This window comes from Polypterus senegalus, chromosome 2 (assembly GCF_016835505.1).
Source record: "Polypterus senegalus isolate Bchr_013 chromosome 2, ASM1683550v1, whole genome shotgun sequence".
Classification (NCBI taxonomy): domain Eukaryota; kingdom Metazoa; phylum Chordata; class Cladistia; order Polypteriformes; family Polypteridae; genus Polypterus; species Polypterus senegalus.
Window position 1 is genome coordinate 85,719,060 of NC_053155.1, and position 144,179 is coordinate 85,863,238.

General features: G+C 39.8%; 1 protein-coding gene across 1 annotated transcript; it reads left to right on the plus strand.

Annotated features, from left to right (window-relative positions):
- Positions 1 to 36,913: 36,913 nt before the first annotated feature.
- Positions 36,914 to 115,323, plus strand: drd3 (dopamine receptor D3). Its single transcript, XM_039744092.1, has 7 exons — positions 36,914 to 37,271; positions 59,206 to 59,512; positions 85,527 to 85,639; positions 97,156 to 97,292; positions 100,721 to 100,914; positions 111,644 to 111,974; positions 112,048 to 115,323. Exons 2-7 carry the CDS (start codon positions 59,213 to 59,215, stop codon positions 112,242 to 112,244), a joined length of 1,272 nt encoding a protein of 423 aa, XP_039600026.1. The 5' UTR covers positions 36,914 to 37,271; positions 59,206 to 59,212; the 3' UTR covers positions 112,245 to 115,323.
- Positions 115,324 to 144,179: the final 28,856 nt, after the last annotated feature.

Below are 144,179 nucleotides of genomic sequence, written 5' to 3' on the forward strand. Positions count from 1 at the left end.
GACCAGTCAGCTGAAGCTGGAACCTTATATTCGTTTTCAATCACTTGTATCAAAATCGGAGTCTGAAAAGTCATAGTCCAGTTCAGAGAGAAAAGGCGAAACTTTTTCCACAGAGTATTTTGCTTTACGCATTCACCTTGATCTCTTGTCATTATGTCAGTGCCATTTTTGCCAGTGTTTGCGCCTTACTACTCACACGAGTGTAGGAAATCTCGGTCAAACCAATGAAACTAACTTTCCTTCTGGCAACGAGAGTCCAACTAAAACATAACAGTTGATTACCATTGTCAACTCCTCCTTTTGATAAAAGTCAACATCAGCCCTGAAAGAGTTAATCCATAAATCTTGGATGATCTGGAAATTAAATGGCCTGACCTTTGTAAGTTTGTTGTGTTGCGTTTTGGTTACTGTAACAACCAATGAACATTGTGCAGCGCCCATACTACAAAATAAACTTGCATCAGAAATACACTAAAATAATATAAATCAAAAAAATGAACCGCAACTAACAAACAAGATAAAAGTAAATAAATCATGACAATATTTTTTTTTTGTTGATTGAAACCAACAATCTTGTGCGACCAGGAAGACTTCAAGTTGTTCCATAGTAAGAGCCTCTCTACCAACAGTACACAAACAGTGAAAAACATATTGCCGGCTATAAGAAAAACAAAATGATGGCGCACTAATGTTCTGCTAGATAGAGAAGCAAGGCAGATAATAGCTTAACAGACCAGTAGATTAAATTCCATTGAAAAAACTAGCCAAAGTTCATTTTCAAGAAGACAGAGTATTGGGTCATCTAAACCAAAACAGTAAACAAAGTTTGAAATTGAAGATCAAAAAGTCGTTAATCAAAAGTTATAAAAACAGCAAATACAAACTAAGTGTTTTATAGAGTCCACTGTCTCAGATATCCTCACGTCTGTGACATCACGAAAAGCACACCTCCAGCAATCCTTATGTAGTAACTGTTAATCAACAGCTTCACAAAACAGCATCGCTTTGGGACATTAAATAATTTCAACATCAAGAAAAATACTCTAACAAAGGGAATAAACATTAGAGTTAGGATTTCAAATTAACAAAACTCATACGTAAATGAATAACTCACCATAAAGGGAGAAAAAGACAACAGAAAAGTTATTAAAAGAACCAAATCATAACAACCTGGTGAAAATATTTAAAACTATTTTTTGATATCCTTATATCACAATACTAATTAAATAATGGATATCAGCTATTAAAAAAACAGCAGGAAAATATGTAAAATAGACAAATAGATTTAAAAAAAACTTTCCAAATAATAACAAAAAAAAACTTCCTGAAAATACACTACCTTTTCACAATTCTTCTTTCTCCTTTAGCTACCAGTTGGGCAGTTTTGTATTGACGAAACATCACTCAATCAAAACCGCAGGAGTGGTCAACCAATTTATTTGAACAGCCACCTTCTGGTTTTGTAACACACTTCTTTTTAATTATTTCTTTAATGTTTTGGTCAAATGGTCAACACTGTCTATAGGTAACATAACCTCAGACATTTTATACTAGGTTGTAGGGCAAGTAAAGGTTGTCCTTTATCACCTCTTCTTTTGTCATTACTATAGAACCACTTACTGCTTACTTCTGACACAATCACTTTGCTTTATCATGGATTATAGATAACTGATAAATTCCACAACATTTTTTAGTAAGGTAACTCTCAGAAAACACATATTTTTCAATGAGAATGCCCCTACTTAGTGTGGTTAATCAAAATCAGGATGACTGGAGCCACTGGATGCAACACCATTCACAAGACAGGGATCAGCATTGGATGGGACACCAGTCCAGTGTTGGGCACACTTAAGCTTATCTCCACACTCATACTGTGCTAATTTATAGTTGGCAATTGATACAACATACACCGTCTTCACTCAATGACATTACTTACGTATTTCCCCAATTTATTGACCTATCCTATCTTTAAGCCTTAGCCTATGCATTGCAAGGATGTGTTAGTCATTGTAAAAAGAATTCAGACTACAGCTCCTGAAAATCTGAAAAATGTAACACTGATTCTAGCTTTAGTATAGGTAAAGTCCCCAGCCTTAGCTTTTATAAGATACTTTACAATTCTATAATGATTAGGTGAAAACTATTAATTTATAGTATTATATGACATATGATCACCCTCACCTCTTACTGAATACAGTGAATAAGGAAGCTACTGAACAAAGCTGTGATCTAGAGGTGTGCATTAGGACTCAATGTACAGTAAAAGTTGTGGGTACAGAATTCATTTTGATGTTGTGTGGGCAGTAATGTGCAATAGAACTGTGTTTAAATTGTTACTGTTTTTCTTTTTTTTTTTGTTCTTTATTTCGCCTTATACAATTTCTTGTATTACTAATTTTGTTAGTTTTCGCATACCCCTTGGGGTCAGCCATTGTACAGCACCCCTGGAGCAATTGAAGGTTAAGGGCCTTGCTCAAGGGCAAAACAGAGTAGGATCTCTTTTTGGTAGTGACAGGGATTTGAACCAGCAACCTTCGGGATACCAGCGTGGATACTTAGCCTCAGAGTCACCACTCTATCCTGGTTTGAAAACACTGGACAAATATTGTTTTTTAAATATTTTGCTTCCTGGAATATATTTGGTGATTATAATAGGCATCTTCATTCTTTAAGAAAAACATAAATTCATATTGACTGTATCACCTAAGGAATTTGAAGAAGCATGAATGAACTTTTCTGGAATATATCTTGTTTCATCACCTAAAGATACTAACTCACTGCATTAGTTCAGTTGAACTAAAACTGTTTTGCTGATGATTTTAGTTTGTTCGTGTTATCTGATACTTCTTGTTTCAGTGTCCAACAATACTCAAGTGGATTCCACTTGCCCTGTCACTGCTTTTCTATATTTGTAGTGCACTGATGAAACTTTTCACCATGTTTGTCACTGACTGCACCAAGATTAGCAAGGAAAGAAGTCCAAGTGTGAATGTAAGGAATGAATCTTCAGCAACACGTCGCACATCTTGGATTTGTATATTTGAAGCATGCTGTCAACCAGCTGGACATAGCTCTGTGTTGTGCAGTTGCAGAGAAAATTCTCAACAACAAACTAGTACATTAAATGAATTTAAGATGAAGTTTATGATGTTCTACTTTAATCTATACTAATAGAAGGCAAAGCCCTCACTGACTGACTGACTGACTGACTCACTCACTCACTCACTCACTCACTCACTCACTCACTCACTCACTCGCTCACTCACTCATCACTAATTCTCCAACTTCCCGTGTAGGTAGAAGGCTGAAATTTGGTAGGCTTATTCCTTACAGCTTACTTACAAAAGTTAAGCAGGTTTCATTTCTAAATTCTACGCGTAACGGTCATAACGGTCAACTACATCCACCGCGTTAAACTTTCTTATTTATGGCCCCATCTTCACGAAATTTGGTAGGCGGCTTCCCTGCGCTAACCAAAACCATTGTACGCACTTATTTCAGTGGTATGATGCCACTGTCGGCCGCCATATTGAACTATCCAATGTCACTAATTCTCCAACTTCCCGTGTAGGTAGAAGGCTGAAATTTGGCAGGCTCATTCCCTATAGCTTACTTACAAAAGTTAAGCAGGTTTCATTTCGAAATTCTACGTGTAACGGTCATAACGGTCAACAACGTCCACCACGTTGAACTTTTTTATTTATGGCCCCATCTTCACGAAATTTGGTAGGCGGCTTCCCTGCGCTAACCGAAACCAATGTACGTACTTATTTCGGTGGTATGATGCCACTGTCGGCCACCATATTGAACTTTTCAACGGTCTTTGTTACTTATGGGCCCATCTTCAAGAAATTTGGTATGCGGGTTCCCAATGCTAACTGAATCCTACTTACGTACATATATACGTCCATAGCCTGCAGCTCGGTCACCGTGTGAGGCGGCGTTGGGTCCCCCATCTCAACGCCTCCCACGTTGTTGGCTGCCTGCCTATATAAGGCCGTCCGTCGCTCCAGTCTCTACATTACCTCTACTTGCTTTGCCACGGGATTCATGTCTCCCTGCTGATAACTACAGCCTTTTTATTTAATCCACTGCTTCTCCTCTGTTTTATTGTTCGTTTATTACAATTATAGTTATTGTGTAGGTATTTTAGACTTACTTTACATTGTTCAGGTACCCATTTCCTTTATCATTCCAACCGTACCCCCATTAACATGTCTATAGAGGTGATCACCATCGATCAAAAAACTGTCACTTACCGAGTGGTTTCCATGCCCGGAGATGGCACCTACCTTTTCCATTCTCTTTGTTACATATTGCACAGCCATATCAGGCTCACTCTTGATATCCAGAGGAACATTGTGTCTTATGTATTGAATTACTGGGACAGGTTCAAGGTGTGGACTGATGACGGTACAAGAGATAATTATACTACACAGGAGCACTAGAAGAGTGAAATGCTTAAGCCCTTCACCTATGCATCTGCATGTGAGTTGATGGCTGCCGCTGAATTGTTCGGTTGTCACTTTCAAGTGTACCGAAATGGCCAAATATTTTATACCTTTGGACAACCGCCAATGCCTCTTAACCAGCTTAGATTCACAGGTGACGATTTCAGTAGTGGACACTTTGATGTTCATGGATATATATAAACTCTCAAAAGCTGAAACCGGTTTTATACTTACAACGCTTGACAGATGCCGAATGTCACTTCAACACAAGTCCTGCAAATACTGTCATAATTGAAATAAACCATGAAACTCAAACTGATTATGACAGCAGCAATCCAAGCTGTGAGATTTGAAACAAGATTACTGTTCACATGGCCAACTGTACGTTGCATGCTCAAGAGTAAGCTCAGCGCACAGCTTGGTCATATTACAACCGGAGATCCTTAAATAATTATTGCCATATTTTCCCTCAGTTTAAAAAGGTTTAATTTTCTTCTTAATAAAAATTTTAAGGCAGTATTTAGCCGCTGCGAAGCGTGGATATTTTGCTAGTGACAAAATAAACGACGTGATTAAAGTGGATATTTCAAGATTGAAGTTAACATTTCGTGCTTTTATCCTACTCTGTGCCTTTTTTTCACACTGTACCCTAATAAGCTTCCATATGACACTCAGACGGTGGTCTACATCTCGCCTTTTCACAGCGACTTTGATATCTGACAACTTCTTTTTATGTCGGGCACTGTACAACATTGTGAACTTGAGTTTGTTTCTCCCGACACGCTATGTCACTCGATCAACTTCCTTTTCTTGTTTATCCCACTGTATAAACCAACAAATAGTAAGTTTTTCTTTGCCTCCACTTGGTATTCGCTGAAATTTTTCTATTTTCCCCTCTTGCTTTTCCCATTGCCTTTTCACAGAAAACGGAGCTTAAGGTCTATTTATATTGATTTGCATATTCAAAGAGGTGTAATTCTGGGAGGAAATGGGGCAGGACAGCACGTGCGTGCACGTGCATTAGTTTTCACACTGACCGGGATTTATGTAGCGGAAGAACGCGGAAGTTGGAGTACGTACAGATTCCTGCATCCGGATTATTCTTTGCATAAGCACATTTCAGCTTTTTTGCTTACGTCATGTTCGTTAGCACGGATTCTACGCACGCCATTATGCATGAGGCCCCAGGCCACAATTCTTAAGATACGTCTTAGTGTGCTAAAAGTGCTCAGGAAGCAAAATCATCATTGCCCAGTGAAAGAACAAAAGCCATTGCATTAAAAAAATTCTGTGATCTTTATATATTACAAATCCAGTCATTTATATTAGCTTTAGGTTAGGATGTAATTTTCAAACACCAGATATTCAAAATTCAATATATGACCAGCAGATTAACCAGGACCTGAACATCACAACAGTGATAATAGTGGATGTTAGTCAGGATTTAGTGGGAATGTGGAGAAGTGTGGTTTGTTGGGTGTCCAGTTAGAAGGTTCAGTTACTGGTTGAAGGTGAATTTTTGAATGATGCCTACGGCTCTTGTTTATACTACAATTTTATACATGTTTACATCGTTATTGTACATTTGAATGATATCTCTAGTTTTCTTTGCACTGCAGGTTTATAATACTGTCATACTTTGGTCATACTTTTCAATTAATACATAAGTTTTAGGTTGTGCTGGAAGATTATGAATGCAGTTTTAAATACTGACAGTTATGTCTTTGAACTGATAATTTCCTACACTGAAAATGATAGTTTCATGATTACCTTTTTGTAATTTGATATACATTTAAACTTCTGTACACACATGAAAAGAAACCTGATTTTTTAAACCAAATTGTTTCAAGATATTTTTTATTTCCATAGTTGTTTTAGTTTACAGTTTATTTTCATAGCTATTAGTTACAAATAGAAAGAAGAAGTTAAAGTTGCTCACAAAACAAAGTTGGTGTCTCCATAGATTAAACATCCTTTCTCAGAAAGTGAGTGGAAAAAGACTCCCCAGAGAATATTGTCCTCCCTAACTTACAGTATATACAGATTAATACTCAACATTGCACTCAGCTATGATTGTACCCAGGATTAGATCTAGCTTGTGGTAGATGCAACCATTTACCTTCTTCACATGTTCTGGTTTGGTGTTCACATGTTATTTTTCTGAACCTCTGTTTCTGCTGCTACTATTAAGATGCCATTAATTCACTTTTTAACAAACCTCATTACATTAATACCTTATTGAACCCACACTCCTCATTGTTCAGTCTTAAGCGCTGGTCTTTGTTTTATTTTTGGCTCATATTTTCCTTCATTTGAAAAATTAATTTCATCTTTCATTTTCCTCTAATTTACAGGATTGCTGTACTACCTAAAGTTAAAAAAGATCAAACTTACTCACAGGTGTCAGCCCAGTTATTTATTAAATTATTACAGCCTTATGTGCCAGCTTTAAGCCTCCAGCATAGACCGCGGTACTTCTTTTTATTCTTTAACTCTTTAAATCAGAGATATGGAAAACAAAAGACAACAACAACAACAACATGTATTTATATAGCACATTTTCATACAAAAAAATGTAGCTCAAAGTGCTTTACAAAATGAAGAATAGAAAAATAAAAGACACAGTAAAAAAATAAAATTAGGCAACATTAATTACCATAGAATAAGAGTAAGGTCCGATTGCCAGGGTGGACAGAAAAAACAAAAAAAAAACTCCAGACTGCTGGAGAAAAAAAATAAAATCTGCAGGGATTCCAGACCACGAGACCACCCAGTCCCCTCTGTGTGAATGCAATGGCTTTACCCACTTTCACCTGCTTACCGCTTCAACAAATTTTATGGCTACTATTTTTTCAGGATGTACAACAAGGGACGATTTTAGTAAACGCTGAGACTCCTAAAAAGTTGTAAACACATTTAAGGAGAGACAAACCTCACAAAGGTGTTACCAAAATCTTCCTTATCCTTAACAACTTATGATCTCCCACAATTGAAAACACAGAAGGACATCACAGAATTTGGTTGGACAATTCTTCCATCCAGGCTAAAGCCCAAAACATGCTCTCACAGGATTCCACCTCAGAGTTGTGCACCATGGGAAAAAGGTAAGTGACTTCTATATGTATTAGGTATTAGGTATGTGATTTATATATTAATCAATTATGTGATTAACTAGCAGTAATAAAAAGTGTGTTGCTAAGCTTTCTAAGAACTCTCCTACTTTTAGACTGTCTCACAGATGACAAACATATTGCACTTATCATTGCATGAGAGTGTGTTGCATGCTGGTCAGATGCGAAAGTAAGAATTTCACTGTGCTTTGTACATCTAACAATTCTACTACTAAACTACTTTTAGTACTAAGAACAGCACAGTATTCATCAAGGAAGAAAAAGTCAATTGTTAGATCTTTTATTTTAAAAATTTCCTTTGAGTTGAGTATTGAAGTTACGATATTACCAGCTGTCGCTATTTGGATGGTAGAGTTTGTGTTTGCATGTGGAAAGGGCATCTTATTTCAAACTGAGTTGCATGATCATCACTTATTTGCACTTTGTAAAAATATAGGAAGGGCTTTACAGGGAATAAAAATTAATTTCTTATGCAGTAAGTTATGTTTCCAGTTTTGCTGGTCTAGTGACTTTGAGTTTGTTTTGCCATTTTGCTTAATTACTGATCTTTTGGTGTGAAGATCATTACTTATTTTTAACCAGTAATAGCACACTGCTCTTGACTTGAACATTCCTAGTTTTCCTCCTCTTTCTCTGTACGTTTAGCATTCATTTGCTCAGAGGTTGATGTGCTTGCTGCTTCCTGAGCAGCTCTTTTTTTCTCCACCCTAGCGGCCCACTTCTTCTCTTCTTTCGTTGTGCATCTTTTCGCGTTAAAACTGATTAAGTTAGTCTTTGTGTTGCAATTACTTAGTACGTTTTCCATAATTTTTCACTTAAGCTGGCACTTAAGTCTTCAATCTGCCTCAAGAATGATTTAAGATGTGAAGAGGTAGGGGAAGTGATGGCGAATGTGGTAGGGAATGAGAATGGCGCCCGTATGCATCCTTAAGTACCAATGCAATACAAAAATTTCAAAAATGTAACAGTACTATTTTTTTTTTTTTTTTGCATTATGGGTAGTATCGGTACTATCCTCATGTATGACTGCAAGTAAATGAATTACTTTAGAAAGCATAATAATCCATGAACGTGAGTAAAAATGTGAGTAAGAACTACATATGAAAATGGCTCACAGTGTTAATGATACAGTGCCGTCGAAAAGAAACACGTCAAAAGTCATATCTGGAAATGCCATTCGTTTAAGGCTGGAAAGGTTCAGCGTGCAATTGCAAGAACTAAAATTACTATTTGAAAAAAATATATACACACGCACACACACACAGAGGCATTCATTGCTGCCACTTTTATCTCATTATAGTGAAAGTTCAGAAACAGATCTTGAGAGTGGAATGATGTGAGATGGATCTTTTTATTATAGTTTCCAACACAGTCCCAATAAAGGTACAGAGGCTTTGCATGCATTGCTGTAATGAGAATGTCTTAAGATGCCGTCCAAGAAATCATTTATTTTCTAACTGCTACATACAGTTCAGGGTTGCAGGGCAAGAGCGGCAACTGCCCCAGGTCCCACACCTAAGGTCCACGAGTCCCGTTCGAGCGGATTTGTCAAGTTATATTCTCCAATTATATTTTGATAAAGTCTGCATGTTATCTTGCAAAAATTTAGCTGAATACTGTAATGAGAAAATCTGATGTACAGTAGGTTAACATTATTTTTATTAAATTGACGTGCAACTTTATGCAGTCCACACATACCGGGAACAGCGTTTGACATAACCGGCCCCGCATGGGGTTGGTCAGCCCTACGCCCCATACACCCCTAAGGCCGCTTCTGTCACAGGGGAAACGTTTCATACAACCACAACTAATTTAGAATCATCAGATAATCTAACCTGGAGGTCTTTGGGATATGAGAGGAAACTGCACAGTGGGAGTGCTAACAATAATTGTCACAAGTAAAAGTCAGCAAACTTCTACCAAAATGGCTATTTGGTTTGACTACACCGGCGATTTGTGTAAAATGGTTCAAAGTGCAAAGCACTTCTCCCTGTTAATACAACATGCACTGTGCTATAGCAGGCAGTGTGTCACAGGGGTAACATTTTGGCCTGGAAACCTGTGGTTGTGGGTTCCAATCCCGCTACTGTCACTGAGTGACTATAAGCAAGTCACTTCACTTGTCTCTATTTTAATTGGAAAAAAAAAGTATTCAATTGTACCTAAAATGGCCTTAGATAAAGGCATCAGCCAAAAATAAATTATAATAACAGAAACGTGTAATCGCTGAAACAGGCAAAACTGCACACTTCATTGCTGAATATGATGATGCAAATGCTAAGTTTTTTATCAGTCTTTTGGTGTTTAAAGGAAAACTATAATGAGTATAACCCTCCAAAATGTAACAAATGTACTAAAACCACGTGATATGTTTGAATAGTTAGGATTAATTGACTAAAGGCAACGTCAGTCCAGTTAATATACTAATTCTGGGTGTGAATACAGACTAAGCAATAAAAAGGTCTGATCACTCATATACAGTACAGTAAGAAACTTGCAAAACAGAATAAATGCTGCTTTTATAGCTGATCCTGAAATAATCGAATAATGTAAAACTGACAGGATTGATTTTACACAAGAAGTCTTAAAAATTTGAGCTTCTTTTTCTTCATCTTTTTCCCATTTCTATGTGGGGTCGGTGGGCTTGATCAGCCTTCACCCTAGAACTCAGTCGTGCACCTCCTCCCCAGTCAAACCCTTTTCCTTAAGATCTTTTATTTGATCCATCCACCTCTATGTTTGCTTCCCTTGCTTTCTCCTCCCCTGTACTTGCATTCCCATCACTCTTTTGCCCACATATTCAATGTGTCTCCTCATCACGTCTTTACCACTTCAACCTACTTTCCTGTACTTTCATACGTATCTCTTCTATGTTTGTTGTACCTCTGATTGTCTTATTTCTTATTCTGCCCTTTCTTTGTAAATCCACACATCCATCTCAACATTCTTATTTCTGACACATCTAACTTCTTCCCCTATGCTCCCTTTACTGCCCGTGCCTCAGTTCCATACGTCATCGCTGGTCGTACTACTATCACCTTAAATTTTAACCATTGACCTTAATTCTTCGATACCTTCTTGTGATCCCTTCTTCCAATTGTTCCATCCACACTACACCCTGTGGGTTATCTCTGCATCTAATTTTCCATTTTGGACTAGCATTGATCCTAGAAATTTACATATATCCACTCTTTTCAATAGCTCCGCCTGCAAGCTTGAGTAAATGTAAAAGAAAAAAAAATGAAGGAACAGATTTCGACAATTAAAGTTTGTGAAATTTGAATTAATTTGATTCATCCATTAAATATTACTTATTTCTCAGATGGCGAGGGGGCGACCGCCCTGGTTGCACTGAGGGCCACGGGTACAGAGCTTGGAAGCTCAACCCTGTAGGGGCCTGTGGTCACCGCCAGGGGGCACCCCGGTGCCTGAAGAGCCCTCAACCTCAGCACTTCCACCACACCAGGAAGTGCTGGGGGGAAGAAGACTGGGGACACCCGGAGGGCTTCTGGGTGCGCAGCCGGCACTTCCGCCACACAGGGGAGTGTCCGCGGAGGAGTGTTGGGGAGCAGCTGGAGCCCATTCAGGCTGCTATAAAAGGGGCCACCACCCTTCATTCGGAGTCAAGAGTCGGGTAGAAGTAGACGGGAGTCCGGTGAGAGAGGAGTGGAGGCGGCCACAAGGCAGGCACTGGACTGTAAGGCCTGGACATTGAGGAATCGGTGCCGAAGGCACTGGGTTTGTGCACGGAATTAAGACTTGTAAATATTGTATACAATAAACGTGTGTGTGCTGGGTGGCAAATCATTGTCCGTCTGTCTGTGTCCGGGCCACATTCCACACTTATTAGTAAGTTATTTTAATAACCAAGCTAATAATTCAAACATAAATCTTACAATAGTGAATGTTATAAACCTAACAGCGTGAAAAAACAGCTTTAACAAGCATGTGGTTAGAAAAACAGCATTAAAGAGTTTGTTAAATGAAAATATCATGAATTATCTTAAAATTCATCAGATATAATAGTGGGTTTTTTTTAGTATTGATTTTAAGCAGTAATTTTCAGTTGCTGTAACAAAAACGTCAGAGAATAAAACTAGAACACCGGATAAGATAAATCAGTCGGCCCATAATGACGTCATTCTTTATCAAACCCACAAACTGACTGCGTAACAAGTTCTTACACTGAGAGGATCTCCATGTCTATCACACATTAAAATTCAAGCCCAGAATTGTGTTTTGTTATTTATGAATGACATTCCTAGTTGGCTTAAATGACAATTGGGTAAATATTTTGTGGATGTACCAGTATTTTAAAGCTGTCATTGCTGCCAGGATTAATATATTTTATACTCTTTTACAGCCAAGAGTTGTTCCTGCCTTATTTGTAATGCTGCCAGGACAGGCCATCATTCCTTGCTGACTCTGTAATGCAAAAACCAGCTTAAGGAAATGAACGAATCAATGGAGCTTGCTCCTAGCTGGTCTTTAGGGCACCAAGTTGCAATCACATTTTCCCTGTTACCAGCAACAATACAACATCATCAACTTTATAGAGTCACCATAAACTGTGATTGCTTTGTTCAAAACAATTTTAAGATGAACGTCTCTCAGGTGTTTTGTAAAACTGATGACTAATGAAACTTGAAAGCAGGTAGGAATTGAAAATTGGTGTTTTTGCATAAATCTTTTGGAACATTTAGTTGTTCTTATTGAATTTAATATCCTCAGTTGGAACATTCAGAGACTAAGATGGAGACAGAATAGCACACATTTGACTCCGTCAAGAGCCAAGGACTAAACACGCAACCCATTGCAGCAAAAACAGAAAACCATCAAGCAGGAGCCATAAGGGGCAGTAAGCCTTTTTCTCCAAATTGAATTTATTCACAACTATGAGAGCAAGGAAGGAAGAAAGAGAATGAAGGGTGCTGGGTGATCCTGTTTTAGAATAATGGGATCCTGCCATTGTCAAAAAAGGACAGAAACTGCCAAAGGCACCAATCTCATGGGCCCACCTGAGACCAATTGCATGGGTACACCTTGTGGTATATGGCCAGCCATTCATCCTGGCCAATACCCCCATGCCGCCAGATGGAGCCCTCCTGGCAACATGGAGGTGCCCCGAATTCCAGCAGGGCATCATGGACCTTGGAGTTTTTCTTCACAGCCCTGCTGGATACCGTGGGGGCCGTCAGGGGATGCTGCAGGGAGGCCCAGGAACCTGCACTTTCCATATAGCCCGGAAGTACTTTCGAGTCACGGAAATGGAATTAACAAAGTACTTCCGGGATGAAGAAAAGAAGAGTTTTGATCTGACCCGGAAGTGGTAGGAAGTCACATGGACTGAGGGACAGAGGCATTTCCGGGTCAGGGACTATAAAAGGACTATGGGAAACCCCAGCGAGTTGAGCCGAGTTGGGAGGAAGGGTGACTGAGCTGCTAGGAGGTGTGGAGGATTGATGTGATTGCGATTATTGTTTATGAGTATTGTGGAGTGGAGGGTGCTTTGTGCACTTAATTATTATAATAAATCCATTATTGGGACTTTTATCTGGTGTCTGATCTGAGGGTTCAAGGGGACGACAGCGTCCCTATCTGTCACAACCTCAAACCACAAGAGGGACCACCTTACCTTATGTGAGGGGCTCAGGTGAGGCCCGAAGAAAGTAAGTAAAAATTTATCAGAGACAAAAGTCACAAGCACTGAACAATAAAATTGAATAAAATGAAACATCACAACAACATAAAATACAAGGACAATATTAAAGTCACCCCAGACAGCAAAGCTGCCCAAATCCCAGTTTGAACAGATGCATCTTTAAGTTATAATATTGGAGCAAAGGGCTGGAATGTGAGACCCCCATGTGTATGAGAAATGGAAAGGCGATCTGACTGAGAAGTCACTGGAGTTTGCTGAGTCGCAAGATCTGTAGGCCACTGAGGTGTCAATGACAATACGTTTAGAGCCAGAAGGTGAATGCTAAGTGATGGGAAGGGTGAATGAGCAGTGAGGTCTCCCCACTGGACGGAGAGGTGACCACCATAATAGTTGGTTTGGTTTGGCTTACCTTTTTTGGGTTGTTATTTTTATGTTCTAAATTTGTTGTATACCTCCCTAATAGTTAGGATGTGTTTTTGCTCCTCATCTTTGACATTTTTATTTGTTGTTACATTTTCATTGCTCCTTTTTCCTACGGAGTGGTGGCTCTGAGGTAGGGATCTGCACTGGTTGCCAGTTCAATGGTTCAAAGTTGCTGTAAACGTCCAAAGGGACTCTACTCCGTTGGGCCCCTGAGCAAGGCCCTTAACCTGCAATTGCTCCATTCTGGGTTCCTCCAACCTGCAGGGGAAAACCTGGGGGTTGGTGGTGTAATTGGCACTCCAGCCACCATAAATAAACTCACGCTGGTCCATTCCATCTGAACTTGTGTGGTGCTGAGGTGCCACCCGTTGCATGGCTGCACTCGGGTCCTAATCTGGATCCTGAGTTGGTTTGTCTTGTGGTGGTTGAGGCAATGCGTTGTATCAGCGCATGCTCCTAACCTCTCTCTCTCTTTTCTTCTTGTCCTATTTAAATACTGTAACTATGCCAATGCATGACTTCGGGTGTTATTTTGTTGGTAACCAGATAAAAAGCACAAGCTGTTATCGGGTCCTTGATAAGTTCAGGGCAGAAATGCCAGTTTGTGAAAAAGACATTTTGAAGTAAAGTCTGGGAGATTCATGAAAACTAAATTGTTTTTTGTTTCATTTTTTGCAAGGCATGCTTAAATGATTAAAAAAAGCATTTCTTATATTTTGTGGAACTGTGTAAGGTTGACGTCACTCTAAGAGGGCATTGGTTTGCAGATTTTGGCTTTTGGTTTTTGCCTTAACATGTCCATCACCTTCAAGCTGGTTCCGTCTCAGTTAAGTCACCTCGATCTTAATAGAAACGTAAGACTTTCACCTTGGCTTGTACTTCCAGTTCACTAGTTTATTTAGTGTCTAGATTTTTAATCTTATCCACCAATCCATCCATTGTTTAGCCTTCCTTATCCACTTCTGTATCATAGGGAGAAGACATCAGTCCCAGCTGAGGTTGAGCAGAGGGCAGAAATGCACCCAGGACTGGTGAGCCTGTCTGTCACAGGACACACTTAGGCAGAGGCAGTAACTGGAACTGCCTGTCCTTAGGATGTAAGTGGAAAACCAGGGCACAAGGAGAAAAACCCAAACACACTGAGAGACCAAGCTGACTCCACACGAATGACCTGACTGGGACTCAAACCCACGATAAGCAGCGTGCTAATCACTGAGCCAGCATGGTCCATTCTGCATCTACTTAGTCTAGCAGTCATTAGTCTTTTTACATTATCTGAGTGTTTATAGAATAAAGAACACAATCCTACTACAGTTGCACACCATTATAGTTTATTCCCGGTGAGATGGCGCCCCCTTGTTACAGAATATGGAAATAATCCTCTTCAGTTTTATCCTATTTAGTGATGTCCACATTTTAAAAACCAAAACTCCAATGAGAGACAAATTACTGAAACAATAAATGTTTATTTATATACTGTGGCGGCTGGACCAGACACAGACAGGCAGACACGTTCATGCCACCCACAACACGTTTATTATACATTATTTACAGTTCAATAAAGTGCACCACAAACCCCACAAGTCCCTAAAGTCCTGGCCACAACACCAATGCCTTGCTTCAAACTGCCTCCTTCTCTCTTCTCCAGCTCTCGTCCTTTCCTCACCCGACTCCAGCCATTATACGAAGGGAGGCGGCCCCTTTTATAGCCACCCAGATGTGCTCCAGGTGCTTCCAGGCAATCTTCCACTGGCACTCCCCAGTGTGGCGGAAGTGCCGGCTGCATACCCGGAAGCACTCCGGATTTCCCCAGTCTTCTTCCCCCCAGCACTTCCGGGTATGGCGGAAGTGCTGAGGTTCAGGGCTCCAAAGGCATAGGGGTGCCCCCTGGCGGTGACCACGGGCCCCTACAGGGTGGAGCTTCAAAGCTCTGTACCCGTGGCCCCCAAAGGTACCAGGGTGGTCGCCCCCACATGGTCTGGGGAAGGAGCAAGCCCTCCTCCCGGCCGAGTCGCCACCCCAGCCATTTCTGACAATATGTATAAATAACACAGCAGTTGTTTCCAGCAATATGCCATAACTTTGTGTTCTTAACAGGAATTTAATGTCCAAACAACATTATCCTTTCTCAGTGTTGTATGGTAATGAAGAATAGCACTATAAATATATTTATATATATACAATCAATAAATAATAAAAACATAAATAATACAATAATAAAAAATAACTCATTTTTCTTCATTTTTATAGCCCTGTTTTAAAGGATTCATTCCTCCGAACTGATTTGTTTCTTCATTAAATGGCAGCCAAACAGAAATGAGATGTGAAACGAGTCAACAGATGACCAGCTAAACTTGAACATCAACCTCCAGCCAATTTCACTCCAACCACTTTCTTAATGAGAAGCCAGTTCTTGCTTTTAATTAAAGCCATTATTTAATATCATGACTTGTTGCTGCTCTCATTCTACCACAGTAGACAGTGGATTTTCCGTTCTTTCTAAGACCACCATCAAGATGTTTTGGTGACCTGAGCAGACCAACATGACCAAGACCTTCACCTTCCTTTATTTTCATGTAAGCTGGTATGTGATGGCTTGTTTTATGTCTCATTATTAAAAAGAAATAACTAAGGGGTCTGAGTCAAGTGAAAGGCAAAACAAGTTAATCATGAGCAAAAACGACCCACTAATAAAGAAGATGGTTAGAATGAAAACCCGCAGCCACTGTGGCCCACCAGGACCGGAGTTGGACACCCCTGGTGTAAAACAATCAACACTGTGTGACTGTAATACAACTCACAAAGAAGAAGAAGGTCATTTTAGGTTTATAAGAATATTTTTAACTATACAGAAAACAGGGAGAGATTCTACATTTATTTGTAATTTTGATATTTAAGTACATTTAATACCAGATAATTTACAACTTCTACTTAACTAGTGGAAAATTTTTACTTTTTTTTAAGTCACTTTCCATCTAATTTTACTAAAGTGTGACTAATGGGTACTTTCAAATACCGAAGTTATTATTGTAAACAAAAACTAGTAAAAAATCCTAAATAAAATAAATAACAAAATCAATATGAACAATTGTAGCTATACAAAACTATTAAAGCAGCCAAGAAGACAAACTGAAATGAAATACTACATCCCTGAAAATATTTTCAGATTTCTTCACAACTGGACTTACACACGGGCTAATTTAGGCATTTTTGGCTCCAAAATTAATCAAAATATATGAACATTGTTGTATCTAAAGAAATGCTCGTAAGACGCCAATTTGGCCCGAAACATTCTTCCATTATTTTTTCTCTTTTCTTGTTTCCCAGAAACCCCCAGTTAACTACACCCCCTCATTCCCATCCCGCCACCTTTCTTTTACGTAACCAATTAGGCGTACATAAACACAGGATCCACTTCTGGATGTAATGATATTCTGGCCTATAGTCTTGCTGATTGAGTATTCTTTAAGCTCATTACCGTTCTCCCTGAGGTAACTTGTTCGCTGCAATAGGGTGTAACTGCAGACCACAGCACCTATGAGGTCAGTCATATAATGTTCCCAATATCACAAAACACCCTCAACGTCAGTCATGTAACACCCATTACATTAGACTATGATTAACATTAGGGCCCCGTTACACTATGGTTAAGATTAGGGTTGTAGGAGGGTTATCTTTCTCGTTCACTGCATACACACACTGTCATCTTGTGAACAGGACAAACTGTTGGTGTACAAAACCTATGAGGTTATGAAGTTATGTTTTCATGTGTGTCGGTAAATCGATTGAGCTGTGCTGAATCCAAAACGTGCGACCGCAAATCAATAGAGTTGTGCTGAAGTAAAATCCATAGATGCGCAAGCAAAGCGAGGGAGTTAAGCTGGAACCGGTTCATGCGCCAGTATTTCAATGTATTTGCAGTACGGGATGGACAGAAACTCCCGAGTGAAATACGTTTCCATTTATTTCTCCAGTGTCTGTACTTTGTTGGCAGCAGTTTACAACAACAACAACAACATTTATTTATATAGCACATTTTCATACAAACAGTAGCTCAAAGTGCTTTACATATTAAAGAATAGAAAAATGAAAGACATAATTATAAAAAATAAATCAACATTAACATTGAATAAGAGTAAGGTTCAATGGCCAGGGGGGACAGAAAAAACAAAAAAACGAAAAAATAAAATCTGTAGGGATTCCAGACCATGATACCGCCCAGTCCCCTCTGGGCATTCTACCTAACATAAATGAAACAGTCCTCTTTGGATTTAGGGTTCTCACGGAAGGGCTTGATGATGATGATGGTCACGTAGACTTCTTCCTTTTAATCCGTCCATCATTGTTGGAGCATCATGAAGCTTTGAGTAGGTGGAGGTGGCGCAGGCCACCACCACAAAGAAACCGGAAAAAGAAACAGAAAAGAGAGTAGGGGTCAGTACCGATTTTAGAGCCACCATGAATAGTTGTTATGATGAATTGAACATACAGAGTATCAGGATTAAGTTAAATTACGATTAAAATGAAGTTATAAAAAGGCCATGTTAAAGTAATGTGTTTTCAGCAGTGTTTTAAAGTGCTCTACTGTATCAGCCTGGCGAATTCCTATTGGCAGGCTATTCCAGATTTTAGGTGCATAACAGCAGAAGGCCGCCTCACCACTTCTTTCAAGTTTTGTTCTTGGAATTCTAAGGAGACACTCATTTGAGGATCTGAGGTTACGATTTGGAATATAAGGTGTCAGACATTCCGATATATAAGATGGGGCGAGATTATTTAAGGCTTTATAAACCATAAGCAGAATTTTAAAGTCAATTCTGAATGACACAGGTAACCAGTGTAGTGACATCAAAACTGGAGAAATGTGTTCTGATTTTCTTTTCCTAGTTAGGATTCTAGCAGCTGCATTCTGCACTAGTTGCAAACGATTTATATCTTTTTTGGGTAGTCCTGAGAGGAGTGCGTTACAGTAATCTAGTCGACTGAAAACAAACGCGTGAACTAATTTCTCAGCATCTTTCAGTGATAAAGAGGTCTAACTTTACTTATGTTTCTTAAGTGAAAAATGCTGTCCTAATGATCTGATTAATATGTGATTTAAAATTCAGATTACAGTCAACAATCACCCCTAAGCTTTTTACCTCCGTCTTGACTTTTAATCCTAATGTATCCAGTTTATTTCTAATAGCCTCATTGTATCCATTATTGCTGATCACTAAAATTTCAGTTTTCTCTTTATTTAACTTGAGAAAATTACAATTCATCCATTCTGAGATACAAGTCAGACATTGTGTTAGTGAATCAAGGTCATCAGGTGCTATTGATAAGTACAGCTGTGTGTCATCAGCATAGCTGTGGTAGCTCACGTTGTGCCCTGAGATAATCTGACCTAACGGAAGCATGTAGATTGAGAATAACAGCGGACCCAGGATAGAGCCTTGTGGAACACCATATTGGATATCATGTGTCTTCGAGTTGTAATTCCCACAACTAACAAAATATTTTCTCCCTGTCAGGTAGGATTCAAACCAATTTAAGACACTGCCAGAGAGGCCCACCCATTGACTAAGGCGATTTCTAAGAATGTTGTGATCAATGGTGTCAAATGCAGCACTCAGATCTAAGTGGATGAGAACAGATAAATGGCCTCTGTCTGCATTTACCCGCAAGTCATTTACTACTTTAACGAGTGCAGTTTCTGTGCTGTGATTTGTTCTAAAACCTGACTGAAATTTATCAAGAATAGCATGTTTATTGAGGTGGTCATTTAACTGCATAATGACTGCCTTCTCTAGAACTTTACTTAAGAAGGGCAGGTTAGAGATGGGTCTAAAATTTTCAAGAGCCGAGGGGTCAAGATTATGTTTCTTAAGTAGGGGTTTAACTACAGCAGTCTTAAGACAGTCTGGGAAGACCCCAGTATCTAATGACGAATTTACTATGTCAAGAACATTATCAATTAGCACGCCTGATACTTCTTTGAAGTATAACTGCCACATCGCACAGGAGAAATACTTTTTGAAAATAAATCTTTATCTACTCATAGATTTAGAGATTCACGAGGTCTGCAGAACTGAATATTATTGTTGACTAATCATTTCCGCTTTAAAATGATCATTTGGCAATGAATACAAAACTAGAGCACTTACTGAATTGGCTGTATCTCCACTGAACTAAGAGGAAAGTTAATTGGAAGCTGAAAAATGGTGAATAAAATAAACTTCCTAATGTGTTTTTGTTTTTTTTTCTCATGTGTGTTTTTTTATCTTTATTTTTCTCAGAATTAGGAGCGCTGCTGAAGATGCCTTATATTCTAAAAATAATTCTTTGTCACAATATTTAAAAAAAAATCATACCCTCTTTATATTTTCTCTCTCTCAAAACAGATAGTTGAATGATCAGACTCTCTTTGTTCTTAACATTTGACAAAGCCCTGGGTAAAATCAAAGCAAAGGGGCAAGTGCAAGTGCATTGTCTTGGAATAGAGGATATCGTAAAGGTAAAGACCCCATAAACCTTACAATTCACCTACAGAGTTTTTACAGATGAGTCTGTGACTTATTTCTGGGCAAAGAAAAAGAAAAGTTCAAAGGAGAGGCAAGAATCAGGGAGCACATGCAAGTGAAAGTTTTTATTTTTATTAACATTAAACACACATATTTTTAAAGCTGTTAAGTCTACATTTCTGTGTGATTGTGACACAAGTCTTAACTCCATAATATATACACAGTTATAAAAGGTTGTAATCAATAATGTATCCACCCAAGTATGAAAGAAAGTAGCAAGGATGTTGAAACAATCACAGGCTGCCATCCGAGAATGTGGGTTCCAGCAGTTGAACCATCCACCCTACAGGCTCTGGGGCCTCATGTATAACGCCATGCGTAGAACTCGCACTACTGTATAACATGGCGTAAGCACAAAAGCCGAAATGTGCGTACTCCAACTTCCACGTTCTTCCACTACATAAATCCCGATCAGCGTGAAAAGTAATGCTCGTGCACGCGCATTATGTAACGCCCCAACTCCTCCCAGAATTATGCCTCTTTGAATATGCAAATGAATATAAATCGCCCTTAAACTCAGCCTTCTGTGAAAAGACAATGGGAAAAGCATGGGGGAAAATATAAGAATTTCAGCGAATACCAAATGGAGGCAAAGGAAAAACATACTATTTGTTCAATTAAACCGTGGTATAATCAACAAAAGGAAGTTGATCGAGTGACATAGCGTCTTGGAGAATCTTGAAAGCTCACATTCACAAAATTGCACAGTGCCGGAAATAAAAAAGAAGTCACATATCAAAGTCGCCGTGAAAAGGCGAGTTGTAGCCCACTGTCTGAGTGTCATATGAAAGCTTATTAGGGTACAGAGAAAAAAGGCACACAGTGGGGAAAAAGCACGAAATGTCAACTTCAATCTCGAAATTTCCACTTTAATCACTTATTTTGTCATTAAAGTAGAACATTATAAACTTCATCTTAAAATCGTTTAATTAACCAGTTTCTCAAATCACATCGTAATTAAAGTAGCACGTTAAATGCTTTGTTTTGTATTTGATCTTCTATGTGCTCTATGTGTGTGAATCACTACTTGCTTCTTAAACCGGCTCTCTTCCTCTAACTGGACACAGAATCAATTACATTCGTGATATTACAGCTCTCTGAATAACTAAAATACTGAGATGTATACATGATATAATTTTCATGATGATAGGAGTTAAAGCACGTTATTAAACATGGGATCACAGCTCAGTGATTGTGTGTGACCTTCGATGAAATAATTTATTGCAGCAGTACTCAGGGGCGGCTCTAGGCTTGTGGTGGCCCTGGGCAGAGGAAAAATCGGTGGTTCCTTCGCCGCCAATGTCAATATGGTATCTTATACACGGTGGATGGCTACGTCCGTTGCGGACACTGCATAGCCGCCTCGTGCTCATGACACAAGCATTTAACTTTTGCCGAAATTTTTTGCTGTGTTTTTAGCTGTGTTGTTATTTTCTCTTTCTGTGTTATATTCAATATATATTGGCATAGCCGTCACTGCAGTCAGTGCTTTTCTTTCTCCAAGTAACCGATCGCCACACAATCAGCTCTGTAATAGACGTTGAGCCATCTGTAAGCTAAGAGCGCCGATTCTTCAAAACGTTTAAGGAACATTGAAATATCTTCGTAGTACATGTTTAATTATTCTATCCTTCACGACACTCCCAGTGAAGAATATAGATTATTTAAATGAAGTTAAAGTTTTATCTGTATAATATAATAAAAATATTTTTCTGCATTTCATCTTAAAAATGATATCGTCATCATATGTAAATACGAGCTTTATAAAGTGGCTCAGGTTGTGTGATATTATAACTGTAGTGCAAGTTTACAGTGGGGTGATTGTACTTATAAGTACAAACAGTTCTGCAAGGTGTAATTGATTGAGTGCGTTTATAGTTCTTGGGATGAAACTGTTCCTGAACCGCGAGGTCCATACAGGAAAGGCTTTGAAACGTTTTGCCGTGGCTGAGACAGCGTGTGCTTGAAGCTGTATACCGATAATTCTCTTTCCGATCAGCTGCCTCTGTGATTCACACTTAGATACAGTGATATAAATACTCCGAGTGGTGCAATGAGAGTAATATGGAAAAAGATGATCCGCTGTGGCAACTCCTAACGGGAGGAGCTGAAAGAAGAAGAAGAAGAAGAAGAAGAAGAAGAAGAAGAAGAAGTGAGAGTAACAACGCTAAAGCAGTTATGGTATTTGGAATACTATGGCTATTCCCTGGACCATTATATTGTTACAGGTTAATTACAATCAGACGCATTACACAAATAAACAATATGCGGTTAGTTTCAGTGTATTTATTTATTTATTTATTTATTTTTTATTAATTTTATTACAATCCATACAAAACAATCAAGTTTTTACAAAAAGAAAAATTGAGTTAAGAACAGATTGATCCCCACCCCTGAGAGAGAGAGCAAGCCAAACGGCGTTAAATTTAAGGCTTGTAAACATACCTAAATGAATAAATTATCTGTGCTTTATGAACTTATTTTAAAATATTACTGATTAGATCCTGCCATGTTTTGAAAAAAGTCTGTACGGATCCTCTGAGTATTTGATTTTTTCCAACTTCAAATAGTATAACACATCGGTTTCCCACTGACTTAAAAGAGGAGAGTTTGGGTTCTTCCAGTTTATCAGAATGAGTCTGCGTGCCAACAGTGTAGTGAATGCAATCACAATTTGTTTGTCTTTCTCCACTTTAAGACCCTCTGGAAGAACCCCAAACACAGCTGTTAATGGGTTAGGAGGGATTGTGAGTCTAAGACTGTCTGAAAGGTAATTAAAAATGTTTGTACAGAATAATGTTAATTTGGTGCAGGCCCAGAACATGTGACCTAGTGAGGTTGGGACTTGGTTGCAACGTTCGCAGGTTGGATCATGCCCTGGAAACATTTTGGAGAGTTTTAGTTGAGACAGATGTGCTTGATATATAATTTTAAGTTGTATGATTGTATGCTTTGCGCATATGGAGCTCGAGTGAATTCTCTGCATTGCTACTTTCCACTCCTTTCCTGTTATATTAATTGAGAGATCTTTTTCCCAGTGTCCTCTTGGATCTTTGAAAGGGAAGGATTGTAAAATGATTTTATATAGTTTCAGTGTATTTATAAAGCCGCGTCAGGAAAATCAGGTGTAACCACACAAGAACAGAAGTACCGTGGAAAAGCGCGTGGCTTTATGGCAAGTGTAGGTTTTATACATCGCGATTTGAACATGGAAAAGTTCTTACGCAACATTTCTGTGCGTATGCACCATTTATACATGAGGCCCCTGGCTCCCTCAGATTATTTCCTGTTCTGAGTTTTGAAGAAATCTCTCCATGGACGGCGGTTTTCAAGTGATGAAGACGTCAAGGCAGCTGTGACATCCTGGCTTGAAGGTGTAAGAAAGGCGTTATATTGCGCCCGACCAGACACACACTTGACACGGGAGGCACATATAAAAGCCAAGAAACTTTTATTTTCTTCACCTGTGGGGCATTTCTTCCCCGTGAACCCCACAGGCAATACACAATCCCAAGTACAGCACTTAGCACTACCAAAACATTCTTTTCTCTTTCCCCATCACTCCTCCACAGCTTTGTCCTCCTTCCACCCAACTCTGGCCACTGAGTGATGGTTTGCCGGTTCCTTATATGGCCCACCCTGAAGTGCTCCAGGTGCTTAATCACCTGTTTCCATTTGCACTCCCGGGTGGGGTTGAAAATTAGTCCAGCTGGGCTCAGAGACCCATGCTGCGTCCCCTGGTGGCCACCCCAGACCCCAACAGGACTGTGGAGAACTCCATTTCCCATGAAGCCCTGCGAGAGACTGAGGAACCGCTCCAACCCAGGGAGACGGCCATCCAGCATCCAGGGGGAGGTACTGCACCGTCCAGGGTTGCTCCCCCTGAATACACATCGAAGGGGCATCCCAGTTGGGCATGGGACCCGGCTGTCTGTCACAAAGGATAAACAGAAGATTTTTTTTTAAAGAGGTTAAAGTCATTGCTGTAAAAATGGATAAAGTGTATGAATCTAACAGGAGACTATATTGAAAAATAAAACAAAATTGTTTTGAAAGCTCATTTCTTTTCTTCTGAGATATATAAATTATTGAACACCCCTCATATATAGGTCTGAATCACAATATGATTATTTAGATGATTATTTACCAGGTAACGCTTGTGGTTGTTCGGCTAGTTGGCAAACACCTGCCACATCCTCTCAGTTGCAAGAACAGAAATATCTGAATTGTAAAATAAAGGCTAAACTAAAAGTACATTATGAAAATTAACTATAACTAAACTGAAGTTTTAAATAAGATGAGAAATGATATAAAAATATAAACTACCATAAAAAAGCAAAATTATTATAGCTATGCTTTATAGCACGTGAAATCATCCTATGATTCATAAACCTGAATCGATCATCAGTAATGTTACCTTGCCACTGAGTGACTAACATGAGTTCTTTATATGATTACAATAAAAAAGTGACAAAAACTACAAATTCTGTTGGAATATACTTAGAAAAAATATATACTGAGTCAATGGGTGCTTTGAGTCTTTCAAACATCGTACCCCCTCTTCCAGATGACCAAGTCCAAGTGGTAAACCCCTTCCTCCATTCTTCTCCCCTTTTCAGCTAGAGCCACTTCTAGGTTCTTTCTGCTGTCTCTGTATTGGACCTGAAGGCTCTCTTCCTATTTGGCCCCATAATGCCCCAAGCTGAATACACCTTGCTGAACGACTGAGCTGTGAAGCCTCTGCATCCCACTTTGATGGCCATGCACTTTGACCCCCACCTCTGTCTGCGACAATCACCCACCAGCTCGGCATGCTTTGTGCCCTGTCTTTTCTGGGCAGCAGTGGGACGTGAACCCACACCCTTGTGCTTTGGACACCAACACTGTAATCAGTAGGCTCCGGTAGACCGGACAATGTAGTTAAACTGGTTTCACCAAGTGAACAAAGCAGTTTGGTTGTTTTTTATTTCAAAAGTTATTAATGAATTCTGTTTTGTTAAGGCAAAGCTTATAAGATATGAAATTTTAAAGTTTTCAGGTCTCTAATTAAAAATCTGTGCTCAGAAAATTTTAGATGCATGGATGACTAGCAATGCGGTTTCAGTTAAAGAAACTATAAGGCTGAATTGTTAATGCAGATATGGAATAATTCTGAACCTTAAACACACACACACAAACATGCACTGTCATGGAGGGAACATACAAACTCCACTGAATTATTCATTGAGGAAGAAATTGAACAAAAGTCTCCAAAGTTTAGTGGCAACTGCAGAATTCACTGTGCCACTGAATGATTAACATGAGTGCTCTATATGATTAAAATGAAAGAAGTACCAAAAACTACAAATTCTGTATGAATATGCTTAGAGAAAATATATAATGAGGGCCATGATGAACAGTGATGCCCATCCTCTCTCTGACACACTCACACTGAGGACTTTCAGCCAATGAATTATTCAGCAGAAGTGTGTCAAGAAATGCTGCTGGGGCTCCTTTATACCAACAACAATGCATCTGCAGAATGCCTCACTGGGACTGCGAAAAATATTTCTTGCATTATACTCATTCTGTTAAGTGTTCAGACCAAAGTTGGTGTGTATATTCATTTATTATTTACTCATGCAGCTATCTATTTACGTAGTTATTTATTTAAAGAGTTTCTGTAAAAAGCCACATCTCCCCTGGGGTCAAATAAAGTTCTATCTATCTATCTATCTATCTATCTATCTATCTATCTATCTATCTATCTATCTATCTATCTATCTATCTATCTATCTAATAATAATAATAATAATAAATTTTATTTATATTGCGCTTTATAATTAACAATCTCAAAGTGCTACAAAATAAGAATAAATTAACAAACAAGATAATCTGTAGAAATAATTTAACAAAATGCCTTTCTAAAAAGATACATTTTTAGGTTTCGTTTAAAAGCATCAGTTGACTGTAGGGCTCTCAGGCAATCAGGGAGAGAATTCCACAGCCACGGCGCCACCAAAGAAAAGGCCCTATCACCCATAATGCTAAGCTTAGTTCTGAGAATCTTGAAGAATGTTAGTATGCACAGAGCGGAGGGTGCTTGAGGAGGTATGAGGGATATGGAGTTCCTGTAGATACAGGGGAGCAGATCCATAGATGCACTGATGGGTAAGGAGGGAAACCTTGTACTCTATTCTAAGTGGCACAAGGAGCCAGTGAAGGGTTTGCAGTGTGGCTATGCTTTTGCACCCTCGTCAGGATCCTGGCAGCGCTGTTCTGAATGCACTGGAGTCTCTGGGTACTATTGACAGGAATCCCAATGAGGATTGCATTACAGTAATCCAGCCTGGACGAGACAAAGGCATGGACAAGCCTCTCTGTATCTGCCAGGTTAAGTGTTGGATGAATTTTAACAATGTTCCTGAGATGGTAAAAAGATGACTTACAGAGATGTTTAATGTGGGTGTCAAAAGTGAGTTGAGAGTCCATTTTAACACCCAAATTGGTAACAAATGTAGAAAGAGGAATGTTTCGACCAGAGAAAGTGATACTGGTGATGGTAGAGGAACGAAGATGGTGTGGTGTGCCAACTAAAATATCTTCTGTTGTAGATCTGTTCAGCTGAAGGAAGTTGAGCCTCATCCATGCCTCTGTTTCCTCCAAACAAATAGTCAGTGTAGATGTTGGGAGAGGAGAAGTAGAGGAGATGGGGGTAGTCCTAAGATAAAGCTGAGCGTCATCGGAATAGCAATGGAAAGATAGACCATGTCTGCTAATGACACTTCCAAGTGGGAGCATGTAGATGATGAAAAGGATGGGGCCTAGCACAGAGCTCTGTGGAACACCACAGGTAACATTATAGGTGTGAGATTTTGTGCTGCCAAGAGCGACATACTCAGTTCTACTGAGATTTAAACCAATTGTGAACATTTCCTGAAAGTCCAATGGTGTATTGCAGATGGTGAAGAAGAATATTATGATCAATTGTATCAAAAGCAGCTGTCAGGTCAAAAAGAATGAGTAAAGAAGGAGAACCAGTATCTGCTGACATCAGAAGGTCATTTGTGACCCTGACCAGGGCTGTTTCAGTGCTATGGCCAAGGAGAAAACCAGACTGAAACTTTTCAAACAGGTTATTCAATTTGAGATGATCATGAAGTTGTACTGTAACTATTTTTTTCCAGAACTTTAGAGAGAAATGGAAGATTAGAGATGGGTCTATAGTTAGAGAGAACTTTAGGATCCAGGGTGGGTTTTTTTAGTAGAGGTCTGATGACAGCAGTTTTTAGTGCTGAAGGAATATGGCCAGCCAAAGGGATTAGTTTATAATCCTGGTGATAAGTGGAGAAACAGCAGAAATGGGAAAATGGTTCAGAGAACTGGTAGATGTATCTATCTATCTATCTATCTATCTATCTATCTATCTATCTATCTATCTATCTATCTATCTATCTATCTATCTATTTTCTACATTTTTGCATTGTTACTAATAATGATGGAAACTCGACTGAGTGTGGCACAAAGGGCTTAGATTGAATCCTCGTCCTGTTACAGATTTGTGGAGTTTTCTCTTCCTTGTAGGGGAAAACCCACACAGTCAGGGAGAGAACTTGCAGACGTCACACAGTTAACAATCAAATATGTGATTCAAATCCGACGTTGGACCCAGGAAGTGGTAGCCCCACTCCACTGCATCCTGGATAGATAATAATAAATCATTAGCACTTTCCTTTAACTAAGGTGAAGGTGAGAATGTGCAGACTCCACACTGACACTAACTGGGCTAGGATTTGAACCCAAGTCACTGAAGCCGTAGTGCTATTCAGAATGCAGTGTGCATTTAATTTTAAAATGTTTTTTTCGACAGTGTCTTCCTCTAATCAAGTTAAACCTGCTAACTTTTGCCAAAATGCCTCATTTCCACTTCACTGAGCAGCTACAACAATGTGATTTGATTTGTGGTTTGAGAGCCTCTCCCAATCTCTCCTGTTCTCCTTGTGATTTACGAATGCATTCATACTTGCTTCTCTGGCAGTTTCTACCTTCTGTGGCATTCACATTTATTAAAAAATAACATACAAATAACATAAAAGTTCTCGGCTCCAGGTAACACCTCACCAGCTCCCCTTTTATTAAGCAGTGCATCTCATTAGGTAAGGCACCGGGCTACAAACTGCAAGGCTGCCATCTCAGACCCCCAAGTGTGTCATTCAACCTGTCCACACTCTGTCTGTGGAATTATGGAAATGAATGTCCTCTTAAACGCCTTGAGATGTTGTTCATTTCTGAAAGGCACAATACGCATTTCCTCTTTTAATATAAACAGCACTTGTGCAGGAACAGGAATGGAAAAAAGAGGGAAGAATATAAAAGGATGAATAAAATTGCAAAGAGAGCAGTGGCAAGAGCAAACCCACGACACTAGAGGTTTTATATACTGTATAGGAAACTGGAAACTCCAGAAGGAGTGAAAAAAGATGTTCAGAATAGCAAAGACTTCAGACAAAGCAACAAAAGATTCTCCCAAATCAAACAGATAAAGAGTAAATGTGCTGAGTAATGCGGATAAAACTGAGGAAGGGTGGAAGGCATACTTTGAGAAACTGTTAAATGCAGAAAATCCAAGGGTAATATTCAAAGATGGAATACCAAATGAGAGTATAACAACACAGACAATGAGTGAAGAAGTCAAACTGTCATTGGAAAGGATGAAGAACAGGAAGGCAAATAGATTAGATGGGATACTGGCTGAAGCATGGACTAGTCTGTGGGAGGAAGAAATAGATTTTTTATGGGAGATGACATCAGAGATCGATTGTGGTGATAAAATGCCAGGTCAGTGGAGAAACAGTGTGGGTGTGCCTATGAATAGGGAGAAAGGAGACATCAAGAATTTTTGAAATTATAGAATTTTAAAGGTGATGTCACATTCAATGAAAATATGGAAAAGGATCAGGAATAAAAGTCTGAGAAGAAAAATGACAATAGGGGAAGAATAGTTAAAATTTATTTGAGGAAAAGGCACAACACGTGCCATTTTTACCTTAAGAGAGATTATGGAAAAATATGGAGTGAAACAGAAAGGACTACATGTGGTACTTATAGATTTAGCGAATACATATGATAGAGATCCTCACAAAGACATATGGCGATCTAAGAGAGGGAAGGGAGAACCAGAGAATTATATAAGGATTATTAAGGATATGTATGACGGTGTCTATACATAAGTGAGAAGTGGTGTAGTGTAATTGCCCGAGTAACTTGACAATGACCCAGGGAATAGTTGGGGATCGAACAGCAACCCTGTTTAATTTGTGAACTCAAATAAATAAGTGCAGATTGGCACTGCACAAAACACGAACAGAAAATGTAATTTCTAGCTTTGTTTTAATGCCTCTTGAGGTAGTTTTTACAACACTCCTCCTTCAAAGAGCAGGTCAGTAATTGGGACCTCGATCCTCGTATATTCTGGTCCGGGGAATGATGCCTCCTTCCATGGTTGATCAAATTTTTTAAAGCTGGAACCAGAAGGCCTTCTTTACGTACATCATATTCCCTCACTGGGCATTTTCTCAGAACTGTGGGAGGAAGAGACAGAACAGTTAGTGACAGCACCCCCTCTTGTCCCTGAATGGTATTACCAACTTGGTCTGAGCCCTGAAGGTGATCCTCAAGGACCCATGCATGACAGTATGAATAAGAGATGGATTTGCAGTTTAGGCTGGGTTAAGACAAGCATAATCATTAAATCCATATATTTTTACTCACATTAAGGATGTTTTTACTAGGAGAATAGCAAACAGGAGAGGCATATCGCTGTCAAACCTGAACTAGTAATAAGAGCAAGCAGTGAATCTTTCAATTTAACAAAAGGATAAGTGTCTGTGTGTCTGTCCAGTTGCTATTTCTGTGTCTTTGCAGTAGATGGCACATCCCAGGCATTAACACTGCTTTAACAAATCCCATACCAAATGGCATATAATAGAGACATATGCATTACGTGGTGCACTACAAATGTTATCACTGAGTTCTATGTTGATTACTTAGATTTCAGCCCATCTTAGATAGGTAGTACAGTTAATAACAAAATAAAAGATTTAATCTTCACATAAAAGATACCAATCACAATGAAGCTCTGTGGAGCACAAAGGCCAAATAGAATTGCCTTTAACATGGAAGCAATGTAAATAAAACAAGTCACAAAATAGAGCAAAAAGTCAAAACATCAGATATCCAAAAAATCACAATAAGCACAAGTATGCTCACCAACTCCCTGGCATATTTGAAATGAACCACCAGGAACAGCGGGAGACCCTCTGGTTTTATAGGGTGGAGGGCAGGTGACCCCGCTTCTCGGTGGATCACCAACAAAACACATGGAACATAAGAAAGACATCCAACGATAAAGAATGATGCCCATAAGCAATGTAAATCAAAGTATCTAAAATGAACACAAGAGACATTAAAATGAATTTGAATCCCAGCCAAATGACAATTTCCATTTCAGTTTAAAACACAGTACAAAAGCATGATACATTTAAATTCCTGTCCATTGATCACGTGTCATAACTAAAAGCAAAGCAAGTATATTGCATTTGGCTTAGCAGCTTCTCCAAGTGTATTGCATTTTGATTCAAGACCACACATTAAACATACCAAAACTGAAAGTAATCCAATGACCAATCAGCATCAAAAGGTTGGGCAAGGGGTTGTCAACAGACACAAAAACCATGTGCCAAAGTGAAAATCAATTGATCCTTTGGTTGATTTTTATTATGACTGTGCCAAAATTAAATTTGCCACATGTTTCCTGCATTGTAGGAAACACTCTGGACTGTGTTTAATTTCGCCAGAAAAGGTCTTCCATATGTTTCAAGGGTAAAGGTTTCTATTAGTCTTGTTTACACAAGAAAGAATATTTATAGTGGATGGATGGATAGATGGATGGATGAAGAACAACTGACATGTACTGAAGATAGACTGAATATAAGCAAAATATTTTATTACAATCATTTAGTTCATATGGTGTGATATAAACTTGCAAGCAGTGTTACCCAGAGGCTGGACAGTTATATTTGAAGACAGATGTGTCTCTTCCATGTTCTACTGTGTGTACCCGACCTGTATTCCATAAGTAATAACAATATTTATAAGCCATTCAAACAAGTTGATCAAATTAAAGGCTTTGCAATAGGGCTCACTATAAAAAATTAATCCAACTGTGTAAATATGGAACATGTAACAAGTGTTTATGGGTTTATAACATCATTATTATTATGTGCACATGCAGTAGTACGGTGAAATTAATACTTGCATTTGCTGATTAACATATAATTTGGCAGATTTCAAATACTTCAATGCAAATTTCATGTTTTCTTGTGTAAACATGACTCAACAAAGAAACCCTGAAACCTGGTACCATGTGTGGCAGACGACCAGGGATCCTGCCCCACCGGGACGCCTGGAGCAGGGAAGGACTGGGAGCGGGGCAATATACAGTATTTCCCTGGATGCAAGAGGGCAGCCCCCCCTGGATTCAATCTGGGAAGCTCAACCCTGTGGGGGTCCGTGGCTACCACCAGGGGGCACCTGGATGATCCTGGAGGACAGCACTTACGCCACACCAAGGATGTGCTGCAGGAGTTCCATCAGGGTGCACCTGGAGCATATCTGGGTGTAATATTAAAGGGGCCGCTTCACTCCATTTGGAGAGCCTGAGTCAGGTGGAAGAGTACGGAGCTTGTGACGGAAGGAGTAGAGGTGGCAGAAGGAAAGAAAGGCAAAAGGACTGTGAGCCTATATTGGGGGTTCTGTGCACTGTGTGTGTTGTGTGAAATAAATGGGTGTGCATTTAAACATCTGGAGTCCATGTCTGTCTGTGTCGAGGCTGATCTTTCACACATGATAAACATAGCATATTTGTCTAGAAGTTATGTGTTGCCACAAAGCTCTCCAGCATCACAATTAGTGAGTATACTGTAATTACATTACCTTGAAACTTCTGCCTTCCTCACCTGAAAGATAACAAAATATATTTGTCATAACCAGCAGCATGACATAAAGCATAGTAATGGCTGCAAACTCAGAATGAAGTCTTATGACGATGCCCTGACTGCCTTATGTGAAAGAGCAGCACACCATTACAGAGGCACTCGTGCCACTGAACATTTATCCTACCCTCAAGCATGGCTGTCTGCAATGTGTAGAATAACAAACACAGCAGGGTGAAACACCTGGCCTTTGTGATAGCAGTTTGTTTAAGAGGCTCAGAACTCCTGCTATGATTCAGACAAAAATATGTTGTTTTTTTTTTGCTCTGTATTAATTTTTTTTTCAGGATTATTTAACATTTTGGAAGGTTTTGGACATCTCCAGACAATCCCCCTGTATGATTATTTTTATAAGTTATCGTCTCTAAACCTGTGTCAATGATTATCATCAATATGTTTTTGCTTTACTGTGATACCATTTTGGTTATTCGTGAATGCCAGTCCCATTGCCACAATAAGATCCTTGATATTAGGTGCCTGCACTGGGTTGGCAACCTGCCTGGGGTTTGTTCCTGCCTTGCGCCCTGTGTTGGCTGGGATTGGCTCCAGCAGACCCCCGTGACCCTGTAGTTAGGATATAGTGGGTTGGATAATGGATTTATGGATGGATGGATATTAGGTGCATGTTCCAAGCATCACACTGATGATGCTTGATATGCTAGCACAGAAGGCTCATTGACATCCAAGATTGTCGTGCATTATTTTTCAGTATTTTCGCCTCTTCTTAGTGATTTATTGTTTACAGAAGTTTGATGAAAAGACTCAACATGATTCTTCAACAGCAGTAGTTCTCAAAGTAAGGGCCTGATTTAGACATGTGATGCTCTAAGTTACAGAAGTCTTACCTGGTGTCAAGAAAATATGAATAGTAAAGAATGCAAAATTCCTAAAAGTAATGTAGCATCGGCACCAAACACCACAATGGAAGCTTTCTCTGCTCTTTAACATGGCTCTTGGAGGTGACTTGCTATCCTTAAAAAGACTGCTTGCCTCACTTGTTGGAAAAGCGTACAACTCTGCAGGCTTGAATATTTATATAGGTGCCCCTGCCACTGGTCATGTAATGCCAGTTCATACTTGGGTGACTTATCCCTGGCTGATGTAACTTGTCATTGTAACTTGTTATTGGCACAAAATGAAATGTACTTTGCAAACAGCAGCATGAGTAACACTGATAAAGCATAAAAAATCGGTTATTTTAAAGTATTTCCCTTTGTTAGCCTCAAGCTGGACAGGAATGCATAAAGTGAGCACCACAGGTAGGTTGCATGGCACGCTGGCTAAGGCTTTGACTTTGAGAACCTAAGTCAGCTGGTTTGTTTCCCACCTCTGATTCATTTTGTGACCCTAAACAGATTGTTTCATGTGCCCATTCTTCAACTGTAAAAAACAGCAGTGAATCCAGTTACACTTTATCCTAAATGAGAACATTGCCTTTGATAATGGTATTGGCCAAATGTACAAACATCATAATGAAAACTCTCAGTACTGATATTTTGCTGGACAGGAGATATAAACAAGTTGCCTGGAATGTCATGGAGACTAACAGTATTGAGTGGGGCTTACTGTAACAATGTCAAAAGTGTCATATGGATGGGATGGCCAATGGATCTTGTAAAAGTAACATAAACTGTATTATTAGAATCTACAATTCATTTTTGTACATGTCAGTGATGATGTTTTTATGAGACATTGTTTTTAAGTGACAGAATGTATCACTTTGTACAACATAAGAAACTTACTTAAAATCAAGTTTTAAACACTGCAAAAAAATGCAGTGAAAAAGTAACATAATGACAATCAGTTAAAAAACTCCTATTTCCCGTACTATCCATTCAGTTTACAACACAGCAGTCCTTGGATAGAAAAGAATGGAACTGAGCACAATGAGAAGATTTAGAATGAGCTGAGCTGTCCAGAGTGCTGAATCTGTGTACCGTGAGGTTAATGGATTGAAATATGTATATAAAAAATACTGTTTAAAAACCACGCTTATATTGAGTTAAAAAGTGTACTAAAAAGTAAAAAAATAAGTCTCTCATACATCACTCGTAAAATAAAAGGTGGGCGCTTTTCATCAATCAACATTCAAAAAACACTTCTTAAAATCTTAGCAAAAGCGCCACCTTTTATTTGGAGAGTGATGTATGAGAGACTTATTTTTTTACATTTTAGTGCACTTTTTATCTTAATATAGACGTGGTATTTAAAAAGTATTATATATAATACTATATTGGGTTTATTTTAGTTCTATCCGTTACTAGCGCCATCTATTGGTGAAATCATGAACTATTCTTCAAATGAAAATTTCATTTCTTAACATGGATTAATTGATCAATTAGTGAAACTGATTATTGATTCATGTATTGTCATCGGAAGTGTGTAAGTGTGCAAAATTTCAAGTCATTTGGACAATAGGCAGTGAGTTAAATATCAATTACAAGATTTGTACCAGACAACAAACAGGTGCAGTTAATATAAAACATGGTAAATGAAAACAGCATTTAGGACCAAATAATATGATGGGGAATGAGCAGAGCTGGTCGCTGGAATAATGTGAATTAGCAGAATTTTGTAAGATGAACTGCAAAGTTCATATTTATAGGTTCTGTTGTGAAATTCATGAAATTGATGGAATGAAAGACCCTGATAGAAAGCAACCAAAGATGACAGACCTTACAGAAGGTAAGCTTCCAAGAATGCCCTTGGTGCAACAACGCATAATATCTTTTACAATGTAATTCTTTTTAATATAAATCTCATTAGTTTAATAATATAATTTATATATGTACAACAAGAAGGCATGTTTTCTGGATAAGCTTTCTTGTACAATGTAGAATGACCAGAGAATACAGCAGAAGTCATAAGAATTAATTTGAATGGAAAGATGTATTCAGAGTAAGTGCAGTGATGTACTCGAGTCATCAGGGACAGCCAAGTTAGCAGATCCTTGTAGCATAAAGACTGATGTATTCAACTGAGTAGAGTAAACATGAATGCCTATTTCCCTTTGACTGTCTCATCAACTGAAAAGACCTTGGAGGTTTGCTGAATGGCCAGAACCTGTAGCAGAAGTCCACAGCATTAACAGAGTAAAAGCTGTATGGGCTGAGCAGAGTTTTCTGCAGTGAGCATATTTGTGTGGCGCAAAAGCATCTTGCAGAATGGCCAGAATAGCAGATGCTGGCAAAGTGACTGGTGAGTAAAGTTGTTAAAAATGAGCCATTTTTCTAAGCTGTGTAGGCTTGGCAGAGCTTTGAAGAATCACAGCCTCATGCGAATGGGCTTGAATCCCAGCCTTTTCACTGTTTACGTCAAATTGGACCGTTCTCCCTGTGTGCAGGGCTGGCTCTATCAAATAGGTAAACTACAGTGATCGCCTAAAGAAGCAAAGTTTTTGGTAGACAGGATTTTGTCAGCTATAATAGATGTGGCTGCTGGCATTGGGATGGCATGGCTTTAAGTGAACAAGTCTTTGGCACCCAGCCCCTCATTTTACATCCATCCATCCATTATCCAACCCACTATATCCTAACTACTGGGTCACGGGGGTCTGCTGGAGCCAGTTCCAGCCAACACAGGGTGCAAGGCAGGAATAAATCCCTGGGCAGGGCGCCAGCCCACCGCAGGGCACGCCCACACACCAAGCACAATTTAGGATTGGCAATACACCTAATCAGCATTTCATTGGACTTTGGGAGGAAACCTGAGCACCTGGAGGAAACCCACACAGACACAGAGAGAACATGCAAATCCCACACAGAGAGGACCCCGGGAAGCAAACCCATGTCTCCTTACTGCAGGGCAGCAGCTCTACCACTGTGCCACCCTGTTTCAACAATACAAATCCTCCCTATTTTTGATCTTAAATGTATATACAGCTCTTCCTTGGGTCTTCAATCAGTCACCCATGTACAAGTCACCTGGATTTTCAAGGGGGGCCCCTCCCCTTTAATCTGAAATCCGTTTACCATTTGTCTAGTTCTCCAAAGGGGACGACTCTCCACTATAAAGAACTCTTACTTGGTTTGACCCTGACATTTTCACTTTTGCCTAGGGCAGCAAAAAACCTAGAACCGGTGCTGCATGTGTGTACAAGATTTTTCTTCTGGATAAATTCGTTTTTTCTCCTGTATTCCTAAAACATCTACTGTGTGCGAGATTAATTACTGATTTGAAGTGTTTAGCCGTTTTGTCAGAATTAATTTAGTAATAGTTAATTCCTTCCATTTGCCTAGAGCTGCATGCATTAAAGGTGCTATATAATAATAATAATAATAATAATAATAATAATATTAGTAGTAGTAGTAGTAGTATTAATATTATTAGTATTATTATTAAGATAGACCTGCAACCCTGTAAATGGATTAAATCATTTCAGTAATGGGGGTGGATACGTGGAGTAATGACAATGGCTGCAATAGGGGCTCATAGAGTGACTACGGTAACCCGGGTTAAATTCAATAATAATGAGAAACGTTATTGAGAGTAAGTATATTTGTGTAGAGTGACTTCTTTACAGAGTGTCCTAAAACTATGTATGCTAAGTCGAATGAGTAGAACTACTGAGGTAAAGACAGCTGTGCTGAGCGCCATCTGGGCAGACTGGACTGATGTGTGTAGGCTGAGCAGAGGTCTTCAGCGCTCATAAAGCCGCGTTTAGTGGTCAGACTCCGAGTGTTTAAAATCAGAATGTGTACAGCGAAGCAGCAATTAGAGGAGCGAATGCCAGTTGATCTACGAAGGGTCTTCTGAGTCGTTTACTTCAACTACTAAACTGAAGCTTTTAATTTGATCGACTTCACTTTTCCCAGTAACCGGAGCAGCAAGGAGTGAGACCCGCAGCGCAGTACGGTCAGTGCCTACAGAAAGCACACCGCTCACCTCACCGCCGCCGAGCCTGTCTAAGCGCTGAAATCCAACCACGAACTCGTGAGACTGACAGTTCCAAGACGCAAACGTTCAATGCGCTGAGTCCCGAGATGTAACACTGGACTGAAGACGAGGTAAGGGGAAGCCGTGATGCGATCGCCGCCGCTATATACTGTACGTCTTACAAAACCATAAACATAAAGACAACGGAAGGAACGCGAACCGCGAAATGCCCCTGCGCTTCGCTGATCAGTCCGTTACGCAGATGTAATTAACTTTATTTGGTTTCTTTTCATTAATACGAGAGTTGATTCATTTTTTTTAACTATGTTTCTCTATACGTAACATGTTTTAATGACTACCTTTTATGGCAATTTGTTGCTTTGCTTTTTTAGTATTAGTATTATTTTTAGCGTCTTCTCTATGTCTGTCGGCTAGTGGGTCAGATATCTTCAATCAGCACGTTGGACCGTATGGAATACACAGAAGGATCGCGGTCCGGAGTTGTTGAAGGGTAATCGTGAGGTCTCACTGGCTGCATGTGGTGCAGTTCAATCTGGTGCGAGGGTTCGCCTCATCTCGAGAGTCACTTTTTCTGCAATCGTGGCGTTAATCCTCTGTTAAAAGGTATTTGTTCCAACGGTGTTAGTTCAAGCTGAAGTTATTTTACTTTAGATCATGTGATGTGCGCATTAAAATTGTGCAGTATTAATGTGTAGGCGGCGTTTACTGGACTGCCTAACTGCAACTACGTCGTGCGTCGTGAGCTTATTGACATTTGTGGTGTCCCGTTAGTTGGAATTTAGTTGCTGTGCGATTAAGTCAGTCATAGAGCTAATTACAGAAGCCATCCTTTCGTTATCGATCCCGCTGACTCGAAGGATCCAGCAAAGTACAGCTTTAAAATACGGCGGCGTGTTTTCTCACTAATGAAGTGCGGGATGGGGTTTGGTTTAATTTCCAGGACGCCGGAGCTTTGCCTCTTGAGTTATAGCGATTCTGAAATCCTTTGTGAGAATGAACCCTGCGATTGATTCTTGCTCTGTCTAGTGTTGTTTCCAGTTTTGCGCTTTATCTTCAAGATTGGGAGGAAATAATTACAAAGCTACCCTCTCGCATTCGAGCACTCTAAATCCAGATAAAGCTTCCTCAGTCAGAGCATCCCCACCTAATTCCAGGCACAAGACTGAGACAAAACCTGGGAAGTTCATACTCAAGCACAAACCCACAATCCAGCTTTGGAGCCTATACAATTCAATAATAATCATCATCATAATCAATAAATAAATGCATTTGTTCAGACTCTAGAGATATTCATGGAGGTTTGAGACATCAGCTAGCCACACTGCACTACTGTATTTCCTGAACCATTACATCGATTTATCTTCAAATTCACCCTATCCACTATACTACAGCCAAGCCCTGGATTCTGTGGGTTAAGGTAGCAGCCAACCTTCTGTGGACTGAAAGTGCCAACACCATGCAGTGTGTGAAAACAGGTCACTGATTCAGCCATGAGGCAGCAGAGTTAACCACTGCACCATCATACCACCCCAGCAAGTCAAACTATCTTTATTTGGACACTTCATGTATAGCAGCATGAGAAGGCTATCTACTACACCCTTTAAAAAAGGTTCTAAAATTGCATTTAACTGTGTTGTGTGGGTACTCCTAAGCCCTCTGCTAGACAAGAACCATGAAACCACAGGGCCATCTTAACGTATGGGCACAATGGGCACTGGCTGAGGGCATAGAGGCCCATGATGTTTCTGATGCCTATGCATGTTTCTGTTTTGCTATCAAAACAGGGGCCCCAGTGCATTACTTTACCCATGGGACTAAGATGCTGTTAAGATGGCCCTGAAGAGCCATGAATTTAGGTGTTTAGGGTCTGAAAAGGTTCCTAATATGTGGAAAAACAAGCACTCTTTAATGTATAGCTAGGCTGTCTACAGAAGGCAGGGGCAGATCTATTATGAAATTAATGAAGCTTAAGTTTCAAAGCCCCTAATCCCAGTGGGGCCCCAGAAGCGACTTTAGTCCACATTGCTTAAACATTTGGGGTGTCTACTGCAGAAGGGTTTTTTTTTCTTTTAAATAATAATTTCAATAATAATATGGTAAAATTCAGTACAGCAATATTAATCAAAATCTGTGAGGTAGTAGTTACATTTTTTTAAAAATTGTATAGATCTGTAATGGAAAAAAACCCACTGAAGAAGATAACAGACCTTGTTGCTGGTCCATAACGGTTTAAACTCCAGGGCTCCAAAAATGTTGTTCTGCCACTGGAGAGTAACAGATTAAGACAACCTGACCTTAGCTTATGTGATTGTATACAGCAAGAGTCCTCTTAAACCCTAAAATACGTTAGTGTTTTATAAATCTACTATTGTGTTATTCACTGTTATCTTATGGAGACTGTTACCATTCTAAATGGAACTTTCCCTATGCAATCATTCTGAAGTAGCACTCAGGCACCTTTATTTTTAAGAATTTACAACACAAATATTTCAGTTAAAGGTTACAATACATCGTGAGTCATTAGATACTGCCGTATAAATTTAGATTATGTAGTCACTGGCTCCATGGTCCTGTGCCTGTGCTTTCTTTTAACCTGGCATGTGCCCCTATTCACCATTTAGCTGCCCTAAGATTTTCATCACCACCCTGTATAGTTTCACATTTGCTGTCAAGTCAGCAGTGAACACTCATGCAGCATCAGGTGGATTTTTAACTGCTGGAGACCCTGACACCCTGCTGGAATGGCGGCTGTCATACATCGGGTTAAGTGTGTGTGCACCACACAGTAGCAGGAGGTTAAAAATTCCTGGAAAAATGTTTTTGAGCTTGAGAGGCTTGCAAATTGTTCATCTGATTGCGGCAGGTGTTTATTTCTGGGGATTTGTGGAGGATGTCTGCCACCGTAATTGCTTTGGGTTTTTCATTATTCATGGAGGTCTGCTGAATATTAAGTTCTCAGGCCATTACCTGCTGGTAGGTCAAAACATTTGGCTCAGTGTGTTCTTCTGGAAGGAGCAGCATTGCAGGGTTTCAGTCCCCAAGTGCCATGAAGTCCAAATAATCAGGACCCACGCCTATCCACTGTTCCTTTTCTGCACTCACATCTACTTCAGGGTTCTCATGGCTGGAGTCATGAAATGAAGGTCTTCTCATTTTCATGAAAAATGATGGCAAATCCCGATCATTTTCCTATTGTTAACATATTTTCCTACAGGATTAGATAATGGAACAAAAACAAGAATGGTACCTAGACTTGCTGTACAGCAGAAGCAAAATGGCTTGGCTTACAGATTCAAATAATTCAATTTGATTTGTCACATAACAAAAAATGCAGTACTTCAAGTAGACAGATTATGTAAATCTCTTCTGTTATCCATCTCATTTGTTAAATAGTCTCCATTTCATGCTGTCTCTTGTTAAAATATGGCATTTTTTTGTTTGCGCTCCTTTAGGATGATGTTAATCTCAAAAGCAGCTGTTTAGATGAAACTGAGATTGATGGGGCAGCACGATTCACAAGAGGTGCTGATCTAATTCAATTATTTCATTCATCCAACGTGGCAATAAAACTTTTACCTGCTTGCATTGTTCATTTGCTGCAATGCTAAATTCAATATTATGTTTTTTATTCTCGAAGGAATCATTTGATTTCTTTTTCAGTAGGGTGCCACAAACCACCTTCTTTAGTGGTTTAATTTCTTTTCTTCCCTCACCATTTCTGGATTTTATCCCTGACATGATTTAATGTTTATATCGACCTTTTAATTATAGCCATTGTGATCATTTCTCATAGTAGCTACCACATCTATTGTTTTATTAAACATATTCAGTTCAGGGCTGATTCCTGCCTTGCACCCAATGCTGTCAGGATAGTTTTCCAACTATGTCAGTCATTTTCCAACCTGCTATATCCTAACACTGGGTCACGGGAGTCAATCCCAGCCAGCACAGGGCACAAGGCAGGAACAAATCCCAGTCAGGGCGCCAGCCCACCGCAGGACAATTTAGGATTGCCAATGCACCTAATCTTTGGACTGTGGGAGGAAACCGACGCAGACATGGGGAGAACATGCAAACTCCACGCAGAGAGGACCCGGGAAGTGAACCCGGGTCTCCTAACTGTGAGGCAGCAGTGCTACCCACTGCGCCATCGTGCCGCCCTTTCTCCAAGTATGTATTGTCTATGATTTGTATAATATGTGTCAAACATACACAGGATTTCTTCCCTTTACATACTGCTGATGTTCTCTCAAGGCAAAAGGATTTCGACTTTATTTCAATTTGGAAATGTCCAGAAACACAGGGAGGATGCGATCAACTTACATGCATGTTCAGTTGACAATGAAGTGCAAGAAACAGATACAAGCTGAGTGGAGTAAGTAGGGTGGCACTCACCCTTCTTCTGTTCGAATCAACAATTTAATTAAAATTGTTAAGGCCTATTACAATTTTATAATTTATATGGAAACTATTGACAAAAACAATGCAAATAAGATACATTAAAATCCAAATCTTCATCACAATACACATATATGCATTGAGTATTATATATGTAACCAGTAACGGCATACTGAACGATAACATGCAGTGAATATACTTGAGTTGGCCATACTCCACGCCCGTACACATCAGCTGCATGGCCGCCCTGCTGCCTGCTACCAAGAGAGAGTTGATTCTGCAATAAAATAAAATAAAAATAAAAAGAGGAATAAGTGGTAGCGCTGCTGCCTCGCAGTTAGGAGACCTGAGTTTACTTCCCGGGTCCTCTCTGCGTGGAGTTTGCATGTTCTCCCCGTGTCTGCGTGGGTTTACTCCGGGCGCTCCGGTTTCCTCCCACAGTCCAAAGACATGCAGGTTAGGTGGATTGGCGATTCTAAATTGGCCCTAGTGTGTGCTTGGTGTGTGGGTGTGTTTGTGTGTGTCCTGCGGTGGGTTGGCACCCTGCCCAGGATTGGTTCCTGCCTTGTGCCCTGTGTTGGCTGGGATTGGCTCCAGCAGACCCCCGTGACCCTGTGTTTGGATTCAACGGGTTGGAAAATGGATGGATGGATAAGTCCAAAACTTTTGCTTTTAATATAAAGCTGTAGTGCAGAGTGTCAGCATTGTATATGTGTACCAAATTTCAGGCTACCTTCCTAGGTTGACCTTTGACCTTGCAGGTCAATCATCACCCCGAAAGCGGATAGTAGAGGTCACATAGTATATGTGTACCAAATTTCAGGTCAATAGTTTGTGAGCTACAGGTGATTTAAAATCCTGGACAGACAAACGGAGAGCCATGGTAGCGTATTATATAATGGCGCTTTTCCACTGCATAGTACGGCACGACACGGTTCAGTTCAGCTCACTTTTGGGGGGTTTTCCACTGGGAACAGTACCTGGTACCTGGTCCTTTTTTTAGTACCACCTCAGCCGAGGTTCCAAGCGCGCTGAACCGTTACCAAAACGTGACGTGTAAACTGCTGGTCACTGATTGGCCGGAGAAAATCGTCATTACTGCGTCACTGGCTATTCTTTTATTTATACACGCGGAAGTTTGTGTCCCGTCTCTCCATCGCTGGAAGCAGTTTGTTGCATAAGTGGATGAATGTTTCTTCAGACATTCGAAAGTTCTCCAGCCACTGAGTGTTTGTAAAACCGGGAACAATCACATCCCACCACTCTGAAGCACGGTTAAATGTCCAAACAGATGGTCTGTTGCAGTGACTTTTTTGCAAAATGTGGAAGATCTGTAATATACAGAATCAGCATTTTAATGTTACACTGGCAGTTAAGGTCATTTTATGCTTTGCAACAGTGATAAAAGTTAGCTAGTGATGTGCTTTTTTTAGATGCTTACCCTTGCGCGTCGTCAAGCTAAAGTGTTGTCGTTGTCTGCGTGTTGTTGTAAAAGTTCCACAGTGTCACGGCAGTAGAGGCGGCGCAACTATAACGACACGTGAATAATCCCGCCCACTCTAAAGCGGTACTAAACTGCAGTCGAAACGCAAACCGAGCCGAACTGAGCCGAACCAAGGTGAGCTGTACTGAACCGTGCTGTGCCGTACTATGCAGTGGAAAAGCGCCTTAAGAAGATAGGAACAACACAAGCGTATGGTCCCTAAATAAATGGTTCATATACAAGTAGATCAAGCCATACATTTCCATTTTGACAACACATTCTTTTGTTTTCACTATGAAGAAATACCACCCCACAATGAGCTTATTGCCAGTGTGACTGTCAACCAAATATTGATGTAAGGATGTAAAAGTAGTGTTTGCATATGGGCAAATGTTGTGAGGATCTCTTTATTTGCTGGCATACATTTCTATGTCGTTGTTGTTGTTAAAAGCTATATTGTGGAGTATGTCAGGCATGTTGATGAACTATAGTATTAGCCAGTATCACAAAAAGCTGACACAAGAGTCATAAAAAGGTTTGGGGAAGCCACCCATATAACATCCCTTGGCTGCAATTGGTTAAATTGCTAGCACTGATGTGCTCAGAACAGAGTCCAAAACAGAAGTGACGAGGTTAGTCGAATGTGGCAGCTTTAAAGGCCAGAAAAGGAAGTGAAGTCATCGAGGGCAGGAGTGGAAGGGTCCTCTTCCATAGGTTCAGACCCGGACGTGACGTCATCAAAAGGGCTGGAACCTGAAGTCTCCTTCGTCATGGGCTCTTCACTGGAAGTGACATCACTTGGGCCAGGCGGAATTTCCCGTGAACGGTCTGCAGGAAAGTGAGAAAAAAGGTCAGTGCACTCCGCCACCCCCTGGTCTGGCGTGGAATTACTCTCATTTAGATCCTTTAACTGCCTCCCATGCACACCTGTGTGACACCAGCTGCTTAATGGCACTATACTCAGAAGATGTCACTGCTGGAATTTTTTTTTGCTCCATGACAGTGTGTGACATTGCATTTTGCAATTCTGTCGATCACTTCAGTGTGAGGCAAGAGACACAGATCTAGTCTGCGCAGGTATTTGTCTCTCTGTATTCTGTTTCTTATACTTGACACTCAGAAGATGGCGCTGCTGTTCTTCTTTTTTCTATAGGCGAGTTGAGCATTGTGTTTCACACTCAGAAGATGTTGCCACTGCTCTTTTTCTGTCATGCTGCCCTCTCGAGCAGTTTGCTTTAAGAAAGATGCCAGGGGCAATAACTTTGCGTAGGCTGTCACTACCTGCAATTTTTGCTTTTTGTATCACATCATAAACGTTTGATTAAGGCCATGATTACGGTTGTGCAGCAGTGGTTCATGAGTATTATATATATATTTTTTTTTATTTCTTCTGACATCTTGCATGCCTGCAGCTTGTTTCAGTTGCCAGGGCAACCTTTTCCATTGTTGGGGGGAATGTGGCCTCCAGGTTTGTTACCCACTGGCAATTCCAGTGGAGGATTTCAATAGCTGTTCACTTCACCATGCCTTTACCCGAGCTGCAGATAAAAAACAACCTTTTATTAAATCTTTTGTGAATATTTCTTGCTTTCCAATTGATCTCTTGGGCTCCTGACGTTCATTTTATCTTTAAGAAGTAAAGAGTTCCAAAATATCCCAAAAGTGCTGTTGTATGTGTTGTATTTTAGCCAGGGTCCCTTCCATGGCAGGGATTTAAATTATTTTTTATGTCTTTTTTGCATATTTTTGAGTCACTTATTCATGTTACTTATTCATGATACTTTTTTTAACTTCCTTTATTTGCGATGCCTGTGTTATAATTCTTGTGTTTTGTAGGTGATTCCACCAGAGGCAGGGCCACCTGCCAATCACTACATGGCACTGCCCTTAGCCCTATAAAGGTAGGAACAACCCACAGTCCCTTACGGTTTATTCGAATGCGCTTGGGAGTTGGTGAGTGTTTCTACTCTGATTTTCCTGTGATCTTGATTTTTTGTGATTTACTGTTTTTATTTTTAACCTGTACTCTGTTCTTGTGACTTTGCCTTATGGATTTCATATTGGGATTTGTTTGCCTTGGATTATCTTTGTTGGCAACTGCTTTTGGCCTTTTGTGCTCAACAGAGCTTACTTTTGTTCAAGAGTATTTTTGAATGATAAATATTATTATTTATAAAGATCCTGTGTTTGCTCTTATTACTAGCCTGGGTTTGATGTTAATTTTCCTCCCTAGTGGGCATTTTGAGTAATTTCAAGATTGTGTGCTATGGGAACTCTCAAGTTCATAACAACTAGAGAGGGAAATACAGTCAAAACCTGGTTAGTTTCTAAAGAGGGCAATAAAGGATTTTATTTTAAAAAAAAAATGGTTAATTTTTGTAAGAAGCTATATTGAACAAAAATAAGTGCAACTGAGCACAAGGCAAAGGCACTAAAGGCAATGCTTTTCAAATAGGAAATCTGCACAGCAAACACAATTCCAATACAAAATCAAAGAATGGTCAAAAACCAGAACACAGAGGTCAAAAAATCCAGTAAACCATAAAAAACACAGAATAATGGAAAGAGAGCTCACCAACACCATGAGTGCTTTCACAATGAAGCGCATTGTTTTCCTTGCCTTTATTGGGTGGAGGGCAGTCCTTTGACAGTGATGGGCAGGTAGGCCCTGCCTCTTGGGGAACCACCTATAAAGTACAAGGAACACAACAGAGTACACATTAACAAAAATAAACCAAATAATCAATACTGTTAACATAAAATATAAACAAAATAGACAAAAAGGAGACATTTGAACCCTAAATAGAAAATTGTCATTGTAACCTTGATTTTCATTTTGTTCTTTGGCTTTGTTGTTTCAGCACTTTCAATCTCTCAGTGTTTGACCCTTTCTTGTTTCATGTCTCTCTCTCTCCTGGTTTGCCCTTCAAAAATCTTGTCAGCTGCCCGTTAAAACATTGAGTAATCATGTGACAGATACAACGCTGAGCTTTTTATATATACAGTATAGCTTGATATTGGTTAAGAGATTGGCTTTGAGCCTCTCATGATGTACCACCATGCGCACAGTTGACCATAGTGGTAGGTTATTAAGGGTACAGTAACTGATAAGACTACAAGTACAAAGTAATCTCAGCTAAGGAACCAGTATTAATATCATCATTGTGTAAGTGTTCGTCCATTTAGCTAATATTTTGCAGAAGCCCCTTTTGCTTTGTTTCCAACAGTATGTTTTGAATCTATCTCTGCCAGTCAATGATTCTGTTATTTTGTCACACTCAGTTTTACAGAAGAGCTTATGCTCATCCATATTACAAGCAGATCTCTGTCACCCACTCCTCATTATGTGGTCCTATTGAATATCTTCAGGTTTGCGGCCCAGCTCCGCCTGGGTCACTCCAAGCCTCTGATCTCCTTTAAAAATATGTGTGTTATGTTAAAAGAGGAAATCCCTCTTTAAGAACAGCAAGTTATGACCCACAGCAGCTCATTCTCCCTCTAGTGACCCCTACCCCAACAGAAGAGGAGCAGCCCCATAGAAGATGCTATCATCACCATGTTTGACGAGAGGCACTGTGTACTTTGCATGATGAGTTTTGTTAGTTTTGTGTCAAAAATATCTTATGGAATGAATGACCTTAATCTCATCAGATGAGCAAATATTTTCCCACCTGGATTTGTGAAATTGAATATGTCTTCTTAAAAAATTTATACAGTGTTGGATATTCCTTTTTGTAAAAATAGCTGTCACATTAACCCACAAAAATGGGCATATAACACAGAGAGTGGTCAGCAATAAATTCCTGCAGCTTCTTTAAGATGCTGTTGGTTTCTTGATAGCCCTCCCGATGAACTTTCTTCTTGCATGTTTATGTATCTTGGGGGACATCCTGATCTGTGCAATGTCTTGGTGGATTCCTCTGTTTGTTAATGATGGTCTTCACTGTCTTCAGTTATATATACTGTATAATGAAATTATTTTTTAATATCTTTTTTATTTTGTTTGTAACCAGTTAGAACCTATAATTCTATCATCAGCTCCTTGTTGATCATTGCTATCTCGGCTTTCTGCAACCAAGAAGCACTTAGGGAAAATCCTAAAGGAACACCTGAGCATATTTACGACTAATAAGAACTATTTTGGATGATGTAAGTGAAGTCAACTAATGTGCATGGTATGGAATGTGATAGGTTAAACTTGAATTCAGATATAAGCCCACAAAGCAATGTATAGGGTGTGAACACTTAGGCAACCAGAGCATTGAACCTTTAGTGAAGGGCGTACATTTTTACATTTCATATTTACATATTTTTAACATACTGTTACATACTCAGTTATTTAGAGCAGGCAGTGTACTAGAGGCATATTTACAGTATCTCACAAAAGTGAGTACACCCCTCACATTTTTGTAAATATTTTATTATATCTTTTCATGTGACAAAACTGAAGATATGACACTTTGATACAATGAAACATAGTCAGTGTACAGCTTGTATAACAGTATAAATTTGCTGTCCCATCAAAATAACCCAACACACAGCCATTAATGTCTAAACTGCTGGCAACAAAAGTGAGTACACCCCTAAGTGAAAAATGTCCAGATTGTGTCCAAGTGTTTGTGTTGCCACCATTATTTTGCAGCACATAACTTTCTTGGGCATGGAGTTCACTAGGGCTTCACAGGTTGCCACTGGAATCCTCTTCCACTCCTCCATGACAACATCATGGAGCTGGTGGATGTTAGAGACCTTGCGCTCCTCCACCTTCCATTTGAGGATGTCCCACAGTTGCTCAATAGGGTTTAGGTCTGGAGACATGCTTGGCCAGTCCATCACCTTTAGCCTCTTTTTCTTTACAAAGCAGTGGTCGTCTTGGAAGGTGTGTTTGGGGTCGTTATCATGTTGGAATACTGCCCTGCGGCCCAGTTTCTGAAGGGAGGGGATCAGGCTCTGCTTCAGTATGTCACAGCTACAATGAACTGTAGTTCTCCACTGCCGGCAGCACTCATGCAGCCCCAAACCATGACATTCTCACCACCATGCTTGACTGTAGGCAAGACACATTTGTCTTTGTACTTCTCACCAGGTTGCCGCCACACACGCTTGACACTATCTGAACCAAATAAATTTATCTTGGTCTCATCAGACCACAGGACATGGTTCCAGTAATCCATATCCTTAGTCTGCTTGTCTTCAGCAAACTGTTTGTGGTCTTTCTTGTGCATCATCTTTAGAAGAGGCTTCCTTCTGGGACGACAGCCATGCAGACCAATTTGATGCAGTGTGCGGCGGGTGTATGGTCTGAGCACTGACAGGCTGATCCCATACCCCTTCATCCTCTGCAGCAATACTGGCAGCACTCATAAGTCTATTTTCAAAAGCCAACCTCTGGATATGACGCTGAGCACGTGCATTCAACTTCTTTGGTCGACCATGGCGAGGCCTGTTCTGAGTTAAACTGCTGTATGGTCTTGGCTACCGTGCTGCAGCTCAGTTTCAGGGTGTTGACAATCTTCTTATAGCCTCGGCCATCTTTATGTAGAGCAACAATTCTTTTTTTCAGATCCTCATAGTGTTCTTTGCCATGAGGTGCTATGTTGAACTTCCAGTGACCAGTATGAGAGAATGTGAGAGTGATAACACCAAATTTAACACATCTGCTCCCCATTCACACCTGAGACTTTGTAACACTAATGAGTCACATGACATCAGAGAGGGAAAATGGCTAATTGGGCGCAATCTGGACATTTTTCACTTAGTGGTGTACTCACTTTTGTTGCCAGCGGTTTAGACATTAATGGTTGTGTGTTGAGTTATTTTGAGGGGACAGCAAATTGACACTGTTATACAAGCTGTACAATGACTACTTTACATTGTATCAAAGGGTCATGTCTTCAGTTTTTTCCCATGAAAAGGTATAATAAAATATTTACAAAAATGTGAGTGGTGTATTCATTTTGTGAGATACTGAAGATTCCAAAAATCTGTCAATGCTATACAACCAGTTAAAGGACTTATGTTTCAAAACCCAGGAAAATCAGTACTAGGGCAGCATTTGTTAAACATATCTCAGGTTATAAACCCCTAACACTCCAATCATATCACCATTTAAACAACAAAAAAGGCAGCAGATATAAAGCAAATACATTCCCATTTTTCAAATCTGCCACTAAAACAGCTGCAACGCAGGGGTTCTTTCTGAAAACTTGGTCCACATTTCATCCAGTCCATGCACTGCAATTGAAAACAAAAGTGAAGTGGCATCTTGATGACTTGCAAAATGTGTTGTATTAGATGATGATGGTAACATTTCAAAATAGACATCTTCAGAATAATAATCAATTGAGTATTGTGGTCTATTTATGTTCTGTTATGGTATATTTGTTATTTTAGTTATTCATTTAGATACTCAATTTTTCTACTTGTTAGGTTCATTTATTATTCTGGGTGTAATTGGCTGCAAAAATCTTCATCTTCTTTTAACTTATTTTTGTTATTCATTTGGAATTACAGTCAGTAGTTCCGTTAATAGCAGAGAGATTACACGCATATAGTGTTTCAGATGTATTGACTTCCAGAATCTGCATCTTCTGTGGATCTTCATTATCAAAAGCAAAAAGACCTGGCTTAACAGGAATTGTTTACACCTTCTAACAGCGAAATCACAGTGCATTTCAATATATGAATATGAATATGAATTTTTCGAACTTTTCATTAACAACTGTATTGTCGAAACTGTGACTGACAGGGACTGGTGACAATGCAACACTGTGTCACAAACAAAGTCCAGTCTTGTGATGTCAATAGTTGTACAGAATGGTTTTCCTTTGCAACAGTTTGTGTTTATTTTTAACATATAATAGGGGGCTTTGCCCCCTGCTCGCTTTGCTTGCCAACGACCTGCGTTATATGCCAACCACTTCCTGTCCCTTCCACTCACGTACGTGGATTTCACTTTTACCAAACAACAAATCTTTTAATTCTCGTGGATGCACCTCTTCATTGGGAAGAAACACTATTTTTCACAGATGGCAACACAAATTAGACGATCTACAAGTCTCCGACTTAAAGTTTAAATCTGAACAATATATTCAATTTATTTTCGCTGTTCCGTTATTTCACTGAGAAATAATTTCCATTTGTTTGTGCTAATGCGATCTTTACTATCATGTTTTTGAGTCTTTCGAATTTTCATACTTCCATTATCTCTAACCTGCTATGCATTTGTATCGCGCCAACATTTTTGATTTCTTTATGATGTTCTACTTTGTCATCTACTCTTTGTTTTTTATTTCTGGCCCCGGGCATACTTAAATCTCTTGGCACAAAGTCTCATCTCGAGGAACATGAAAGTATATCTCTGAAAAAGTCACGTCTCGTCCCAGGCTAAAAAGTCTCATCTCACCCAAGATTTTTTTATTATAATAGAGAGATTTAACATGTTCCCCCGACACACAACACACATTTATATGTTTAACAGCAGTGTTTTTGGGTGACTTTCAGGCATTGATAGTTTATCCATCGTAGCCAGAGGGTTGCTATCAGTCAGATGATGCACCATTGTTCTTGGCTGTTGAATCTGCTATACTTATAGTTTTAGCTCCACATTCATGAAGCATTGATTCTGTTCATCAATGTCACACTCATAAACCATGCCACCCACATTTAAGCCAAACTCATTCCCTGTCCTCTCCAAATATTTAATATATGCGTATCTGGCCCGTGAGACTAAACACTGACAGGCTGGCTACAGAAATGTGTCATTCACGTCAGAAACCATCAGATTACTCAGTTATTGCTTAGTCATGGTAGCCTTGTTCACAGCACACTAAGATTTTATGTGTCAGCTCAGCCATTTCCAGATCTCTCCGAAAGGCACCCCAGTATTTGTGGTTACCGTCCATTTATTTGTTAAACTGCACCACCAGCTAATTTTTATCTCATTCATTTTAATCTGTGTACTGTTGGTAGAATTTAAGAAATACACACAGTACCTGGAATGTCTCAAAGAAAGGTTAGGACGACAGACCTGTGGCATTTTAGCCCTCACAAGCATTTGGAAAACGTAAGAAATTGATGCTACTGTTTATCACAATAACATTTGTTAACATGATTTATTATAATGTTATGTGGTGTTCACACAAGAAAATAAAAACCCACTGCCCTGATAACTTCTTCAAAATCATTTTCTTCAATTATCCAAGATTTCTGCATGGCATTGTATACAGTATTAAGGCAGCTAGTGCACGTAAAGTCCAACAATGGAGAATCATCAGGGACTTGTGGATTTTTTAAATGTCTGATCAGATAATATCTAAGAAGACTGGTCACTAGAGCTTTGAGGATATTTAAAGGTTTGTATTTTCCAGTTGCTGTAAAGGTGCACAATAAGCACAGAGGAAGAAAAAAGGAAGAACCTCTTTCACTCGGTCTGTCCAATATGCTTTGCTACATTAACATGTTTAGTCAATGTCCAGTTTATAATCGATAGTCCCAATTTGCCTTCATTGCTTTACAGTATACCCCCTGTGTCAGGGCGCAGGATTAACAGTTCGCTGAAGATACCAAATTGGTTGTCCTGCTTAATCAACGGAAAGTTTAAAAACACAAGAGGTGCAATAACTCTTGCTATAAATAACAAAGTAAAGGTAGGGCTCCTGATGAAGATTAGGGTCAGTTTCCTCGGGACCTCCATTTGGCGGGTCGCTCTTGCCAAAATCACACCTCCTTCTGTGTAGCTGGGGTCAGGGAACTGGAAAGAACAGTTTCTCAATGCTGTGGGAAGAGAAGAAGACACTGTTAGCGATAGCGGCCCCCCATTTGTCCCAACATGTTATTACATACCTTGACAGAGCTAGTAAGGAGATTCTCCGACATGCATGCAAGACACCCCCTTCATTTGTACCTATAAATGAAAACAGAAACAATAAAAATTAGATGCATCAGTTGTGTTGCCATTGGGCTAGCACCATCTCTTAGTTTTATTAACTGTGCATGTTACCCTGCAATCACTTCTGTCATCAGCATCATTGTCCCTCGCCGATGTAAGTTCCTATACATTAAGTGCTGTAACGTTCGAGTAAAACAATGAACATTTTTACAGACTGCTTAATTTAACATGAAATTGCTGTTCATCTATATATATAATTTACTAAGGCAAGACAACCATGGAAAGCACGCCGGAAGGGGCATGGATTCACTAAGCCGCCGACAAGTAAGACACCTATGGCGCATGCAGGAAGGAGTCACGCCCACCAACTCCAAAACCATTGGATACGACGACAACTCAGAGCCACGCCCACCAACTCGGACGCGACGACACAGAAAAACCAGCGTCATTTATATTCGTCTGTCGTAGAGGTCACATGCAGCTCCGACCCACGTTGACTGTTAATATCTATATATATAATTCACTAAGGCAAGACAACCATGGAAAGCACGCTGGAAGGGGCATGGATTCACTAAGCCGCCGACAAGTGAGACACCTATGGCGCACGCAGGAAGGAGCCACGCCCACCAACTCCAAGACCATTGGATACGACGACAACTCAGAGCCACGCCCACCAACTCGGACGCGACGACACAGAAAAACCGGCGTCATTTATATTCGTCTGTCCGTAGAGGTCACATGGAGCTCCGACCCACGTTGGCTGTTAATAGAGGCATGTTTCTCGCGGAGGTGAATCGCCATATGCGGCGTTTAAAACGGTTTGCGAGGGGTATCCCATGGGATACTTAAACATTCCTTTACAACTGAGGTTAAAACACAATGAAGTGAGCAGTCTTTAAAAAACGAGTTTTCGGTTACGACGCACAACCGCGTGCACTATAGCAAAATGTTTTACACGCTACATACAGCAATTCGCATCCGCGACAAACATGTGTCTTCTTAGATACTCCTGCACTTTGTACACACCCCCCTCCCACCGTGGTCGGGTGTCTTGGTGGATTATATATAGAAAGGCAGCCAAAACCGCACAGAGCAATGAAAAGTCTACGTAAGTCACAGGTGCATCTGGACTGTACAAAGACGACAAGGACTCGAGTGACGAGTTGGAGGTGGGCACATGAGCAAGCAGTGTATACTGAACGAGAAATCAGCAGACTAGCTTGACGGAGGGAGCGGAGTGGATGTCCTTCTTCTCTCCTCTCATTCCACCCTGAGCGCCGCACGGACGATTGTGTGTTGGTTCGTTCCGTGCATTGGTTAAAACCCAATGAAGGAAGCAGTCTTTAAAAACCAATAAGCCCTGTGCCTCTGTTTCATTACCGTCGCACCTACTTCACCAATGCAGGCCCCGCAACAGGCGATCCGGCGGCATCATTCCCATGACCCGCCGGGCAGCCAAACGGGTAACCAAAGTCTTTGGGTTCAGGGGGGAGTATGGTTACAAAGCTGAAACTTAAAGGAATTGACGGAAGGGCACCACCAGGTGTGGAGCCTTTCGCTTCATTTGACTCAACACAGGAAATCTCACCCGGACACGGACAGGATTGACAGATTGATAGCTCTTTCTCGATTCTGTGGGTGGTGGTGCATGAAAGTTCTTAGTTGGTGGAGCGATTTGGCTGGTTATTTCCGAAAACGAACGAGACTCCCGCCTGCTAAATAGTTACACGACCCAACAGCGGTCGGCGTCCAAATTCTTAGAGGGACAAGTGGCTTTCAGCCACGTGAGATTGAGCATTAACAGGTCTGTGATGCACTTGTATGTCTGGTACTGCACGCGCGCTACACTGAATGGATCAACGTGTGTCTACCTGGCGTGGGTAAGCCGTTGAACCCCATTCGTGATGGAGACCGTGGCTTCCAATTGTTCCACACGAACGAGAAATTCCCAGTACGTGCGGGTCATACGCTCGCACTGATTACGTCCCTGCCCTTTGTAAAGCCCCCCATGGTCCGCAAAGAACAATGAAAAATCAACGTGGAAACCGACTGAGGCGGTGTTTGGAAAATTAACAGTCAAAGTGACTCACAGGTGCGTGTGGACTGTACACAGACGAAAGCGACTCAGGTAGGGAGTTGGGGGCGAGCACATAAGCGGGCAGTGCGTACTGAACGAGCGCCGTTCAACCCCATCCTTCGCTTTGGAAGGAGAAAGCGCGACGGCGCTCCTCCGGTTTTCAGTCACGGACAATTGTATGTTGGTTCGTAGTGTGCATTGTTGCAATGTTACTTTTCTTGGTGGTTTATTAAATTACGGATTTTTCAAATGTTTATTTTTTCCTCTGTGCTTAAAAATCATTTAAAAAGCGGTCTGATTATGCGGCGTATGCTATGCCGCGGGTTGGCTAGTATTTCATATTTCAAGATAATCAGAAGACATTATCGCACAATCCTAGAAATACTGTATGCAGTAGGGGTTGAAAGTAAAAAAAAAAAAAAAAGTCATTTACCAGTGTGCTGTCTGGACCTTCAGTTCCCCTTGAATTATTGACCTCCTCAAAACAATTTAAAAATGCAAGGCACCATACCTGTTAACTACTTAACAGAAAAAAGTAGTCTGAGTGCTCATCCCTGCCAGATTAATAGCCAGCAGCCTCTGTTCAAGGTCTCAATTTGATTTTTTGAGTCATGATTCATACTCCTAAGGCATCATTTTTGTAATAAGCATTGTTCCAACCTACTATCTAGTTGGATGTCCTTTAATGCATGATCCTGTTTAATACCAGCTTTTCACTCACTTTTCCTTCTTATGATCCTCATACTTATTAGCATCTGAGTTCTTCTTATAAGAATATAACAAAATGTTTCATGACAGCTTAGCTTATCATTATCCAACATGTCCAATATAATGTTATCAGGACTTCAGAGTTTCCCTGTGTCTGCATACAACACATGGAGAAAATCTGCTCCATGCAGTATAAGTAGAATTGGCATGTGCACAAAGTACAGTGGAATTTTTACTTGTATCTGTCCATTGAAAAAAAAAAGTATTCTGCAACATTTCTGAAAAGGTGCTCCTAACCAGGCTCCATGGGAACTGAGTTTAGAATAATAACTGTTGTTACTGTCTGGGTGTACCCGAGAGCCGGGGGCCACGGCGTAGCCGGCCTGATGCTGTACACATGGCAGCATGCTGCTGCAGTTTAGAAGCTGTTTCACCCCCAGCTCTTTCACTCGCTTAGTTCCTTTAGATGAGACAGCATCTTTGTAATCGGGTTCACAGCCATCGGGCAGCACTAAGCATTGTGACCCCACAAAGAAAATTCCTGAGCAGAGAGAGATGACATCACCTCCTTTCAGCTTACATATCTATTAGTGTACCTACTGTATGCAAATGCTTACATTTTCTTATAAGATTTCTGCGCACAATTTCTCAAAAAACACATTCTGCTTATAATTTGACGATTAATCTTACATGAGGTACCAAATTAAGCATGATCATCTGAAATGCTCTTACAATTGCATCATCTCGGTAAAGACAGATATCATCTGTCAAGTTGTATTTACTGTCTGTTAATGCCTGTTCTTCAGATCTGTTATCTTATGCTTTAAGCACGCTCAATATTTTTCAAAGTTGCAGCTTTAATAATTACTAAATTCTGTACTATGTCGTTTTTTATAATGAAACAATACTGGTAAGCTTCTCTGATTAGAAATTTTAGCCTGTGATGGGGAGCATGATTAGAAGGGGCACAAATTCTCACTTGGATTAAGATCTAAACTCTGACTCAGTAACTCCAGGATATTAACATTGTTTTTAAGCCATTGCTATGTAGCTATGGCTTTATGCATTGGGGTCATTGTCTTGCTGGAAAACAAATCATTTCCCAAGATTTCTTGCAGACTGCATGAGGTTGTCTTCCAGGATTTCTATGTATTTTTCTAAATTCATTTACCCTCACAGAATGATGCTGCCCCCACCATGTAAATAGCCAAAGGAGCTCCATTTTGCTCTTGTCAGACCATAAAACCTTCTTCCAGTTGATTTCAGAGTCTCCCATGTGCCTTCTGGGAAACTCTCTATGCATTTTTCCCAACAGTTGCTTTCTCTTTGCCATTCTCCCAGCTGGAACTGGTGAAGCACCCAGACAGCAGTTGTTGTCTTCACAGCTTCTCAGATCGTATTCACTGTAGCTTCTAACTCCTTCGGAGTCCTCATATGTCTCTTGGTGGCCCTCTCTCTAGTCTTCTTCTTGTCGAATCACTCAGTTTTGTGTAGATGGCCTGCTCCTTGCAGATTTACAGTTGTGTAATACCATTCCATTTTTAATGACTGATTTAATTAGACTCCAAATGATATCTTCTTGTCACAATTCCTTGACTTGTGCTTTTCAGTCTCTGTTCTTTCTGTCTTCATTGTGTAGGTAAAGCTGCAGTACAAATTCACCACAAGCCAGACCCCCTTGATAAGGTGCATTTATACCACAATCAATTGAAACCCCAGACAGGTGATAATTACTGAACTAATTTTGTGATGTATAAAACCAAATGGCTGCACCAGTGATGATTTAGGGGTGTTATATCAAAGGGAGTGATACTTAGGCCATCAACTAATTGATGTTTAATATTTGGAATTAATTTAGACCAATTTTCAGTGATCTTTTTCTGTTGATCAGTGCCAAAAAGCTAAATGAAATTTACTGCCATTCATGTTATATAACAATAACATGTGAAAACTTCCAAGAGGGTGAATATTTTTTTATAGGATCATTCACATATTTTGAGAATATGGATGCTGTTTGGTCATTAAAATGTACCAAGCTTGTTTTTTGACTCAATTAATCTTCCAACCTGCTTTTGTAATTTGCATTTTCATTCTTTCAACTGTTCATCAAATCAGGGTTAGTAGTTTCTTCTAAATTTTCTACTTTATTAGAACATTAGAACACTCTACATGAGAACAGGCCATTCAGCCCAACAAAGCTCGCCAGTCCTATCCACTTATTTCCTCCAAGAAAACATCAAGTCAAGTTTTGAAAGTCCCCAACGTCTTACTGTCTACCACACTACTTGGTAGCTTATTCCAAGTGTCTATCGATCTTTGTTTAAAGAAAAACTTCCTAATGTTTGTGCGAAATTTACCCTTAACAAGTTTCCAACTGTGTCCCCGTGTTCTTAATGAGCTCATTTTAAAATACAAGTCTTGATCCACTGTACTAATTCCCTTCATAATTTTAAACACTTCAATCATGTCACCTCTTAATCTTCTTTTGCCTAAACTGTAAAGGCTCAGCTCTTTTAATCTTTCCTCATAATTCAACCCCTGTAGCCCTGGAATCAGCCTAGTCGCTCTTCTCTGGACCTTTTCTAGTGCTGCTATGTCCTTTTTGTAGCCTGGAGACCAAAACTGCACACAGTACTCCAGATGAGGCCTCACCAGCACATTATAAAGGTTGAGCATAACCTCCATGGACTTGTATTATTGAATATAACGCACATTTAGGCTTCCACATTTCTTTGGATGCTTATTACAGTGGTTCTCAATCCCCTAGGGGGGCGCAAAGTAACAAAAAGTGGGGCGCGAAGATGTGAAAAAACTAAAAAAATCGAAAACATGAAAAATACATCTATCGAAACCAAAACAAGTTAACTTAAACTACATTCTGATACTAGAAAAATAAATATAGAGTTAGATAAATGTTGATAAAAGTTAAGTGGGTATAATAAAATATGAATCAATGATATACCATTAATTAAAAGAGAACAAATTGGTATTAGTGGGCTCCTTTCAAAAAAACATTAGGGGGGTGCGATTAAAACTGTTATGAAAACTCAGGTCACAAATACTTAAAGGTTGAGAAATGCTGGATTATTACATTAATAATATACAGTACATACATGTTCTATTCTTCCACTATTTTTTAGTTTCACCCAGCTTATCAGTGAGTAATTAAAGTCAATCAAATGTTACGACAGTAAGTAGTATCCACCGTATCTGTTAGTGATGTTCTTGTACATATGTTTCTAATAATCATTATATTCTTTTTATATTCATTGGTAATGTCACTATCCCAGGGCAGGCTACCATTGTTCATCCTTTTCTACTAACTAACATTACTCATGAACCTCTTGTTCAGAACTTCGTCCTCACTGCTGAACTTACTCATGATCGTCATGTTAATGCCTTCATTCTAATCACTGGCCTTAATTATGATCCTCTCATCCATCACTGACCTTACTCAAAATACTTTTGTTTATACCTCCATAGTCACTTTTGACCTTACTCATCATAGGTTCAGATGGAGATTGACGTTTTGAGTTAAGGGAAGTTATTTAAAGAAGACACAAGTTTCAAGACAATCCTTTAAGTTAATGATAAGGGTAAATTTACCTTAGTGTGCTTAGTTTTAAACTTGAATATAATGTAGTTTTAACATAGATAATGGAAGATTTTGCTCCACCCCCCCTGTAAGTTAAATTTAATGGAATGTTCTTAATGCCAGCTCTGTATGGCAATACTAAAGCTGTTGATTTAAGTTAGACGGCTTATGTGAAACATGAACTGTTAGTCAGATGGGCATTTAGGGCATATAGTTTTTTGACCGTTATGTACATTATGTATTTATGTATGGTGAATGAGATGACAGATAGAAACATTAAAAAATGTAACCAAGATACTTACTATAGACACAAAGTTTCCATTTTCCCTCTTTTGTGTGTGTTATCAATCTTTTTCCTTATTTTTTGTGTGAACTGTTTGCTTTGAATTTCACTAAAATCTTTAAAAAAAAAAAATTGGGCTGTATTTTGAACTTCTTGGAAACTGTCAACAAATGCAGTTTCTGTAGTAATGCTCATTAATCATGGCACCGGAGAGTGGCAACATCTGCTTCTGTTCAATAATCCTCTTCACTAGTAAATTTGCTCATGATTCTATTGTTCATACCATCCATCCATCTATCCATTCTCCAACCCGCTGAATCCGAACACAGGGTCATGGGGGTCTGCTGGAGCCAATCCCAGCCAACACAGGGCACAAGGCAGGAACCAATCCTGGGCAGGGTGCCAACCCACGGCAGGATTGTTCATACCTTCATATCTTATTCAAGATTCTCTTATTTATATCCTCATACTCACCATTGACCTTGGTCACAGTCCTCTTTTCAATTGTCTTCAGCCCACTCTTTTTATGGCAGTTGCTTTCTTTACCTTCACTTCTTTTTTCTATTTCCTTGGATAATCTCTATCAGTAATTTTTTTTTCTTGGTTGCAGGTCCCTAATGTTTTCAGATTTACCTATTGTCATTGCTGACAGCGTTGCCAGCTCTTCCAATTTAACCACTGGTGTTTTGAAGGGGGCGAATTCCTCAAAGGAACAGGAAGCTCATCACTCTCATAACTACTATGCAATCTTCTATTCTGTGCTTATCTTTGCCATTGTTTTTGGGAACATGCTTGTTTGCTTGGCTGTGCTGCGGGAGAAAAGTCTGCAGACCACAACCAACTACCTGGTAGTGAGCCTGGCCATAGCTGATCTACTGGTAGCATCTCTTGTCATGCCATGGGTGGTCTACCTTGAGGTAAGCAGCGTCTTCTCAATTAAATGGTCTGGATGAAGGATCAAGGGAAATTGATTTCTTTTTACCCCTTGATACTAAGCAAATTGTTATGTAAAAGTGTGCTGCTTTTAGGTTTAATTCAAACCTTTTTGTCCATTAAATATGCTTTAAAAAGTATTTTCTCTGCATCAATTCTCCTTCTTACATCAAAACTAGGTGAGTGCGCTTTTTATTATTATCTGGGACTGCAATAACCTGTAAAATACTGCTGCTCTCATCTGTTTAAAAAATACCAGCACTACCTGTTATTAAAATATTGCTTTTTTGTTGACTTTTTCATAGAACATGAAGATAGTTTCAAGCTTGAGTAATGAAATATTGCAATACAAGACATCTGTGCACCTTTGCTCAGTTATTTCAATTTAATTTAAAGTTTTATTATATAAAGATTGTACCACAATTTTGATGAGTTTACATTTGCATTTGTATAACATACATGCACTGTATTTGCTGTAATTTTGTTTTACAGACAATGGTTTAAATTTGTATAATTTGAAGTTACTGATATTTTAGAAAAGGTTTTGCACACAAACATATAAAATGAGTTGAGCATTGGTAGGCATGTGTGGTATACATTTGGGGGTTTGATTCGTAGGTATTGGATTTCCACATACTTGGCCTTATGCAGGAAACATGAAAAACAGCTTCAGTTGAGATCCAGCAGGATGTAACTTATAGTTAGGACTGACGGCTTTCCAGCCCTCAAGAACAGATGCAGAGCAGCAGAAGGTCCGTCTTACAGCTGATGTCTTGGTGTATAACATACCTGCAGAGAACCCTAAGGGATTGTTTTATCTTGGTAGAGTAATATATATTGCTCTACTTTCCCCTATTGTATTATTAATATGTAGCCTTAGAATGCCTAATCTCACAGACTTACCACTGTTTATAAGGTATTATTATTTATACCTTATCCCCACCTTCCCTTCTATATCTATAACCTCAGGCAATTAGATGTAGTAAAAAGACAAGCAGGAGTTAAGTTACACATAAAATAATGTATTACTGATAATATTCATAAATAATAACAAAATGTAAAGTACATTTGAATATTGGCAACCATACAACCTGATAAAATGGTGATGTGTAATTCAGCTGGCACACAGACTTGTAGTTGCTTCAAATGTCTCTAGTTAAGGCATCATTGGTGCTCAGCTTTCAGCCACATGTCTGTTCAAAATGGCTGAAGCTGTGCTCTTCATTGTGTTGTCTTCAGTTCATGGTGTGATGGTCTTCTTCAGTTGTTAGCAAGAGAAAGATACTTCTACATCATCACAGGTTAGCAAGAGAGATGCTTCTTCATCATATGTTGGTTAGAGAGAGAGAATGCGGTTGAGCAAGCAAATTTATAGGTTTTCTGTCCAACCCCTACAGCCAATCCAGACAGACCAATGGGTGAAATAGAACATCTTATATCCTGCCCTAAAACCATATGTTAAACATCCTGGCTTCCTTGCAGGGGGGTTGAAAGACTTTAGCAGAGAAATACTCATCAAACTGGTTTACGACACATCCCCCAAATCCTGTCATAAAATTACAAAGAGACAGTCGTAAACGGGGGGGTTAAACACGAATACCTCTCACCAAAGTAACACTAAATTACATTGGATTTCCTAAATTATAAATAAAGACATACAAAACATTTATCAAGTTATATGCAAAATCTTACATCACAACAGGGATACTTAAAATGTTTGTTTTAGGTGAATCCTGTGTGGTCATCTGCACAGGGGTGCCAAAAGAGGTGATGGATTTGGTAAAGAATAACAGGAGTCAAGGAAAGCTGGACACACTATGCTGAGTAGGAGAAGTAAAACTGCAATGAATTCACACCACAAAACATCTTAGTTTGAAGATTTGCAGTATAGTGAACTGCTGTTGGTCAGTTACAAGCCTGCAATGTCTAGTTCAGAAGCAGTTTCCTTGCAGCGTGAGCTAATTGCAGAACTCCATTAATCAGTCTGGCAGAGACCATCTATGAACGCTAAGAGCGAGGTGCTTCCTGGTGATGTGAACTGTTCTCTCTCTGTGTCAGCCCCCATCTTTTCTGTGCAGTGTCACCACTAGACTCCACAGTGCAAATGCTTGGAATTGCAGTCCAAGAAAATGTACTTGACATCAATGATGGGACTTGCACTGTGGACGTTTGGAGTGTTCTAGTAATGATCTGATATTACCTGGGAGTATTCTATATGAAGCGTTCAGAAATGCTTGCTGCATGACTGACTAAAAGAGCTCTCCATTTAGGTGATGCTGCAAAGAAAAGCTCTCCTGAGCTGGATGGTTCGGGTTTATGGCTGGACACAGAGCACTTAGCCACAGCCTGAGATGTTTTGTGTTGTGAGTCCATGGAAATTTGCTCGTTGACAAGAATGGGATTTGCACTGTGGATGGGTAGAATGTAGTGGCGACGCTTTGCAGAAAAGTTGGGGGATGATGCAGAGAGAGACCAGCTGACATCACAAGGAAGAGCTCCGCTTACAGTGTTCAGAAACAGTCTCTGTGTGACTTACTAATGGAGTTCTCCTATTAGCTTATGCTGCAAGGAGGCTGCTTCTGAGCCAAATGTTACAGACTTGTGACTGTCCACCAGTTCACCACAATGCAAATCTTCAAACAAAGAAGCTTTGTGGTGTGAGTCCTTTGCAATTTACCTTCCCCTATTTAACATAGAAATGATCTCTGCATGGCTGACTAAAAGAGCTCTCCATTTAGGTCACACTGCAAGAAGATCATTTCTGAGACAGATGGTGTGGATTCATGTCTGGCCACCAGCAGCTGGCCACAGTTCAAATCTTCAAACTGAGATTCTTCGTGGTGTGAGTCCACAGACATTCACTTGACGACAAGGATTGAATTTGCATTGTGCATGGGTGGAGTGTAGTGGTGATGCTGTGCAGAAAAAGTGGGTGCTGACACAGAGAGATGTTCAGAAATGGCCAATGTGAGGCTGACTTAAAGAGCTCGCCACTTAGGTCACAATGAAACGAGAAGGTGCAGGTTTGTGGCCGGCTAGTGGTAGGTGACTACAGAGCAAATCTTCAAACTGAGATGCTTTGTGGTGTGAGTCCATGACAATTTACTGAAGGTAAATTATTGTGTAAGGGTAACAGGGTTAAGGAGCAGGGAAGATTTCTTTCTTTTTAGGACAAGAACAATAAAGCTTTGTGTATTTGCTAGGTCAAGGGACAAATGGTTTATTCCTTTGTGTTATATCATGTCTGTGTTCTCGACCATAATCAGATCTTCTCCTTCAGTAAGTTCTGGCCAAATACCAGTATTGGAATGTTTCATACTGTACTGTTAGGCATGGCTTTATAAATGTATTTTAAGAACTATATGTGGCTAGCTGGAATAGATATTGTATATATATATATATATATACATAAATAAAGTGTGTGGCAAAAAAAAAAATCATGGTGAAATGTACTTTATACCCATTCATGACATGTTTCACACCTCCTCATGTCCAACTGTGTTTTTATGCAACTGTTGTGGAGCTTTCTGCAAATGAGTAGTTATGCCTTGATTGATGACTGTGTTTGACAGTTGACTGCGGTTGATTTTCAATTAATGTCACGCTACACTGCTAGGTGTCAGACTGCTGTCTGTGCTAGCATTGTGACCATATTGAAGGGTGGCCATGGGTTGTGTTCTTCTGAACTGTGCAGTCCTGCAGGCATGGATTAACACCATAGATTAATTGCTGCTATCAGATTTGGTGGCCGCATTAGATAACCTAGGAGTTACATTTCAGTAAAAAAAATATCAAGCTATTGATTGTGGGTAAAGATATAAGTAGAGTATGTGTTGGGGAATGAATAAAAACTTTATGTCAAATCAAAAGGCATAATGCATTAATTAATGTTGGACAAGGTTGTGAAAGAAGAAGCAAGGCGGAAACAGACCTTGAATTGGGCACCAGTTCCTTGGAGGACACACTCACCCACATAGCCACAGCATGCCAATATAAAATGATTAGTTTGTATTTCTTTGGTATGTTGAAAGAAATTAATTAGGACACATAAAGATTGTGCCAACTGTACACCGACTGAGAGCTATGAGGCAGCAAGGCCTAACCAATGCACCTCAGCTCTGCCTTGGCTTAAAAATAAACAAAAAAAAAAGAACATGTTTTTATATAGCACCATGTTATTTGAAGAAATATAGTGTAATTATTTGTTGCTATAGAAGTGTGAATGAATAGAGAGGTTTGATGAGCGTCTTACTTGCATGTCTTCTTCAGACTACTGGCAGTACAATTTTACAAATAACAGATAATGACTACCATGCAATACACTAAATACAAAATTAGTGTTGTGTGACCAACAGTGGGAGCTCTCAAATCAACCCATATCTTAAAATGAGCTACACACCACACAGTTCAGTCACAAGGGATTTATTTATAGGATTCCAGGTACAGCATTACATAAACGGAAAACAATAAACTCAATCCATAATATTCAGTGCCTGTGCCTTCTCCTTCTTCTTTCCTGTCTCAATGACACTGGCGGTTTTCTCTTTTCTTTCTCCACTACCATGCCAGGCGAGTCATTTTCCTTTACTTCACACAGAACATAAGAAATTTGACCAACGAGAGGAGACCTTTAAGGCTATCAGGCTCATTTGTTTAGCTAATAGCTACTGTAAGCTGTCCCAATATCACATCCTGATATTTCTTAAAGGTTGTCACGTTTCTGCTCCAACTACATGACTTGGTAGGTTGTTCCAGATTACCACAAGAAGTGCTTCCCGGTTTCAGTCCTAAATGCATTTCCCCATTACTTCCACTGGTGTCCTTGAGTATGCAATTCACCCTTAAGTTGAAAGGATTCAGCTGGGTCTGCTTTATCAATATCTTGCAGAATTGTGAAGACATGGATTAGCTTCCCACACAGTTTCCTTTGCTTGAGACTGTGGAAAGATGGTCAGAGTGGTAGTTTAACTTAATGGTTTTAGTTATGGATTAATGGTTTTAATGGATTGTTGGCTCAATCTTCTAGATGCCTGTGTGAAGTCTGCCTATATGAATGAGTGTGCAGGGTTAAACAGATAATTACCGATTAAGCTAGGGCGTGGTAATTAATAGGCTGGGAATGGAGCAAAATAAAAGGGAATGGGTCAGTGTGGGAAACAAGAAGCTATTGTTCATTTTTGAAGAAGAGCAAATGCTAGTGGGAGAGATATATGAAATTAACATTAGTTGGGTAGCATTGGTCTTGCTGATTTGTCTGAGCAGAGCAGGACTGAGGGCTGTGTAATGGGTCTGTGTGGTGACTACACTGTCATCCTCTGTGCATTGGAGCAGACGAGAGGCCACAGGAATATACTGGAATAGGTAGGTTTAGACACAGCAGCATCCAAGGAAGGACAAGGCACCCCTGGGATTTATGGGTTGGGATCTATTTTGTGGACAAACGACTCATGTAGTGGGATGAATCCAGGAAACTATCTGTGTCCTGATGAGGGTACAGAGTGGAAGAGAAAATAAAAGAAAGTGAAGGAGATTTGCTTCTCTAACTACTTATACATAAGGGTAGTCTGTCAGTTATGCGATCCAAATTCAAAGAGTTAGGTACCAAGCTGAGGAGCAGAACTGACAAGGTAGTCTTCTCCGAAGTTCTGCCAGTGCCACGCACCAGTCCAGGTAAGATTGAGGAGATTAGAAGGCTTAACGCGTGGCTCAAATCTTGGTGCAGGGTAGAAGGGTATAGGTTTATGGGGCATTGGGACTCCTTTTGGAACAGATGGGACCTGTTCTGCCGTGACGGGTTACATCTGAACCGGAGGGGCACCAATTTATTGGGGAGGCATATGTGTAGGCTAGTCGAGGATTGTTTAAACTAGGGAATGGGGGGCAGGGAGTTTAGGACAGGCCAGATTTAGATCTATACATGGAAGAACAAACAATGGTGTAGAAATAAAAATGCATAGTAATGTAAATTCTAAGCAAACACGTAAATGTAGAAGGATTAACACATTAAAAATAGCTTGCCTTAATGCTAGAAGTATCAAAAATAAGGTAAGTGAGTTGGAGTTGTATGTAGCAGAGCATAATTATGATATTATAGCAATAACGGAAACCTGGCTAAATAACAAAGATGGGGATGAGTGTAACATAGAGGGATACACATTTTTTAGGAAGGATAGACAGAACAGAAAAGGAGGTGGGGTTGCTGTTTATGCCAAACAGGGTTAAATGTAAGTCATCTTCAGTTGGATGATGAGCCCCATCTTAGTGAGGACATGTGGCTTCATCTGGAAAATATTAGGGAAAAAGGTCTTATTTTAGGAGTGTGTTATAGACCACCCAATTCAGACAGTAATTTCAACACACATCTTTTAGTAATATCAAAAGGCAAGTTTACAGGGGATATTATAGTCATGGGGACTTTAATTATCCAAATATTAACTGGGATAACCTTACAGATGGAGGAGCACAAGAGCAGGAGTTTTAGAAGTAATCAGCGACTGTTTTTAACACAGCATGTTAAAGCACCAACAAGGGGTGAAGCCTGTCTGGATTTAGTATTCTGTAATAATCAGGATAGAATTGAGGGTGTAGAGGTGATTGAACCACTAGGGTCAAGTGACCATAATGTAATACAATTCTCAGTATTTTGTAAGAGTACAGATGCAAAGACTAAAATTGTTAAGTTGAACTTTAGTAGGGCTAATTTTGAGCAGATGCGACAAAGTCTAAGTAGGATAGACTGGGATAAGCTTTTAAATGTGGAGACAGTCGAGGAGCAGTGGAACAGGTTTAAAATGTTTTACATGTAATGCAGGACAGATACATACCTAAATTTGGAAGTAATAGGAAACTAAAAAACTCCACGATGGATTAATAAAGATTTAAAAAGAAGTTGCAAAGGAAAAACTGCTGTATAAGGCATATAAGACTAATGACTGCAAAGAGAACCGTAGCGTATGAGAAAATGAGGGCAACCATTAAGAAGGATATCAGAGAGGCTAAAAGACAGTTGGAGAGGAATATAGCAGATAAGGCGAAAGAAGACCCCAAGAGATTCTTTCAGTATTTTAGTAGTAAAAGAACAGTTAAGGAGGAGGTCAAGTTCATCAGGAATAGTAAAGGGAATTAAAAGATACAGACAATGAAATAGCAGATGCCCTAAACTTACATTTTTCTGAGGTGTTTACAAGTGAGCAAGTGGATAACCTGCCAGAGGTAAACACAACTACTAAGGAGGTACTGAGGGATTTGGAAATTGTAGAGGGAGAAGTGCTGCTCAGATTAAATAAGATGAAATCAAACAAATCACCAGGCCCAGATAATATTTATCCTCGTGTTCTTAAGGAGGCTAGTGAGTACATATATAAACCCTTGACACATATTTTTAGGAAGTCACTGTGCACTGGAGAGATTCCAAAGGACTGGAAAATGGCAAATATCATCCCATTATATAAAAAGGGTGACAGGGCAGATCCAAGCAACTATAGGCCAGTAAGCTTAACAAGCATAAAAGGAAAATTAATGGAAGGAATTATTAAGGATAAGATTGAGCAACACATGCAAGGACAGGAGTTATTCTGAACAGTCAGCATGGGTTCAGAAGAGGGAGGTCGTGTTTTACTAACATGTTGGAATTCTATGAGGAGGCAACAAAAGGATACGATCAAAGTGGAGCTTATGATATTATTTATCTGGACTTTCAGAAAGCATTTGATAAGGTGCCACATGAGAGGTTGGGCATCAAGTTAAAAGAAGTGGGAGTTCAGGGTGATGTTTTTAGATGGGTGCAGAATTGGCTCAGACACAGGAAGCAGAGGGTGATGGTGCGAGGAACCTCATCAGAACTGGCGATGTTAAGAGTGGTGTTCCACAGGGGTCAGTGCTAGGGCGCTGCTATTTTTAATATATATAAATGATTTAGATAGGAATATAAGTAACAAGCTGGTTAAGTTTGCAGATGATACCAAGATAGGTGGATTAGCAGATAATTTAGAATCCGTTATATCATTACAGAAGGACTTGGATAGCATACAGGCTTGGGCAGATTTGTGGCAGATGAAATTTAATGTCAGTAAATGTAAAGTATTACACATAGGAAGTAAAAAATATTAGGTTTGAATACAAAATGGGCGGTCGGAAAATCGAGAGTACACCTTATGAGAAGGATTTAGGAGTCATAGTGGACTCTAAGCTATCAACTTCCAAACAGTGTTCAGAAGCCATTAAGAAGGCTAACAGAATGTTAGGTTATATAGCACGATCTGTGGAGTACAAGTCCAAGGAGGTTATGCTCAACCTTTATAATGCACTGGTGAGGCCTCATCTTGAGTACTGTGTGCAGTTTTGGTCTCCAGGCTACAAAAAGGACATAGCAGCACTAAAAAAGGTCCAGAGAAGAGCGACTAGGCTGATTCCAGGTCTACAGGGGTTGAATTATGAGGAAAGATTAAAAGAGCTGAGCCTTTACAGTTTAAGCAAAAGAAGATAAAGAGGTGACATGATTGAAGTGTTTAAAATTCTGAAGGGAATTAGTACAGTGGATCGAGACTTGTATTTTAAAATGAGTTCATCAAGAACACGGGGACACAGTTGGAAACTTGTTAAGGGTAAATTTTGCACAAACATTAGGAAGTTTTTCTTTACACAAAGAACGATAGACACTTGGAATAAGCTACCAAGTAGTGTGGTAGACAGTAAGACGTTAGGGACTTTCAAAACTCGACTTGATGTTTTCTTGGAGGAAACAAATGGATAGGACTGGCGAGCTTTGTTGGGCTGAATGGCCTGTTCTCGTCTAGAGTGTTCTAATGTTCTTATTAAAATTATGTATTTATTGGACACTCCAAAAACACTGATTGGTTTTAAGACACAATACTATTGATTAATCTTTTGGAATTATTTACTGACTTAATTGTTTAAGTGCACTATTTAACACTTTTGCCACAATTTATTCTCCTCTTTTAAATAAAGTTTCAGTCTTCTAATTGTAAAGTCTCGCTTGTCTGCCTCACTCGCACTCTTATGATTATCGATGTCCTGAATGAAGAAAGATGGCTGTGGGTCGAAGGCAGGACAAAGACTAAACCAGTATAACCCCCTGAGCCTGTCACAGTAGGACATGTCCTTCTGTCCTGAGATGCACTTGGTTGCTTTCCTCTGTCTCTCTGTGGTGGCCAGAAGTGCACACAGTACTCCAGATGCGGCCTCACTAGTGCATTATACAGTCTGCCAGTGGTCTCAGCCAGTTCCTGGATGGCATATCGGCCTCTTGTTCAGGCAGCAGTTCCAACCAACTCCTGGATAGCACATTGGACTCATGTTTGGAGAGTGGTCCTAACCAGCTCCCAGATGATATTTTAGACTCCTGGGGAAAAAACCTTACAGGGCACAGCTGTGCCTTGCTGACCTGAACAGTGGTATAAAGTACACATTAAGCATTAGACCTCACTTTCATGCTTGGCCATCACAATTTTATTGTTGCTTTATGAAGTGTGGAAAGCCAGCCCCCGTACACACACAGACAGACAGACAGTGTATGTCCAAAACACACACGTTTATTGCAAATAACAACACCACAATGCCTTAATCAGCTAACTCGGTCCCTTCTTCCTTTCTCCTTGAATCCTTCTGCTGCCTCTACTCCTCTCCCCACAAGCTCCATCTTCCTCCTCCCAACTCTGGCTCATCTACTGGAGTGAGGCGGCCCCTTTTATGCAGTACCCAGATGTGCTCCAGGTGTTCTGTGACGCTCTTCTGGCAGCACTTCCTGGTATGGCAGAAGTGCCGCATGAGCACCCGGAAGCAATTAGGGTGTCCCTGGAACTCCTTCCGGCAGCACCTTCAAGTGTGGCAGAAGTGTTGCCATCCAGGGTTCCGTAATCGTCTGGGTGGCCCTTGGCGGTAGCCATAGGCCCCAACAGGGATGAGCTTCCCAGCTCTGTTCCGGTGGCCCCCAAGCAGACCAGGGCAGCTGCCCTCTAGTGGCCCAGGGGAGGCATTGTTCCTCTTGTGGACCTTCCAGGGGTCCATCACTCCAAATTCCTATGACGGTATTTGTAAAATTCAGTAGTTATTGAAATTTCTGCAGCAGTTCTCTGGAATTTATCATTTTCAGATTGTTTTGCAGTTGATGTCTATAGGCATGGACATCAAGAAACAGAACCAAGGACTAGTGTAATCATTATAAGATTCCAGAAGTACATGTGTCATTATCAGATTTAACTGTTCAAAAATGCTAACAAAGATGAATGAGTGCAGTTTAAAGAAAACATTCACCTTTCTGTCTAAAGCAGAACATTCAAAGAAAAGTCATAAAAGCAAAATCAGTCCTTACTGTCTGATTCCTTCACTTTTGAGACCGATTGTCTTTCCAACAGGTGACCATCAAACTCCAGCTCACCAGTTTAGAAGTCTTTTACATTCATCCCAGTGGTTTATATCTCCTACCCCTTCTCCTGGTAATGATGCCCTTTGCTTCAGAATCCTCTCCTCCTGTCCACCTGCTTCCCCACCAGTTGGTGCCCAATCCCACCTCTACTTGCATCACAGTTAGCCCCCAGACCATTCCAACCTTTCCACTAATCGTAGAATGTTCATGAATACCCCTGGACCTCTGTTACCCATGTATAAAACTTGCTTATGTGCAGAAACATAGGTAAGCCATTTCTTATGCAAACATCGGGATTTATAAAACATAAACTTGCCTCAAAAATTGGCGTAAAGTTATGGAAAGTTTCAAACATCTGTAACTCGTACGCTGCCTTTTTTGGTGTTGGCATTTTAGCAAGTTAGGTGGCAGGACAGTGACGGGAACAGAAAATCTCATTTCATTGCATGTTTCAATGATGTGCCTGTCACATTCTGATATCCGTCCAGCCATCCATGTTCTACATCTGTAATGGAACAGGTCCCATGTGATTTCTGTGTGATGGTCTCTGTAATCGCAGCTACAATTCAGTACACAACTCCAATAGAATGGCTCAAGGACATCTAAATCAAATTATAATACATTGTGATGCAAAAGGATACAAATGCCATCACCTTTATTCAAATGACAGGATACGTTGCGTTTTTAAGTTTGTTTGTCTGCATATTTTAATGGTGGCAAATTAATCAGTTTCTTAATGTATGACAATAAAAAAATTATGCATAACATAATATTTGGGTGCAGTTTCTTAATGTATGACAATAAAAAAATTATGCATAACATAATATTTGGGTGCAACTTATTTAAGTGATTTGAAAGTTGGAGCGTTTTCTGTTATTTGCTTGCTTCATCAAAGTGACGGTCACTTTTTTAAAATATTTTGTCACAGGGTTGTGTATGACATTTAATCGCTCGTGCTGAATACTAACAATCTGCTGACAGGAGTGTCTTTTAGATGTGTAAAAGAAGAAAATACTGTAAACAACATATTTAAGTTGAAATAACTAGCCTAAATTGGAAACTACCCTGTTATTGAAATTGTAGAGTATTTCTCTATTTGTTTAAGGATTGACAACATGCAAGTGAGAGTTTCTTTGGGCAGGACAGATTATAGCATTTGTTGATCCATCCATCCTCTAAACCTGCTTATTCAGGGCAGGGGGCAGCTGGAGCATATCCCAGCAAGCAATGTGCTCAGGCCGAAACAACCCCATGGCTAGGAGCCAACACATTACAGGAGGAAACACACACACACACATCAGAGGACAATTTAGCTCCACCAGTTTGCCTAACCCGCATGTCTTTGGACTGAGGGAGAAAATTGGAGCAAACCCTCACAGACCCATATACAAACATGGGAGCACCTGGGATGTGACCAGCAAACTTACTATGAGACAGCAGTGTTATCGCAGCCTCACTCTTCACCTAATTCATTGATTAACATTTACCTTAACTATGTTAAGTTTAGTATGGCATCCCAGCAAGGTTTTGTACACAAGGCCTCATGTGTTCAGCACAAACCTCAGCTAGTGGTCCTCCAAGCTAAGCCATCCTTATTCTTCACTCCCTGTCCTCCTGCAGCCCTCAGTGGCATGCAGTGCTGCTGCTCCAAGACACTTAACACCTACCAAGAATCAAGCAACCAAGTAACCTACAAATACATTTTTCTATAACACAGTGAACAAGAACTTAATAGGGGAAAGACAAAATAAGCAAAGCAGGTTCACAAAGAGTCAGAGCCTAATCTCAGGCCCAGCAGTATTGGGTGTAAGACAGGAACCATCTCTGGACTGGGTACCGGGGCACGCACACAAACACATCATGACTCCCATTGTAGAGTCACCAATTAAACTAACATACACATCTTTGGGAAATGGTAGGATGGTTCATGTACAGAATATACAGGCCTCACATATGCTTAGATTTGAACCTGGATCTGTGAGAGAGCAGTGCTAGCCACTGCATCACACCACTTCAGTTCACTTTATTTGGATATAGCAATCCTCACTGAAGACAGGCTGAGATCACATACACAAACTTGCAAATTTATACAGTAATTCTATCAGGAATGTACAAAACCACACAATGCTACTTTTTTCACATTTTCACACAAATATCTATTTAAATGTGTGGTAAAAGGCAGAACTTTGGATAAATTATATAGGAAGCAAGCTAACAGAAGAGAGAAGTAACAATATGCAACGTCACACAAGCTTTTGTGTAGATGAAAAAAAAATGTTTTCAGCTAGCACACCGCTTCCTTCAATTCATGGTCACAGGAAAATAACAAGCTCTTAGAACATCCTCGAACAGTCCAAACAAATGATAATGACATAGAGCAAGGTTAAGACTGTATGAAGTGCATTCTTAGATTTCAGAGCGTAGGAGTGCTTCAAGAGTGTAGGAAGTCAAAATGTCATCAAGAAACAGTAACAAAGAGCATTGTGATGTACACTGTTTACCCAATTACTTCCATCCTGAATCTCGCCTTTGGTGTGTGTGGTGCGTAGACACGTAAATGAGCAAGACCAAATGTGAGTTCAAAATTGAGAGGTTCTGTACTTTAAAGAAAAACCTGAAACAGATCTGTGTAATGTACTCCATATTTTGTACCCAAACCTATGATCTACTGGTGATCTACCCACACAAATGAAAGAGCTAAAGGTGTGTTCTTTAGGACCTGGGAATCATCTTCAGTGTTAGGTGAGAATGCCTTTACTTTTGATAACATAACACGAATTTCTCAGATCTGATTAATCCAATTCTGGCTCTTGGGGATCCACAGCATTAAAAATTAGGCAAGAACCCAGCCTAGATACACGGAGTCCATGCACACCAATACAACTAATTCTGTTAACTGTAGTCTTCTGTGTGTGTTTGTATATATTTTAGTAGAACGTGACCCTCAAAATAATATAAATGAGGCAAAAACTAAACAATAATAATACCTTTATTAACACAATAAACACACAAGAGTGATAAATACAAAAACAAAGTAAAAAGAAAATCTCTGTGTTGTGAATTTAGGGTTTTACAGCATGCAGGACCCATTTTTGTTTGTTGTATTCATAAAGTATTTTAGTATTCTCCTTGTTATAATATTTTAGTGTTTTGGTGACATCACTGCATCACCGTTTTGTTGATCATTTCTTCTCGCTAGCATCGTTACGGCCAAAATCATGACACATGATGTCATCATGCCAACAGTATTTATGATGGTGGAACGCTATTGCTAGGACCCAAGTTTCTGGATTGTGTGTTAGTCAGAGTAGAACGTTTCTGTAGATGGCTTAGGACTTTCTCATGCGTTTTTGACTTTTTGGTATTTGTTTTGGCAAGTCGTTTGATGTTCAGCCTCCCTGACAGTGAATATAACTGAACTCTTTTATAAATTTTTTGATATAAGTACATATTTTCCTCAATGTTATTTTAGGCAGTTTTCTGCATTACTTAATATGTAGATGTTTTATTTTGTTATGAATCATTAGCCATCAATTAGTCTTTCCCATTGTAATGGAACATGGTATGGTTGATGGATGCGTGTCCTCATGAGACGTGTCGATGGCCATTCATAAACTGGCAGCAAGAGGCGATCATCATCCAAATATTGACCTTTACCAAATAATTTTCTAAGTGTTTTAGGTTTGAAATTAAGACTAATTTAGTGAGTACAATTTTGGTTTTCATAAAAGATACAATTTTCTGGTTTTCCATTTTAATGCATTCTTGGCTTTGTTCCTTGCTTCTGACGTGCCATTAATTGCCAGTGTGGTTTGCCTTTAATCCATTTTGGCATTAAAGCCATGTTTTCTCATTCTCATCTCCAGATCCCATAATTTTGTCCCCATGTACTGTATGTATTTTTCTCCTCCAAGTCCTAACAATCTTGGCCAGAGTACATGGCTGCATTTATAAAGTGGAACTTATCGACTAGCGCACTATGCACTCCAGTTCTCACTTCCCATCTGTCTCGTTCTCATTCTCTTTTAACCCTAGTCTCTTCTAGCTACACAATGAGCATCTGCACCAAACTCTTCTCCTGTATCCAGACCCAACTGCACCTCTGGCTTTAAATATTCAGTCACTTCTGAGGTCAAATACATTCTTTTCTGCCACTACAAGGAAATTGAGTAGGAAGATAATGAATAGAGAAGACCAAGAAATGAAATGTTAATCAGTCATCAAGCTGATATTTTGTCAAAGCCAACACAAAAGTCAGAGTCAAAAACAATAAGATAAAGTTTGTCACTAAAAATTCCAACTAAGCACTTGTGCGAAAGGTTTTCAAAATATTCACAAACTTGTACATTGGAGTACATGCAGCTTTGGTTTAAATACCATGAAATACCCAAAAGATGATACTAAACCCTGGCAAGGGTTCTTAACGTCTCTGAGAACTAACTGACGAATATTCAGTTGCTGATCACATGGAACTCTGCTCCACTTGATATTGCAAAGTGCTCATCTGAATATTTGCAGTCACCATCAAGACATGCAACTGTACATCCACCTGGGACCTCGTCTTAGAATTTGGCTCCCATTGTGGCAACCCTCCTGCCTATGGGAGTTTAATCATCAAAGCAACCAATGCCAACAATGGCCATGTGCAGCATGAGTGGACACTCCTCCTCAATCCATTTGTAGGTCTGGTTTCCTCAGAAGCTGAATTGTTACATAACCCTCAGTGGATTCTGACTTATACACTGTGTGCACAATTATTAGGTAAGTGAGTATTTTGACCATATCATCATTTTTAATGCGTATATTCCAACTCCAAGCTGTATTAACTTGAATGCTTATTGGATTTAAGCACGTCAGGTGATGTATATTTGTGTAATGAGGGAGGGTGTGGCCTAAGGAGATCAACACCCTATATCAAGGTGTGCAGAATTATTAGGCAGCTAGTTTTCCTCGGGCAAAATAGGCCAAAAAAGAGATTTAACTGACTCTGAAAAGTCAAAAATTGTAAAAAGTCTTTCAGAGGGATGCAGCACTTTTGGAATTGCTAAGATATTGGTGTGTGATCACAGAACCATCAAACATTTTGTTGCAAATAGTCAACAGGGTCGCAAGAAACGTGTTGAGAACAAAAGACGCAAATTAGCTGCCAAAGATTTGAGAAGAATCAAACGTGAAGCTACCAGGAACCCATTATCCTCCAGTACTTTCATATTCCAGAGCTGCAACCTACCTGGAGTGCCCAGAAGTACAAGGTGTTCAGTGCTCAAAGACATGGCCAAGGTAAGGAGGGCTGAAACCCAACCACCACTGAACAAGAAACATAAGTTGAAACGTCAAAACTGGGCCAAGAAATATCTGAAGACAGATTTTTTTCAAAGGTTTTATGTACCTATGAGATGAGAGTGACTCTTGATGGACCAGATGGATGGACCTGTGGATCAGTAATGGGCACAGAGCTCCACTCCAACGTGGAAGTGGGGTACTGGTATGAGCTGGTATTTTTAAAGATGAGCTAGTTGGACCTTTTTGCATTGAAGATGAACTCAAAATCAACTCCCAAACCTACTGCCAGTTTTTCGAAGACACTTTCTTCAAACAGTGATACAGGAAAAAGACCATGATTTTATGCAGGCCAATGCTCCATCACTTGCATCGAAGTTCTCCACTGCGTGGCCAGCCAGTAAAGGCCTTAAAGATGAAGGAATAATGACATGGCCCCTTCCTCATCTGACCTAAACCCTATCGAGAACTTGTGGGCACTTCTTAAACGCTAGATTTACGGGGGAGAAAAACAATACACCTCTCTGAAGAGTGTCTGGGAGGCTGTAGTCACTGCTCCACAAAAAGCTGATCGTCAACAGATCAAGAAACTGACAGACTCCATGAATGGAAAGGCTTATGACTGTTATTGGAAAGAAGGGTGGCTATATTGGTCATTGATTGATTGATTTATTTTTTTTGAAATGTCAGAGATGTTTATTTGTAAATTTTGAGGTGTTTGTTTATTATTCTCACTATAACAGATGAAAATAAACAAGTGAGATGGGAACATTTTCATTTTTCCTTTAGTTGCATAATAAATCTGCACACTAATAGTTGCCTAATAATTGTGCGCACATATGTATTCCCCTGATGATGTTCACACTCACATTTCCGTTGTGAAACATTCAGGTTTCAGGTTTATTAACATTTTGGATTGACTGATAGCACTGTGTTTGTTCCATATTAAAATTAATCCTCAAAAATACAACTTGCCTAATAATTCTGCACTCCCTGTATGTTGTCTCCAAATGAAACCATTTTACCAATATGGTTCTCTCTCTTTCTTGGAATTATATTATGGGCTTTTAAGACTGCTCTGTGCTAATGTAATGGTACAATTGCCTTCAGCACACTCATGCCAGGTAGCCTGTGAGACCAGCACAACCTAAGTACTTCAGTTCCTGTATCATCCGGCCAAACATTGTGATGAAGCTGCAACAGACAGCATCTTGATAAGTTTGGTATAGAAATGGGTAAAGGTGAGTGTCCATCATGACTCCATTAAAAGATAATGTGTTAGGCTCACATGTAAAAAATAATCATACATTTATATAAAGACAAGATCCATCCATCCATTATCCAACCCGCTATATCCTAACTACAGGGTCACGGGGGTCTGCTGGAGCCAATCCCAGCCAACACAGGGCACAAGGCAGGAAACAAACCCCAGGCAGGGTGCCAGCCCACCACAGGGCACACACACACAATAAGGACAATTTAGGATCGCCAATACACCTAACCTGCATGTCTTTGGACTGTGGGAGGAAACCGGAGCACCCAGAGGAAACCCAAGCAGACACGGGGAGAATATGCAAACTCTACGCAGGGAGGACCCAGGAAGCGAACCCAGGTCTCCTAACTGCGAGGCAGCAGCGCTACCCACTGTGCCACCGTGCTAAGGCAGGATTATATGTGTAATTATTTATAGGGAAGCTATGCAAATAACCTGCTGCTCTAACAAGCCAATCATGTTGCCATAAAGTTGATATTTTCAGACGTGGCCGAGATGTTTAGCTGCTGTTCAACCAAACATTGGAATGGATGAGACACATAATGCAAGTGACTTTCACCAGGATTAAACTGTTAGTGCCAGACCATGGCAGTTGCAGCGAGTCTCCTGGAATTTTCACACACTGCGTTCTCTGCAGTTTATGATAAATAGCAAATATCGGATGAACTGAAGTTCTGGCGGTGAAAACACCTTCTTAATTAGAGATATCAGTGGAGAATGGTCAAACTGTCATGAATAGTTTGTAATTTTCCTCTGTACTTTATTTTATTTCTTTTTTCCTGTTGGAATTTTGTTAAGTTTAGTATCTGATCCTTCAATTAGAGTTTTTGAACCATTTTAAGGTAGCTAAATATTTATCGTGTCTTGGCATGCCAGGGTTTTATTTTTATTTTTTGGCACTGCCATCTGCTTGTCCTGTTTGTGTACCATTGCTAGTGTAGTTGAAACCATTAGACAACTGGAAGTGACAATGAATGATGTCACTGTCACAACAGTATAAAGGCTGTACACTTCCTCATTCGCCAAGAGGCTGTATTCATACAAAGCATTTTCACTTTGTAAGTTACATGTGTTGCCATTAGCATTTAATAAATTAAAATGTTTCTTCAAATTTTGCACTTTGGGCTACATTAACTTTGAATTCTCTAGGTTTGTTAACTTCCCACTCCATTTTCTCATTCTGTCTCTGGCTTTTTCACACCTGGCAGAACACAGAGACAGTTGAGGAGCAGTGGACCAGGTTTAAAAATGTTTTACATATAATGCAGGACAGGTAGACGCCTAAATTTAGAATTAGTAGGAAATTTTTAAAAACCTGCTGTGGGTTAATAATAAGTTGAAAAAGAAGCTGCAAAGGAGAAAAAAGGTCTATAAGGTTTATAAGACTAATAACTCCAAAGTGAATCGTAGGGCATATAAGAACATGAGAGCCACAATTAAGAAGGATATCAGGGCATCTAAAAGGCAGTTAGAGAGGAATATAGCAGATAAGGCGAAAGACGATCCTAAGAGATTCTTTCAGTATTTTAGTAGTAAAAGAACAGTTAGCGAGAAGGTGAAGAGGATCAAGAATAGTAAAGGGGAATTAAAAAATGCAGACAGTGAAATACCAGGTGCTCTAAACTTGCATTTTTTTGAGGTCTTCACAAGTGATAGACTGGACAACCTCCCAGCGGTAAAAGTGACTACTAAGGAGGTACTGAATGATTTGAAAATTGTAGAGGGAAAAGTACTGCTCAGATTAAATAGGCTGAAATCAAACAAATCCCAATGATGAGATCATGTTTACCTTTGAATATTTAGTGAGTACACATATAAACCCTTGATGTATATTTTTAGAAAGTCGCTGTGCACTGGGGAAATTCTGAAGGACTGGAAAATGGCAAATATTATTCTGCTACTGTATATATAAAGGGTGATCAGGCTCATCCAAGCATCTATAAGCCAGTATGTGCATGACAGAAAAATGAATGGAAGGAATTATTAATGATAAGATTGAGCAGCACATGGCAAGAACAGGAGTTTTACTAAACAGTCAGCATGGGTTCAGAAGAGGGAGGTCATGTTTTACCAACAAGTTGGAATTCGATTCAGCAGAGGGTGATGGTGCGAGGAACCTCATCAGAATTGGCCGATGTTAGGAGTGGTGTTCCACAGGGGTCAGTGCTAGGGCCGCTGTCACATTTAAAATATATATAAATGATTTGGATAGGAATATAAGTAACAAGTTGGTTAAGTTTGCAGATGACACTAAGCTAGGTGGACTGGTAAATAATCTGGAATCTATTGAATTATTACAGAGGGACCTGGACAGCACACAGGCTTGGGCAGAGTTTTGCAGATGAAATTTAATGTAAGTAAATGTAAAGTATTACATGTAAGAAGTAAAAATGTTATGTTTGAATACACAATGGGAGGTCTGAAAATCGAAAGTACACCTTATGTGAAGGAATCATAGTGGACTCGACACTATCAACTTCCAGACAGTGTTCAGAGGCCATTATCAAGCGGGGTCATTTTTGCTAAATCGCTTGTAATTCGACCTCTCCAAATTAGAATCATTGCTGTTATTGAACTATCTGGAGTATAAAAACATGTTTGGTCTCTTTGTAAAGGTAACATTCTCTAGTTTCACCCTTAGTAGTCAGAATCACTGTAGGTGTGACTGATCAAAAGTTATGCACATTAGAACTCACAAAAAAAACGAATTTTTTTGTTCTCGCATAAGTTTTTTTATGAAAATAATGGAAAATAAAGCTGCAGTAGGTAGGTGGGGACAGAAACACACTATGTACCAACAGAATAACTTGTTGACTATTCACATTTCAAATTTGAAAAGAATACCTGTAAAAATGACATTTTTTACACCAGTTTTATGTGGGCATGCCCAGGGACTTTTTAGAGGGACCATTATCCACATTTTGGAAAGTATGGAAAAAGTGTAATAACTTTTGAATGCTTCAACCCACATATATCAATAAGGGCTCTACTGAAAGCTTACACCTAAAGGAATCTATATCTACATACAATGTCACTCTATTAGTTATAAAAATAATAAAAACAATAAAAAATACACATTTCTATGTAAAAATAGTCAATACAAGTCTTATGGGCCAAAAATATATTTATATTTTTATTTTTACTTTTTTTTATAAAATGCACACAAACTATATATATTTCTTTTACAAACTGTTACAACACAGCTCAGCGTTTTTCCATGTGCCACTTGATGGCAGCAATCACTAGCAAGCAGAAAGCACAAGGGCGTGGCACATGTCGCTCTCTGCCATTAGACCTCTCCTGGGCCGATTGATTACTTTCACGCCGCGTACATGCATCTATTATTTATCGAGAGTGTATTTACGTTTAAACTTCTACTTTTATTCATATTTAAAATGCGAAAAAACTTGGCGAAATCACAATAAACAACCACGCACCAACTCTGCAGACTGGCACAAATGCCACCTTCGCAGCTCCGATCGTTTTGTTTACAAGTTAGTATGGCAAGTTACATATCAAAATACTCGGCTGCTCATTGGCTATAAGTTTTGAGTGTCAGTCACAGTGTCCAATCAAACTGGTAGATTCTACCAGGGTTTGGAGTTGTACGTCATCGTTCAGCTGTCTGTGACACTTGTTGGCTATACGAGGTGCCAGTCAACCCCAGACCCGTCGTAATTGGCCAACTTAGGTGTCGATCAGAAGCTAACACTTCCGTGTTACATGCGGTAGCATGGTTATCGCCGACAGAAACAAATTACGTCTGATATGATCAATAGAAATGAAAAAAAATTACGTAGCTAGTCTCAAGTTATGAAACGTTTTCTGGAGTTTTTGTCCCTTTGAGGATATATTGTGTGTTTTGGACCTAATCGTTTTACTGGATTATATTCGCTGGAGCCTTACGGACAGAATGGGATCAATACTGCTCAGAAATATTGATGTTTGACTTGCAGGGTTTCAAAGGTAGGGAAAGTCAACTCTTAAAAGTATGTACTTCTCTGTAAAAAAGGCTTTAGTGTCAGTGCTGTGGTTGTTGTGTGTCAAAATGGTTTATATCATCGGTAAGACGAGACTTTGAAGTTTCATTTGATGGGTAGTATGTCGAGATGCATGGCAGATGGGCATGCACACATTACTGTAATGTTTTTAAAACGCTGTTATGTCCCGGGACCGGCACGTGTGTGCGTTAAGGGGGTTAAGAAGGCTAAGAGAATGTTAGGTTACATAGCACGATGTGTGGAGTCCAAGGAGGTTATGCTCAAGCTTTATAACGCACTGGTGAGGCTTCATCTGAAGTGCTGTGTGCAGTTTTGGTCTACAGGGTACAAAAAGAGAAGAGCAACTAGGCTCATTCCAGGACTACAGAGGATGAATTATGATGAAAGATTAAACAAAGGAAGATTAAGAGGTGACATGATTGAAGTGTTTAAAATTATGAAGGGAATTAGTAGAGTGGATTCAGACTGTTATTTTAAAAAGAGATCATCAAGAACACGGGGACACATTTGGAAACTTGTTAAGGGTAAATTTCACACAAACAATAAGACATTTGTCTTTACACAGAGAGCCATAGACACATGGAATGAGCTTACCAAGGAGTGTGGTAGACAGTAAGACTTTGGGGACTTTCAGAACTAGACTTGATATTACTTTAGAAGAATTAAGTGGATAGGACTGGTGAGCCTTTCTGGGCTGAATGGCCTTTTCTTGTCTAGATTGTTCTGATGTATTAATGTTCTAATGGTTTGAGCAAAGACACGTCTCACAAATATTTTAACACCAGCTCTTTGCAAAATGGAAGTGCAGAACCACATTTCAGAGCACACAATGAATTGACCTACAAATAGATTAGCTACAGAGCAGATATCCATGGCAGTGTCCACTCCTGTCAACTAACATCAAGAACATGAAACTACAATGGGCACAAGATCACCTAAGGGGTTACTAAAGATTGGGAAATGTGGTCTGGCCTTGCAAATGTCAATACCTGCTATGACGTGCAGATGACCCCAAATTTTGCATATACTGCATCACTGAATGGGACTGACTGTCTTGTGTTGTACAGTATCAGTGGTACAGACTGGTGGTATTATTACTGTAATTATATGGGGAATGTTTTTGGCTGAGGTTAGGCTTCTTAGTACCGGCTGAGTGTTATTTGCATGCCACAATGTGCCTCAGCATTGTTGTTGACTATGTGCATCCTTTTATTACCACAATCTGCCCTTTTTCAAATGGATACTTTAAGCAGGATAGACAGCCATGTCACACGATGCATATCATCTCAAGCTGGCTCCACAAACATGTTTACTTACTACAATGGTCAACACAATTCCTAGACCAAAGTTCAAAAGAGCACCTTTGGGATGACATGAAAGAGTTGGTTTGAAATATGAATGTGAGGTCAAAAAATCTATTCAACTGCATGATGTATATCCTTAAGGAATATTTGTAGCGCCTGCTGAATCCATGAATGTGAATTTATATGAATTTCCCCTTGGATTATGTGAATTTCCCCTTGGGATTAATAAAGTATCTATCTATCTATCTACAAAAGGAAGTCCTGCCAGGTTAAAGATTAGTGTGCCCAACAAGATGGCCACTTAATGTATGTTCTGAACAATGGAGGAGGGTGCTTATTTTCAACTTTGTCAGCATATCAGAGCTTGCTTGCTGTATCTTCACATAGCCTACTGTGTCTACTGTATCACATTAATTAATCATGGTGAAAGATAATGAATTAATATTTGACGGTATAACCCCAAACTGTATGACACCTATGACCCTGATCTTTATTAAGCGGGTCTGATAAATTGTGAACGGATGAGTGAAATGGACAGATTCAGAAAACAACTCTTCATCGTCTGAGGCATGCCAACATGTGCACGCCTTGTACCCTTTGCCCTTGAAATGGCTCAAAGGCTATTAAATATTGTATAAAATCTATGCCTGTTTCTCATCAAGGTAAATTCTGAGGTGAATGTGGGTATCTGTGTCTGAAAAAAATGATTAACAAAGGACAAAAAAAGCAGCAGCCACAAGGTCCCCACAGAACCAAAGGAGAGAAACACACGTAAATTAGTCTGTCATTCATAAGACAACAATGTGTAATAAAAGCAGTCCTATTCTGACTTGATACTTTCATGTTTCAGCACCTTAACCATTATTAATGAGAATGTAAGCACTATATCAGTGAAAGACAGTTGTTGAGCGTTACCCTGGGGAGTCTGGCAGCACATTTTCAAGACATGATGAATGTCGCTATTCATGGCACAGCTCAAACACCCCATTTAATTTATGTTGTGAACAAATCAATATATAAGACACAAATATTTATTGTGAGGTATCCACACAATTATGCAGTGTAACACCAATACCATTCAGCCAATGTGAAATGATGTCCTAGCAATAATAATAGCATCAGTTATTTGGGTAGTGGTACAGTGGTTAGCGTTGGTGTCTCACAGCTCCAGAATACTTAGCCTGAATTCTGTTTTGGTGGCGTTCTGTGCATGTTCTGTTTCTGTTCTTGTGTTCTCCCAGGTTTCCTCCCAATGGCATGCAAGTAAGGTTCAATGGTAAGTTGCTGTTGGCCGAGCATCAATAAGTGTGCCCTAAATGAACTGTGCTGGTTCTCTCCTTGCACTGTATGTTGTCTATAAGGCCACATATTGAAAAAGGCAATTCAAACATTGAATGACTAAATAATTTAGCCAGTTGGATAGATTTTAGAACCATTTAATGACCGCATTCAAGTAGAGAAGTCTGGTAATTGTGTTGTTTAGGAGCTTCAGCTATAAGAACTATTTGAAATTATTAGACTGGGTAACACGGTTATCTAAAAAATTGCAGTAAGATTAACCTTTCTGTGCCAGTTGTTTTTTTTTATACATTTGTATGTACAGTAACACATGATCTTATATAGCTTTTGTCTAAATATTTGCACTTTAAATATAGTGCTCTCACTAGTGTTACAAGGGGCTTAATTTCTTATCTGGTGGATACTACGTCCAAAGGAGAAATAAACTGGTATAGAGACTAAGTTCAGGACTGACCTCAACCCATTTACTTCAAGGACATGTGTGTCAACCACCAAGGGTGCCAATGGGGGAGAAAATAACAACATTTGTCCCAGATTCTGGACTGGTGTGGGACCCAGGATATTCTGTCACACAAATTCATTGTTTTTGAATTGGCACCATCTGTAACAATACCCAATGATTTAATGACAGGCTTTGAGTGTCAGATGGAGATGATCCAGAGTGCCACTTTAAAAGATGAACTCACACCTTTTGAACTGCTATACATTGGACAAAGCTTCATTGCATTTACCAAGATGTGTTCATTATGCTGTGTATTTTTGCACATTACCAGTCACTGTAGCCTGGGGAGAGTATTGCTTTAGTGAACTAAAACTAATTAAGAAATGATCTATGCTCAATGCTTTACCAAGAACGTCTTTCAATCTTATTCAATGTGAGGAACCAGCCGGCATCCCTGCCTTGATCGAGCTTCGCCTTGCCAGGAGACCATGGGAAAGGAAGGTAAGTGGAGTATCAGTGATATTCCCTTTCTTTGCCAGGACATGGACAGAGAAAAATGCTGCAGCAGAAGCTACACCAGGGTTGGAGTCCCAGAAATCACAGAGGAACACTCTAGTTGGGTTTGAGTACCTGGAAGGACAGTGGGTGACTGTCTGCTGTGGGTAGATTGTCCCCCACTGTACACTGGATGGCACCAACCCATCTTGCCAGCCCTGGGATGAACACCCACATGGCAGCATGGGAATTGTGGTCCTTGGAGCCTGCCCTGCCAAGTTCTATAGGGGCTGCTAGGGAGAGTTGTCAAAAACTGATGGCAAAAGGATGGTTGGGGTCCTGCCTGATCCAGAAGTGCTTTAGCTCTAAATGTACTTCTGGGCCCAGTGTTATAAGAGAATCCCAAACTTGGCCCAGGGAGTCGAGGTCAGGAGCAGAGAAGGGCAAAACTTGTCTGTGATGAGTGGAAGGAATAAATGGTAGAAAGAGAACAAATGGAAACATTGGCAAGGTACTTTGTTAAATAAACATTGATTGTGAACCTGGGTCTTGTCTGTACAATTGTGTCTGGAGTTTGTGAATCAGTGGTGCCCACTAGAGGCCACACCATCAATTGGGAGCTTAAACATAAAGTGAATTTGGTGACCGCTTATTAATGACTAGATTCTGCAGAAAATGGTGCAGTAACATAGGTTTTGTTATTTACTATATTTGTTTTACACAAAATTAAAAGAGTATTTTGTTGCATTTAGTCTTCAGTGTAACAAAATACACACTGATAAGATTGTGTAACTCATTTTATTCATTTACTGTCACAAAATGTAGATTATTAATATTTTGGTAGTAACACTTGTGTATTTATGTTATGTGTCATGGATTCTTCGTTGCCCTGTGTTCTATGTAGCACCATGGTCCTGGAGGAACGTTGTTTCATTTCACTGTATGCTGTACTACTGTATATGGATGAAATGACAATAAATACTCTTGAAACTTGAAACTTGAAAGATTACATTGTGAGGCTGAGGCAGAGAAAGGATTCATTAGGACAGTTCTGTTCTGGATTCTAACATGCCTCAGTCATCAACAATCGCACCAGAATTTGAATAGCCTGCCTTCTGATTTTCCAGCATCTCATGCAATGTTTCAGGCAGCATTCCCTGAGAATGGAGTGAGGTAATTCATCCATCCATTATCCAATCCGCTATATCCTAACTAGAGGGTCATGGGGGTCTGCTGGAGCCAATTCACCCAAAGAATCAGTGACTGGGAGGGGATGCTACACTGTGATCTTTTTCATTTTCTCCCGTTAATAAAGAGAAGTCTTGGCCTTCCTTTCTGTTGCAGATCTCCATTTGTCATTGAATGTCCTGAGTTCTATGTTTCTTCCATCTTCTGTCTACATTAGGAGATCTTATAAAAGCTTGATCTTTGTTCTGATGACATCTTTGTAATATTATGAGACTTTGCCATACAAAAATAAAAGAATGAACCCTCAGCTTTACACTTTGTGCCTTTTCCAGGTGTCAGGTGGAGTCTGGATGTTCAGTCGAGTATATTGTGACTTGTTTGTAACACTCGACGTGATGATGTGCACAGCCAGCATTCTGAACCTCTGTGCGATCAGCATTGACAGGTGAGACATAGTGAAAGAGGAACATAAAGTGAAGTGACAGACGGCAAACTGCTGGTTTAGTTAAAACTGACAGGGCAGCCATCGCATTCTGGCCTAGTTGGTACTGATGAAGGAGAAAATGGGAGGTTTAATGGACACTAAGCTTTAATACTCATTCAATACAATGCTTATAGAATACTAATACTAATGCAATGAAACAAATGCAATACTAATCATAATAATAATATTAATACATTGGTAATAATACAGCAGTTACACTAATACTATGCACTGCAACTAATATAATACTAATATTAATACAACAGCAATACTAAGTGTTAATATTTAGTACTGGTACAAATACTAAGTAATAATGCTAATCCTAATACAATATTAACAGTTATACCAATACACAATGACTAATTACAAAACAATACCAATACAATGCAAGTAATTACAATACTATTTTGCATGTCAAAGATAAACTTACAGCAGTCAAATCAGTGCATTCCAAAATGTGCAGTCTGGAAACTCTCCACCAGTGGGTCTTTTTTTTCTTACACGCTAGGTTTTTTCCCTTTGTGCTTTTATTATTTTTCTATAGTTCTGTCCAAGAGAGAGGCAGTGTGATACAGCACCACACAATCCTAGGTTCAGATCGTAGTGTGGAAGAAACCTCCAAGGAAGTCAGGAGTAGTTCAATCAATCAGCTTTTATTCAGTCACAGACAAGTACACGGATTCATGCATTACAAGGCAGAAGAGCAAAGTTCCCTTCTTCGGTTGGCTTTTTTATATTGTCCTCCCTCCCCTTTACTTATCAAAAGGAATCTGCCATTTCTCCCTAAATAATAAAAACCATCATTTAAAAACTGCATTTTGTGTTTACTTGTGTTATATTTGACTAATGGTTAAATGTGTTTGATGATCAGAAACATTTTGTGTGACAAACATGCAAAAGAATAAGAAATCAGGAAAGGGGCAAATAGTTTTTCACACCACTGTATTAGACTGTTTAAACAATTATTAGTCTGATAATACAGTGTCAATACAGTACAACATATAACTTATTTGTGCAATCTTTGTGATTTCTTGTAGCTCATGAATGTTTTGAAGAATCTTTTTACCAATAACAGATTTTAGTTTTTTTCAAAGGTCCTCAATTTGACTGAGATCAGGACTCATTGCTGACCAGTTTCTTTAACCATTCTTTTGTGCATCTGATACACAACCCTGCTTGAGGAGCCATGACCTTATGAGCCAGACAAAGCTTTTTGACACCAGGTAGCACATTTCCAAAATACCTTAGTAATCATCTGACTTCATGATTGCTTACACCTCCAACTCCTGAGGCAGCAAAGGAGCCCCGCAACATTATGGAATTTCCACTATGTTTAACTGTAGAAAAGGTATTCTTTTCCTTGTAAGCTATATTTTTTATCTATAAATGTATCGCTGGCCTGCATTTCCAAAAAGCTCAATTTTGGTTTCATCTTTCCACAGAACATGTTCCCAGAAGGATTGTGGTTTCTCAAGGCCAGGTTTAGGTAAAGATTAGGTGTGCTTTATTATAAATGTTTTTGAGCAATGGGGTCCTCCTTGTCCTTCATCCATTAACTCCTTGGTTTAGAGCACAATGTATGGGGTGGGTTGAAACCACCACTTCCAGTTCACTCCAGGTCAGTGTTGTGCTCTTCGGGTGTTGTACTTGGGGCTTTATCAACAGTTGGCACTAATCTTCAAAGACATATTGGATTAATGTTCCTCTACCCACCACATCCTAAGCGGTTCTTGACAGTTTCATGAGCATAAAACTTCTTTTTAAAATTGTAGACACCGGGTTTTTGGAGATGGCTTTGAACACTTTTGCATTCAGATGTTTGGTGGCTTTTCTGACATTCTCAGACAGCTCTCTTGTCTTCACCATTGTGAACGAGTAACAGAGAGTGAATGTGGCCTTTTTAAATATTAACACCATCATTCATTGGTTGATTCAAGTCACGTGAGTACTGACAATTGATCACTATTGAGTCTGGCTTTACTGCAATGGGAATGTAGTTCTTTTGTCCAGAATGATTTGAATTGCTTATAAGGCTGCTAATAATGTCTAGGGCAGGATTGAATTTACTGAATTTACTACATCTAAACTGTACATACATCTTTATTTTGTTGTATATCTTTGAAAATGCTATTAAAATATTATGATGATATAAAGTTGGTTTCCAATTACAGTTATCACTTGCTATTTGCAGGGGTTAGTGCTCTTGGAACTCTGTAGCTGCAAAAAATCCACAAATATGTTTTGGATCCCCCCACCAAACCTTCTAGACAATACAGTATACTTATATACTGTATATAAAAAAAACAAAAAAGTAGAATGATATGTAATTACTGTAATGTATACTGTACTATACTGCAACAGTAACATACAGAGTCTTTGCACCAACTCGTGTATTTGGAACAATCGCTTCACGAATTTCATGATCTTCTTACTTGATTTTCATTACTCTCAACTCATTAAATGAATACAATACCCAAAAACAATATATATTTTTTTAAATGTTACATACCTCATGATGTTGTAGTGGTGGCCAAGAAAAAAATTTCAATGTCATGATTTTGTTGAGAAAGTACATCTTGAATAATCAAACTCAATGGCACTAGGTGGTGACTAATTCTGGACCATGGAAAACAATGTGAAAAATATTGATGGAAAAAAACAAAAAAATTCTCACATATCTTTTGTCGTATAATCCACATGTCCAATAACCATTTGTATGGTCAAAATGTTTAAAATGTGTGCATTGTTTGCTAAAATGCAATTAACAGTTATTTTCCGAAAGGGCAACATTCACAGTAACCACGAATGATCATTTCCAAAATGCTGTGTGTTTGATATGCCTCGCCCCCTTATTCATTTGTCGAGAGTCCTGCCTTCAATTTGAAAGAACAGCATTGTGGGAATGATATTTGTATGTGTATATATATATATATATATTATATATATATATATGCACACAAATGCTGCATAGCCTCAGCTTTGCTGTTTACCCGAATTACTATTACATGAACCACATAGCCATCACATAACAGAAGGTGAAAATGAAATAAAAGAAGGAGCTTGACACCTAATCATTGTGCAGTATGCCTCTGAAAAACTCTAGCTCCTTCTTTGGCTTTGGGTATTTTTGTGTTTTCTAGTTATTTTTGTATGCAGCTTTCTAACAGGTTGCACTGCCTATGCTCCTGCTTAGGTGGACATGTTTAGCTGTCCTTATACCTAACACAATTGGAGCATCACAAGCAGAAAATAATGTGATTAGGTCAGTTTGGTGCTGAAAGGTTGACAACACTTTATTAAGCATCAAAGATAGGATCTTTTTATTGAGAGGTCTAGGTGGTATTGACTAATGGGAAACACACTTTCCACTGACATATGAACCACTGTCAATGTCTGTGTGGTTAATCAGATGCTTACTTTCTTGAACACATAGATCAGTCTTGTTTGCCTGCTTCTCTGAGACTCTTTCCAGGTTCATCTTTTCATTGCAGGGCCATGGTGTTTACAGGTATCGACCATTCTGCTCTAAAAATGCATAAATTATGTCCGAATGTGTCAGTGGATGAAAAAGAATTCCCTGTAATTAGTTTACAAGTGATGAATCACTGGAATGGGAGCCAGACCAATAGTACATCATCAGTTTGTGAGGCTGACCGAATGCTTTGTACTTCTCTCAGTTTGAGACTATCAGATGATGAGGCTATGTGGAGAGAAACTGATCTCTGCTTGATTTACAGCAGGCATATTCTGTGCTGGTATAGGCAGCAATATAACACAATAATCATATATTTCCACCATTTATGAACACTTCCTGTATTGTCTGCTGACAATATCATATAATTTAACAAGTTTGCTGATCATGGACCCATATCTACATATTCCACTTTTAGTATCACAGGAATGAACCCTGGACAGAAAACACTCACACACACTCACACTGGTAATTTAGCACCACTAATCAGCCTAATCTATATGCCTTTGAGATGTGGCAAAAAACTAGTGTATCTGGGGACAATTTGCATCAACAAGAAGAGAACAAGCAAACTCCATGCAGACAGTGACTGAGTTGGATTATGAACCCAATCTCCTGGAGGGCAGTCATACTAATCATTGCACCACCTCTCCTTCCAGGTTATATTATTTATGATTATGCTAACTTTATTACCCGTGGCCTGTCCCCTCACTGGTAGCAAACCAGAAGAGTGGTTCAGGGAGGGGATGACTTCAATTGTCATGTCTGGATCCCAGATCTTGTGTTGTTGTCCTCTTCCCATGTGTCTGCATCACGCAAGACTTTGTCACTAGCATCAGGAGGAGACAGTAAATTAGTAAGTTTTCAGGCCATTAATTACAATCATCATTATTATCACAGCTCCCTTATCTAATTTCTTCAGTGACTGAAACTTTTTGATCATAGCCCACTTATACAAATACCAAAAACGTCCTTGCAGGATGAGGGCCTTGATGTAGTGAATGTGTTTGCAGTCCCCATGATTTGTAGGGCTCTTACAGCAAGATTACTGTTGGTAAATTGGTCTAAGTGTAGATGATGGGTTATCAACATTGAACCATTGGCACTATGTGGGCTCACCATTGAAAAGGAAAATGTTGGGGTCATCTGTAATGTCAATCTGGTGACAGACATGATGATTAACTAGAGTTAGTACTATTTGGATTCACTAATTAATGGAGGTTAGTGATTCTAGAATGACATTTCTTGATCTGGAGTGATTTTTATCCTGCCTTAGATGACAGTCTCCACAGACATGTGTATGGTTACTGGAAGGTAGGGTGTCATGCTAGCGGTCCACAAGCCAGTAGACCAACGTGTTGCATCAATGTTATGCCAAATTGTAGAAAGCAAAATATTAACTGTTGTTGGGCTTAATAAGCATTTAAAGTAGTTAACTTGTTTTAAGAGAAGGTGAAATATGGGCTTAAGAGTGTCATGAAAAGAAAACAGAAATTCCAGAAGGCTTTAAATTTGATATTGAGTTGCCTGGTTTTTTCCAGAGATAGAAACACATAACAAAGAAAACAGCAAGCAGTGCAAAAACACTGTAATGTCCATTGAAAAAAGGAGCTAATAACAAAGGTCTTGTGGATGAACCAGCAAGGGTTTGCTTTACTCACATCTTTCAATGTAGTGCTGTATAACTTAACTAATTTCAAAAGAGCAAACAAAAAACGCCTCAGAGATGAAAATAAAGCACAAAAAATTAAATATGCCCTGAGAAAACATAGGAAAAGAATGTGCTAAACCACAAGCAAAGACTGTAAAAAGTGGTGAAGATCTCAGGACAGTGTTCAGGCTACCTTTCACAGAAATAGCCACTGTGATGTCATATCATAATTCATAAGACTGCATCCCAAGAACAAGTTCATAAGCCAAACAACACAAAATGAATCACAAACAAGATAACTGATTGTTTAAAAAAATATACTGTATATAGAGATACTAGGGGGCTCTGCCCCCTACACGCTTTGCTCGCCATCCCCTGTGTAGTTCCTATGCACTCGTCATTTCCTAAATCTGCCTCTTGCGATGAATCGTGCTGTGCTTTTGGATAAACACGAATATCAACTCTGTCTTTGATATCTCCATTTTTCGAAACTATTATAGCTGACAATTCGTCACATGTTGGTTTATTATATATGCGTGTGTGATCTTTTGGATTCATATAGAAATCCAAGAAAACTTCTTTGTCTGTTTTTTCAGATAAATTTTGTATGAAGTGCAATACTTTTGGATGTATGGATTTGTATCCATTATTTGCTGTAGAATTTCTAATACGTCCGATCATTTAACTCTTTCGATTCTATGTTGCATCACTTCCCCATGATCATAAATATAAACCTGACCGAATTGTGGTTTCTTTGAAGTTAAACTTTTAGTAGCTTTAATTGTTGCGGGACCACAGATTCTCATAGCATGTGGTCCTGAATCATGTAAATCTACGTTTTTAGCATTGAATGATGCGAACACAAAGAGATTATTGTAGATTCGGATATTTTGCCAGTAGTGTTTGTGGATTTCACTTTCACCAAATAACAAATCTTTTATTTCTTGCGGATACACCTCCTCATTGGGATGAAACACTACTTTTCCCTGATGGCAACACGAATTAGACGATCTACAAGTCTCCGACTTTGAGTTTAAATTTGAACAATATATTCAATTTCTATTCGCTGTTCCGTTATTTCACAGAGTAATAATTTTCGTTTGTTTGCGCTAATGCAATCTTTACTATAATTTTTTTGAATTCTCATACTTCCATTATCTCTAACCTGCTATGCATGTGTATCGCGTCGTTTTTGAATTCTTTATGACGTTCTACTTTGTCATCTACTCTTTGTCTTTTATTTCTGGCCTCGGGCGTAGTTAAATCTCTTGGCACAAAGTCTCGTCTCGAGGGATGTGAAAGTATTTCTCTGAAAAAGTCATTTAAAGTTTAAATAATAACAATAATAATAATTTCCATTTGTTAGCGCTAATGTGATCTTTACTATCAGTTTTTTGAGAATTTTAGTACTTTCATAATCTCTAACTTGCTCTGCAGGTGTATTGCGCCAACATTTTTGATACTCTTTACGACGTTCTACTTTGTCTTCTACTCTTTGTCTTTTATTTCTGCCACTGCTTGGACCTGTTAGGCACCCAGCATCAAAGCAGTGCTACTGTTCCTGTGTGGTTTCCCTTTCTTTTTTAGATCCACATCCTTGACGCAGCTTTATAAATACCTTGAAATTTACTGCATATTGTTTATTAGTTTAATGCATCTGACTGTAATTAACCTGTAACAATAAAATGTCCACAGAATGGTCAAATTATTTCAAATACCATAACTGCTTTAGCGTTGTTACTCTCATTTCACCTTCTTCTTTCAGCTGCTACCGTTAGGATTTGCCACATCGGATCATCTTTTTCCATATTACTCTCACTGCATCACTCGGAGTATTTATATCACTGTATCTGAGTGGGGAATCACAGCTGTACAGCAGCTAATCGTAATTAGAATTATCGGGATACAGCATCAAGCACACGTTGCCTCGGCCATGCTGTCTATTGAACTGCTCTCATAAGGCAAATGCTTCAGAGCCTTTCCTGTACTGACCTCGCGGTTCAGAAGCAGTTTCATCCGAAGAACTCTAAACACACTCAATCAGTCCATCAACTGCTCCTTGTAGTACTATTTGTACTTAAAAGTACAATTACCTCACTTTAAACTTGTGATACAGTTATAATATTGCACAACCTGAGCCACTTTATAAAGCGCATATTTACATATGATGACAATATAATTTTTAGGATGAAATGCAGCAAAATATGTTTATTATATTATACAGATAAAACTTTAACTTCATTAAATAATCTATATTGTCAATAATTAAACATGACAAGACATGGTGCCGCAGCACTAGCTATTAGCTTGCGCTCCGTTCACGGATTGTTCCTGTCTCGCGCTGTATTCTTACTGGGACTGGCATGACACTGGAAGGATAGATGGATAGAATAATTAAACACATACTATTAAGATATTTCAATGTTCCTTAAAAGTTTTGAAGAATCGGAGTTCTAATCTTACAGATGGCTTAACGTCTGTTACAGAGCTGATTGTGTGGCGATTGGGTATTTGGAGAAAGAAAAGTAAGGACATGAATTGGAGATAGACAGATAGATAGATAGATAGATAGATAGATAGATAGATAGATAGATAGATAGATAGATAGATTATTAATCTGAAGGGGAAATTCATACATTGGAGGTCAGTACATTTGAAAGAGACAGTACTGCTGCAATAAATTATTTCATCGAAGGTCGCACATGGAGCAGCAGCATCTTGTGTGAGACATGAACAATCACTGCACCACCATGTTCCCATGTTTAATAACATGTTTTAACTCCTATCATCATGAAAATGATATCACGTATACATCTCAGTATTTTAATTATTCAAAGAGCTATAATATCACGAATGTAATGGATTCTGCATCCTGTCGGAGGAAGAGAAAGTCCGGAAGCACATAGTGATTCACACACATAGAGCACATAGAAGATCAAATACAAAACAAAGCATTTAACGTGCTACTTTAGTTACAATGGGATTTGAGAAACTAGTAAGTGAAATGATTTTAAGATGAAGTTTATGATGTTCTACTTTAATGACAAAATAAACTATATGATTAAAGTGGAAATTTCGAGATTAAAGTTGACATTTTGTGCTTTTTCCCCACTGTGTGCCTTTTTTTTTGTCTGTATCCTAATAAGCTTTCATATGACACTCAGATGGTGGGCTACGACTCACCTTTTCACGGCGACTTTGATATGTGACAACTTCTTTTTTAGTTTGGGCACTGTGCAACTTTGTGAACTTGAGCTTTCGAGTTTCTCCGACACTATGTCACTCGATCAACTTCCTTTTGTTGATTATACCACTGTTTAAACCAACAAATAGTACGTTTTTCCTTGCCTCCACTTGGTATTCGCTGAAATTCTGTTTTCCCTTGTGCTTTTGCCATTGCCTTTTCACAGAACGCTGAACTTAAGGGCTATTTATATGTATTTGAATATTCAAAGAGGAGCAATTCTGGGAGGAGTTGGGACGGGGCAGCAGGTGCGTGCAATTAATTTTGCGTTAATTTTCATACTGACCGGGATTTATGTAGCGGAAGAACATGGAAGTTGGCGTTCGCACAGATTTATGCGTCTGGATTATTTTGTGTGTAAGCACATTTCTGCTTTTGTGCTTATGTCATGTTATAGTGTGAGTTCTACGCACGGTGTTATACATAAAGTCCCTGGAGATTGTGGTGCAGTGGAGAATAATGGAAGGAAACACCCTTTCTGTTTTCCCTTCCTTTCATCCCTTTCCTTTTCCTCGCACTCACATTTCCACTCTTTATCTGAGCACTCATCTGTCTCAGGTAAATCACCCACCCATGTTTTAGGGTTCCAGTCAGATCCGGTTACTACTGCCCTAACTTTCACCATGGGCGGTTTTCTCTCCTTTTTTTTCCCTGCTTTCACTGCTTTCCCACTTTAGAAATGGGTGTTCTACATGCTAGCACTTCACAATTTTCACACCAACTGTTACATCTTTCAAAACTTTCACACAACATTCTACAACTTTCACTTTCATTCATTTTGCTATTTTCTTTCTCATACTGATCTTCCTTATTACCAGTAATACAAGATAGTAAACCTCTTATAACAGCAGCTGTCTTCTTTATACCAGATTTCTGTTTTCCTGCTTTTAATCCTTCCAGCCCCCTTCCATTTTGTGGCACGCTCAGCTCAGCTTCTGCTTTCTCTACCTGCACAACAGGTTTCCATTTACTAGTTTTGCCGGCTTGCTTCTGCCACTCCACTGGAAGATGGCTGCTTTTAATATGAATTTAGGCATTTCTGAGTCCACAATGCTACTCTAATACAGTTTGCCAAATTCATTATGGGTTGGCCTACTTTTGCCCCTGTAAGCAAACATACACATACATACACAAAGATCCTAAATGAATAAGTGCTGTATGAATGCATGTCCCACGACTCCCTAGCACTCCAATTACGGACTCACTATCACAAGCACTAACAAACAAGCGGGTGTCCTCGTGACACACAAGAAATCTCTATACTTTTTTGGTTATATTCCATTCAGCAACCAAACAAAAGTTTTACTTCCACTGCATTTGTTCACTGGATGCCTTAAAATTCACATATGTACGCATATAAATACATCAGCAGTATTTGCAAACAGGGTGCAAAACTTGGTTACGCCAAAATCCTGCTGACTACGCCAATTGTTTTGCCTTCGTAGAGTAATATATTACTCCACTTCCCCCTTTTGTATTATTAATATGTAACCTTTGTCAGAATGCCTCAAATTACCCAGACTTACCACTGTTTATAAGGTATTATAGTATATAACTTCTCCCCACCTTCCCTTCTACATGTATAACCTCATGCAATTAGTTGTAGTAAAAGACAAGCAGGAGTTAAGTTACAATTTAAACAATGTAGTATTGATAATATTGATAAATAATAACAATATGCAAAGTACATTTGAATATTGGTAACCATACAGCCTGATAAATAGTGATGTGTAGTTTCAGGCGGCACACAGACTTGTTAGTTACTTAAAATGTTTCTATTTAAGGCATCATTGGTGGTCAGCTTTCTTCACAACAGGCTGCATGCCTGTCTCAATATGGCTGCCAAGCTGTGCTCTTCATTGTTTTGTCCTTTTGAGTTCATGGTGTGTGATGGTCTTTCATCAGTTTGGTAAGAGAGAGAGGGGGTGAGGTAAAGCAAGCACATTTATAGGTTTTCTGTCCAACCCCTAGAGCCAATAAGGCATCATGATACTTAAAGGCTTTTGATACAAGACAGTTCCAAACAACCATACTTCAGACCAAAGGGGGAACAGAACACCTTCACACCTCCCCCCCAAACCATATGTTAAGGTAAAGCTTGGCAGTTAACCAGTTTGCTTTCCTGTGGGGTTTGAGAGAGAGACTTTAGCAGAGAAACACTTGGCAAGCTGGTTTGAGGCACTTCTCCCCAACCTTGTCGTAAAATTACCCAAAAAGGGGGGAAGGAGTTCTTAAACCATCAAACCATTGCTGTTATTATCAATAATGTAACACTAATATTACATTGCTTTGTCTAAGTTACAAATAAAGAGATGCAAAATATTTATTAAATTGTATGTAAAATTTCACATCACAACACCTCCCAAAGACAAAACAGAGATAGGTGTAATTGAGAAGGGATAGACTGATATAGGGGTAATATGGCTCTTTCCAGACATTCAACTCACAGGTTTAGTTCGTATGCTCTGCAAACTTCAGTTGTAGCAAAGCAATGCATTTCATTAAAAAGACATTCCCTTTTGTAACTAATAAAGGAAATGCTTACAAATAACAATAAAGATGATTTAAATTGAACTGATTATGTGATGATGCTATCAAGATCCAAAATACCTAAAATAAATATGCAATTGTCGTTTCATTAAAACTTGCTTATTAAAGGACTTCTTTCACTTCACATTGTCATTATTGATACCTACTAGAGTAGCCTCAAACTAAACCTTTCTTGCTCTGCTGCTTTTATTTTATCATCATGGGAAACATTTGAAAAGGTTCAATTAGTTACAAATGTGATACTGTATCAGACTAAACAATATGCGGACATCACTTTCATTTCTTTCCATTCACTAGTGGGAAGTCAAGCAAAATTACACCTTTTATTGGGTTTTATTTATTTTCATTCACTATATATTCCTCATTTTTTCACGTCTCATATGTGTCAGGGCTTATTAGCAAGGCCTAAAGTTGCTGTAGTATTGGCTTGTGTGAAACCTCCATGTAACAGAATTAGTCAACTGCTTAATATTATGAAGTATTTACTCTTCAAATTGCATTTTGTCTCCAGCTTTCCCTCTGTCTCTCTTTTCCCCTCTTGCTTTCCCTTTTTCTCACAGATATACTGCTGTAGTGATGCCTGTGCTCTACAACAGCTCCCAGAGCTCTCGCCTGAGGGTCTCTTTGATGATCACTTTTGTCTGGATATTGGCATTCGCTGTGTCCTCTCCTCTTCTGTTTGGCTTAAATACTACAGGTAACTTAAGTGTTAAAGGGGCCATTCCATATTTCTACTGTCACTCTCAGTTTGGTATAGTTAAATTGTTAGCATTTTCCATTAAAGAATTGGTTTGGGGAATTTATTCAGAATAAGAAATAAACCACCATGCATCCCAGGATGTTTTCTCTAATGTACTATAGCCACAATAAAAATGTCATGTGGGGCCTGTTCTGTCAGTTCAAGATTGTATCTATGTACGGCACTTTGAATAGGATCAATGGCTAGCAAAGCTGAATGACTGCTGCTGGCTCTACCAGCAGAAATTAGTCTTGATGAAGTTCAAGTGTAAAAGCCGTGAGATTCCAAACTTAAGGATCACTTCATTCAAGATGCGGACTGTATCATCATCCGTGCCTTCCCATGAGATTTACTGATTGCTCATGACCTTTAATCCATCACAGTTATAAAATATCTCCATTTCTTTTTCATTACTAATGTATAACGTGATGTAATGACCTTTATAGTCTCTGCTATACATTGGCTTTATTTCCTATGATATATGGTAGGTGTAGTGTCATGTGTTCAGAGTACAGTGAAATTCTTACTTGCATTTCTAACCAACATGTAACCCATTGCCACTCTCCATCACACCTGATGTATTAAAAATACATACTTTATTTAATTTAAAAGAAAACAAAAAACTTTTTACCTGATGTAGTCCTTACTCCAATTCCACACCACTTTTTTAGCTATGCCCAAGCAATCCATGGCTGAGGTGTTAGAAGGGAATGTGGACAAAGCTAATGTCCTCAACCAATTTTTAATAGATTTTCACTTCCAATGCTACCATCTTCCAATGGCCAGTTCCTCCACACCATCCCTACTACATCAGCAACTCCTACCATGTCAAATGGAAAGGCCAGTGATGAGTCAATCTCTGATCATCAGCATAGAATATCTATAACTGATGATCAAGTGAGGAGACAACTGAGGAGGCTATGTACAGGAAAACCCAAAGGACCATATAGACTCAGTCCCCTGTCACCTGCTGAGTCAGTCATTAAGGCTGCAGGAAGTGTTACTGCTGTAGAAGACATTCAGAATTGTTCCAGTTCCAAAGAAGGCAGGTCCCTCTTCATACAGACCAGTGGTACTTTCGTCTTACTTCATGAAGACCTTTAAGAGGCCGGTCCTGGACTATATGAATTCTCTTCTGGTAGACCACCTTGACCTACTGCAGTTTGCCTCTTGGACAAAGACTGGAGTGAAAGATGCAATTATCTAACTGTCCCACGAGGTTTATTCTGACCTGGAAAAAGCTGGCAGCACTGTGAGGATTATGTTTTTCAATTTCTCAAGTGCCTTGAGTACCATTAATTGGTAAATTCTAAGATATGCAGGTGAATTAGCCTATGGTGTCATGGATAATGGACTGTCTGTCAGGCAGACCATAGTTTGTGAGACTCAAGTACTGTGTTTCTGATAAAGGATGTCAGAAACCCTGGAGCACAATAAGGAACAGTCCTGTCTCATTTTCTCTTCAATCTGTATGGCTCCAGCTATAAATATAACACCAGGTCATGTCACTTGCTGAATTCTCAGATGGGAATTTGCATTAATGGGGTGTACTGACAAGGGAGAATGAGACATTTTTTTGGTGCAAAGAGAATTGTCTGCATCTTAACATTAGCAAAACTAAGAAACTGTTTTTTGACTTTTGCTGCACTAAAGAGCCTCTATGTCCGGTCACTGTTCAAGGAGTGGAAGAATTGGTGGTTCACTCCTACAAGGAGTTGGACTGGTCTAATAACATGGAGGAACTATATAAGAAAGGACAAAGCAGGCTCATTTTCCTTAAGAGACTACATTCTTTTAATATGGAAAGTGACATCCGTCACATCATCTACAACTCTGAGATGGCCAGTGGGATTTTCTATGCTGTGGTGTGCTGGACTGATAAAATCATTTCAAGAGAGGTCAGCCAAATCAAGAGGTTAACTAAAAGAGAAAGCTCAGATACAGGATTCACTCTGGACCACCTACAGCAAAACTGAGTGTCATTATGAACAATGCCTCACATCCTCTCTCACACACACTAATCCTTTAGGTCCTTTACGTTCCAAAATAGCAGTTTCAGTTTCTTACATGCTGCAGAAATTAGAGCTTGCATGAGTTACTTGAGAGGTCCACATAAGACATTTAACTATTCTGAAATATTCTGCTATATGATTGGCATTTCTGGTTTTGGCCTTGAGCTTATTCATTTTTTCCTGAGTTTCCTAATTTTTTCTCTGTGCTTGCACTTTTTACTTTCAAATACACATTATTTTGTCTGTTCTTTACTTTTAGCTTTTTTTTTAGTTTTAGACTGGTTAATTTTGTTTCATATTGCATTCTGAATCTCCCATTATGTCATTTTGCTTTTCTTGTGGGTGCCACCACTTGGCCTGTCATTACTATGCTATGATGCATATTGCATTAGCTAGGGGACAGATCACCAGTAGGAGCATCACTTGACTTGACGGTATATAACTCAACGTTCTGACGGATTCATTTTCCATATTTGTGGAAACCTTGTAAAAGCTCTGTTTACTTTCAAGCAATCAAATTGTAGCAATTTTCTTTGGATTTTGATTTTGGGTTCTCCTCTTTGACTTTACATCAGATAGTTGTTTTTTTTTTTTTTTTTTTTTTCCAGCTTTGACCCTTGCGTGGTTTAGCATTTTGTTTGATCTCCTGGTTCACTTTCTAATATTCTGTCTACATCATTTTTATGATATGTTAGAACACTCAGAGGACTAAAACACTTTTAGTTTTGCTTTTTGAAATTTGTGCTTTTCTAAAATATTTCAGATCTGTTCTCCCTGATTTTGACTCTTTAATTCCCATTATCTTTAGGTTTATTATCTTGTGGTTTAGATTTTTCTTTGTATTATTTTGTATTCCTAATTGGCGCTGCCTTTCATTTCTTTTGCTTTTCTTTGGTTTTGCCAGTAGTTTTGCATGTACCTTGTGATTTTAATTGTAAAGTTTAATTGAGGTTTTCCATTGATTATTACTAATTTGTTTTTTTGTTTTTTCTTTTGTCTTTTTCAAAAAATTCAAACTTTTATTGGTGGTTTCTTGGTTTCGATCTGTAATTTTGGCCTTACCTTGAGGTAAATTATAATAATAAAGAATCCAATGTGATGTAATGAGTCTAAATGACCAGTGTGCTTGACATAATAGTGGGATTTCAAATGACTTTTACATACAATGAGGTGACGTGTGTCTCGATGAGAAGTTAATTGTGTGTGGCATAAAAAGGTTTCAAGATTAACAACTCTCATATTAGCATTAATCTGGCATTCAGCTGACAGGTTTGATGACTTCAACAGATATGAGCTAGTGAGTAAAAATATAGTAGGATTTGATAAATTTCAACATAATGCTCTTGTAAATTAAATATTTGCAATGTTTTGCAGAGGACCCAAGAATCTGCTCCATTTCCAACCCACAGTTTGTCATCTACTCCTCAGTTGTCTCCTTCTACCTCCCATTTGTCATCACCCTCGTGGTATACCTTCGTATCTATGTGTTCCTGAGAAAAAGGAGGAAGAGAGTTTCCCTCCGAAAAAGTTGTGGAAGGATCCAGCCAGCTTGTGTAACCACAGAAGTGGTAAGGCAATATTACAGACCTGGGTGACTGCTAATGATTTCTAAGAGGTGAACATAAACATCGCAAAAGCATCTGGAAAAAAATGAGAAACCAAACTAGTATTGGGTGTAGAGTACTCTCGTGCCACACGCTCATATTTGCTCATATAAGGTAAGGTCAAGTCCTAGTAAGTTGCCGGAAACTGGGATAAGGAAGGAAAAAAAATGCTTACATGGAGAGAATGTGCAAAGCCTACTCAGGCAGTAACACAGGCAGATCCCAGGACATTTGAAGGTGAGTGGACAAGTGCTAAGGTAGATGGTTTTACAAATTTTGTCAATCATTTCCCACTGTCAACCTATTCAATTGTCTTTAAACGTTTATACTTATTACTGGCTTATGCTCAGCAAGGAGATCCCTTTCAAAAGTGGCCAGCCCAGTGAAGAAAATCTCCCTTCCCAATCCAGATATCATTAGAGAAGTCATTTCCGATAATGTGTCCTTCTTCAACGATGTGCAAAATTCTGATCATTTGCCACTGTTGTCCACATGGGATACTGTGTCTCCTAGTTTCCAAGAAATTACAATGTACTGAGCCAAAATATAAATGAGGTGCTCATATTCCACTTCAGCTTCTCAGTCACTTCCCATAAGCCTTGTATTGACTTTTAAGTCCTGATGTTATATTTTGCTTTGTTTATTTCTGAGCTCCTTCAGTCCTTCATTGTTGTCGACAGCTACACTGATCCCTTTGCCTGTCTTCTACAATGATTTTATATTTGCAGCCACATTTTCAGTTTGTTTTTTTATTTTTTTGTTTTGCAATGTTTCTTTCCAGATTTCCCATTGCTTACCTTTGCAGTTACCCTGTCCATGTATTCCATTGTTAACTTTGTCTCCACTACTCCTCTGTAATTTGACCTGAATGCTTTTGTTCTGTCTCAATTCCACTCAGCACTGCTAATATTAAAACTAGTGCCCTGTGTTGGCCGTTAGGATATAGCAGGTTGGATAATGGATGGATTCTTCTTTGCTTCTATGGTAACATCTTTGATGTGACTGTGTGGCTGGGAGGTTTCAGTGGCTCACCTCATCATTTTCAGGGTGCCATGAGCAGTTTCCAAACTCCTATACTGATGAATGAACCAGAGAAGCCTATAATCCTCACCTTCATTTTAGGATTAGAAGAGGGTGGAAAAGTGTGATTTGCTAATCTATATATATAAAAGCGAAATACCACTGACTTACTCATCACAATATCTCCCGAACCATGAGGACTTGGGCCTTGAAATTTGGAATGTAGGTTATCCTTGGCCCATAGGTGCTTGCTAAGAAACGGTTTTAAAAATTTCGTGGTCCAAGAGCGAAATGTCTTATAGTTTTTTAGACCCATTTGTATGTCTGTGCGCTTTTCACAAGAGAACTACTTAACAGATTTAAATCGGGTTTTTTCTATAATTTGCTTGAACATTCCATTAATTTTGCGACTTTCTCATCGTGCCAAGTATCATACTTCATTTGCGGTACCGATTTATTAGCGCAAATCCAAGAGAGACTCATCGGGATGCAGGGAGGGAGGCGGGGCCCACCTCATTCACGTGTCTGCCTCGGGGCATAACCTTAACTCCGCTTAGCGAATGAGAGAACTACACAACGGATTTAGATCTTTTTTTCTATAATTTGCTTGAACATTGATCAACACCGGTTGATTTTGCAACTTCTCTCATTGCGCCAAGAATCATAGTTTGCTTGCAAGAGCAATATATTTGCGCTAATCTGAGACAGTGGCTGCGGGCTGAAGGGAGGGGGGAAGAGTGACGTCAAGAGTAGAGAGCTGGGTGCGGCCCTCCTCACTGTCCCGTTTCACTAATACGCGGGTGAAGTAACGGGGGATGGCTAGTGGAAATATTTAATGGGAAAAAGTGACATTCTCTTCCTGTTCCCTGACACCTTATAAGTCTTTATTTCTCCTACAGTTAGCCAACCATAATCTGCTTTTTAAATATTTTGAGGTCATTTTTTTGTGTTGGTGTAAAAATCCTTTTGAATCCTCAGCTAGAGAAATATCCCATTCCTCTTCTTTACCTTAGCCAAATTCCATATGTTTACTCTACAAATTTCTCCCTGATTTTAATTCAACTTTTTCCTTAAAACCCTTTGGCTAAAGAAAATTCTTATTTTGTCCCCCATTACCAATCCCAATCCAGGATATATTATATAATATCTCATTTGCTTTCTTTTTCAGTCTTGAGTGCGTCATTCATGTTCACTTCTCTATCTGATTGTAAATGCATCCTTTAGCAGCTCTGTTTTCCTTCCCCACTAATTCAAGCAGGTCAACTGAGGTTTAACACCTACGTACTACAAAATAACTAATTTCAAGATCAATTGTTGTCTAGATTAGAAGAATTTATTTCCATCAGCAATGTCTCTTGGGCTGATCCTGCTTTCTTCCATCCAGCTATCAAAAAAGCAATTAATGTTTTGCTGGCAGTTTGGTTCTGTCAAGGTAACAATAAATCTCTAAACTAAAATCATGCATTTTGTCTCTAAAAAGCTCACTTGCTTATGTGATGAACCTTGGCTGTGAGTTATTGATTTAATTCAACTTTTTTTTCTAGTGTGCTGCACCTGAACTCTATGTAGGTACACTATGATATCTGATGCTAAGCACAAAAAAACGTTTGCTCTTTAACTTACGAGACTTGACTCATTCACTCTTATTTCAGCTCTCAAAAATAAGTCAGACCTTCTTAATAATAAAGTAAAAAATAATTACATGGCCCAAGCAGAAACTAAATCAAAGCAGAAGATATTTAAACCACAATATATATTATTAAAAAAATAAATCAGCAGAAAAATAACAATAATAATAATAATCAAAATGCACAATAAGTGCAAAATGCACAATAAATTAAATTCAGCAATGAAACTTTAATTGGAGGTTTGCAGATGGGAGCGTCCTGTTGTTATTTTCATTGTTTCATTTTAACTTTCCCTTGTTGACAGTTTGGGCTTTATTATTGAATATTTAATTCAGCAAATTCTGCACATTTTCTTGCTAAAACTTGTCACAAAAATATTAGTAAGGTCACAAAATATCAATTCAATAAATCAACTTCCCAAACTTGTAAAAGCAGATAAATATTTTGATCCATTATTCCTAAGATGGCGTGCAATAAATATGAAACCTGAGAGAATTCTTGCGGCCTTGTGTGCCAGTATAAAAAAAGAGGATCAAGGTAAGCCAGAGAATTCTGGGATCTCCAACAGGGAGCCCACTCCTACTGCACCATATGCAGCACATACAATGTTTCAACAAAGAAAAAAGGACAGCCAAAATGTTTGGGAGGAAATTGCTGCTTCATCAGTATATTCAAACATTCAGAACAAAAAGAAATATGCATTAAAATTTAATAAAATTGAATGCCTGTGTTTCATTTGATATTATGCATTTTGCAATTATTATGTGTTTTTGTTATGGTTTATTTTACTATATAGTGAGGTGTAAACATTCCCTGCTTTGCTTTAGTTTCTTTTTAGTTTGACCTCCTTACTAATAAACCTGTTTAAATGAATGTTTCTCAAAGTTCTACACTAATTTGTTTGTTAAAATGACAGTCCCTCTCTTTCTAATATTAAGTATTTCCTAGACACCCCAGCTCTCCCTAGGCTCTCTAATGAAAGGGCCGTCCTGCTTAATCCCCACATGCCTCCTGGTCACAATGGCTTCCCCTCTGAACTGAAACCTATAAACAAGTAAAAGAGCTAGGGTCTTAACTGGGAAAGCCGCATTTAATTAATGAATGTTAGACAAAATAAAGCACAATACCTTGAGTGGTACAGAAAGTTGTTAGTCTAATGCTGACAACTCCCTGCCGCCATCATCTTTTACGGTACCAGGAGCAGAAGTGGAGGAGTCTGGAAGAAGTGGAGGTGACATTTCTGATCTTCACACTTCATCTGCCTTGGAAACAGGAATGAACGTTGTTTGTTGTTATTGTAAACAGTGTAAGTCCATTTCTATTCTCCATGGTCTCTTGATGAATCAGTAGTCGTAAAATAATCATAAAGCCTAAGAGCATACGCATGATTGATATTAATGACTCTTTTCTTCTCTCCCTCTATCTTTATATATTATATATTAATATAAATATTGTGAAGACACGGGGCGCAACAGACACCCCAATCTGACACAAATAGGCAATCACACCAGCTCAGTCCAACAAGAGCCTTTATTTATAGAAAGGCAGCCAGGCCCAAAGCAGTCTCTTGGACTGGTACCAACAAGTTACTAATACAGTGAAACTCCGCCCCTTTTCTTCTGAGCCTTTTCTCCTCCCCAGGCGAGCCTCATCAGTGTTATCCTGCAACTCTGGCTCCTCTTGAGAGGCGGCTGGCTCCTTTTTAAGCTACACCTAGGAGTATTCCAGGAGGTTCATTAAGGAGGTATGGACTTGCCCCCAGGTGCGACTGAGGCACAGTTGGGCTCTGCCGTGCCTGCAGTACCCACAGCTCTGCACAGCCCTGCAGGGATCTGAGATGGTGTTGCAACCCAGGGGAGCTGCCAAATAACAGTTCGGGGAAGAGAGTGTCCCCCGGAAGTCCTCTCCAACTTTTCTTCCGCCTCAGAGGCATCCCAGCTGGGTAATGGTGCTGGGCGCCATCCGTCACTATATATATATATATAATATTTTTTTTTTTTTTTTTTTTTTTTCTTTTTGTGATCTCCTCTCACTTTCATTTGATCACAACATCCCTCAAGGATCAGTCCGGTGACTGTTCCAGTATGATTAGAAAACTTGTGAAATTTGCAGATGATACTAAAATTGAGGGAAAAAAAGACTCTTAGGAGACAGCAAAATCAATTCAGAAAGACTTGGACAAGCTTCAGAACTGAGCTAACATTTGAAAAATGCACCATGGAAGAGATTGTCCTACAGAAAGCATCCACTGAAAAACATTTAGGGATTTATGTTGACACATTTTCATCATCTAAGCATAGTGCACATAAGCTATTGAAAGACATAAAAATCCTAGGTTATATCATAACACCTGTTGTAAATAAATCAAGGGATGTACTGTAATCTTCAGAGATTATATAATAGAAAGGCAAATAAAATAAGTTATATCATAAAAACTGTTTAATATGCACCAAGGGACATTATTCTCAAACCAAGTAATTGTGTGCAGTTCCCATCACCACGGTACAAGAAACATGGCAGCACTTGAAGCTGTGCAGACAAGACCAAACCAGGTGCAGTCTAAGACTTAAGGGCATGTCCTACTCTGACAGACTCAGAGAATTAGACTTATTTAGTTTCAAGGAAAGGAGACTGCATGGGGACTTAATCCAGGTCTTCAAAATCCTCAAAGGCATTAATAAAATAGATGTCACAGAATTCTTCCAACTTAACAGACAGTCAAATACTCAAGATGTGAATTTAGCATTGATGCAAGAAGGTACATTTTTTTAAAAGATTTGTGGAATTATCGAGACATTTAGTTAAAGCAGAAACCTTGACGACATTTACGGAGAATCTGCATGAGATATTGTGACAGCTTAGCCATTAGCTAAACAAATGAACCTCATGGACTGAATGGTCACGTCTGTCTCATTTTCCAATCTTTTATGATAGCTTACTTTTGACTTCATCTTAACTTTATGCTCAGGCTTTCTTGTATGGCTTTTTCTTGATACCTGTGTTTTGACCTCACTAGTGGCTCCTCCATATCCTGAACACTTTCCCTCTTTCATTTGCCCTACCTTGGCTCAGCATAACACTTTTACATTTTAAGACTCGGTGCTGCCATAATTTGAAAGTACAATGATCCGATTTGTATTTTTGAATAATTTGTTTCTGTAAAACTTGTGTGAGGTTTATGCCCCACATACCCCCTTGCTTAGGTTACAGTCTTGTTCTTAACTGAGTACAATTTTAATATTTTTGCCTGGGAAATGCAGTCCATCTGCTTACCTGACTTAGGCTGACAGTTTAAATCCAGTTATGTGTTTTATCCAACATTTGTCTTCATTGGTAGTGAGCTTCTCATTCTGAAGAAATTCTGGTTTGGTCATACCAAAGAAAGGCACAAAATTGCTACTGGCAATTAACTGCAATTGAACTTTAGAAATATTAAGAACTTATGCAGAGGTGCCTACTTTCACATTCTAATTTGCATAATTCAGTCTAAAAATCAATTCTTACATTTGTGTGTAGAAGATAATCTGATTTTAGTTGAAATGCTGCTCCACGGCATCTTTTAGTTAACTATTAAAACCCGACTGTTGATTAAGATTAGTTTCAGTCACCTGCAGCTACAAAGGCGAGGATGGATTTTATTAAAGTGTGTTGATTATCTGAATTGTATGTACAGTATGTATACATTTGTGAGGCTTTTACATTTTTAAACTTGTTTTAGTAGTTTACATAACACAGAAACTTTGCACATTTGGTTATCAGTTATCTTTTCTTTGTCATACCTCCAGATTTCAGGGTTCAGAAGAGCTTTGTTGTAGAGCTTGTTAATTGTGTCCATGCAGGTTTTCTCACACATCTTGTAGACTACGGTTTAAGTTACTTGGCAAATTTAAATAGAGTTTGTAGGTAAGTGTGCTCAGTGGAAAAAAAACACACATTAAAGGTAGCACATTTAAAACTGCACAGACTGGGATTAGAAACCATGGAGCTGAAACTGAGAGACACGAGTGCTTAAAGCTGAGCATCCACAAGGCACCAACATAGGAGCAAACATGAAATGGGACTGTTTTATTAAACATAAGGATAATTTTAGGTTGTAGTGGCGCAGTGGTAGCATTGCTGCTTTGCAGTAAGGAGACCAGGGTTCACATCCCACATCCTCCCTGTCTGAGTTTGTATGTTTTTACTGTGTCTGTCTGAGTGTGCCACTTTCCTCCCACTGTCCCAAGATGTGCAGGTTAAGGGAAATGATGACACAAAACTGGCCCTACTGTGTGTGAGTGCGTATGTGTTTGCCCTGTCCAGGGTTTGTTCCTGCCTTTCACGCTATGCTATCTGAAACAGACCCCACTGCAACCCTGATCTGGATTAAGTAGGTTAGGAAATGACATGACATAATTTTAGGAAGATTGGAAAAACTTTTTTATTTTTAGGATAGGCTCTGGTCTATCACCAATATAGAACTGGATTAAATATGTCTGAAAATATTTGAACGAATATTCTTTTGTAAAAGACTTTTGTGAGAGTTTATGTGTGAGGACACCCAGAGACAGACAGGCACCTCATCCACACTTCATTCCTGTTTTGCATTTGATGCAACTGGGATAGAGAGTTCAAAAATAAATGTTGACACCAGTAGGGGGTGTTTCAGCACCCCAAATCCCAGACACAACCACCACAACACGTCACTGCACAATAAAAAAAAGGTTTGTTTTTAGCAATACCTTACAAAAGGCTTTGAAAATCACAAATACAATGCAATTCTTTACCTTCTCTTTTTATCTCTCCTTCCACTCCTCCAGGCAAACTTTGCCCACTTCCACCCGACTCCAGTTCACCTGGTTGAGGTCGCGTGGCTTCTTTTATGTTGGATTCAGGAGTAATTCCAGTGCTACAGCATAGCTCAATGGAAGTATTACCGGGTTAACAAAGTCCCACAAAGTAGGAATGATAGACCCTGCAGCACCCCATGATTGTACAGGGGTACCACGAAATCTGACAAGGCTGCCCTATGGGACTGCAGTTCCCAGTGTGCCCTGCAGGTGCTAGCACAGGTAGCGTCACCCTGGGAGGATGCCATCTAGCATGTTGGGAGAGCTTGTGGACCTGCCAGCTTGTCTCCTCTTGTCCTTCTTCCACACTGGCCCCCTGATCTGGGTATTGTTCTTCAGTCAAACCCTGCCAGGATGCCAGTGTAATCACTGCTGTACTGGTATGTCTCCTGGCTGATACAGGATGATCTCCATCCTCTTTCTTGTGCCTTTGAAGGGTTGGCATCCCATCAAGGTAAGGAACCTTGCCCCATCCCAGCCAGACCTCTCACCCATATAATACATCCATCACAATTTGTATATAAAGTGTAACATATAACCAAACATAATGTACTGATTGTGCAATATTTATACACATCGGGTCTGTTTAATGTATTTACAGTTCATGATTCATATTATTTTAAACCGCATATCTGACATTCAAGCAGGTGTGTGAGTTTTTATGTTCTGTATGCTTTTGCTGTCTATGGTTTGTCATTGATCAAAAATGTGCTATATAAAGTTTACTTATTTCCATCTTTTCATCTAACAATAATTTGGTGACTTGCTAGTGCAGAAGTATGGACTTCACAGACTTGTCACTATGTAGTGTTCATGTGTTCTCACCAGCTCCATGTGGGCTTTTTCTTTTTTTGGGTCATCCCAAGCATGCTGGTTAGGTTATTTGAAATTCTAAATCGAGCCTGGGTGAGTATATTCTGTGAGAGACTGACATCTCCTCTCAGGGTGGCTATTGCTGCGTCAAAATGTTTGGGATAGGATCTGAACTCACAAAACTGAAGTGGATTACATCAAATTAAACATGGCCTGCTGGGGACTTTTTTGATTACAGGCAAAGACTGACATTTTGCAGTCTTTAATCCAAAAAAGAAATAAGCTTCACCCTCCCCTTGGCAGGAGAAACAGAGAACTTTATAAGCTGAAAACAATTCCCTGCAGTACCATGGTGCCTTTTTTATAGTAACAGTATGCTTTGAATATGTAAGTAAATAAGTAAATGGCATGTGCTGTAACCAAGTATTATACTTTTTAATACTCTAATATTTACACAGAATTGATAGACAGCTATTTCATAATCACTCAGTAACAGACATGTCCAGGGTCAACTGTAGTTTGTAGCTCATTTCTTCTCTTTATTCTTGATGAAAAGGGTAGCTGCTTGACAGAAAATACAGGGTTAGAAGTAACAACAAAGGATTCTGGGGTAACTGACTTTACATGAGTGTGTGTATATATATGTGAAGAGTATATGTGCACATGTGTGACTCTCTTACACTCTCTCTCTCTCTCTCTATATATATATATATATATATATATATATATATATATATATATATAGTCACAGTAGGGGGCACTATTGCTCCCTTGAACCCTCAGGTACCACGCCAAACACCAGGTAAAAGTACGATACTTATTAGTTTTATTATAATAATGTGCACTAAGCACCCTCCACTCCACACTACTCCTATAATACACAACTAATACAATACTCTCCTCCTCTCCCAGACACTTAGCCACCCTTCCTCCCAGCTCAGCTCAGTGTCTGAGATTTCCCATGGTCCTTTTATATCTCCTGACCCGGAAGTGAATCCACCATACAGTCCATGAGATTCTTTATCACTTCCGGGTTAGATACAAAGTCCTTTTCTTCACCCTGGAAGCACGTCGTTCCTACTGTTCATGTGACTAGGACGTATTTCCGGGTTACAGGGCACGTAGCACTCCCCAAGCTTCCCTACAGCGGCTCCTGGTGGTCCCCATGGTATCCAGCAGGGTTGTTTATGAAATCTACAAGGTCCATGAGGCCCTACTGGAATTCGGGGAACCTCCATGCTGCTGGGAGGGCGTCATCTGACGGCTTGAAGGTGTGGGCCGGAATATATGGCCGGCCATCCTTCACAATATATATATGGTATATATAGTAATCTATATATTACTGTTTGTATAGCAATACAGTATATGCTATCCTATAATATCTCTCTATTATATATAAAAATCTTGGGATGAGAAAAGACTTTTTCAGAGAGACGAGATGAGAGATAATTCAGAGAGATAATTTCACGTCCCGCGAGACAAGACTTTGTGCCAAGAGATGAATCGAAAACCTAACAGGTCCAAGCGGGGGCAGAAATAAAGGACAAACAGTAGAAAAAGAAAAACAAAGATTAGAAGACAAAGTAAAACATCTTAAAGAGGTTCAAAAACACTGGTGTGATGCACATGCAGAGCAGATTAGAGATTATGAAAGTATTAAAATTTTTAAAAAACTGATAGTAAAGATAACATTAGTGGTAACAAATGGAAATTATTACTCAGTGAAATAACAGAACAGCGAAAAGAGATTGAATATGGACATGGTGATATGACAGAGCTACTACAAGTTTAATTTCAAAGAAATCACAATTCAGTGAGGTTTATATTTCTGATCACGGAGAAGCAATGCAACATAGAATCGAAAGAATTAAACTGATTGGACGTATTAGAAATCCTACAGCCAAAAATGGATACAAATCCATATGTCCAAAAGTATCGCACATTATGTGAAATTTATCTGAAAAACACGGACAAAGAAGTTTTCTTGGATTTCTATATGAATCTGAAAGAGAATGCTTGCATATATAATAAACCAACATGTGACGAATTGTCAGCGATGATAGTTTCGAAAGACGGAGATATCACGTGTTTATCCAAAAGCGCAGCATGATTCATCACAAGCTGCAGATCCACGTAATGATTAGTGCGTAGGGTCCGCAAGGGGGTTGGCTAGCGAAGCAAACAGGGGGCAGAGCCCCCTAGTTAAATATAAATTTCACACCTCACACTACCCCTCTTAATGTCACTTCGAAAGCTCCAATTAATTCCATTATTTTAAGGAAGGTAATCTTACAGAAATGAGTAGTCCATGAAACAAAATGGTACGAAAGAGCACTTGGAGATATAGTTATAATGGCAGCCCATTTAAACTGAAGGCAGTAAAATGCATTTTGTGATTAACAGGAGAAAGAAGAAGTGCTGGACCAGCGTGGCTCCATTGCTACTTCTCTCATGCTGAGGAAGCAGACCACTGGGCCTCCACACAACACCTTTCTCGCCCCTTTGGAGCTTCCCAACTGCTGTAGCATCAGTCAAGCTTCTTTTGTCAAGTCTGAGGTCCAGGATGAGGGTGCTGAGCCAGTGAAAGAGTCAGTGGGACAGCTGGCCAAGAGAGCATCAGAAGTGCTAAACCTACCTGATGGGAAGACTCAGATAAGTCTGCGGTCTAGCGTGAAGCGCAGAAGCTTGCACATCCGTGAGAGGAAGGCCACACAGATGCTGGCCATTGTCCTTGGTAAGGCCCTCTCCTTCACTTCATTAATTTTATTTGTACCACCATTCTGATGATATTCTGTTTTACCTTACAGGTGTCTTCCTGATCTGCTGGCTGCCCTTCTTTGTGACTCACATTCTCAACACACACTGCACACCCTGCTATGTGCCACCTGGAGTGTATAGCGCCACCACCTGGCTGGGTTATGTGAACAGTGCACTAAATCCAGTCATCTACACAATCTTCAACGTCGAGTTCAGAAGGGCTTTTGTCAAGATCCTCAGCTGCTAGTAAATACCTCCAATTGTCAGCCTCATTGACTTCTAGGAATAATAACAAGCAGCAAGGTTTGAGGTTTTAGAAAAGAATAGTTTACTCAATGATACTCTTGCATGAAAGCTTGGAACTAAGATGCAATTGCAAACCACAGAGTTTTTTTGTAGGACACTAGATTAAAATTCTGCTTGTTCTGCTCCGAGGTATCTTGACTGGCAATCAAAATGCCCAAAATAATGGGAAAGAGTGTCCCCAGCTCATGACCACAGTTTTTAATGGAGACAAAAAACACTTGAAGAGAATAGGATCTGAGAGTTGTCAAAACCACCTGAAATTATTTTTGACATCCCCAGCCATTGGCACTGCTCTGAACAAAATAATACCAGACACCAACTACAAGGGCTTTTCCTATTAACAAAAGTGAATAATTACTAGCCGTAAATGCTCTTAAGTTGCAGTGTGAGCAGCCTCTGTATATTCATACCATCTCCTCTTTCACCCCTCTCCAAAAGAAAGCCTTTTCTTTGTACTTTCTGTTGCTCTTGAAGAGCCTTTCAAATCCATAACTTGGAATGCTGCAGGTATAAAGGGACAGTTGCTGTTCAGGTGAACGCTCATCCCAGCCTACTGTATGTCTTGTATATGGCCAGGTACTCTTTGTCCATTTCCTGTAGGTCACCACCACTTGTTCCTCTAATTTCAATGTTGAGTTATGTCTCCACCAAGTGGGAACTACCATATCCTCAGTTCATCTCACAAGCCCCATTTTGAGTTCTCCCTGTCAATTTGATTACAATGTATTCTTATTAATTTACCTCAGTGCACAATACAATAATTACAAATATACAAAATCTGACTTTATCCCCCCCATGACTTTATCCATATTTGCAATGTGAGTACAGCATACTGTGTGAATTTGCCAAAATACATGCAAGATGTAAACCCACTGCTGTATTTCAAAATTCTGAATCTGTAAACCTCAAAACTCAAGGTTTGGCCAGTTTTGCAAATGTATGAACAATGAATGGTTTAACTGTTATTGCTGTCAACCTTAAAAACTTTGAACTTGAAAAGTTAAAAGCAGAATACTGTAGCTGGAATTCACCAGAGTGAAATTTCATAAGAATTGATTGATTCATTCTCATCTTGCAGCGTCTGCAAACTTTTTACAAGTGGCACACAAATGCACATCTAAAAATGTGCAAAACATGTTCAGGGGTATCAAAAATGTTTATTCATTGAAAACCAGAAGTCAATGAATTTCATGAAAATTATATCCATATGGGTGGCATGGTGGCGCAGTGGTAGGGATACTTGCTCGCAGCTACAAGGTTTGCTTCCCTGTGTAGAGTTTCCATGTTCTCCACATATCTGTGTGGGATTCTAGCAACAGTCCAAAGACAAGCAGGGTAGTTGGATTGGCCCTAGTGGGTGAGTGTGTTCACCCTGTGATGGCTTGGCACCCTGACCAGGGGTTTGTTGCACTCCATCCCTCCAGGACACTGTACAGGATTAAGCGGGTTTAAAAATGGTGTGTTATGGTTCCATATAGATATAAGTAATTGGAGGAAAGTAAAAAGAAGTGCTAAATCAGTACAAAATGTACTTGTCAGGATAATTTAACAGGAAAGATTAAATATGAAAAATGGATAAAGAGTGGGGCAGACAGTGTTTAACTGCTGTCGGACATATTTGGGCGGGGGATACATAGAAAGACCGAAATAAATGAGATGGGAAAAATTTGTAACATTTAACAGACAAACAGGGGAAAAGAAACCCTAAAACCAAGAACAAAACTGGCCTTTTCCACCAACACATCTTTTTTTACTGCAAAGATTGTAATAAACTGGCAAAACATATAAAAATAGTAAGTACTGTGTGAGGATCCTAAAAGCTCAAAAACCTCTCAAAATATCTTATTATTACAAGAGCTCACCTGTGACAACCACATGGAGCTCTGCAATCTTCTGCTCCTCTTCCCAGCAATGCATTTCAACAGGAGGTGCTTCATTAACAAAGAGATGGGCCTGACCCTTCATTCTCAAAATGCTGATCACATTTCATTGGTATCTACCAACTGTCTCAAACATTCTCTTAACAATATGCAAGCTTCTAAAAATAACTCTAACAAAGGAGCTGAGAGCAGTCTCTCATAGATGAAGACAAGTGAAGCGATCACTCAAAAATGGTGTCTTTCTTTGATAGTCCTCTGGGGATGGACCAGGAAGGATGGTTTCTTATGTCCCCACCTATGTCACATTTGGCAGCCCTTCTGAGGTGCAGCTGTGCTAGCAGTCGAGGCATGTCCTTAGGCTCACACTTCAAGATCCTTCCAGAAAAAGAACAAGGCTGGCTTTGAGGTATCCACCCATCTATCCATTCATTATCCAACTTGCTATATTCTAACTACAGGCTGACCGGTTACATCATGACAGCACACTTTGTCAGGGCAATATTAAGCCTTACATCTATGCCAGCATATTTCAGACAAATTGAGCATTGGCTTTCAATTTGATCCACATGGCCAAGGTCCTGGGCACCTTTTGATACTTTTGATGGACTCCCGAACACTTGGGCCATAGAAAACAGGCCTGTGGAACATTGGAGAATGGACAGGTCATGTCATCATCTTTCTTTTACTTCCTTAAACCTAGCAGACAGAAATACCAATGCACATTTCTTTAATGTTTAATATGTTTTGGAAGTTGGAGAGGAGTGTGGTCTGCATGATATACAGTAACTTTAACTGAGTGTTTTAGAGGTAGCTGTAAAATGGAGGTGAGAAGGTAGCCATTAACTAATGAGTGTGTGGGGAACTTGGAGACCAAACAAGTTGGGATCAATGTCAGTCTCAACATGACCATTAGACAAACAGCAAGAGACTTGAATAGAGCGCTAGGAAAGAGGAAGAGGTATCATATTGCTGTGACAAACCTACACACTTAACATATTCTGACAGAAAGTAATAAAAGCAGATGTGCCCAGCAAGATGTATCCTGTGTCCTGTTGTTTGAAATGATTTATAAATACATCTCCTCTGGTACTATTCAGTGGCTGATATCATTGGAGCGTTATGAAATCCTTAGTTCCTATAAGCCAGGCAACATTTTTGGTACTATCACCTATAACTGTTTAATTATATCACCAAAACCATTGGACTTGGTGGCAAATGCCACTGTCACCATAAGGTCTTGCATTTTCTAAGCCTGGCATCTGCCAGCCTGGTGACATTTTTAAGACCCTCTTCTATTTTATTATAGCCACTTCTAGATTTGGGGTGCTAGATCACAAGTACTGATTAGCCTTGTAGTTTGCAACACTTGGATCTTCAATTGGTAATTTAAAGCTAAGTCACCTTTTGGACATATTGTAACCCTGGTGTAACTCTGCCTTCTGACCTTATAGTTCTAAAACATCTGCACATGGTGTCGTGTAGCACTGACAACTCTAAACCTGTCAAGCAATGACTCTTATGGACTAGGCATCTTAGAACACTTGTAGCTTTCAGCTTGGAATTTACCTGAACTTTTAATGTACACTGTGACTTAAACTAATATTTCTAAGCATTTTGTAGTGCAGAAAACCCTGGACTAAGTAGTTATAGAGTAACAAGTTGAACTTTGTAACTTACAGCTGCTGCGGTGCGTTGGCGTCCTGCCTGGGATTGGTTCCTGCCTTGCGCCCTGTGTTGGCTGGGATTGGCTCCAGCAGACCCCAGTGACCCTGTGTTCGGATTCAACGGGGTGGAAAATGGATGGATGGAACTTACAGCTGTATTTTCCCAGCATTATAGATGTCCACTGGGATTAGTAATATGATAAATCGTGCATCTATTGGTTATATGATTATGAAGATGACTACTACTGTATGGCTGAGGCTATTCGGACTCATAATCCCATATTCACCACTTAATTCTTAAGGAATTACTATTATTCATTTTTATTTTATTTTATTGATTTAATGGTTTCTATTTATCCAAAAAAGCCCTTCTGAATTTGATTGGTGGTGTGTCCATAGTCATACATTTCAGGGAACTCATAGCAACAGCTGTTAGTTCGATAAGAAATACTTATGGCAGCGGTTCTCAAACTGTGGGGCGCAAACACTCCCATACCCCCCATACAAGAAGGGCGTTGAATAAATAAACATTTTTATTTCAAATTTAAATTTGCAAGCATATCATCACAACGAATGCATTATAACTAAAATTAAAATAAAACATTTCTAAGGCATAGATCTAATGACTCCTTTAAAGTACACAGCCTGTCCAGGTTTGGTTTGATATTCGAGATGAACACTCTGAGCTCCTTTTCTATTTGAAGTTTGTTTCTATGACGAGAGGCGCCGCTGCTGCTGCTTTTATAGTCGCGTATTTTCAATCCAGAAAGTTCGAGACGTATCGGTATCTGTCACGAACATTCGGGTAACAGTAGATCAGGCGATAATGCGGCGCGACTGCACCACATTGGCAGCGTAGTCAATATTGCCAAATTGAGTTAAATAATTTACTCCGTTTTGGGTTATTTTCATGATGCAACTAACAGCGGTATAATATTTTTCGGACGAAAATACGTTCGTCTCGCGCAGATTGACTTCATCGGTGTCCTCGTTTATGAAGTTTTTAAACATTAAAACATATTTAATCGTTTCTTTACATAAAAAAATAATTAAATAAGATCAAATAATTTATTCTTTGTTTTTGGGATGAGAATTACCACTAAAACCCACACAAGGCATTTTAATAATTGTTAAAGCGCTTAAGAAAAATTTGCAAATATTTCATCGAAGTTAGCCAAACACATGGAAATCTTATGGAAGTAAAAATAATAGGATACCGCGACACGGCATGAGTATCATACCTTTGTTAGTTGTATCATGGGTTATTCTCATCTATCTTATATTATGCAGGGGGCGCAGAATTATTCCAGGTAGAAAAGAAGGGGCGCGAAATATGAAAGCTTGAGAACTGCTGACATACGGTATACTGTGACATGGGGTACCTTTCTGGCCCAGATTTGGCAATGCAAAAGATGCTGGTTTCAGCGGCTCAGGTATGATAATAAATAAAGTACAAGTGACAGTCCTATTACTAAGTGTAAATAGTAGTGACAGTGGAAAATGACGGCAAGAGCAAGAGAATCAAAGCTGTAAGTAATCACATAGAGCCAGTTTTGCTGTACCTCATCAGATGCAGTGGTGCCAAGGATAACCAGTGGTGGTAGCACACTAAGCCTTGATTGCATGGGCACCAGGGCATGACATGAATAACTGAATGACAAAACTATGTCACCAAACACTGGTGCAAGTGTTACAACTCATTAGATACTGTACAGTGGTGGCTAAGAGTTTAAGGCCAGAGGTGCTAGCATTAGAAGGACTGTTGACTCGAATCCCAAGACTAAAATGTGCTACGATGACAAACTTATGTCATTGGTGCAATGAGCTCTAACATAGAAGATGTGGAGATGCTGTGTGTTACTAGAGCCCTGAGTTCAGAGCTGCCACTGTCACCTGTCCCAACTTCAGAGTAAAACTAAGAAGAAACTAAACTCAAAAATAATAAAGCCCAGGCATTGATATGATTTGGTTTTGTTCTAAATTTTTTCATTCATTCTTCTCAATTTTCTTTTCTATGTTGTGACGTGGAACTGAATGAAATCTTATTTTGTATTTAAAGAGGTTACAATAATTTCCCATGGCTGCATTTCAGTTCACTATGGATGTCATTATTTTGTTTGTGTAACTTGCTGGACTCGGATGACCAGAAGTGATTGAAGGTCAGGTAACTCAAACCAACAGCTGTAAGTTTGAGACAAAATACAAGTTTTACTGTGTCATGGCATGCTATATATTAAACATCTGGTTAAATGTATATATTGGTGCTGATAAGCTACCCAACTGCTATCCTCCAGCATTACTGTTACTGGGTTTGAGACCACTAACACCTCTGTTTTGTTACAAAGAGCAGTGGCACCTCTAGGCCTCAAGACATCTTTACCCTTGGTGGTAAAGCAGTATGCTTAAAATGCTATTGATGATTACGGGTTTTTATCACATTTGTCATGTCATTTTATATGCTTGACAGCAAGTGTCAGGTAGTTGTTGGCATAGAGTAAGGTGGCAGTTGGGGTCTTCTTAAAATGGCAAATGTTTTGTGATTCTGAAGATCAGAAAAAAAAAAAAACAAGAGAGTAAAAGCTTTGGCTGGAGAATCCACTATGGCTTAAACAACAGTTTTAAACGATAAACTCAGAACTGGCATGCTGTCCAACTTAAAATCTGCCACATTCCCATAGTTTCTCAACAACTGCTACTGGGAAAAAAAGTGAAAACAGATAGAGTTACCATAAGCCATAAGAATTTAGAATATCAAGATGCAACATTCCAGATTATCGTAAAAGGGTAATGTGATGATCAATAACTGGAGGACAAATTTAACAAAGTAAACCACTTGGCCAACAATGTGCAGGTACAGTAACTGTATGTGAAAATGCTCAGCACTAAGCTTTTGTGCAGATTCTAATTAGTGCCAGAGTCAGGCTGCAGAGACTTAGCGACTGTGTAATTCTTTATGATCTACAGTATTACTATGAGAGTCTTCTGTTTCTTTTAAGTAATAAAAGTCAGATGTATGCAGCTGCTGTAAAAAGACAAGGTTGAAATGTCTGCAAAATAACCAAATGCTTGACAGCCAAAATGAGGCTGAAGCATCGAAGTTTCTGGAAATCTACATGAGGCTTTTACAGGGGATGCAAGAATGAAGTGGGAGGAGTTCTTAAAAACTGGATATGTTTACCAATACAAACAGTGCGTGTATGTTAGGGCAGATTATGATTAATGCGCACTTACACAATGGATTTGTTTATCTGAGACAATGATTTTCAAAAACAACACGAGTAGGCAAGTCTTGGAAGAAGATGAAGAAACAAAGAAAACTTCCACTCAACGGCACTCATTCTCTTCCCCACTTACTTTGTGAAAGGCTTCTGTCATCTTGTGCAACAGTATATGCTATCAGCCTTTAAACTGCCAAGTGGGAAATATAATTTTAGTATTTATCTCAACCACTGTAGATAAACTAAATGAGTTCCCAGGAAGAAAGCATCTCTTGCTGGATCCAGTCCTACACTTTGAACTTTATACCCTGCAGAAAGTGAATACGCAAAGACTTGAAGAAAAAGTAAAACTTGAGAGAGGAATTCCTTTGCTTTTCATTTAACAAAAAAATCTGCCAATGGGGTAAACAAGATTTACTTGACAAGACCTTTTAAATAAGGGAAATAATCTTAAACACATATTTCTTGGTTAGTCAATGAATCTTACAATAAGGAAAATGAGATTCAATGACTTCATACCAAAACTTTTACTTTGCTTAGATTTCATTTATTGCAGTTCTGCCCCTCACCTAGTGGTGCCATCAAGCCACAAGTAGCAAGGTCACTCACTACCAAAACTTTCTGGAAAAGTCACTTAACTTGTAAAAACCCAAAATCAAAATCAATCACATTATCTATACTAATAAAAGGCAAAGCCCTCACTGACTCACTCACTCACTCATCACTAATTCTCCAACTTCCCGTGTAGGTAGAAGGCTGAAATTTGGTAGGCTCATTCCTTACAGCTTACTTACAAAAGTTAAGTAGGTTTAATTTCGAAATTCATCTCATACAGTCATAACTGTATCCTACTTACGTACTTAAATACGTCCATAGCCTGCAGCTCGGTCGCCGTGTGAGGCGGCATTGCGTCTTCCATCCCCACACCTCCCACGTAATTGGCTGCCTGCCCATATAAGACCGTCCGTTACTCCGGTCTCTTCATTCCCTTCCTTACTTCGCCACGGTATTCATGTCTCCCTGCTCATAACTGCAGCCTTTTTATTTAATCCACGGCCTCTCCGCTGTTTTATTGTGCTGATAACTGTAGCCTTTTTTTTTTTAATCCATGGCTTCTCAGCTGTTTTATTGTTCGTTTATTATGCTTATAGTTATTGTGTAGGTATTTTAGACTTACTTTACATTGTTCAGGTACCCATTTCTTTTACTGTTCCAACTGTACCCCCATTAACATGTCTATCGAGGTGATCACCATCGATCAAAGAACTGTCACTTACCGAGTGGTTTCCATGCCCGGAGATGGCGCCTACCTTTTCCATTCTCTTTGTTACATATTGCACGGCCATATCAGGCTCACTCTTGATATCCGGAGGAACATTGTGTCTTATGTATTGAATGACTGGGACAGGTTCAAGGTGTGGACTGGTGACGGTACAGTATACTACACAGGAGCACTAGAAGAGTGAAATGCTTAAGCCCTTCACCTATGCTTCTGCATGTGAGTTGATGGCTGGCACTGAATTGTTCGGTTGTCACTTTCAAGTGTACCAAAATGGCCAAATATTTTACACCTTTGGAGAACCGCCAATGCCTCTTAAACATCTTAGATTCACAGGTGACGATTTGAGTAGTGGACACTTTGAGGTTTATGAATGTTTAAACTCTCAAAAGTTGGATGCGAAGTTATTGATGAAACCGGTTGTATACTTACAACGCTTGACAGATGCCAAATGTCACTTCAACACAAGTCCTACAAATACTGTCGTAATTGAAACAAACCATGAAACTCAAACCGATTATGACAGCAGCAATCTAAGTTGTGAGAAAACAGTAAAAAGGAGGCGTTTTAGATGTTGCGGTACATTTTCTGATGCAGCTAGATGGAAGCAACTTTGTGATGCTGTTGCTAAACACTCGCAGAAAAATCCACAAGTTCATAGACACGCTGCCGCTAAATATTCGCAGCCAGATCCACAAGTTAATACCGGGAATGCCTATTAAACATCTTAGATTCACGAGTACCGATTTGGGTAGTGAACACTTCGATGCAGGAAACCTGTTATATTTACAATGGTTGACAAACACAGAATGTAACTTGAACACAACACATCCTCCAAATACAAACCTGATTGAAAGAAATAATGATAATCAAATCATTGACGATAGCAACACTCATAACAGTGACAAAACAATTACATTGACAATCATGTTACGTTATTTTTAAAATGTTTCCTTTTCTTTTTCATAACTTCTTTAACACACTACTTCTCCACTGTGAAGCGCAGGTATTTTGCTAGTATTTTATATTAGTAACCAGAATAGTTAGTGCAGAATAATTTTTCTTCCTTGATGGATTCTGGCACCTCCCGCAACAGTTGCTCGCACCCCAAAGAGTGTATATATATATATATATATATATATATATATATATATATATATATATATATATATATATATATATATATATATATATGTGTGTGTGTGTGTGTGTGTGTGTATATGTATATATGTAGATATGTATATATATGTTTATATATGTGTGTGTGTATGTATATATATATGTATTTATGTATATATGTGTGTGTGTATATATATATATGTGTATATGTGTATATGTATATATGTATGGATATGTATATATATATATGTTTATACAGTATGTGTGTGTGTATATATATATATATATATATATATGACAGCAACACTCATCACTCACAACAGTGACAAAACAATTACATTGACAATCATGTTACGTTATTTTCAAAATGTTTCCTTTTCTTTTTCATTACTACTTTAACACACTACTTCTCTGCTGCGAAGTGCGGGTATTTTGCTAGTGTTTAATATATCCTACTTTACAATCATCAGAGACTCTTATATTCTCAGATGTTATAGACGTAGGTAGTCACTGTTCTAAACTTCGTAGCTTGTCTACTGTTAACCTGTTTTTCCCCCATTGAATCTCACTTGTGATTTCTCTTTTATTTCCCTCTTTCATCATTTCTGTAAGGTTTTTCAGATACTTGGTGTTGGACATCTATGATACAACTCAGGAGTATACAGGTGCCAATTTTCACCTTATTCTGAAGGGTACCAGAGACTTGATCTTCCCTCCCTTGTGGTTCCTGATAAATTTGGCAATTTTAAAGATGAGCTTGTTTCCCAGAATTAATTTAATTAAATTAATGCCGTCTCTTCTTCTTCTGTGTAAATACTGGGCCACTGTTAACTCCCTAATTTCAATCATGAGGGACCATTTAGCAAACATTCTACTCTCATCCGTGACAGATAGATGATGTCTCCCTCCATGAAGGTGATTTACATCATCATGTGTTTACACACACAGAGCAATCATTCTGTTGCAGCATCTCCCTGGTTTCCTATGGAAACAGCATCCACTGCAACTCCCAAATCACCCTCACCCAATAAATGCCCAGCCTAGTTCTCTTTTTTCTCTTTACTACATTAAAGTCCCTTTCTCCTATGATAGGCTCTTCAGATTTGGATAAGGGTTAAAAACAACTGCTGGGCCCAGTGTAAATATAACTTTTTTGTAATCTTGCCCTGAATACTGGAAATTGTCCCATCTCCTCCTTCTCCTTTAGTCTCACCACAATTTTAATGAGCCAGGCCTTAAGACATTCCTCTTTAACTCCAGTACAGCCATCATGTTCCTTGTTCCATTTCTCACTTTCATGTCTAAACCTGTGCCTGATTTCTGCTACATCCTCTGTAAAGTCGCTCCTATAAAACTCTTCCTATCCTATCTAATTTGATAACAGACTTTCCTCCAAACTCCAGTGTTGTGCTGGTGTACCAACCTTCAAAATATTGAAGACTGGTCCAAGACTCCTAATTATCACCACGCAGAATTAAAATGTGTTCACAGATTATATCTATAACCCACTTGTGATGTCATCTCCCATGTTTAGAACCAGACTCATGTTGACATATCCATCCTCTTTTCTCCTCCCCGTGCTATGTGACTGTCCTCCTTTGGTGCTATGTGGCCAAATTCATCCCCATTCCACTGTCTCTTCTAGTTGTCCTCCTCCTCATGCTGGACCTTTCTTTTCTTTCCTAGATTTTCCTTTTTGTCACCCAGTCAAGGTTTCTTATAATGACTACAATTTGCAGCTACTGTAAATTGATTCTAGCCGCCCACTGGAATATTTCTGGTCTTGCTATTCCTTCAGTCTACATTTTATAGTCCTGTCCTTCTTAAATTCTGTGTATCCTTGGTTACACATGTGACCATTGGCTAAAATTGCCTTTTTAAAATGCTGGTTGGAGAAATGGTTTCTCCTTTCCACTCTGAATGATAACGTCCATCTTTCTTCTGCTTCTTGCTCTCTTTTGTGGGGTACTTTGGCTGGTTGCCTGTCCACTTTACTGTATATCTGCAGGTGAGCACCAGAAGCTGGGTGTTTTTGTTTTTATGCATTTTCAAAATCATTCACTGTTGTATCCACATCTAATTTAGTCCTTTCACATTTCATGAATGTAATCACCAACTCATTATTTCACTGGCCACAATGGATGCCAAAGTTCTAATAGCTTCCCAATGGAAGAATCCTGAACCTGTCTCATTCTCTGTCTGAAATTCTTCTTTTTACAATCTTGGTCCGCCATGCGCCTGTGATTTAGTCCGCAGCCCTCAAACACCACAGCCGCACCAGAAGAACGCTGGGACGGAGCACGACTGGCAGCAGACATGAGCCCCTACCTGAGGGGCTTTCGCATGAAAAGAAGCGCCACCCGGTCTGCTCCAAGCCTGACAACCCACAACTGCTCCACTTGTGCCGCCAAGAAACAAACCAGTAAGTAACAAAAGATTTTTTGTCTTATATTATAAGGACGGTGCAAGCGAACAAACAAAAACAGATCCAAGTAATTTTAAATTACTGCACTGGGTGGTGTTTCCTCCCAGTGACTTCAAAGTGTTAAACATTCAGACTTTACCCAACCCTCTTTATCTAGGTCCTCTGTGTCATCAGTGGTGGGGATTGGGTTGGGGGTCGTGTTCTCTTTCAAATTTATCTGTGGAAATGGCCTTTCAAAATTTGTCATTGTCTCCCATATTTTCTGAATTCAAGCAAAAAAATTGATCACAATAAAGGTGATCTCAATAACTAAAACATGCACACAGGCCAGACATACTATATTAAGTGGACAGAAAATGATGAGCTCAATGGCATCCTCTCATCAAGACTGTTCATTGTCAAAGTAGCTTGTCAGAATTTCTCAGAGATAATCAAGACTGGTAAGTCTTGTCAAAATGCCAGACATTGCAAGCTTGGCAACTAATTTTTCTATGATGATGGCAATGAGTCCTTTTTAGGCCTTTCCTCAAAGCTTCAGTTACAGCTAAATGCTGATTTGTGACAGGGAGCTTTCACCTTTAAGAAACTGGCAAGAGGCAAAGGGACTAGAATTGGGTTTCATTTTTCATTAATCTGACTTATTTAGTGTTCATAGTGGTTATAACGTCCTACAGCTATAAATAGGAAAGCTGCAAATATTCGTTTTTGAGGTTAAGACACTGATAAAAAAGACAAAAAATGAACCTAAGGTTTTCTAGTTTCCTTCCTCCTAAACCTTATAGCAGCTACATGGAAGGTGAGGTACTCCAAGGGACAATAATGAATGAATGTGAGCTTCATCCCTGCCAGCTGAAGCAGTGGCCCTGATGCTTTCACTGTCACCAAGGCCCTCATCAAACTGCCACTCTGCTGAAACCTCCACCTAAACCACCACAATAAATCAGTCTCTGTTTCAGACATTTTCCACATAAATAAATCTCTCCTTGTCTGTATCAGCTTCCCAGTCTGGCTCCTGGACTTGAGTTTTCCAGTCAGAATAATATTTCACCTGGACAGAGCAAAGCAAAGGGCGGCGAAGGCTATCTGGTGATCACAGCTCTGGAAAAGAAGAGTGGAGTCGATTACATGAGGAAATAATAGGTGCATAGAGAATGGGAAATAAATTAATCAGTGCGTGAATCAATTGATGCGCCCGTCTAAACACAGGTCACTGGCACAGAGGAGTAAGTCAGAGCTAGAGAAATGCGAGCTGTCGTTTCAGATTTCGAAAAATAATATTATTTATTGATGAATGATTTCATATTATTGCATGTACAGTATAACATCATTTACTCATCCATCCATTAGAAGTAAATTCGAAACAGCGTCATAGCTATTTCTTTTGTTTTCTTGTTGTGTATGTTATAAATGGATAATGATTTATTCATTATTAATGCATTTATAGCTTTTCTAGCTTGGCTCCTAGGATGAAATGCCAAATAAAGAATTCTGCTTTTGTTGCCACCAGTGGTGAAGCGCCATTCTGATGGCGACAGCGTGTCTGGCACTTTCAGATAACTTTTGGTTATAAGTCAAATAACTCTTCAATAAGTTGCCTGATTATTTTTCCTTCTGCAATTTAAGTTGTGCACAAGATTGTGGGAGCTAATAAAAATGATCTTGACCTTGAAGTTTTTTGGGGTTTTATTTACCTTTTATTTTTTGGTTGCAGTAGGTTATATAATGAGGTGTTACAACAGACATTTTCTCATTAGCATTTGCATATAAAGTGAAAAGCACATTAAATAACTTGGCTCTTAGTGGAGTGATTTTGTTGAAATTTAGCGCTCGTATTCTTCATGGAAATTTGGGAGCGTTCAAACTTGTTGAGATATCTCGACTACAGCATGCTGTACACTTTTTTGAAATTTCAAATCTCTTATTTAGAAGTCTGGGCGAATTTGCAAACTCATCAGTCTTTAGGGAAACATCCCATGCAACTTCAACTACAAGCTTGTTTACTGTTTCTACTGTTTTTACCTTGTTTGACATCTGCTCCTGAGCATTATTGTTTTGGGGTATAAAAGTATCCAGGAAAGGCACTTTAATCTCTAAGGTTCTCTTTATGTTGGTGGATATGTTAATCCTGAAAATGCCTTAAATTGTTAGCCTTGATTTACTTTGTACATGTACAACCTATTACATAAACCCATCTCTCAAGCCCACAAATCAAATCAAGCAATATCGACACAAAGTCGGTACCCAAGGATTCTCCAAAGAGACGCAGTACTGAAGGAGTCCAGTCTTTGTCTAGGTCACTAGGTCATGTTTCGTAACCATATATCAAAACAGGAAGCACCAGGACTCTAAAGACTTGGACCTTTGTCCTTTTGCAGAGATATCGGGAGCACCACACACCTCTTTCCAGTGACTTAATGACACCCCAAAGCTTTCTCAATCAGTCCACTGACTTCATAGGAAAAGTCATCATAGACGTGATGGTCGCTGCAAAGGTAAATAAACCTCTCAATGTGGTTGACTTTCTCTTGGCAGACAGACACACTGCTGATGGCTGTGTCCAAGAAGTCATTAAAGGCCTAAATCTTGGCTTTTATCCAGGACACTCACAAGCCCAGACACTCAGACTCTTCATCAGTCTCTTGAGCGCCCCGATCATCAGAGCTTTCATTGACTCTGCAAAGATCACAGCATCGTCAGAAAAGTCAAGATCAGTGAATCATTTTTCACCTACAGATGCCCCGCAGCCAGTGGACCCCGCACATGAAGTTACAAACATACAATATTTTACGTACTCATGTGCTCATTAATTCATGTAATTATATTCTATTTTCACTGTTGTTTTTTAATATGACTCACTGCTTCAAAAATATGAAATAAACACAATTGTGATAACAAACACTTTGATGAAGCAACTAGAAAATTTAAAATGGCTCCAAATTTTAAACTAGCTAACCAAGTCTATGAATGCATCTGAATGATACACCATGAGTGCATTTTCTTCCTTATTTTTTAACTTGCAAAAAATTTTGAAAACTTTGTTGAAACCTTTGGCACAGGTGATTTATGTGGTTATCAAGTGTGTGGCTCCTGTGCCTGTGCCACATCAAGCCAGCTATGAGGGTGACATTCGGCATATCACCGCTGTTAAAGGGTTACCACATTGGAAAGACGCAGCTGCCCTTCCTGTCTACTGAATAGATTGCCATTCAGAACCTCTGCTCCTCTTTACTTGCTGAGTAGTGTTTGGTTAGTGAATTCTAACTCTCAACTTTTGTTTTATACGATACTGTAATTTAGAAGCTTATCTGAAAACAGGATTCAAGTTTAGCAATTAACATTAAATATGGGTGGCAGCCATGCCTGTGTTCCCCAGTCAACTGAAATTAATTGCATCAGCAGACAAGACCTGCTGTCACTCTGTTGCATATGCCCACGATGATGGATTTTTTATTAGTGGTGCCAACATCATTCTGAAAGTGAGCATTGCTGGTCTGTGGGAGTGAAGTAACTATGATAAATGATGAGTGTAAAGTGGAATTTCAAATCTAATGCACAACCAGTGTATCATATTTTCAAAAGGCTGCATTCTATGAAAGTTTGATTCTAATTTAAGAATTCCTAATTACATTTCATATTCATTGTTTAAGGTAGAAAATCTAACTAGTCAGCCTTGAGACACATTAGAAGAAGCAGTTGTGTAAAGGAGCTTCATTCTTGTGAACTTTGTCCCGAGTGTGCAATGCAGTAGATGGCTCTCAGAATGTTTTCTTGTCAATTTGTTAAATGGGTACCAAGTGACTCAGTGAACTGCTTTCAGATACTTGGCCTGAGTCAGAGGAACTCTGACTATGTGGAGTTTACATGTGCTCCTCATGTCTTTATCAGTTTTCTCAGAGTACCCCTCAGAAATCCTGAAGATTTGCCTGGAAGTAGATGTGTCCTGCATGGTGTTCTGAGAGGGCAATACTTCCCTGTGACTCTGAGATGAACATGAAGGTTAACAATGGATGGGTCTAGGTTTGATGAAATCTATTATTGTGAAAGAATAGTGTGTTATCTCTCTGAATGTGATGATGTGAGCAGAATGGTTTTAGCACTAATAGAGTCAGAACATCAGCCACCTATCCAGCTGCATAGAGAAAAAAATGACACAACAAAAAAGTAACTCATATTTAAGGTGGAGTCATTGAAGCTGCATTTTATGCACTTGATAATTCAATCACAGTCAACATGAGGATTTGAGCCTATCCAGGCATTATTGGGAACAAGTCAGTAACTCTTCCTGAATGGGAGACTGGTTCAACACACAAACCAGGCACACAGCAGGCAAATTAAGTGTCACCAAGTAACTTAGCACCAGGTGTTTTGTCATGTTACAGTTCTATGGTGACTCTTTTTCTCCTTTATACTCTTCATTATGTAGACCACAAAAAGATGTTACAAATCCCATACTCTTACCACACTGTCAGGTACTGTAGTTCGGCACTTCCACTTCATTCTGTAACCCCATTGCTGTGGTGTGAAGTTTTGCATATAAGTTGATAAATATTTTGTACGGTTTTTATTGGTAACTTTTAACGCTAATGTCTGTCATTGATAAGAACAGCAATGGTTAGATGGTTAAGAACCAGTCCTTTTAAATTTACGACAGGATTGGGGGAAGTGCCTCAAACAAGTTTGGCAAATGTTTCCCTTCAGGACTCTCAGTACACCCCCACAGGAAATCCAGACTGCCTAGCTAGCAAGCTTCACGTTGGCAGGTGTGAAGGTATTCTGTGCTCCATTGTTCTGAAGTATGGCTGTTTGGAATTTGCTTGTATCAAAAGCCTTTAAGTACCATGACACCCTATTGGCTCTAGGGGTTGGACAGAAAACCTATAAATTTGCTTGCTTTACCTCTCTCTCTTTCACTCTCTCTCTCTCTCTTATCAAACTGATGAAAGACCATCACAGACCATAAACTGAAAAGGACAACACAATGAAGAGCACAGCTCGGTTGCCTTATTGAGACAGGCATGCGGCCTGTTCTGAAGAAAGCTGACCAAAAATGAGGACTTCACTAGAGACATTTTAAGCAACTAAAAAGTCTGTGTGCCACCTGAAACTACACATCACCATTTATCAGGTTGTATGGTTGCAAATATTCAAATGTACAAATGTGCATATTGTTATTATTTATGAATATTATCAATAATACATTGTTTAAATTGTAACTTAACTCCTGCTTGTCTTTTACTACACCTAATTGCCTGAGGTCATACATGTAGAAGGGAAGGTGGGGAGAAGTTATATACTATAACTAGCAAAATACCCACGCTTCGCAGCGGAGAAGTAGTGTGTTAAAGAAGTAATGAAAAAGAAAAGGAAACATTTTGAAAATAACGTAACATAATTGTCAATGTAATTGTTTTGTCACTGTTGTGAGTGATAAGTGTTGCTGTCATATATATATTGTGGAAGCGGCCCGGACACAGACAGGCGGACATGTTGTTACTCACCACCAGACGTTTATTATTTACAATATTTACAATAATGGTCACTCAGACCCAGTCCAAAATCAGTGCACAAACCCCAAACACAGTCCTGGCCACAAATGCCTTCTTCTCGGGCCGCCTCCACTCTCCTCTCTTGCCTCGTCCTTCTTCCACCCGACTCTAGCGCTGAATGAATGGAGACGGCCCCTTTTAAACAGTCCCCAGATGAGCCCCAGGTGTTCCCGGCATTCCTCCACTGGCCACACCCCAGCGTGGCGGAAGTGCCGACTGTCCTCCCGGCAGCTCTCCGGGTGCCGTCCTAAATCTTCCCCCCAGCACTTCCTGGTGTGGCGGAAGTGCTGGGGTAACAGGTCCCCAAGGCATTGGGGCGCCTCCTGGCGGTGACCACAGGCCCCTACAGGGTTGTGCTTCCATGCCCTTTACCCGTGGCCCCCAGAGCAACCAGGAAGGCGGCCCCCACGTGATCCAGGGTGGGCTCTGACCCTCTTCCGGTCCCTCATGCCGTCCTGGCCGGGTCGTTGCCCCTGGCATCCCTGACAGTGCCACACGGCCAGCGAAGACCACTCGTGGGAAAGAGCGACCCGTCCCGCAAGGGCAGCACAGCCCCGAAGCGGGTCCTACTCCAGGACAGCCGGGGTCCGGTCCCGCTCTCCAAGCAGGGACAGGGACGGAGACGCGGCCTGAGCACCACCACTTGGTACTCCCCTGCGCCTCGCACAGGTTGCGCTCCCCCCTCTTACCGGCACCCCGGGGCCCCCTCGTTCGGCACCCCCTCCGAGGCCTCCGCGCCCCTTTGGTCAGAGCCACTCACTCCCTTGAGCCTCCTCCAGCCGTGGTGGCACCCGCATACCAGCAGAGAGATTCTTCAGCAGACGGTCCGACATCTGAGGGCAGGTCCCCAACGAAGGGGGTCCTACTGCTTGCCCGGGGTCTGTCCCTACAAAAGAGAACACGGGGCAGAACTGCTGCCAACGCACCCTTCCTGTGCCACACACTGGCAGCGTCCCCCCCTCCAATTGGCACCCCGGCACTTGCCTGTTCGGCACCCTCTCCACGGATTCTGCGTACCTCTTAATGGTGGAATCGCCGGCACCGCCTGCGCCCTCTCCGCCGGCCTCAGAGATTCCATCTGCCCCTGCAGAGGGCGGCCAACACCCGGACGCGTGCAACCAGCCTCTCATTCCTCCTTTCACTCTGAGACGCCATGACGGTTTGAGACTCCTTATTACAAAGAAAGAGCCTCTTTCCCGTTTGCGTCCCTACAGTGCGGCGCGAGACCGCAGCCGACTCGGGGAGGAGGGCGCCAGGACCCGGGACACTAAGCAGCCCGTGTCCATTCAGCGTCCTCACGGACTCCCCCCTTGCCGCGCATACAGCCCGCCACGCCGCACCTCCTGTCGGAGGGCTGCTTACTTGAAGCTGATCTTTGGCATCACAGCCATGTTCGGCAGACCCTCCTGCATGCTGTACGGAGTCGGCTGTACTCACCGTCTCCGCCATACCTCTCCGGCTGGAGATTCCAGCGTCGAGCCGTCTCGTTGTCTCTAACGTCTTCAGCGCCGTGAGCGCCTTCCTCTCCAGTACCAGCACATCAGCCCGAAAGGCACGTAGCATCTGCAATAAATGCTCCGCGGGCTGGAGGCACGCCTCCAGCTCCGCCAGAGCAGCCGGCAAAGACAGGAAGTTAACCGACTCGGAGCGTATCTGTCTGTCAGCCTCCGACGCCAGCCACTTCCTGTGGGCCTTCTCCTCCGGCCCAATCGGGTCTCCCCCCTGCCCGTGATGGACATTCCTTGGTCCCGCCTCTCTGCAGTCATCGGCGGGCACACAAGACACACCGTCCAATCGCAGGGGGAGGGACTTCTGGTCCGCGGCCATCTTGCCTCCCCTTCTGCGGCGGCGACATGCTTGCCGGCAGCCTTGCTGTTGCCAGTGCCTCTCGAGCTGCAGCGTCTCCTCCTCCGCAGCCCTCACGGCTACCGCCGTGCTGCCGGAGCCCCGCAGACCGGCATGCGCCCGCCACCGACGTAGATCCGGGAAGTCCCTGCCTGGAAAGAAGAAAACACGCCCGGCCCCCACGGGCCGGCTGCCACTAGGCAGGGAACTCACCTCCCCGGACTCATCAAACCGAGGACACCTCCTTGGCGTGGCCTTTCTCGACGCCATGCCGTCCCGGGCGCCTCCAGCAACGGCACCATCCTCGAAGCCCGCTGCACTCCTGATAGGCACGCCGCCCGCATCAGGGAAATATGGCCTTCACGCAGCCCCTGCGGTATGTGGGTGGGATCCCCTGCTGCGCCGGGCAGTCCACAACAAAATTTTGTTTTACAGGTCCCCGCCTTGAAACAGGCGGAGCATCCTGCCGACTACGCCAGATGTGGACGCGGCCCGGACACAGACAGGCAGACATGTTGTTATTCACCACCACACATTTATTATTTACAATATTTACAATAATAGTCACTCAGACCCAGTCCAAAATCAGTGCACAAACCCCAAACACAGTCCTGGCCACAAATATCTTCTTCTCGGGCCACCTCCACTCTCCTCTCTTGCCTCGTCCTTCTTCCACCCGACTCTAGCGCTGAATTAATGGAGATGGCCCCTTTTAAACAGTCCCCGGATGAGCCCCAGGTGTTCCCGGCATTCCTCCTCTGGCCACGCCCCAGCGTGGCGGAAGTGCCGGCTGTCCTCCCGGCCGTGGCCCCCACAGCAACCAGGAAGGCAGCCCCCACGTGATCCAGGGTGGGTTCTGACCCTCTTCCGGTCCCTCACGGCGTACCGGCCGGGTCGTTGCCCCTGGCATCCCTGACAATATATACTAGCAAAATAAGCGCGCTTCGCAGCGGAGAAGTAGTGTGTTAAAGAAGTAATGAAAAAGAAAAGGAAACATTTTGAAAATAACGTAACATGATTGTCAATGTAATTGTTTTGTCACTGTTGTGAGTGATCAGTGTTGCTGTCATATATATATATATATATACACATAAACATATATACATATACACATATACATATATATATATATATATACACACACATATACATACATATATATATATACACACAAATACATATATATACATACACACATATATATATACATACATATCTACATATATACATATACACACACACACATATATACATACATATCTACATATATACATATACACACACACACATATAAACATATATATACATACATTTCTACATCTATACATATACACACACACACACATATAAACATATATATATATATATACACACATATATACAGTCTTTGGGGTGCGAGCAACTGTTGCTGGGGGTGCCAGAATCCATGAAGGAAGAAAACTGAAAAAAATTATTTGTACAAAATCTTAATTTATTTATCAATTCCTAAATAACTAAATGGGCAGGCTATTTCGTATCAGTGCAATACGCTGTTTGTTATATCGGATGACTCCCGCTCTTAAATGCAAGTCTGCGTGGATATTATGAACTATCGTTTCTGTTCAAGTTCTATTTAAATTTTAAATAGAAGGAATTTTTATTTAATCGACAGAATATTATTCCGGAATAAATCAACTCAAACCTTAAATAACATAATATTTTGCTCTCCATAAAAATATATCCTGTCTAAATTATACAAGTTAGAAATAAAGTAAATGTTAAAAGAACAAACATTCACATTTCTTTACTCATATGTAATTTTATATAAAAAATAAACTTAAATTTTAAATATCCCAAAAGTTTTTGCTCTCCATAAAAATATATCCTGTCAAAATTATACAAATTAAAATATAAACATGGTGCATAACAAAACCTGGAAATATAAATAAAATTTGTTCTTTTCAGCAATAACAAATCAAATCATTCAGTTGTCTTTCCTCATATGTCATTTTAGAGCTGGACGCCTGGCATCTTTTTTTGGCCACAGGTTCGTTTCTGTTTGGTGTGAGGTTCTATGTTGTGGAGATTCTCAGGATGGATTGCAGGTGCTCATCAGTGAGGCGACTCCTGTGTGCTGTTTTGTTAGTCTTTATCACTGAGAAGAGCTTCTCACACAGATATGTGCTACCAAACATGCACAAGGTTCGAGCCGCATGTAGACGGACTTTTTTTGTTCTTCGAAGTCACCAAAGCGCCGTGCAAACTCAGTGCGCTCAGTTTATCAGCAAAGTGCGTATTTGGGAACACCGTAGTGACGACTTGGTTTAACATTACTTGGCAACAGGGAAAGTGGGGCAAGTTGCACTGCTGCATTTGTGTCTCCCATAAAAGCAGCTTCACTTGAAATCACTTTGTGATTGTGCATGGGTTAAAACGTCCGCTGAAGTGTCAGATTCTTATTTAATTATGCTGCTTTCTGTATCTTCTGCATTGCATTCAGGTTACCCTGATGTTTTGTCTCATAGTGCCGTCTTAGATTAAATTCTGTAATTACAGCCACATTAGCTCCACAAATGAGACACACGGGTTCAGTAAACATATACTCAGCCTCCCATCGGTTTTTAAAGGCTCTATTTTCAGAATCAACTTTTCTCTTCAGCATCGTGTGAGCTAGCTTCGCAATAACTTGTTCGGCAAGGCAGCTGAAGCGCTGCATTATGGGATCTGTAGTTTATTGTGTTACCAGCGCTTCATATACCCGGGCTTTAATAACAATAATACAGTATATAAAATAACCTGCCGGGCCGGATGTGGCCCGCGGCCCTTGAGTTTGACACATATGGACTAAATAGAACTTGAAAAGATATATTTTTTCAAATGTGATCGCGCAATTCAGATAGAGTTGATGCGCACTACAGCCTGCATGCCTCAATAAGTCATCCTTCCCTCGCTCTTACTTTTTTACCGTTCATCTAATGAATACACTGAGTATGGCTTTACCAAAACAATCATTGATGGCGAATAAAGTATCCATTATTCGAGTATGTAGATCGGGATATATATATATACATATATATATACCCGCGATCGCAGTGAGAAGTAGTGTGTTAAAAAGCTAGAAAAGAAAAGGGAACATTTTAAAAATAACGTAACATGACTGTCAATATACAGTATTTGTTTTGTGAGTGTTACTGAGTGTTGCTGTCATCAAGGATTTGATTATCATTATTTCTTTCAATCAGGTTTGTATTTGTAGGATGTGTTGTGTTCAAGTTACATTCCGTGTTTGTCAATCGTTGTAAAGATGACAGGTTTCATTCATCGATTCGTTTCTTACTGCATCAACAAACAGCTCGTCTTCTTCTTTATCTGAGACCTGACACACTGCATGCACGGGTTTTTTTTACACTGTCTTCCTTTAGCGGGACATTGACTTTTTCCACTGTGTGCTTTGTTTCCGCAGTAGCTGGATTTATGAATATGCTTGTATGTATCAGACGCTTCATATTTTTGCTGCCTTTTCAATTGTGTAATTCGGTTTTGTTCAGCTCTTTGGAACTGTTGCTTTTATCTGTGCGCGTCAGTTCACGTGAGCCGCTCGGTGTACATGCATCGAAGGTTCCCAGCTGTGCTGGTGCCATCTCCTGCTATGTCCATGGCTGTATTTAATGTTACCTTAGTCCTGGCACTTAAAACTTTCTCTCGCAGTTTCGCTGAGTTTGTGTCAAACACCACCCTGACCATCTCATCTTCCTCTCCATAAGCACAGTCCTTCACCCGTGAATATTTACCCGTGGCAGTTTGCTATTGGATTGCCGCTGACGGACGGCCTTATATGGGCAGGCACTAAATTACAAACGCCAGCGGCAGCCTGTCTATGAACTTAATTTAAAGTGTAGGTTTACATCGTGCTTTGTTTCCGAAGTAGCAGAACTCATGAATATGGTAGTATATGCCACTCGCTCGCTTCTTATTGTTTCGCTGCCTTCTCAATTATATAATGCATGTTTTCTTGAGCGCTTTTTTGAGGTCTTCCTGGTTTTCTATGTACTGCGTGATTACGTGGGAGGCGTGATGATGTCACACGAAACCCCCCCCACGGCGTTGAAGCTCATCTCCATTACAGTAAATGGAGAAAAACTGCTTCCAGTTATGACCATTACGCGTAGAATTTCGATATAAAACCTGCCCAACTTTTGTAAGGAAGCTGTAAAGAATGAATCTGCCAAATTTCAGCCTTCCACCCACACGGGAAGTTGGAGAATTAGTGATGAGTCAGTGAGTGAGTGAGTGAGTGAGTGAGTGAGTGAGTGAGTGAGTGAGGGCTTTGCCTTTTATTAGTATAGATGGATGAAAAAATAGGTTCCAGTTATGACCATTACACGTAAAATTTTGAAATGAAACCTGCCCAACTTTTGTAAGTAAGCTGTAAGGAATGAGCCTGCTAAATTTCAGCCTTCTACCTACACGGGAAGTTGGAGAATTAGTGATGAGTCAGTGAGTGAGTCAGTCAGTCAGTGAGTGAATGAGTCAGTGAGGGCTTTGCCTTTTATTAGTATAGATACCTTAATAACAGTGGTAAGTCTGGGTAATTTCAGGCATTCTGACAAAGGTTACATATTTATAATACAAAAGGGGGAAGAGGAGTAATATATTACTCTACGAAGGCAAAACAATTGGCGTAGTCAGCAGGATACATATCTCTTATATATATTTCTCTTCTGGTTCGTCCTGCTTCCTCTTCAAACCTGGTCACGTCACGTCACGGCCCTATATATAGCCTGACCGTGTGACCTTTCACTTCAGTGGTGACGTGACACCAATGGGGTCATGAGAGAGGAGCGGGAAACGCGGTAGTCCAAAGGAGGAATAGGGATCGAGAAAAGCGGCATGGGGGTGTATGGGAGGCCGCAGCCAGCGTGGGGAAGGGTTTGGAAGAGGAGGAATAGGAATCAGGAAATGCCGTGTGGGCTGCATGTGGGGGGGAACGGGTTTGAAGAGGGAGCAGGACGAACCAGAAGAGAAATATATATGTAGGATGAACCAGAAGAGAAATACAGTAATCCCTCGCTATATCGCGCTTCGACTTTCGCGGCTTCACTCTATCGCGAATTTTAAATGTAAGCACATCTAAATATATATCACGGATTTTTTGCTGGTTCGCCACTTTATGCGGACAATGGGTCTTTTAATTTAGGTTACATGCTTCCTCAGTTTGATTGCCCAGTTGATTTCATACAAGGGACGCTATTGGCGGATGGCTTAGAAGCTACCCAATCAGAGCTTGTATTACATATTAACTAAAACTCCTCAATGATATAAGATATGCTTCCCGCGCGGTGCTTATTTGCTTCTCTCTATCTTTCTCACTCTCTCTGCCTGACGGAGGGGATGTGACCAGAGGGGCTGTTTGCACAGAGGACACGGAAGCTCCTCTACAAAATGCCGTTTTATCGCGGTGCTTCTGTATACTTAAAAGCACGTATTGATTTTTTGATTGTTTGCTTTTCTTAGCGAGCGCTCTCTCTAACATTCTCTGCTCCTGAAAGCGGCTCCTTTGAAGATAAGATATGTTTGCATTCTTTTAATTGTGAGAAAGAACTGTCATCTCTGTCTTCTAATGGAGCACAGTTTAAACGTTTGACTAAAGGGTGTTATTTCATGTCAAGAGGGCTCTAATAATGTTAACAGGGTGGGAGAGTTTATAAGGGCTTAAAATATATAAAAATAACCATACAAACATATGCTTTCTACTTCGCGGATTTTCACCTATCGCGGGGGGGGGTCTGGAACGCAACCCTCGCAATCGAGGAGGGATTACTGTATATATAAGAGATTATATATATAAGAGATTATTGAGTGCAAACTAATCGCTATCCAAAATTCTGAAACAATCTTCATTCCCAGAATCTCTCTCCTTCTTTCCAACACCAATCTCCCTTTTAAATTTAAACGCACACAATTCCCACTCAGACTCACCTTCTCCTTGACTATCAACAAGTCCCAAGGACAAACGTTTGCAAAGATCTGCGTTAATCTACAACAGCCAGTCTTCAGCCACGGTCAGTTGTACATGGCTTTTTCTAGGGTTAGATCTTTCAACTCATTATCTGTTGTCTCCAGCAAAACACCTATTCACAGCTGCATCTTTCAAGAAGTATTTATTTCTTCTTGATTTCTGAATTCCTTTCTCACTGTTTTCCGTTCCTATTCTTACACCGCTGTATGCTACAGCGGGCGTCAGCTAGTTGTTATTATTTATGAATATTATCAATAATACATTATTTAAATTGTAACTTAACTCCTGCTTGTCTTTTACTACACCTAATTGCCTGAGGTTATAAATGTAGAAGGGAAGGTGAGGAGAAGTTATATGGTAAAATACCTTATAAACAGTGGTAAGTCTGTGAGATTTCAGGCATTCTGACAAAGGCTACATATTAATAATACAAAAGGGGAAAGTAGAGTAATATATATCACTCTACCAAGACAAATCACCTATTAATCAGATAGAGTACCCAAACAAGCTAGAGAAAAGTTACACATTTTTGCATGTATTATAGATAATATGTTTTAATCTTCAAATATGATTAATAGTGCCGTATACTAAAAGCAAACCATACAACCTGATTATACTAAATGTGCAGTTTCAGGCAGCACATAAACTTATACTTGCACATGATTCTCTGATTAGCTAGCTCACCATCTGCATGGGGTCAAGCAGCAATCTTCTCTAAATATGGCTACCAAAAGGGAGTTGGTATTCTCAGGATGGAAAATGGCAGAGAGAGAGAGGGAGAGCAAGCTTCTTCTTATTGTGCTTTGATGCCCCAGCTCACCAATGACACAACATCACCCCTCCAGTTCAACTTTGTTCTTCTCAGCGCTTTCTCTAATTTCAAATGGAGTTTCAAACACACAATTAAGTCATAAAACTAACCCAGATGGTGCTGTTTTTTTTGTCAAAGAAATTTCAGGTTACTGAGAAAGTGGTTCATCCAACTCAATTGCACCTTACAATTTGATAGTTATACATTTGTTTAAATGTTTATATTGTTAGACATTAATAATAAAAAAATGTCATCATTCTATCCATCCATCCATTATCCAACCCGCTATATCCTAACACAGGGTCACGGGGGGTCTGCTGGAGCCAATCCCAGCCAACACAGAACACAAGGCAGGGAACAAACCTTGGGCAGGGCGCCAGCCCACCATTACCCACACACCAGGGACAATTTAGAATCACCAATGCACCTAACCTGCATGTCTTTGGACTGTGGGAGGAAACCAGAGCACCCGGAGGAAACCCATGCAGACACGGAAAAAACATGCAAACTCCACACAGGAAGGACCTGGGAAGCAAACCCAGGTCTCCTAAATGCAAGGCAGCAGCGCTACCACTGTACCACCGTGCTGCCCTCATCATTCTATATGCTAGATATTTTTCCTTATTATATTAGGTAAGTTAAGCCATCAAAATAAAAAATTGCAAGCAAAGAAAAGAAACTGTCAATCCCGAGAAATAAATAAAAGAGGATAGAATGACTTCTATATGTTACCCCGTGGAATATTATTCATACAATGAATATACACATCCTTTGTACTTATGTTATGCTACAAACCTCATGGCCACATTAGCTGCTGATTATAAGAATTCAATATTTCTCTGAAACTATAAGATATCAGCCAAGTTCTACAATGACCTGTGAACCACCAAGGTCAACAATGTTGGAGCCAGCAATATTAGCTTGTGACTTCAACATTGATTTTACCTCTCATTCGGGCACTGGTTTCAAATTTTTTATGCTTAAGAAATATGAGCTACAAATAGCCATAAACCCCCCCACAATCAAACACCAACTATTATACAACAAATGCTATTTTCAGCCACCACAAGCCTATTTGGGCTCCATTTTTTCCTGTTTTTGCTGCTGGGGCTGATTGGCATGCTTGCTAAATCTGTGTGTGAGGTGAAGAGGCGAGGAAAAAGAAAACAGTGAGCCTTCTGGCTAGACAGCAGATGTGTCCTCTTGATAAATAAAGCTCAAGGATTAGTGAAGCGGTTGACTGAGGGGAGCGCACGGCATCTGCATGACAGGTTGGAGACAAAATAAGCAGGGCGCCTCTAGCCAATCACAAATGAAAAAGGGAACAGAGTGAGCCAGGTGTTGAGTCAGTGACCAGTTTGTTCAAATTGCAATACAACAATTACGCTTACAGGATCACAGAGGGCCAGCAATTAGTGCAAGGTATAACCACAGCTGGATGTCATCGGCTCACTCACACCACATTAAGTCACCAGAAAACCTAACCTGTATGTCTTTGGAAAGTGGAGAAACATCTGAGCAGACATGGGGGGAAAAAGCATGCCAACTCCACATAGAAGGCAACTGGGCCCTGGAATCAATCCAAGTGTTTTGAAGCTGTAAGGCCGCAGCACTAACAACTTTGCCACTCCCAATGTGTACTCGTAGCATTCGCTATTTCAGAATATTGTCCACTGCATACTAATCGATAAGCTGCATAACTGGAACTTTCCCCCCTCTTTTTGTGCTTGGATAAAGGATTTCATCACTAGCTACCCATAAAGTATTAGAATTGGCCCCTATAGCTCCTTCACCCTCATGTTTAGAACCGGTTCCCCTCAGGGCTGTGTACTGAGCCCACTTCACTATACCCTATACGCTTATGACTGTACATCTAATTACTCCAGCAACACTAACATCAAGTTTCGCTGAATTCTCCACAGTGATAAGTCTTCTAACCAGTGACGATGAGTCAACATACAGGAACGAGGTGTAGAATTTATCAGTCTGGTGCTCCAGGACCAATCTCTCACTCAACACCCTCAAAACTAAAGAGATGGTCATTGACTTGAGGAGGCACAGAGCAGAGCCAGCCATTCTGTACATCAACTGGGACCTGGTGGAGAGGGTCACCTTCTTTAAGTTCCTGGGAACTTTCATTTCTGAGGACCTGTCCTGGATAGCAAACATTCTGGCAACAGTCAAAAAGTTCCAACAGTGACTACATTTCCTGAGATTTCTCCGGAAAGTGGAAATGAAGGAGAAGCTGCTGTTGACCTTCTACGGCTCAAACATCGAGAGTGTTTTAGCATACTTAATTTCAACACGGTATGCTGTTTGTACAGCTGCAGACATTAAAATCCTTCCGGAGTTAATATCCACAGCAGAAAAGTCATTGGCTGCTCTTTGCCATCCTTGGAAGATATCTCCAGTGCCCAATGCCTCTGCAGAGCCAGGAAAATCATTAAAGACCCTTCCAATCCTGGCCAGTCACTGTTAACACTACTGCCATCCAGCAGGCGGTACAAGTGCATTAAAAGTAGAACAAAAAGATTTGCAGATATTTTTTTTCCTTGAGCCATCAGAATTTTAAATTCTAAAACCTCATAGAACTGAATTTTTTTTGGTGGAGAGTTCACTGGAAGTCCTCAGTGTTAGTGTGTCAGAGAGAGGATGTGTAGTATCCTTCACTATGACCTCCAAGGGGGACCATAGTGCATCCTATAACTGAGTTTGCCCTTTTAATTAGCCTGTTCAGTCAGTGGGCCTCTCTTGAAGTAATTTTACTAGTCCAATACATCACAGCGTAGAAAATTGCACTGGCCATCACAAAGGTATAATAAAGGAATGTAGTCTCCTAACAAAAATAGCCCATTTGCCCTTTCTAATATAGTTCCTCTGTGTTCCAAGACCAGTCCAAGCCTGCCATTAATGTGGACCACCTCTGTATCCACTCCTTGAATAGTGACCAGACATAGAGGCTCTTGGGTTGCTGATGTTAAGATGCAGACAATTCTCAGCACCAAGAAACAAACTTTTCCACCTGACTCTTATACTTTGTGTCATCCCTCCTATAATCTGTGTCATCATCTCAGTGAACAGAAAAGATGCTCCAGTGTTGCTCACATCTGCGGTCTGCCTGACAGATAGTGCATTATCCAGGACACCATAGAATCATCCACCTGCATATCTCTGAACCCCTTGATGGAGATGGCTGGATAGTATTGACGGCACTGGAGAAATCAAAACAAATAACCCTCACTGTGCTTCCAGCTTTGTCCAGGTGGGAATAAGCCTTGTGGAGCTGATTGATAATTGTATCCTTTACTCCAATCATAGTCTGTTAGGCAAACTGCAGTGGGTCCAGGTGGTCTACCACAAGAGGCCTTACATAGTCTCTGAAATGTCTTCATGATGTAAGACTTAAGTGCCACAGTTCAGTTGTAGTCATTAGGTGAAGAGGCACTGGCCTTCTTTGGAACAGGAACAATGCAGGATGTTATCCATGGCAGTGCCACTTTCTGGAGCCATAGAGACAGATTGAACAGGCGACAGAGGACATCACAAAGTTGGTCCTCACAGGCCTTAAGAACCCGAGGACTGACTCGCTTTTCTTGTGTGTTGCTTCCTTATTTGTCACCTTACTTGGTTTTCAGTTATGGACAATCCCTACTGATGGTCACAGGTGGATGTGTCACTGGGAATTCCAGCTGATGTGGTAGCAATTGTTGATGTAGTAAGGATTGTGTGGGGAGAATGGTATTTGGAAGAAGGAGGCATTAGGGAAGCAGAGTCTATTATAAAATTGGTTCAGGTCATTAGCTTTGTCCACATCCCCTTTCTAGCACCAGAGCCCTGGATTGCTTGAGTCCCGTAGTAATACACAGTTCATTACAGACATCCTTTACGTTATTTTGAGTGAGTTTGTTTTCTGCTTTAGCTTTGCAAGCTTCCTTTCCTTCATTCAGCTTTTCTTTGGGACACACTGTACAGTGGTGTGAAAACTATTTGCCCCCTTCCTGAATTCTTATTCTTTTGCATGTTTGTCACACAAAATGTTTCTGATCATCAAACACATTTAACCATTAGTCAAATATAACACAAGTAAACACAAAATGCAGTTTTTAAATGATGTTTTTTTTTTATTTAGGGAGAAAAAATCCAAACCTACATGGCCCTGTGTGAAAAAGTATTTGCCCCTTGTTAAAAATAACCTAACTGTGGTGTATCACACCCGAGTTCAATTTCCGTAGCCACCCCCAGGCCTGATTACTGCCACACCTGTTTCAATCAAGAAATCACTTAAATAGGAGCTGCCTGACACAGAGAAGTAGACCAAAAGCACCTCAAAAGCTAGACATCATGCAAAGATCCAAAGAAATTCAGGAACAAATGAGAACAGAAGTAATTGAGATCTATCAGTCTGGTAAAGGTTATAAAGCCATTTCTAAAGCTTTGGGACTCCAGCGAACCACAGTGAGAGCCATTATCCACAAATGGCAAAAACATGGAACAGTGGTGAACCTTCCCAGGAGTGGCCGGCCGACCAGAATTACCCCAAGAGTGCAGAGACGACTCATCTGAGAGGTCACAAAAGACCCCAGGACAATGTCTAAAGAACTGCAGGCCTCACTTGCCTCAATTAAGGTCAGTGTTCACGACTCCACCATAAGAAAGAGACTGGGCAAAAACGGCCTGCATGGCAGATTTCCAAGACGCAAACCACTGTTAAGCAAAAAGAACATTAGGGCTCGTCTCAATTTTGCTAAGAAACATTTTAATGATTGCCAAGACTTTTGGGAAAATACCTTGTGGACTGATGAGACAAAAGTTGAACTTTTTGGAAGGCAAATGTCCCGTTACATCTGGCGTAAAAGGAACACAGCATTTCAGAAAAAGAACATCATACCAACAGTAAAATATGGTGGTGGTATTGTGATGGTCTGGGGTTGTTTTGCTGCTTCAGGACCTGGAAGGCTTGCTGTGATATATGGAACCATGAATTCTACTGTCTACCAAAAAATCCTGAAGGAGAATGTCCGGCCATCTGTTCGTCAACTCAAGCTGAAGCGATCTTGGGTGCTGCAACAGGACAATGACCCAAAACAAAAAGCAAATCCATCTTTGAATGGCTGAAGAAAAACAAAATGAAGACTTTGGAGTGGCCTAGTCAAAGTCCTGACCTGAATCCAATTGAGATGCTATGGCATGACCTTAAAAAGGCGGTTCATGCTAGAAAACCCTCAAATAAAGCTGAATTACAACAATTCTGCAAAGATGAGTGGGCCAAAATTCCTCCAGAGCGCTGTAAAAGACTCATTGCAAGTTATCGCAAACGCTTGATTGCAGTTATTGCTGCTAAGGGTGGCCCAACCAGTTATTAGGTTCAGGGGGCAATTACTTTTTCACACAGGGCCATGTAGGTTTGGATTTTTTTTCTCCCTAAATAATAAAAAACACCATTTAAAAACTGCATTTTGTGTTTACTTGTGTTATATTTGACTAATGGTTAAATGTGTTTGATGATCAGAAACATTTTGTGTGACAAACATGCAAAAGAATAAGAAATCAGGAAGGGGGCAAGTAGTTTTTCACACCACTGTATGTCTCTTTGTCATCAGATTTAAATGCTCTTTTTTTCTCTCATTGAGAATAACTTTTAGCTCCTCAGTAATCCAGGGCTTGATGTTTGGAAAGCAAAGCATTGTCTTTGTGGGTACCACTGTATCGACACAGAAGGTAACACAGTCTGAGGTGCAGTGACGGAGTGCATCAATAATGTCCCCATGTGACTCATACATCATTTCCCAGTCTGTCATTTGGAAGAAGATGATCTGTTCTGATAACTTGATAGTCCATTCATGGCACAGAGCTGATCCGTTAGCAATGGGTATAAGATGGGCACATGGTTGGAAGAAAAAAACTAAATCAAGTAATCACATACTCTAGACTGAACCCAGAGAGCTACACCTTATTAAATCATTTTATCTACTCTAATCTCATCTTCTCAGCCACTTTTCCTGGTGAGGGTCACAGCTTCAGCAGGCCAAGCAGGTCAGCCCAGACTTCCCTGCCCTCACCTGTAGATTCAAGCCCTTTCTGAAGAATCCTC

Coding starts and splice junctions, on each gene's coding strand:
- drd3 (XM_039744092.1), top strand. CDS start 59,213: ATGTTTTCAGATTTACCTATTGTCATTGCTGACAGCGTTGCCAGCTCT. Junction 59,513..85,526: donor CATGGGTGGTCTACCTTGAG/GTAAGCAGCGTC, acceptor TGCCTTTTCCAG/GTGTCAGGTGGAGTCTGGAT. Junction 111,975..112,047: donor GATGCTGGCCATTGTCCTTG/GTAAGGCCCTCT, acceptor TTTACCTTACAG/GTGTCTTCCTGATCTGCTGG.